The following is a 144,179-nucleotide window of genomic DNA, read 5'->3' as shown; positions in this document are numbered from 1 at the left end:
ACTAGCCAAGGCCCCTGAGCTCCTGCCTCACGCTGTTCTCCAGGACACGGCAACCAGCAGGTACTTCCCGTCTCTCCTTAGTATTTGCAAAGCGCTGTTTGCCTGGAGAATCCTCCAGTCTCAGAGTCTCTAAGCCCTTAGCCATTAAATAGAAGGAAAACAGTCTTCAAAACTCAACAGACTTGGTGGAAAAGGAAAGTTAGGAACTTTCAGAGCCAAGGTGACATCAATTGTTTCTTAAAGGCCAAAGCTATCATTTAGAATTGAAAGTCAGATAAAGAGCTTCACAGACGAGAAAATGCTAAAGGAGTTCATCACCACAAAACCAGTATTATATGAAATGCTGAAGGGTAGTCTTTAAGAAGAGGAAGAAGAAGAAAAAGGTAAAGATAAAAAGTTATGAACAACAAAGTGACAACAAATACATATCTATCAACAAGTGAATTTAAAAATCAAATGAATAAAAAATCTGATGAACAGAATAAACTAGTGAATGGAATAGAATCAGGGGCATGGGAATGGAACAGACTGGTGATTCTCAGAGGGAAGGGAGTGCAGGAAGAGATTAGACAAAGATCTTATATGCATGTATGCATTACCTATGGACACAGACAATAAGGTGGTGAGGGCCTGGGGTGGGGTGGGAACCGGGTGGAGGGGAGCTATGGGAGGAAAAAAGAGGGGCATCTGTAATAATCTCAACAATAAAGATTATTTTTTTTAAAAAGGCCAAATAAACTATTACACAGGAGGGAAAGGAGCTTAGGAATGTTCCCTCTAAGAAGGACTGTGGGTGGGGCAGGTGACAAAGCAGCTCACCGGAGGCTAATACACATGGGGGGTGACGGGGGTGGGGGGGTAGGAAGAGAGAAAAGAAAAGAATAAGCCAGTCAGAGAAAGACAAGTACCATATGATTTCACCCATATGTGGAATCTAATGAACAAACTGAACTAACAAGCAAAATAGAGACAGACTCATAGAGAGAGAGCAGGCTGACAGCTGCGGGGGGGGGCGGGGGGGGGGACAAGCTGAGGGGTGGAGAGATTGAAAAGAAAAAAGAGAAAAAACTCATGGACACAGACAACAGTGTGGTGTTTGTGGGGGCGGGGGTGAGTGGAAGTGGAGCAGGGTAAAGTGAGGATAAAAGATGACGGGGGGAAAAATAAAATAACATAACAAAAAGAAAAGGAAAAGGTAGGCAAACAGGAAGGTGAAATAACAGAGAGGAGCCAAACAGAAGTCATAATAGGAGGGGAAATTTGGAAATGCAAAAGGGAGGGAGGGAAACGTAAAACTCTCAGGAAAAGTCAGGTGGGGTCAGAATGTGGGCTGCCACGGGGCTGGCCCATGACTTGGGTCACCAGTGGTAGAGACAACACTCTCTCCCCATGTGTAGAGAGGAGAGTTCGCTCTGCCAGAAAGATGGCAGCACCTCCCGTTTTAGCTGCGGTGTTAGAACAGCTCGCAGAACCGGCTCGTATCTGGAAACTGGGGAATTCTTTTGACGTTATTTTTGGCCCCGTTCCTAATCAGTTTTAAAGTATGACACAGACGCATTCTTCTAATGTTTAATGTCTAAAGTCATTGACGCCGCTGGATGAGGAAGGAAATGAGCTACATGAAATGCCTGAGTGGGTCTTGGCAAGGTCTTGCCGTCCTCAGAAATAACTGTGTCCTCAGAACCTGCGGCAGGTAAGGTGGCCACGTGACCTCGGGCTTTCAAATGAATCCCATATCCATTACCATCTGCACTGGATGGGGTGGGAGGCAGTACTGACCCCACTTCATCATCTAAAAAATCCTCACTTATTGGGCACATACTATGCACAGGCATCACCACAAATGGGTCACGTTCAGCGTGCCTGATTCTTACAATAACTTTGCAAGGCAGACACCATCTGCTTTGTTTCACAAAGGGAGAAATCTAGCATGACCCTGGCCCCATAAGTGACTTTATCTTGCAGGCCTGCCTACATAGCTACCTGGGAGCGGTATCCTTACTGAACTGAGGTTTAGATGCTCATTCTTTACAGGACACCAGTCTGTCATCCATCCAGACTGCATTGCTGTTAGGGTGTAAGCAGGTCCACAAGTTGTGGGCAAATAAGAGATAAAAGGAGCCCTGTGTGGTGGGGGTGGTGTCGAAGGGTGTGGGGTTCAGGATACTAGAAAGACAGCCACTCCCCAGGGTCCACTTGGTCATCCGCCACATGCCCAGCACCTGCCAGGTGCTGCATGGACCATTAGGGGGCCCTTAATTATGGTTAAGGAGCTTATGGCCTACTCAGGAGGTGTGCCATAAAAACGGTTAGTTGATCAGCCACTATTTATTGAGCATTTGTTCCACTATGTGCTGGATAAGGCCAGTTTGAGGTCCTGGGACAGAACAGTGAACAAAACAGCCAGAAATGCCGGCCCTCATGGAGCTTACAGTCTAATGGAAAGACAGGATGCAGTCTGTAGCCCCTCCAGGTTGTCTACATCAGTCATGTGCATTTAAGCTTCTGCTGTGTCTCCTCATGACTTGATAGCTCATTTCTTTTTAGCACCGATAATATTCCATTGCCTGGATGTACCAACATTTTCTTATTCACCTACTGGTTTCTTCCAAGTTTGGGCAAGTATGAATAAAGCTGCTATAAACATTCATGTGCAGGTTTTTGTGTGGACATAAGTTTTTGTTTTTTAAAAAATATATTTTATTGACTTTTTACAGAGAGGAAGGGAGAGAGAGTTAGAGACATTGATGAGAGAGAAACATCAATCAGCTGCCTCCTGCACGCCCCCCACTGGGGATGCGCCCGCAACCAAGGCACACGCCCCTGACCGGAATCGAACCTGGGACCCTTCAGTCCGCAGGCCAACCCTTCATCCATTGAGCCAAACCAGTCAGGGCTGGACGTAAGTTTTGAACTCATTTGGGTAAATACCAAGGAGCAAGATTGCTGGATCACATGGTAAGAAAATGTTTAATTTGATAAGAAACTGTCTTCCAAAGCGGCCGTACCATTTTGCATTCCTAGCAGCAATGACTGAAAGTTCCTGTTGCTCCACATCCTCACCAGCATTTGTTGTTGTTCAACTTGAATTTGAAATAAGAAATCTGAATCCCCCAGAAGGTTACCACAGACTCACACTTGCTGCTTGAATTTCTCTCCCTTTATGCAAACCTGCATGGGAAGCCAGATGAAAGCCAGCAGGTCATTCCACAAACAGGAAGGCTGAACAGGAGGAATTACCTGGATACTCTTGATAGTTGGTATCAGTTCTGGTGGCTGGTGTCCTCAAGTCAAACCTATGGTTTTGAAAAAGTGATGTTACTTCTTTCTTTTCTCAGCCTCCCATGGCTTCAACTCTCCCACTGATTGCACTGGGCTGTCTGAGTGCCCAGCTGCCTTCTATGGTACTCAGGTCTGACCCCTGCTAGCAGGCGGGGGGGGGGGGGGCGGGGGGGCTAATTCACGCTTCATCATTGGTATCTGATCTCCAACAGTGCCTGACACATAGTAGATGCGCAGTAATTTATCTGCTGGGTTTTGCTCCCCTGTAATCCCTACAAGGTGTTCTACGTTGTGATAATATTTGAAGTCCCCTCCTCTTCCTCTTTGACAGTGCCCACTCTGGGTTCTCTTAAGTAACAGACTTTCCTTCTTTCATCTCTGAGAGACTGTGAGCTCTGCGCATTAAGTTATTCTATACCTCGGTGGTGATTCCATACCATTCTTCATTTGTTTGAAAACTATAAAGAGCTTACTTCCTACAGAGCAGCACACAGAGTTTCTCTCCCTGAAGTCTCCATGTAACTTCAGAGGCTGTGTTGCCGGCTGCGAAGAGCTGATGAGGGAAATAAACATTAGAAAGGTCTTGTCCCTCTGGAAAGAGAGTCCTCCCAAACACACCAGGCTCTATTTCAGCCCCGTGTTGGCTTTCTTCATAACACGTCGGCACCTGTCATTGTTTTCTCTATTTATTTTATTTTGTCCTTCTTTCTGATGGGAATAACAACTCAGTGAGGGCAGAGACCGTATATTTCTATCTCAATCTCCCAGGACACATTACCTGGCATATCCTAGGTGCCCGGTAAACATTTATTGATTGAATTTTTAAAATGAATGCATGAGAAATTTCTCAGATATAGTCCTCACTCTTATGAGGTTAGGGAGCCTTCCCTGCTGGGTCTGGGACTTTCGTCTGCATGTCCGTTCTCATTGCTTTGAATAGGTCTACAGTGGTGTTCACCTAAGGCCTGTCATAGGCTCCACTTTCCCTGCCTCTCTTCATCAACCTTAATGCTATTTTTCTTGACCTTACATGTTCTTACTTCATACCATATGATCAATCACACTTGTTCTAATAATTCACTGTCTTTGTGCTCATGTTACACCTTCAAATTCCTGATAATTTAGTTGTGCAGTTGAAGAGATTCCAAGATTCAAAGCAGGACTAAAGAAATGAACAGTGATTACAAAGCAAAGTCTCCCACTAACAATAAAATTATATACAGTTCCCACTGTGGTATCATCAGATTACTTACCTGGCTATCCATCTATCCATATTGTCGTATTAGATGTAACTTCTTTAGTATTTAACATATTTCCAGCAAGTTGTTCAGAGGTCTATGCCAAGTTGCAATACTCGTTCACTAAGGTTGTAGTGACTGGATGTAACAAAAAATACATTTCACACACTATGCTGAATTCATCCACCTGTGTAGGGTTTGCAGCTTATCGCTTACACATCACACTGTGTTAGTTTATTGATGTTTAGTTAGCTTTCTGGTGCTTGGCTTGAACCAAATGCAATAGAGCCAATATTGCTACACATTCCTCTACTAAATATGTATCTATAAAGTGAAGGTGTATAACTCTGTAGATGTGTATAGTGGGTTCGTGTCTTCTATTAAGTATATTTATGTCAGGTAGAGCTGGGTATTTCTCTCCAGCTGTGTGAGGAGGAAAAGTAGATAAAGGGAACTGAGAGTTAGCCAAATTGGCCCCTGCCAAAACAGGAACTGTACCAAGAACAGGCACGACTGATCGGCACTGGTGGCCTCACACAATAATCAGAGTGAAAGAAGATTAAAAGCCAAGATCAGCCACATGTCCAGAAGCACGCCCTGCACAGACTCCACCCACCCTCTGTCTCCTAGGAAACTAACCATCAATAGCCCTCTAATTATAATGGTATCAAGACATCAGGAAAGAAAGTCAACTAAGGCAGGATATTTTGTAGTCAAGACCAGGTGGACAGGAGGGCAGGACAAGGAGGTGCCTGAGTAGGAGTGTAAAGTGGGAAAGGGCAAGGGACAAAGAAGAGGACGACAGGGTTGTAGTGTATATGGTTAGACTGTACACTGCATCACCCAATTCAGTGGGCCGTGCGTTCAGAGTTCCCCAATAGGAAAGGTTAGGAAGTGGGAATAAAGTGAAAATCACTCCAGATACATGGCTCGGACCTTTCTCTAGGGGTGATAGTGACAGCTGAGCTCCTGTTGACCTCAGGAGTCAGGCCCAGTCATTAGGTGCCATGATATTCTGGGTCTATAACCAATGTTTTGTTATTCAAATGTATTAATATCAGTAGTGGTTTGTACAAGCTCCAGCCTCCTTACCCCTTCTCACTTCTTGCTTATCTATGACTTTACATTTTGGAAGGTCTTCAACTAAAAAATAAAAGTGGGCTCAGCAGGCGTGGCTCAGTGGTTGAGCGTCAACCTATGAACCAGGAGGTCAGGGTTCAATTCCCGGTCAGGGCATATGCCCAGGTTGCAGGCTCGGTCCCCATTGTGGGGCGTGCAGGAGGCAGCAGATCAGTGATTCTCCCTCATCATTGATGTTTCTATCTCTCTCTCCCTCTCTGAAATCAATAAAAATATATTTAATTAAAAAATAATAATAAAAATAAAAGTGTGTTAAGAGAGTCTGTAAAAGTCAAAATAGTTTTACTACTATACATATGAGCACTGGTTTAAGATTTTTTTTTTTTTCCGGGGAGGAGATTAACATGACAATATTAGCAAAAAATGAGATCTTATAATTTTCTATGGATTTCAATTAACACTATGAAAGCACCATCTCTCATACCATTAATTATCAAGAATTAACTACAGTAGAATGAGAAGACTAAAATACAGTTACAGATATAAGTATAGATATATAGGCATTCTTTTTAAAGTTAATATTGAGAAGTCATTATAAATAGAAAGATTTATTGTTACCAGACATTCCTGAGTTATTTTACCATGGGCAAAAGTACAAAATTTTATATATCGAAATATTAGTGATAAAGAAGCCAAAATAAAACATAGTTATTTGTCGAAAGTTAAAACGTAAGTTATTTTTAATGATGCACAGACCAATGGATGGGTTAGAGCAGAAAGAAAAGATTTCACTCACTCAATGCTAACAAGATAGTGTGGACAGACTAAGAAATTTAGGCTAAAATAGCTACTCTGTGACCAAGTCTTTCTAATTGGTCTTCTTCAAGCCAAAGTTAACTAATTTCCCTCCTGTGTTATACTGGGTATAGAAAAAAAAAATGGATTCAATTTCAAAACCAGGTCACCAAGTCAACAGTTTTGAAATCAATTCTTTATAATTTAATGGCTGATTTCCTCACAGTTCACCAAAACACCAGCTCTTGACCTATTTATTTCTTTCATTTAGATATAATAAAAAGTTATAAATAGTCTTGAACCTATTCTGCACTTTTAAGTAAGTTTAATGAGGGTTCTCCCTTTTTTAAAAGGCTTTGATTATTTCACACAGCAACCCAAGGTTCAGAGACATAGCCTTACTTGAACACCATTCATTTATTTCTTGTATAAAAGCATAGTCATTTAGAGTTAAAGGGGGGGAATTTTATAAATAAACTAATCTGTAAAATCAGGGATTTGGCGGTTGCAAGTGACTCAAGAAAACAAACTTGAACCAGTTTAGGGGAAAAGGAGAATCATTGGAATCAATCTGAGTGTCTCATTTAACTGCAGGCAAGGCAGGGTACACGTGGGTCTCAGAGACACTTGATCCAAATGCCGCCAGAATGATTGGTCTCTTAACTCTGCTTTTCACTGTATGCAATCTTCTTAGACTTCTGGTGGAAACAGGACTGCCAAGTGGTCCTGAGCCCCACTCCACCTATTCTACCCAGAGTTGCTGACTGTCGTTTCCCAGTTCCAACAACAAAAATAAAAATCTCATGGAAGCACTCTGATTGGCCCAGCGTGGGTCACATGTCAATTATGGCCAGGGAGGTGGCATCATGTAAGAAAATGGAGGTCCCAATAATAGGCGAATGGGAGAGAAACAGTTCCCAGAAGAAAGGGGGAGATGATGGGAAGACTCTCCCTCCCCCCGCAAAAAAAACAAACAACAACACAAAAACCCCACTCCTACTCATTTTATAGATGTGGAAATTTAGGCTCAGAGAAATTAAGTGACTTACTCAAGGTTACAACTTATACTTAACTCACCTAGTACCTAGTCAAATGCTTGGCTCACTCCCCCACACTGCTGTTCATTCTGTGGAATCATTTCAAGCCCTTTCAGTAAGAAAGTCAGGGGGATGGGGCGGAGTGGGGTGGAATTAAGGGTCTTATGCTTTGCTTAAACTTCTTTGCAGTCTTTTGCTGGAGATCTAGCTCCATCAGCCTTTTTGTTGCCTGGTTTCGCTTCATTTTCTTATTGGAGGAATGCACACCTAAAGTGGGAATCCCCTGTTGCCTTCCCCCACTGCCAGTTCCAGGGAGCTCACCCTGTGTCAAGTTGGATGATTATCATAACAGCTTACCCTGAGAAAAGACTAACAACATGCCAGGGACTGCTCTAAGTGCTTTGTATACATTCTCTCCTTCAACCCTACAACAGCTCTTTGGGAGAAGCATTATAGCATTACCATCCCCATTTTTTCAGAAAAGGAAACAGAGGCACAGGAGAGTTCATTGACTTGTCTAAAGTCATAGTATTGGGAAAGGAGGAAGGCAGGATTCCAACCCAGGAAGTCTGGCCCCAGAGCTTTTGCTCTTAAAAGACTCATTTTCTCCCTCCTAGACAAGCACTTCCAGCCTGTGGCTGTCTACACTAAGCCCTGTTCGTGGCTGGGACTCTTCTGATGCCTAGAGTTGGCTCATCTCTGTTGTCATCCTGTCTCTAATCAAGGCCCCTCCCACTGCAACCTAACTGCCCCCCCCCCCCCGCCCCTCTCTTTGCCCACTGTGCCCCTGCCCAGGGCCTGCCTCATCCCTGCTGACAGCTGCTGCTACTGGGGCTGTTCCTGAAAATGGCTGTGCCCTCTTGCTGTTGTAAAGAGCCAAGTCTTCTGTCCCCAGTGGGTGGAGGTGTGTTCCCCAATCTTGATGGCAAGGTTTAGGGCGGAGTGCTTGTCCTCTCAAGGAAGCCTGGCTCTTTCCGGTTGACAGGTTTTCCTTGAAGGACCAGAATCAGTTTCCTAAGGGACAAAGGTGACTGTCATCGTGACTCTGTGCAGACTTGTGCAGACGCTCATAAACACAGACCCAGGCTCTGCGTGGCACACAGGGATAGATACCCCAAGTCTCCCCACCTCAGGATGAATTCTCAGGTCCTCATAGCTGAGGGCAGCCTTTATCTCCTCCCCTTGCTGAGAGGGGATTATAAACTAGGCTTTGAAGCTAGAGGAGGGCTTGAGTCCTTCCTGGTCTACCACTCACTAACCTGTGACCTTGGGCAAATAAGCTCTTAGCCACTACTCTGTGCATTGGTTTTCTGATGTGTAAAATGAGAGTAGTAATATCTGCCTCAGAGTCTTGTTGTGAAGATTAAACGAGATACAGTGTTAAAGGTCATAGCAGAATCCCTAGCATAAAATAAATTGCAATAAATGATTATATTATTTTTGAGTCTTAACCCTGGTGGTTGGACCCGACCTTTGGGCCCCAAAATCCTTAATAATTTTTTTTGAAGGATGTGAGCATGGTTTATGCAAATAGGATTACTCATGATCTGTAGCTTGCTCTTGATCTGCCTTCAATCGAGGCCCTGGCTGGAAGAAAGTGGGTCTAGTAACTCAGGCAGGCGGAAGTGGTGGCAGGATGGAGGAGAGCCCCCCAACCCACAGCTGCTGCTGAAAAGGCCAGCCTGCCCGTTACCCTCCGGTCCCCTGTCCTCCGTCAGGGGACTCTTCCTCGCCTCTGGCCGCTGGCTGCTTTTTTCTCTGTCAAGGCTGCACCAAGTTTAGTTCCAATGTCACCTGCATAGAAATGTGACTTGTGCTATGTTCAGGCCCCACCCAACCTGAGGGTCAGCCTGGCAAAGCAAAGGCCTCCTGGAAATGTGAATGATTGTGCCACTCCCACTCCTACCTCACACATAGCCACTCACCTTCATTCTCACCTCCAAACATTTTGGCCACAAAAGGTATGCTTTTTGATAAAATTTTAACCATTCTTTTGACTGGCTTCTCTCTCTCTCTCTCTCTCTCTCTCTCTCTCTCTCTCTCTCTCTCTCTCTCTCTCTCTCTCTCCTCTCTCTGTCTCTTTCTTTTTCTTTCCTTTCCTTTGGCCTGCCTTTTCTTCAGGTCCCAAGTCTAAGAGTTATTTCAGACAAAGGGTTGTACTTTGTACTCCAGACCAGACTCAGAGGAAAGAACCAAGTGGTGAGATATTCATTCCACAGATGGGAACAAGTGCAAGAAGATGACCAAGGAGATGGCACTTCATGGGTGACTGAAAGATGCCAATGCCCTGACTTTCAAATACTGTAAGCTCAAAATTTTGCTTTAAAATAAGTGTAAGATCCATATTCAGAGACCTAACTTGAAAATGCCCTCCCCACCCCTCTTTTCCTGAATGCCTTTTTATTGTAAGCAAGCAGCCCAGCACCCAAGACACTACAGAGCTTTGGGGTTTCTTCAGCTAGGATGGTCTGACATACATATCAGTACAAAACTTCTGGCTAGCCCAGACTCTGTGGACATGGAACTGTCTGACAGTTCCCCCAGATAAAATGCAATGAAAGGGAAGGCAGGGGAGAGTTGGGAGGGGGGTGAGGATAAGAGATCAACCAAAGGACTTGTATGCTTGCATATACGCATAACCCATGGACACAGACAGTAGCGGGTTGAGGCATGTGCTGGGGGTGGGAGTGGCCGAGGAGAGGTCAAGGGGCGGGGGGGGGGGGGGGGGGGAGGCGACATATGTAATACTTTCAACAATAAAGAATTTTTTTTAAAAAATGCAATGAAATCCTCTTGGTGTTCCCCCAGGAACCCTTGAGTCCTTAAGGTGAAACAACCTTCACCAGTGGGAAGAAAAAAAATCACGCAGATATACTTGCCTGTGAAAGAAAACAAAGGAATTGGGGGGGGGGGGGTGTGATAGAGATTGAAATAAAATCAACACATAGGCAAGGAGAGGGGATCCCAACGCAGGCGCCAATTAGAAGGGAGAAAATTGCAGGACATGCACGCATTAGAGAAAGTGCAAAGGGAACAAAATTGTGTGTGTGTGGAAGAGAAGGAAGAAGAGAAGGGAGGGGGAGAGAGGATGACTCTCGATGGAGACTAGACCGGGCCGAGCTGGAAGCACGGGCCAAGGCGGGAGGCTGGGTGGGGAATCCCAGAGCGATCTGTTTACAAAAAGACAGGCCTGTGGAAATTCCACAAGTGACTGCAGAGATTCAAACCCGAAACAGAGAAGAACCCAAATACACACGCTGCGCGCATTTTCACCAACTGCTGGTGTTCTATCTAGACTGGAGGAAATTCTCCCCGGGCTTGAGCAGACCAGGCCCTTTGAGATTTTAGGTTCCAACGGACCTAAATCATCTTCCACGTGGCCTCCTGCCGCGCGCGGGGCGCCCGGGCCGCCCCCTCGGAACTCCCCTCGCATTGTCCGCTCGGGTTATTGTTCTCCCGCTGCCGGCGGGGAGGCGGGGAGGCGGGGAGGCGGGGAGGCGGGCGGGCGGGCGGGGAGGCGGGGGGACGGGGAGGGGGAAGCGGCCCGGAGGAGGACCGCGGCGGCGCCCGGCTGCCACCCGAGCTGGGGCGCCTGAGTCCAGGGCGCCCCGCCCCTCCGCTGGCGACCGTGCGCCCGAGAGTGGATCTGATCCAGCCTGGGGCTGGGGTAATGTGGGGGTCGTCGGGGGCCTCCACCCACCCCCATTCTGTCCTTCCCGCAGGTCTCTAGCTCCCGGGAGAAAGCGGAGCAAGGCCGGGCCGGTGCCCGCGTCCCGGGGACTCGCTGTGGCTCCCGCAGCCGCCCCGGCGCTGGCAGCTCCGGGCAGGACGCCGTGACGCGCCCACCCGCCACCCCCCCCCCCCCCCCCCCCCGCATTAGAACACTTCACCTTCTATTTATAGACACTCCTCCGACCGCAGACCCAGCTCGCCCTCGCTCTCCTTCCCTCCTTCGTGAAGGAGGGAACGAAAAAATCCTACCTAGAATGGAAGATCCTAAACTCAGTGATAAGGGGGGATTCTGTTTGTGCTTTCCTTAAACATTTCAACGGCTGCACTAATTGCCGGTCTGGGAGCTCTCCCTGGCACAGGGAATTCCCAATTTTCTAAAGCTTAAAAACCTACACGACTTTATTTTACATCTCCTAAACATGTCAAATAAATTCTTAGTCTCTGGTGAGTTCATGAAATGTTCGCCAAGAATTTGCTCAAACTGGGTAAGACGCAAACCTACTGAATTCGGGGCAAAGATGTTTTTAGCTGGCTTTCTGTGTTTGCTAAAAGCCAGCAATTCTAGCCGTACATATTAGGGAGAGAGAGCATATAAAGGGGAAATACAGCACGTTTCAAACAAAAGCAAAGTTTGTCTTGGGGCTTTTTTAAATTGTGGCTTTTGGATACGACTTTGTGCTTTTAGATGCACGCTATCCATGTAATTATAGGTGATTAAAAATAATTCTTACCTAGTCACATTAACATTTGCAGTAATTAAAACAGGGAATTTTTCAAAACTGTAATTTATTTCTCATAATTTAGTCGCTAGTCAATGCTCAAGAGGTAGCCTTGATGACTATCTTTCATCTTGGTTTCTATTCAGTTTCACTTTATAAACTCCAGAGTCGATCAAAGAAGTACTGCCCTTTAGATTTATTAAGAAAAAGGATATGCATATGTAGATATAGGCCTTTTAAAAAAGACTTTATTTTTTAGAGCAAGTTTAAGTTTACAACAAAATTGAGAGGGATGACCAGAGATTTCCCATATACCCTCTGCCCTCACACATGCATAGCCTCCCCCATTATCAACATCATTCACCAAAATGGTACCTTTTTCTTTTTTTTAAACCAAGGGTGAGCCTACACTGGCACATCATAATCACTCAAAGTCTATGGCTTACGTTCACTCTTGGTATGTACAGTCTATAAGTTTGGACAAACGTTAATAATATATGTTCATCTTTCTAATATCTTCCAAAGCATTTTCACTGCCCTACAAATCCTCTGGGCTTTGTGTAGGCCTGTGTTTTGAAAGCATCGCTAAGCCACAGATTGGTCACCAGGCAGGTAATTCTAAGACCACAAGAGGCAGGCAGGGTAATATCTAACATGACATTCTTGCTAACATCTGGCCTGTAAAGTGAGGGGTGTCTGTAATAATAGTATTATGACATGATTTTACTGTGGCGAGTGCTATGCCCTAGTACTGTATGAGTACTTAATAAAGTTAAAGAACAACCACAATAGCAATTGTTATAGTGCATTATAAAATACCCATTTGGTGCTGGGATCCCCATGAAAGATAATTTGGCAATAGCCATCACATTTTTATTAAATTTTTTTCTTTAAAAGAGAGGAAGGAAGAGAGAGAGATTGAGAGAGAGAGAGAGAGAGAGAGAGAGAGAGAGAGAGAGAGAAACATTGATGTGAAAGAGACACATCGACTGGTTGCCTCCCACATGTATCCCTGACCGGGTGGGGATCAAGCCTGCAACCAACGTATGTGTCCTTGACTAGAATGGAACCTGAGACCCTTCAGTCCACAGGCCAACACGCTATCCACTGAGCCAAACCGGCTAGGGCACCATCACAGTTTTCAATGCCCATGCCCTTGGACTCAGCAGTTTCTCTCTTGGGAGTTTATCAGTTACATTATACACATGAAGTCATTGGTTGTCACAGTGTTTGTAGTAACAAAAGGTTAGAAACAATATAAATGTTCTGCAGTTATGGTACGTCTATATGATGAACTATTAGTCTTTTAAAAAAACCATATTTATTGATTTCAGAGAGAAAAGGAGAGGGAAAGAGAGAGATAGAAACATGAGTAATGAGAGAGAATCATTGATTGGCTGCCTCCTGCACTCCCCACACTGGGGAACCCGACCGAGCTGGAATCCAACTGTGACCTCATGGTTCATAGGTCGATACTCACTGAGCAACGCTGGCCGGCCTAGTCTTGAAGAAGATTAAGATAGTGAATAAAGATGCATAAACATTATAAAAAATTATAATTTTATATTATAAAAATAAATATACTGAATATATTAACATGAGAATATTTACAAAACTGGTAATAATGTTTTCCTCCTGGGAGGTAACTGGGAAGCTGGGATGGAACAAGAACTTATTTTCTATTATGTATCCTCTTGTATCTTTGAATTTTGTTCAAATAGCATTCATCATCTATTAAAATATTTTAAATTAAAAATACCTTTAATTTTCTTTCTAAATTTATTCACATATGATAGATCTCTCATTTATGGAAGTTCTATGTTTGGGATTATTGTCATTTTAGAGAATTTTACTGTGATGAAGCAAAACAAAACTAAGCTAAGCTTTTATCCTCAGCATTCTTTTAACCTTGCTCTACCTGATCTATGAATCATCATAGAAATGCTTTGCCCAATGGTTGCTAGAACTTTATTACCATCATTTTTAAAGATGGCACTCTGTTGTTGATTTTTGTTCTCTGTGCTTGTGATATGTTATGAATGGGAGTAGTGGCAGAGTTAAAAGTCAATTGAGTACCTATTATAAAATAATTATGTAGAGACTTATAACTCATCCATTTTATTTTTGCACCATTCTATCACTTAAAATCTTGTTTATCAGAATTCATATTGCCTACAATGACTTTCTATGTGAGAGATCAAGTGGGTAGATTTCAAAATATTGCAGTGTGCTCGGAGTACTTCTGCCTCCGTTATAAAGTGGAAAAAACAACAGCAGAGGCAGGGGTAGACAAGGGGTGTGCACTAGGGAGTAATACCAGAAGTGAGCCAAATTATTTATATTTTCATTTCCATCGTAGGTGGGGTTTTTTTCCAGCTTTATTGAGAAGTAATTGACATATAGCATTGTATGAGTTTAAGGTATAAAATGTGTTGATTTGATACACTTACATACTGCAAAATGATGTAGGTATTTCTTACATACACTCATGTAAGTGTATGTTGTTACTCTTCAACATAACAACAGGAATGAGTGTAGGATTGATGTTGCCCAGGTGGTTTCTTTTGAGGACCCAGCAACCAATGCCTTGTGGTGAAGAAGATAATGAAGACATGGAAAGAGGGTATCTGTGAACAAACAGAAATGGTAGGAGTTTACGGGTGTATGGGCTAATGTATGGAGAGCCTGGCAGATCAAAAGGACTCAAAATAGAATTACTATTGGAAAGAGAGGTTTGCAATGGTCTCCAACGTGACGTGTTGTGTTTGGGGTCATAGGATAGGGCTGCCCATAGCCCATATTCCCCTTTCTTAAGAACCAAAAAGGCCTTTTGTAACCACTTTCATAAACCGTTTTCATGAAAAGTGAACCACTTTGCATAATATAGTATAGTGCCAGGTACACTATCATTCATAGAGGGTTTTTAAGAAACATTCATCTAAGCTAACTTTGCTCTCTACTTTAGCTTAGCTTAGCTCTAAACACTAATCACGGCTTTTAGGTGTCAGTGATACACGTAGTATGCATTTTATTTTATTTTTTTATTTTTTTTAAATTTCTTTATTGATTAAGGTGTCACATATTTGTCCTCATCCCCCCATTCCCATCCCACACCCCTCCCCACGGATGCCCCAACCCCCTGTTGAACTTAACCATTGGTTAGGCTCATATGCATGCACACAAGTCCTTGGTTGATCTCTCCCCCCTCCCCCCACCCTCCCCTATCCTCCCTCTGAGGCCCGATAGTCCGATCGATGCCTCCTTGTTTCTGGTTCTGTTCTTGTTCATCAGTCTATGTTGTTCATCATTTCCCCTAGATGAGCAAAATCATGTGTCACTAGAGATATACTTATAAGAATTGAATGTGAGACGAGCAATAATAGTTATGCTGACAGGCAAATGAATCAGTCTGTAGTGAGTTTCTTTCTGGACCAACAGTTCTTTTGAGACCCAATATCAATGTCCACCAGTTCCTTATGAGTACATGTCGGCACTGACCCCTCAGCTCTGGATGGTGGACAAATGGTGGTAATGCAGGTCCGACTCCCTCTGGTTTGGTCTCAGCCAGACCCAGGGGCACGGCTTCACCCGGATCCAGGGGCCCACGGCCTCACCCGGACCCGGGACCCAGCCTTACCCGGACCCAGGGGTCAGTGGCCTTACCCGGACCCAGGGGTGCGTGGCCTCACCCGGGCCCGGGACCCAGCCTCACCCGGATCCAGGGGCACATGGCCTCGCCCGGACCCGGGATCTAGCTTCCCCCGGACCCAGGGGCACGTGGCCTCACCCGGACCCAGGGGCGCGTGGCCTCTCCCAGACCCAGGGGCACGGCTTCACCCGGATCCAGGGGCCCACGGCCTCGCCCGGACCCAGGACCCAGCCTCACCCGGATCCAGGGGCACATGGCCTCACTCGGACCCGGGACCCAGCCTCACCCGGATCCAGGGGCCCACGGCCTCACCCGGACTCGGGACCCAGGCTCACCCGGATCCAGGGGCCCACGGCCTCACCCGGACCCGGGCGTAGTATGCATTTTAGAAGAAACTATGTGTATACTAGCAGGATAAAAAAGGTTTGTGAGCCTGCTGAAAGGATCTTCTGTAGCATGTCTACTACAGGAAAGGAGAGATCCCCATGTAATTGTCCTTGATGATCTTGCCACAACGTAAAGAGGACCCTGTGAGGCACTTGCCCACTACTTCTCCCTTCAACATCTTAGATTTGGTTTGGAGTGACTGCCCCGGAAGCTGGGAAAGCATGACATGCACCTGCTGCTCATGCTGCAAGGCAGACACTTTCAGAGCAGAAAGCCTTTCCAGCCGGTGGCCATGCTCATCCCTGCATGATTAGACCTTTGTATATCCGTGTGTCTGCGTATTCACATTCTGGTGTATGCTTGTATGGCTGCTGGTCTCAGCTCAGAAATGACACGTTCAGATAAATATACTCCAGACAGCTACTTAAGAGCAAGATTAAATTATGCACATAGTGAAGCAGTTGGGGAAGGAGGGGTAACTTGGGAGAAGAGCCCAGTTTGTATAACCTGTCTGGCAAAGCCTCAGGATACAGAAGAGTGAGGTTGGGGAAAACCTGATCCTTTGGAATTGGCTTAAGATATACTAGCCTATATCATATTATACAAAAGAATATATAAAATGAAAGTGTACCATGTTAAAAAAATAATAAATTGAACACACAACCAGGCTTAAGAAATAGAACATCATGTGGCTTAAGTGGTTAAGCATCAACCTATGAACCAGGAGGTCACACCTGTCCAGGTTGCAGGCTTGATCCCCAGTGGGGAGCACGCAGGAGGCAGCCAACCAATGATTCTGTCTCATCATTGATGTTCCTATCTCTCTCTCCCTCTCCCTTCCTCTCTGAAATCAACAAAAATATATTTTAAAAGAAATAGAACATCCCTAGTGCCTTAGAAGCTCCTGAGTGCCCATTTCTAAGCACCTTCACCTCCCTGGCCTCGCCTCAGGAATACTTTCAGAATCATGTTTTACTTTGTAGTTGTAATGGTTATGTATGTATTCCTGAATAACATCGTGTTTAGTTTTCTCTGCCTTTTGGACTATAAATAGATGGGATCTTTGATGACTTGCGTTTTTCACTCAGCATTCTATTTTGAGCCTCATCCAGGCCCCTTGTCTCTCTCTCCCCATTGCCGACCTCCAGCCCAGATCCCCTCTTGAATTCTTGCATTTACTTCCTGACCAGGCTCCCTGCTGATAGATTCTTCCCTCTAGAATTCATTGTGCAAAATCCCACCAAATATTCACCAAAAAAAATGTGAAGTTACATTTAAAACTGTTTTCTAGAAGCGTATGAAGTGGCATGAGAAATGTTTACCATATATTATTATACATTTCTAAATTTTGTACACATATAGACCAAAATTTTAATAGTGGCTCTCTCTGGACAGCAAGATGATATATAGTTAAAAATTTTTTTTTTCTTTGTAATTTTCCAAGTTCTCAACAGATGGCATAAAACTTTGGAAGTGAGGGCCAGGTTTTCCCTGCTTTTATCTGCCCACCTCCCAGTGGGTTCTGGGGTGTGACCCGGTGGGCAGGTGGAAGAGTGGGCAGAAGAGCAAGACGCAGCCCCCTTTCTCAGAGACACATTCGTATCTAGAGTTCCGGCTCTCCCTCCCACCCCCAGTCTAGAGCATCATTAACTTGTCCACGGCAGGGCACCCTGGCCCTTCATCCAGCTTTCAAACAGGGTCCCCTGTACAGCTGCCCAGTGCCTGAAATCAGAAGGGCGCTCTGCTCCTTGCTCTCTCAAGTCTTGATTTTATTTCTGAATCTATGTTTTACTGTGAAATCCAATGGGACAGTGGAGCATGAGCAGAGGGATATGCATGCAATGCAGTTCTGCTGCTCCTGCTGCCCCGTGAGTGCAGAATTCTGGATGTCCCACGGTCCTGGGAGTTCAGCAAGATGTGTGTTTCATCTTTGATTAAGTGGGGGCGCTGACAACCCTGAGGGGTCATGCTTTCCTTCAAACCAGGACTTGTTTGAACACAGAAAAAGGGCAATGGCATCCTAAAAAACAAGAGCAGCCCAGGAGTCTTATCATATCCTTTCTTCCTTTGGGTACTTCCCTGCATTAGCCAACCGTATGCTACAATGAAGACATAGAAGGAAAGGGGAATATAGGGCACCCCATAGTTCCTTTCCCTTTCAGCCCTTCCTTAGACATCAGTGAAGTGCAGGAAGAGTGTTGGTAGAATGTACATATCAAGAAGTGAAAAAGAAAAACGATTGAGTTACATTGTCCCACTGGGGTAAGAATAAAATACAAGGCACGCCCAAGCTACAAGATAAAAATCGCATAATTTCGGTGATTCTGCTTAGAAGTTACATGCTGTTATATTTGCATTTAAAACTGGTATTGCACGATACAAAAATAAACAATAAAACTCAGGCTAATAATTTCAATTTTTGCTTAATGACATTAAATAACAGATTTTAAAAACTAACGCAAGTTGAGATAAAAACTGTAGGAGAAAGGGAAAACATCTATATCCTAGTACGTTTAACAACACTTTCTTCTGGGCCCCACAAATTGTGCTTCCAGATCTATGCTTTCATGTTGCCTTGTAGCTTATGAAAACCTGGGCCTTTCTCTAGAGCTAGTGTCTCTGCTGGGAGTTCTTCAAGTCCATTTTGAGACCAGAAAGTCAGGAGTTGACCTTTCTTTCTTCCCAAAGCTCTTCTGTGCATATACATACCCTGAGGAAATGGACTCGGGTATAGGAAATACAGGGAAACTACACTGGCTAATACTTCAAAATGCTACCCCCTCTCCCCCCTATATTAAAAACAGACACAGAACAACACCTAGCAACTATAAATTAAGAGAGGCTTTCCTATAATAGGACTTATCAGAGAGACTTTCCTATAATAGGACTTAATAGTTGTTTGTCCTTTCCCCAAATTTTTTGCTCAATTAAATTTAAAACACTATTTTCATCATGCTATTCCAGTTTTCAAACACCTTCGAAGGCTCCCTACTTCCTTAACCTATAAATTGACACTCTTAACCAGGCATTTAGGGTGATGTAATCTGGGCTCAATCTACTTTTCCATTTACACCTCCCAAGACTGTCTAGAACTCCGAAAGTGTTCAACAAATACAGAATGATGGGATCACACAGTTCCTAGGAGTCACAGAAACGACAGATGAATAAATCATTAGACCGTTTGGGGTTAGTGTTATATAATAGACGAAAGCTAACATTAATGCTCCAATTTGGGGAGCTAGTGATGAGCATTACAGACCTTAAATGGGATCATAAGATATGTGATCCTGAGAACAGTCATCTTTGCAGGCTCACATTCTGGCTTCTGCAGAAACCGGGGACCCAAAGCTATTTGGAGAGAAGCCTGCAGCTGTTGCTCAGTCCCCCAGGAAGGGGTGTGGGCAGCTGGTCCTCATTTGCTACCCTGCAGAGCTCCCTACCTGGGCTCAGGCAAGCTCCTGCATTTGTGAGTTTGAGGACCATGAAATCATAGCCATTACTAAGGGTCAGAATTTCATATGCTAGTAATGAGCCATTAAGGAATGCTTTGGGTAGAGACAGGCTTTTAAGGCAGTATAATCCAAGCAGGGGCTATTTCCAGTGTACCTTTGTGGGAAACAATTGTGTAGAGATTCATAACCAGACAGGGCTGGGAGAAATTTCAAGAGCCATCGCATTTATTCCAGTCTTTAGGTTAGAAAGCCCCCTAACTCATCTACCTATCTCCAAACCTCCTGGTAACTCCTTTTACTTGTTTATCAACCCTGATTTCAGGGATCTATTTCTGATACGTGTCCTAAGCCTCTACAGCTAGTTATGGTTTTTTCCATCGCATCCCTTTCAGTCAACTTTAAAAGGCCTCAGTGTCTCCTGCTTAATGCCACAAAGCTAATATTAACAATTACTGTTCTATCATCCTTATGGTTATTATTAGCACCGATAGCACCCTAGAAGGTATATAAAAATACATAAGCAAACACATTTTTAGGTCAGTCTTGAAATAAAGCTTTCTAAAATCCAGAGAATTTTTGGGTGTTTCTCACTTGGAAATGGGGTTGTAGGCAGGTGTGAGTAGCACAGTGGCAAGATTGTATTTTACATCTCTGACTGTGCAGCCCATCACTCATCTCCCACCCAGCCTGGGAAGGGAACTTATAACCAGATAAATGTATATTCAACACGTATGAGGGAGCAGGGAGGTGACAGAGCATGCCATGGTGGGAGAAACCATGGGCCTGTAGAAGGAGTCAGTGTGGGATGTGGGGGAAGGGCCTGCCACAACTTCATGTGAAAACTGGAAGAAAATATTTGAGTCAGAAGTGAGTTGTAACAGCACCTTCCTTATCCTCCCCTCTGAGTGCCCCCGATAAGAGCAGAAATGAAAAACATATTGATGCATCCTATAATAAAACATATCCCAAGGCCTGGGACTTACGTAATCTTGTTTTCTACCCTTTTTTTCAGTTATAGCATCTTTTAAAGATTTATCCATGTTGCAAGATGTACGTTGAGTGCATTACTTCCAACAGCTGCATGTTATTGCAGAGTATTCACTGTTTTACTAACCATTTTACAGGTGATGTGTACTAAGTTTGCATATAATATGCTGCTATCTCAAAGGCTGCTGTGATGGGTATCCTCAATCGTGTCCTGTTATGGGCTTGTGCAAGAGTTTCTTAGAGGTGTATATTCCCAGGAGTGGAACTGCTGGGCCATCAGGAAAATACATGCTACAAGACAACTCCAAAATGACCTGGACTTAATTCTAACAGCAATGGCTTCTTCCCAGCCTAGCCAACACTGGGTGTTAACCATCTTCTTTCACATTTTTGCCTGTTTAATACATGTAAAGAAGTGTCTTATTGTATTAATATGCTTTTATCTGTATATCTCTTCATCTACTTGTTAGTTTCTCAAGTTTCTTTTCTGTAAATTTGCCTGTTCATATTCTTTGGCTATTTTTCTATTATGTTTCCTGTGGGTTGTTTGTTTGTTTGTGTGTGTTTTTTTCTCAATGATTTGCAGGAATTCCTAGAACATTCTAGATATTAATCTCTTGTTGGTTTTAACCTTTGGGAATACCTCTCAATCTATCAATTTTATCTTATTTATGATGTTCTCTGTTGAACAGGAAACTCTAATTTTGATTTAGTATGGTTTATCATTGTTTTGGTTTTATAGTTTATGCTTTTAGAGTCTTACTTAAGAAGCATTTTCCTATCCTAGGATTCCAAACCTGTTCTTCTGCTTTTAATTTCTATTGGCTTTATAATTTTCCCTTTGACTTTTAGGCTTTTTAAAATTCACTGAGAGCTCATACCTTTGCATATGGTATGAGATATGGATGCAACTTTTTCTCCACAATGAACCAATTTTCCCAATATTATCTAAGAAACCTCTGTGTTAGATTGGATTATCATTCTCAACCTCTTATGTCCTTCCTGCTATAGATTTATATACCCAGGCCCTTTGCTATGTGATTTTGCAGTTCTTCCACTATTGAGGTTGGACATGGCCATGTGATTTATTTGGCCAATGGGATGTCAGAAGATGTGATGGGAGCAGGGGCCTTAAATGTGTTTAAGTGATTTGACTTCACTTTTTCTGCTTCTGTCATTGCCAGAATGAGACATGTGATGAAGACCTGAACTTTACCTGGGTCCTGGAGCCAAGCCCAGCTGAACTTGGCTGAGCCCAGCCAAGTCTTGATGAGCCCAGGTGAGATCAGCAAAATCTCAGTTCACATACAAACTCATGAAGGAGAAAAAACAATGGCTGCTATAGGTACTGATCTTTTGGGATTATTTGTTATATAATGTTATTATTGCAGCAATAGTTGACTATCTCAGCATGATTTCATCATAGATTTTGTGTGATGTTGCCATTATTGCATACTAAGTTCTCATAGGTAAATGGGTTGTTTCTGAGTTCTCTATTCTGTTCCACATGCCTGTTACTATAACATAATATGTCTTACTATCTGGAAGGGTGAATTTCCCCTCCCTCGGGTTTTCTTTTTTAAAAATGGCCAGGTTATAATGGAATTTAGTCTTCTGTATGCATTTCAGAATGCTTAAATTCCTCAAATCCTGCTACAAGTTTGAAAGGTTTACATTGAGATTATGAATAAATTTAGAGATCATTCAGAGCTTAACAATCCTATCCACAAATATTATATATTCCCCTACTTAGATCTTCTTTGAAGTCTTTTAATAGACTAAATATTTTCTTCCTAAAGGTTTTGTGCATTCTATCTCAGGTGAATTCTTAACTTTACAGCTTTATTGTATTTCCTAGTTTATTAGTACTAGTATGTAGGAATAGTTTTGATTTTCATAAATTGATTTCATATTTAGGTTTCTTACTATAGCAGTTAAGATTAGGTTTGGCTAGCCCTGCCAGCATGGCTCAGTGGTTGAGCATTGACCTATGAACCAAGAGGTCATGGTTCAGTTCCTGATGAGGGCACATGCCTGGGTTTCGGGCTCAATCCCCAGTAAGGGGAGTGCAGGAGGCAGCTGATCAATGATTCTCATCATTGATGTTTCTGTCTCTCCCTCTCCCTTTCTCTTTGAAATCAATAAAAAATATATTTTTAAAAATGCATCATTAGCACATTCTTAAATGTAGTACAAAAGCACACATTAGAAATGGAGGTGATTTTTACCATTTGAGGGATTTAGTTTGTCTAGATCCGTGGTCAGCAAACTGCGGCTTGCGAGCCACATGCGGCTCTTTGGCCCCTTGAGTGTGGCTCTTCCACAAAATACCACGGCCTGGGCGAGTCTATTTTTGAAGAAGTGGCGTTAGAAGAAGTTTAAGTTTAAAAAATTTGGCTCTCAAAAGAAATTTCAATCGCTGTACTGTTGATATTTGGCTCTGTTGACTAATGAGTTTGCCGACCACTGGGCTAGATTATCACAGGGGTGACCTGGCAAGAGAGCACTGTCTACCTTTCATGGATCACTATGTCCTGGGGTGAGGTCACTGGCCTTCTTGCACTGCTGAATTCCAAAGGCGTTTCAACACACGGAGGGGCAACGCATGCACAAGCTCGGTACTGCAAAAGTTTGCAGGGCAGCTCATTTTCTTAGGTGGACTCAGGATTACAGGCAGACATCATGGAGGAGGGCTAAAATCAGAAAGGGAAGAGGTAAATGGTGTCAGGCTGAGTCTCACTATTACAGCTCAGGGGGAGAATCATACCCTAAAATGACAATAATCAAGGAAAACAATATGACCAGAGCAAACGCCCATGTTCCCTGACTTCCAGACCACTTTAGGTTTTAATCTTATGGGAAAGAAAACATTATCTAGATTACCCCAGGACCCTAAATCCACTCTAGGTCTCTCTAGTTGACTTGTCTATGGCAAATGGACAATGGGCCTTCTAAGTAGTTTTGAAAACCTCTTTTTGTAGGGATGAGATATGATTTTCCTTTCCTTGGATAGGAAGCAACTGTCGTAAATGTCAAGGTGCAGAAATGCACCTTGTGGGAAAGAAGTAACTGCTTTTGTGGGCATTTCTATTCAGGTTGATTGGGAATTACAGTTACTTGCAAACGTATGCGGAAAGGGTTAAGGTCTGTAAAATGATTATTGGACAGTAGGCAAGAAACTGAGACAAGCCATAGTTCCTGGGAATGAGCCGCGACAAGATCAAATAGTGAGTCCTCCCTAGCATTGCCCTCAGGTAGCAGGTGAAGGAGGCTGGGCAGAGAATGGGCGAGAGGTTGCAGAAGGGAGGAAGCCAAGGTGCATACATGCATTTAAAAAACAAAGCCCGTACAGCTTCGCTCGTGCCAGGTTAAGAAGTGCCTTTTCCGGAAACTCAATTAAAAAAAAAAAAAGAAGGAAAAAAAAAGGTACGTCTTCAGGAGCTGTTTCAACCTGTCCACACCCTACCCTGACTTCCCCAGAAAACTGGCAAGCAAGGACGCAAATGCCACGGCCAAGCCTCCGGTCTCTGGCTTCCAGCTGCCTCAGAGCCTAGAGCACAGCCCCACAGAGCTGTCTCCGGGAGTAGGCGCTGCGTGGACGTGGGCAAAGTTTTTGATCTGATTCACTCCCAATGTGGTTGCTCCTCGGGTGTGGGGTTTGGCCTTCGGGGCTCCCGGCTGCGCGCGGCAGAGGCTGGGGAGGAGCAGCCGCAGCCTGCAAGCTGAGTAAGGAGCCAGCCCCCGCCGCCTCCTCCCGCCGGCGCGGTGTGGGCACCACAGCCTGTCGCGATCGCAGTCACGCCGCCAGCAGCGCGGCCCTCCGCTCCCCCCCGCCTCCCCTACCCCCCCGCGGCCCCAGCCCTCACACTGTTATTTGCGTGACTGACCCCAACTGGGCGGGAGGCGGGGGGAGGGCGTTGGCCCGCCTACTTCTTCCCCTCCGTCGCGCTAAGGGCATCTTCTTCTCCTCATTGGCCCCATACTGGTGTCCATCACCCCCAGGCGGCCCTGGGATTGGCGGAAGGCGCACTCCTGAAGCGAGGCGAGCGGAGTGACTCCGCGGGTCCCCGGCGCCTCCTTCTTTCCCTCCACCCCTCCCCCCGCCCCCCCACTTCAACGTCCACCCACTCTCCCCACCCCCCACTCCACTTCCCCCGCCCCGATCGCGGCAGTGTCCTTAGTAGACTCAGTGGGCTCGGGGCGAAGCCAGCCGCCGAGCGAGCCGCGCTGTCATTGGCCGACGCTCACGCCCGTCGGAGCGGCGGGCTTCGCCATTGGGTGGCTCCGCTCCGCTCCCCGCCCCCCCCGCCCAACGCCTCGCCCTCTCAGTCGCCGCCTCCCTTCCCCGGCTCGTCCGCGACCCCCTTTCCCCGCCGTCCCCCGCCGCATCCCCCTGGCCAGCGGGGCGGGGACTGCTGCTGTCCGACTCGGTAAAGTCTGTGAGTCACTGCACAACCCATCAATCCAATTAAATGTCTTGAGCGAGCTGAGCAGGCGGTGCTGCCGCCACCGCCGCTCGCCCCGCCGCGGCCGCCCCTGCTCGCAGCGCCCCTCTGATCCATGGCTGTCTGTCTGTACTTGTTACGGTGTAACCTCCTCCTCCTCCTCCACCTCCTCCTCCACCTCCTCCTCCTCTGGAGCCGCTGCAACTTCCCCTCGGCCAGCCTCCTCCTCTGCTTGGGGACTGCAAAGGCATGGGATAGACCCAGAGCGACTCCTGCCTCCCCGCCAGCCCCCGCTCCGTGTCCCCCTTTACACTAAAGTCTGTGCCTCGCTCCTCGTCGTTTTAGAGATTTATTTATCCGTCTAGCTCCCCCCGATTTTATTTTCCCTCTCTGGGGCCGGGGGGTCGCAGGGGACCGAGAGTTTATTTTAGGGAGGGGGCTCTCCACCTCCTCCCCCCCCCCCCAACGTTTCTCCTTTTTCCGGCCGTGACTTGATTTCCCCGCTCCTCTCGGCTCCCACCGCTCCAACTCCCCGTCCTGCACGCGAGTGACGCACCGACACCCCCCGCCCACAGCCCAGACGTCCCCTCCCTCGCTGCCACCCCGACCCGTCTCGGAGCTGGACCCGGCGGCGACTTCTTCGCGGAAGGGTGAGTGCCGTGTGGGATCTCGGGGAGCTAGCGGGGGGGAAATGTGGGAGCCGTCCCCTCTGGGGAGGGCAGGGATCGCCTTGTGGGAAGGGAGGCTCCGGGTCCGGCGTGCATTTGAGGTGGAGGCTGCCTCCCTCCCCAGCTCTCGCTCCCCCCGCCCCTCCTTATTCACCGGCCCTGCTGTGTTTCTAGGTTTTGCCAGACTTCCCCCATCGGGGCATTAGAACGCTTCCTAAAACGAGCGGTAAGGGCACGCTTTCCGTCTTTAGGATGCTCCGTGAACTGCAATAGTCAGCAGTGTGATCTGAGAGACTCTGTGACCTGCAAAAAAGTGCACAGTGGCTAATTGGGTACATTTTCCTGCAAACCAAAGTTCAACTTTTATTTAGTAAAGGCAAGACAAAAAGGTTATTTCTCATTTGAATGTGTGATCCTAGAGCAAGGGAAGGCAGGTTGCCTAGTTGGTGTGGCTTACTATTTTTATTTTAAAATAGTTTTATAGGTTCCCTTTTGGAAAAAAAAATATGAATTCACTATTAGAGTAAAGGTTATGAAGTCTTTGAACCTGTTGGAGGAAAGCAAGGTAAGATGAAAATCCAGCTTCATACTGCATCTTCAGTTCACCTCTTTTCTAGCAAGAAATTACAACACCGAATTTTTTTATTTCTCAGGCACTGGGCACAGTGGGGTGTGTTAAGGATAAAAATAGTGTTTTTTTTTTTTCTTTTGCTATCCCTCTTTTGTATTTTTGATTGCTCTTAAACAATGCCATGCTACAGAGTTTTGTAAAAATTTAATTTGGTTTCTTGATTGTTGGTAGCTCAGAAGTATACATACTTGCCCATATATGCCTTATGAGAATCTTGCCTTATGCATCTTTAGTATTTAATTGGAGATAAAAGTAAAAATTATGAGTAGTTACTCTGAATCGGCTTCTGAGGTTACTTTTGAGAATTCAGCCTATTTAAAATGTTATTACTCTTTTTGTATCAAGTTCTGGTCTATGTTGTCCACAAGATTCAAATTAGGCCAAACCAAACGTGTTTTGATATATTAAAGTATAGGAAAGGCCTCTTAGTAGTTCATTTCTCTCCTTCTCTTTCAGACTAATCAGAATAAGTTGTTACTAAATTTAAGTTTAAAGAATAGACTATACCTGTACTAAAATCTGCCAATTTTTTATAGAAAGATTTATTTTTGAAGAGCAGAAATGTGTTTATGATCAGCCTAAAGTAGTAAAGTTGACTCCAATGTAAATGCTATCGTAAGGAAATGCTTGTCATAAGCTCCCAAATCTTGCAAAGTATTTCAGGAAGACTTATACAAAGCTTTTTTGAATTGTTTAATAAATTTATCATGTGGCCTTTTGCCTGAGTGTCGGACTGAATCATTGAGAGGCCTCAAGCACAGGAGCCAGGCTGCCTGAGTTTGAATCTTGCAGCCATCCTTAGATAGCTGTTTGACCTTGGACAACTTTTAAACCTGGCCTCTGCTGATTTTCTCCTGTAAATGGGAAGGATGACTTTTCCTTAAAGGGCTGCGGTAAGGATAACTAAGAATGCATGTCACAGAGCACTTGGTGTTAGCTGTTCCGTCATCACCACCCCCTTTAGAGAGGAGGTCTAATAGAGTGGTTAAGAGTGGGGCCTCTAGAATTAGATTCTGTAAGTTCAAGTCCCAGCATTTCCTCCTGTTGTCTATGTGACATGGTCAAGTTAACCTCAGATTCCCTATCTGTAAAATGGGGATAATAGAAAACACTTCTTAGGGTTATTGTGGGGTCAGAATGAGTTAATATATGCAAATATTTTTTATTTTTTAAAATATTTTTTTAAATTGATTTCAGAGAGGAAGGAAATGGGAGAGAGAGAGAGACAGAAACATCAGTGATGAGAGAGAATCATCGATCGGCTGCCGCCTGCATGCCCCACTTGGGATCCAGCCCGCAACCTGGGCATGTGCCCCGACGACCAGGAATTAAAGCATGACCTCCTGGTTCATAGGTTAACCTCTGAGCCATGCCTGCCTGGCTGCAAAGATTTAAAATAAAAAATTTTTATTGATTTTTTTTTTTTTTTTAGAGAGAGAGGAAAGTAAAGAGACAGAGAGAGAGAAGAGAGAGAGAGAGAGAGAGAGAGAAACATCAAGTTGTTATTCCACTAATTTATGCATTCTTGGTTGATTCATTTTTTAAAATTTTATTAAATTTATTGGGGTGACATTGGTTAATAGGATCATAAGGTTTCAAGTGTACATTTCTATGATACAAGATCTGTATATTGCACTGTCTGCTCACCACCCAAAGTCAAACCATCTACTGTCACCATAAATCAGGTCCCCTCCACTTGTATGTGCTCTGACTCCGGATTGAACCAGCAACCTTGGTGTATCCAGATAACGCTCTAACCCAGTGGTCAGCAAACTCATTAGTCAACAGAGCCAAATATCAACAGTACAATGATTGAAATTTCTTTTGAGAGCCGAAAACCGACTTGTGCGCATGGGCCACGAAGTTTCAATAGCACTGTACGTGCGCGCCCGCACGTGGTATTTTGTGGAAGAGCCACACTCAAGGGGCCAAAGAGCCACATGTGGCTCGCGAGCCGTGGTTTGCCGACCACTGCTCTAACCAATTGTGCTGCTCGGCCAGGGCCATGCAAAGATCTTAACTAATATTTACTAGTAGTACATCTTTGTAAAGATCTTGACTAGCATTTGAAACATCTTTTTAAGTTTAATTCCCTGTTATCCTCCTGGTATGTCTTGAAACATGAGTAAATTTTTTGTAAAGAATTGTTGCTGTCAAAATAAGCAGAATTATTATCAATATGTATGATATTCTTTGAGATTTATACTTTAAACTAGCATTTATATATATCTTTATGAAATTTAGTTATTTGATGAGCTGAGTTGATCACTTTCATTTAAGCTTGCATAAGAGGATATATATATATATATATATATATATATATATATATATACTTCTATTATAGTGATACCTATCACACATTTGCTGTTATCTATGATTTTCTCCTTTACTAAAGAGAAAGCTCTTTGAGGGTAAGAAAAGTGTTTCAGCCCAGCTGGCAGCATGGCTCAGTGGTTGAGCTTTGACCTATGAACCAGGAGGTCACTGTTCGATTCCCGGTCAGGGCACATGCCTGGGTTGTGGGCTCAATCCCCAGTAAGGACAATGCAGAAGGCAACCAATCAATGATCCTCTTTCGTCATTGATATTTTTTATCTCTCCCTCTCCCTTCCTCTCTGAAATCAATTAAAAAAATATATCTATAATAATAAAAGCATAATATGTTAATTAGACCGGACAGCCGAACGACCTTCCGGACGAAGCCGGGGCTGTGAGGGCCAAGGCAAGCCGCCAAAGATGTGAGGGCTGAGCCCCTTGCATGAATTTCGTTCAGCGGGCCTCTATGTGTGTGTGTGTGTGTGTGTGTGTGTGTGTGTGTGTGTGTGTGTATGAGTGTTTCATTCGTAATTTAATCTCCAGTATCTACCAGGGTGCTTGGTACATAAAGAAGCTTAATGAATGCTGTAGAATTAATTAAATAATGTTATTCCAAAGTTACTTATGAGTTAGGTTCGTGGTCGGCAAACTGCGGCTCGCGAGCCACATGCAGCTCTTTGTCCCTTTAGTGTGGCTCTTCCACAAAATACCACGGCCTGCGCGAGTCTATTTTGAAGAAGTGGTGTTAGAAGAAGTTTAAGTTTAAAAAATTTGGCTCTCAAAAGAAATTTCAATCGTACTGTTGATATTTGGCTCTGTTAACTAATGACCACCTAACTGTTAGGTGAATGACATGTAAGTAATATTGTGGAGAATGCTAGTATTTGTATTGTTAAATTGAATTTTTATGCTCTCAATTATTATTTTTTTAAAAGAGAACAAATGAGGGGAATTACAGCATAGCATACTTTATTAAGAAACTATTTTTCATTTTAAAGATTAAACTTAAAATAGTCAGAAAAGTACATATCAAATATCTTCCTTTGATACCTGACATGTCCATTTATTATTGTAAGATGTTCTGACTCCCAAATTTCCTGTTACTAAGTTGGATGTTACTATAAATGTGAATTATACTAATTAGATTTTTGCATGTCCCAAATGATGGTGTGATGTTATTATCGGCTTCAGAATTAATAATAATAAAGAGAATTTATTAAGCTAACACTGTGAAAATAAAATGGCATCATTTCCTTAAGGACCAAAGCTTTGTTTCTCTTCCCATTCAAGAATGAAACTCTTTCTCTTGCATAATCTTAATTAATAATTAACTTTAGAAATAGCTGTAGTAAATAGTGTAATAGGACTCATAAAGGAGGTATATGTAATTAGTAAATAAAGCACTTTAAACTTCACATACTTAATAGGCATTACACAATTAGGGAATATATATACTTTAAATAAACAAAATTGATGAGGCCTAACACCCGCTTCATTTATAGAATCACTGTTTTATTTGTCAATAAAATCCAGTTTAATTTATTATGCCCCCGAAATTATAAAATGCAAAAATATCTTGTATAAAAGAGATATCCTCAGTAACGAAATCTGGATACTGATTGACTCACAAGTGTTAGTGTTCCCTAACATTGTTAAAACTTTTCAAATATGTATACTATATACTACAATGTGGATAATCTTGTATATATAATCCTTTGTTTTACCTAATCACCAATTACCGATTTTAGCTGAATATATTGCATTTTTATTGGCTAAAACAATTTATTTAGAAAACTTGCCCTTTGTTCATATACTTTTAAAGCAGTCAGTCTAAAAATGAAACTTAAAAAAATTAATTTATAGGCACTTAGAAACTACACAAGTGTCTGGTCTGCAAGATGGAAGGTCATTTATTTTTCACTTGGCACATTTTAGCATGACTGTTTCTGTAGCTCACATCTCTTTCTTATCTCTTCCTTTCATTTAACATTTTTGTGAAGATATGTGAGTATTAGTATTTTATAGTCCTATATAATGTATCCAACTTTTTAAAAAAAGCATCGTTTCTGCCCTAACCAGTTTGGCTCAGTGGATAGAGCGTTGGCCTGTGGACTGAAGGGTCATGGGTTCGATTCCGGTCAAGGGCATGTACCTTGGTTGGGGGCACATCCCCCCAGTAGGGGGTGTGTAGGAGGCAGCTCATCGATGTTTCTCTCTCATCGATGTTTCTAACTCTATCCCTCTCCCTTACTCTCTGTAAAAAAGCAATAAAATATATTAAAAAAATAAAAAAGCAACGTTTCTGATGAAAAATTGTTTGGAAAGAAGAGAAGAATGAGGTAGATAAAAACTTTAAGGCTTGTGATTTCTGTGCTGTCTTCTAACATTAGGAAAATGAATAGCTGTATACTAAGACTTAACGTCATCAGTAGGTTCTGTGACTTTACACAAGACAACATAAAATGAAATCAATGTAAAATTTACCATAGGCTAATTGATATAAAGTAAGAGTTAATTTCCTACCATAAGATGAAACGATGATGAATGAAACTACATTGTTCGAGGACCTGCTGTATCTGTCAGTGATCAAAAATAGAGGAAAATAATATATATATATATATATTCTCTATTGACATAAACTTAAAATTAAGGTCCATGGATCTAGATTGAGCAGTGCTACTTATTGGCAGGTGACCTTGAGCTTTACACTTAACCTCCATGGCTCTTGGAGTTCTTATCCATCTTTCAGTGTGAAGAGGGAAGGTAGTTAGTTACCCTACCCTCATTAGAGGATGTTGTAGGGGTACGTTGTAAGTACTTTTTGAAAGCATTGGAGGACAAAAATGCAAGCAAATATAAAGTAAACATTAGCATTTAGAAATGGATATTTATCGTCATTTAAAAATTGTGGCCTTTTAGATCTTTTGTCTGAAGGGAATTTTTTCTTTTAACTTTATATTTGGAGAGATTTTTAATTGATATGTTCACAAGAATGTGTAAGGTACCTTTTAAAGAGGCAAGGAACTTTGGTTTAATTGAATGGGATTTAAAATGATAACACTGCGCCTGGCTAGCATGGCTCAGTGGTTGAGCATCCACTTATAGACCAGGAAGACACGGTTCAATTCCCTGTCAGGGCACATGCCCGGGTTGTGGGCTCAATCCCCAGTAAAGGGCATACAGGAGGCAGCTATCAATGATTCTCTGTCATCATTGATGTTTCTTTCTTCTTTTTTTTTCTTTTAATCCTCACCCAAGGATATTTCTCCGTTAATTTTTAGAGAGAGTAGAAGGGAGAGATATATATAGAGAAACATCGATGTGAAGAGACACATCGATAGGTTGCCTTCCACATGTGCCCTGACCAGGGCCAGGGCTCGAGCCTGCAACCAAGGTATGTGCCCTTGACCGAAATCGAACCTGGGACCCTACAGTTCACGAGCTGATGTTCTATACACTGAGCCAAAGGGCTAGGGCTCATCATTGATGCCTCTCTCTCTCCCTCTCTCTCTCTCTCTCTCTCTCTCTCTCTCCCCCCCCCCCTTCTACTCTGAAATCAATTAAAAAATATATATTTTTAAAAAATGATAATGCTGAGTTTTGGTACATCCTGGGTTATAGCAGGGGTTGATGTAAGAAACTTTATGTATAAGAGATAATATATTTTATTAGGTTAAAGCTTGTAAAACTTGCTTGCACATTGCAGGAAAACATGTTCAGACATATTAGACTTAGTTAGAAGTATATTCAAAGAAAAATTAATTTTTATTTATTTCTAAATTTCCAAATGATTCTTTAGCTATACTCATTTATTTTGAGCCTGGAATGCAGTGAAATGTGCACACATCAGAATATAGTGGGTTGTAGGATTTCATTTAATTTATTTGAAAATTTGAGTGAAGATATGTCTGGAAAGGCTGTGTATTAAGAAATTAGTCTTCTCTTGTCCTTAAAAGTGAGTTAGCAGACTTTAAAAGTCAAAAGCCCACAGTTAGCACATTATGTACATTTCTTTTAATTCAGCTTTATCTCTTTCTGGTTATTAGCAGAAGAGTTGTCTCGGCCTCATGATGTTACTCACTTTTTAAAATGGAATTGAATTCTAGTGTACTCAGAATAAGACCTATAAAAACAAGTGGACATACAAAGAAATATTTGTTTCAACTAATATTGAGTATAGTGAGCAATTATCCTCTAATACGAAGTTGCTTAACAAAAAGCAACTTTAAAAATACACTGTCCTGCCGAAGCCGGTTTGGCTCAGTGGATAGAGCGTCGGCCTGCGGACTCAAGGGTCCCAGGTTCGATTCCGGTCAAGGGCATATGCCTTGGTTGCGGGCACATCCCCAGTAGGGGGTGTGCAAGAGGCAGCTGATTGATGTTTCTAACTCTCTATCCCTCTCTCTTCCTCTCTGTAAAAAATCAATAAAATATATATATAAAAAAAATACACTGTCCTTTTCCCCTTATTGTTCAACATTCAACTAACAGAAACTTAGAATGATAGATTTCTTCTCCTCTTTTGAATTTAAAGTCCACATTGATGTTTATAATGTTTGGTGTGGTGGTATGTATGACTCTTTAGTATATTGAATGTTTACTTTTACCATAGTAAATAAAATGACCCAAACAGCTCACTTTTAATGTAATTTTTTTTCTGTTTTTCACAACCCTCTTTCCTTTGTTCTACCACTGTTTTTCAGTTTTCTTAATATTTCCACGTGCGTTTGTTTTTAGTTTTTATGCAGCATCTTTCTTACTTTGCTGTCTTCTCTTCACATTGGTATTCTTTTTCCTTGATCACAGTAGGTTTTTTTCCTTTAGCTGTCTTTTGCCTCTGCCTCTGTATAAGCTATGAAGTTAGTAGTTTTCATTTATTTCAGGCTGCTTTTATGAGGCTGAGGCAGAGTCCTTCTATATGGAAAATTTGCTTTAGCTCATCTCAAAAGATGAGCTCCCCGACCATCTCATCTACACAGAACGTAAGGGGCCATTTTTGTAAATCTAAAACCAAGTTTTAGCTTAAGTGAGGTGGGAAAAGAGGAAACTGTGACATGTTTATGTTATGGGGGGATACCCGCAGAATTTTTTCTGTCCATGTGACTTTGAAACATCTCAAACATCCACCCTTTGTTTTGCTGCACGCCCAGTGCCCCGTGAGCCCTGCAGGCTGTTTCAGCAATGACCATCGCCACCTGACCACGTGGGGGTGGGGGGGCGGCTGGCCTGAGAACACGCATTAGGCAGGAGGAGCAGCTCCTTTGTTGTGTTTTGAACTCCTTGAAACCAGACTGAACATCAGACCAAGTCCACTGTGAGGTTCTCCAGGGTTCACCATTGTTCAGTGATTAATGGCTCCTGGTGAAGCAACCATCAGCTTTATTGTCTGCCCATGGCTTCAGCTCAAATGAAATGTATCCCTTTGAGTTCACTTTTGTTTTGATTTTTAAGGGGTCTTTTCATCCAGGAAACCAAAGGGTATGTAAATGCATATGTATTATTAAACAAAAAAAAAGTTTACATAAAAAAATCTTTTGAGTAAAATGTTTTCCTAAGGACCAAAATTCGTTGATTTGGAGAGAATGTTGTATAGTTTCTCAAAATACCTGATATTATTCAGACTTCAGTAGTAGAAAAACTTGCAATTTGAGTAAACAAAATGAATCCTCCTTTTGATTTAGAGAACAGTCCACGGTTACTTTTTATTTAAACAATTCAAATATAACATTAGATAAACTGCGTTTTGGAGTTTATTAAATAAGAGATTTTCCAGAAATTGTACTTTATAAAATCTGTGCCTCATGGAAGAAGCCTGGTCTTTTTTTGCACACCTCTGTCCCATTCTTTCCCTCCCTCCCTCCCTCCCTCCCTCCCTCCCTCCTTCCTTAAAACAGAAATGTATTGAGCACTTATGTGCCAGCTACTGTTATTAGGCACTTACATACAGCAGTGGAGAAAAGAGACAAATACTCCTTTCCTAGTAGAAATTACATGCAAACAACTTGGTGTGTATAGAACTTACTATCTTCTATTTGGATTAGTCAGAACTAAACATTGTATAATAATGATCTGGAAAAAAGTAAGGTTTCTTTCTATGGAATTTATGCCCTTTGACATGGTATAAAGGAATCCTAAATCTTGAAACAAAACTCCATTTGAATGGACAATTTTCATTTGAGTTTGAGTTGAAATGTTAAAAACTGATAATGTAACTGGATGTTTCCAGCAGAAATCTGAAATCGTCCTCATTGGTGAACCCTGGGAAACCTGACAGTGGACATGATCTGAACTATTTACTAGGTTTTCTTTATATTTTCAAGTTGTTTTCTCCCTTTGCTTTGTTTTCTCTATAACAGAGTCTGGGGAAAAAAGTGTAACACTGAAAATTGCACAATGGAAATGTAGTCATCTCAGCTATATTGCACAATTAACAAGAACATCTTAACTTTGTTTTTGTCCAGTGTACAGAAAGAACTAGTCTTTTGTTTCTATGATTGTAACGCCATGTAATTTTCTAAACAGACAAATAAAACTCATAGTATACATTTCTACCTCATATATTAAAGTAGATAAATCAAAGTATTTTATAGTAAAATAGCATTAATATGAAATGATACAATAAAATGATTTTCATTAATTATTTTTATATTTTATATTTATATATTTCATACACGTCCCAAGTCCTTGGGGCTATCACAGACTAATAAGACATGGTGTTCACATTCCATTTGGGGAGACAAGAGATCTCCATGTGAAAAAGAAATCTCTGTATTAAACAATATGGGATTTAGTGTGATGGGAAGTCTGGTGTAGGCCACTATAGTAAACTGTCTTGGACTTGCCCTCTGGGGATCCTGGGTGGCCTTCCTGTAAATCCATCCTTCCTTTTCAGTTAGGGCAAAGATGCTTAGCAGGTATTCCTGTACCTGAGGCACCTCAGGGTAGAACAGTCCCTCTTTTAGCCACTAAAACTGCTCAGCAAGGAAGGGGAGGGGAAGGGAATGGAGCACACATCCTAGCCATTTGTTACAGTCCCTAGCTAGCTACCTGAGCAGAAACTCGGCACCTGAGAACACAATATATAGACATACCTTTGACATGGGTGAGGTTCTGAGGACACGAGTCACTTCATAACTTTGGGAAGCCTGGTACATCGGTGAGGGCCCTAAATGGAAGAAACACTGAAAGGGGAGGAAAGAAGTGGAGATGGAGCCTTGGACAATTACGAAGACACACTCTTTTTTTTTTTTCTTCAGTTTTGCCTGGAGTAGCCCTACCCACCTATGAAATGGGAGTGCTAGAGGCTCAATATTACAAATTTAGGAAGTCTATATATTGCCATAATATGTTGGTATAATCTTTCTAAATTATTTTGCTTTGGAATAGCCAAATCCCTAATGTGTGTGTTTAAAAGTTCTCAAACATAATGCAGTGTGACTGTGGCTTCTATTTTTATTTTCCTGGATGTTTGAAAATATTAAGATTGCCTTTGTTTTTAGAGTGCCTTTGTTTGTTTATTTGGACCTAAATCTAAGATAAAATAACACAACATATGCTTGTCTCTTAAATTTCAATTAGGGGGAAAAAAAATCCAAAGCTTCAATGTTTATTTTAACGGTTGATAAAAGTATTAGGACACTTCTGTGGAGACTTTTTTGCTGATTTTTTTTTTTAATGTAACAATGTCTATCAAGAATTTTTCCCCCCTGGAAACTGTATCTATGGTATGACACAGCTGTTTGATTCAAAAGGCCATCTAGGAACCCTGGCTGGGTGGCTCAGTTGGTTGGAGCTTTGTTTCACACACTAAAAAGTTTCAGGCTTGATCCCTGGTTGGGGCGCTTACAGGAGGCAACCAATTGATACTGATATTTCTCTCTCCCTTCCTCTCTCTCTAAAATCAATAAACATATCCTCAGGAGAGGATTTAAGAAAAAAGAAGGCCACCTAGGATAGTTATATTCATTATCTTGATTGCTGTGATGGTTTCAAAGGTGTATACATATGTATGACAAAACTTAGCAAATTATACATTTTAAATATATGCATTTATTGTATATCAATAAAATTTTTTTAAGCCACATGGGTGTAAAGTATATTTCCAAGATGAAATCTCTATTACAAGAATTATATTTTTAAAGTTTGTCATTTATTTTTATTTCTCTATTTCATCTACTCTTTATTCACCTCTACCCCATACCCCAGACACACATATTTTAAGAAAAACAAATAGAACTGAGGAGGCCTGTGCGTGAGCTGAAATTTAGATATAGGGCCTTAGAGAGCTTTTTTCTGTATGTACGGCTCACTGGAGTATCTTTAAGTAATTTGCACAAATTTGAATTTGGAGAATTAGAGTTGTGTGTTTTTCAAGAAATCCTCCTTTCCTTATAGTTTAACAGATTATGACTCATCTTTGGCATGGGATAAAGAGCATGGTTTAGGAAGACTTTTGTTTTTAAAAGAGAGCTTAAGTGGCTTAATGCTTTTCCTTAAATATTGTTCCTTTTTTTTTGCATTTCTATAATTTAAATTTGGCATGTTGGAACATAGACTCTATGAATAGATTTGTTTAGGGAAAAATTAAGTCTGCTCTCTTTTTCTTGCCCTCACGGTCTTGAGCATAGCACCAGGAAACTTAAATAGGTTTGTTAAAGTGATGGTTAATATTAACTGAATATTTCCTATGTCACCCAATATATGTTTCAGGGAAGTTTCTTTATTGTTGGAATTAATTCTTATGTTAAGTTTAAAACACTGGCAATTTTTTCACGAATAAAATATAGTCTACAGAAATTTTCAGGTTTGTCTTTATGGAGTTGGGATGGACTATCAGAGTATTAACGAGTTGTGACTTTAAAATTCAAGTTCTACCATACCAGTGTGATCAATACATTAGAATTACCTGTGCCCAGGCCAAAACTTGGGGCGAGACCCTGGCTTCACTATTTTTCAAAATGTCCCACACCATATTCCGTCATTCCCAAACTTCCTATTGTAAAACTTTTTGAACATTTAGGAAACTTGAAAGAATAATTCAACAAACACCCATATTCCCTATACTTAGATTTAGTAATTGCTAACCTTTTGCTGTATTTGCTTTATGGCTCTCTCCCTTTCTTTCTCTCATACTTACTTTTTGTATCCTGTGAAAATAAGTTTCATATATCATAAGTCTTACCATTAAATACTTCACTCTGCATCTCCTGAGAATAAGGACATTCTCCTATGTAACCACAATACCATTATCCCACCTAAGACAATTAATAATAACTTGGAATGCTTTTCAAGAGCTCAATTCCATTTTAAAGGATGTGAATTCATATTCTACTAAAAATCAAATGCATATGAAGTGAGAAGTTCTGCAGAATAAAAAATTCTGGGCGTTTTTGCTAATTCTGTTTGCAAAGGCCACTACTTCATTTTTATGAGGTATAAATGCGTTTTGTTATTATGATGAGGTAAGATCCTTTCTAGAGCTAACATTGCATGATGGTATGAGAAAAACATTCATCAAAGTTCATGCCACAGCGTGGTTTACTGGAAAAAGCTCAGTTTTGAGCAAAACGTTGTTGGTTCATATACTTGCTCTGCCACTTACTGTGGGTGACCTTGGAGAAGTTACATTCCTTTATCAGTTAAGAGTATTTTCAGAAACCACCCTCAAGCTTGCTGGAATCATCAGGAAATTTATCATTTCACAAGTGCAGAGGTAGGGCAGGGTTCAGGGTTGGTCACACCTGTGGCTCAGGTTCTTAGAATCTTTCCGCTGTGCCCGACTCCTTGGTAGTTTCCACCTTCTGTTCTGGCTTCTTCCTCAAGCTGCTTCACATGCATATAATGTGGTATTCAGGGGAAGTTGGAAATCTCCCCACAGGGTGGGCTCTGAGTCTTTCTGTCTGATCTGACAGCTCTGCCCCTCTCTGGACCGGTAACCTGGGAATGAGGTTAACCTAGGGAGAGGAAGGTAGGAATGGACATTACCACTAACTGTTCATTATTCCTCTCCAAGCCCCGTTTTCTTTGCTGTAAAATGGGAACAGTGATATCTACCTCTGTGATTATTAACTGATGTACAACAGGTAAAGCGACTAACACACAGCTGATAATTTAATAAATGCTAATTTCTGTTTTTTTCTTTTCTCCTGTCCATCTTATAGAAAATTTTGTCCTCCTTTGACACTGCCACACTCCCTACTAGTAAGCATATATGTAAGTGACTTTTCCTTAACTGGTCTTCTACCTGTCCTCTCACCTCAGTATCTAGGGCAGTGATGGCGAACCTATGACACGCGTGTCAGCACTGACACGCGTAGCCATTTCTGATGACACGCGGCCGCTGAGGCGGCTGCATGCCGAGGATGAAACATTTGCTGCTCCTGAGGATGAAACATTTGCGAAATAATGTTTTTTCCTCAAAGTGACACACTACCCGAGTTTTGCTCAGTTTTTTGGCGAAGTTTGACACACCAAGCTCAAAAGGTTGCCCATCACTGCTCTAGGGTATAGCGTTTTATGTATACTTTGCAACTGGTCATATATTGTCCATTAACGTATCTTGGCCCATCTTATTATTTCTTATGTATTTCAACTTCACTTTATATTATTCCAAAGCCACCGAAGGAAAACTGTCAACAGTGTATACATATTTATCACACTCCAGATCACATGTGAACAAAAATCTCTTTAACTCTCCGTAAAAACAAGAGTCAAAAGAGATTGTTCTCCTTTTATTAAAAGAAAATTGCACCGTGCCCTGTGGAAAAGTAGCAGAATAAAATGCTCTATTTGAAGTGTAGTATCTTAGCTGTCCAGGATGCACCAGGCTTTTGATACTTTGGGGAAATCTGAGCTTATATGGTAGTTTAGCTGCCCTGGTTTCTCCAGAACTGGCTTTCTAAAAAGAATTGTGTGTATTTTACCAGCAAGTAGTTTTTTTTGTTTGTTTGTTTTTGTTTTTATTGTTTGGTCTTGAACCCTCTCTCACGTACCATGAGAAAGTCATCTACCAAAGACGTGTTTTCCAGGATGTGTGAACACTCTAGGGTCTTTGTTCAGGCATGCCCTTGTCGAAATATGTAGAGAAGTATTGTCTTTTTTTCTTCCCTGTGGGATTTCTAAAGCACTCCTGAAACACCTGCAAAATTGTCACTATCACATGGGAAGATCTTCACATTAACAACTACAACAACAACAAAAACTCCACCGGAACAACAGGATCACTCTTGTAGGAGAGCAATCGAGCCTCTCTGACCCCTTAAGCAGAATATTTTATTCCTACCAACCTCCTGCAAAAGAACAGAAGGCTGAAAAGTCCGGAGTCTCTGTTGACTTGGAAGATACTGAACCTTGGCTTGTCCCTTTTCAGTTACAGTTTTTTTACTTTGTCATTAAATTTTTGTATTTAGTATTGACAGCCATCTATTGATCTATTAAGCTCCGTGAATACTGAAAATACGTAGATTTTCAATGGTTCCATCCATACTTCATGCTTCTGCTGGCACGAGTCATTCAGTCAGAGGGAGGCTTTTTAAAGGAACTATTTAAGTGTGTGTTGATGTGTCTTATACATCTCAAATGAAGGTTCTGTAAACGTTAAATTATAAAGCAGCACAATGAAGGCAGAACTCTAAAGTAAATAGTAATTTTATTAGAGAAGCCAGAGGAGGCACACCATGGCTATAGTTAAAAATGCTAGTTTTTTGGGGGGAAGTTTGAAATTTGCGTTGTGTTTCCTTGAAGTGCTATTGGTCACCTTTAAAATGGTGACATATGATCTGAGCAAATTTTTAATTTTAGAATCTCGCAGAAAAGTTTTGTGGACAAGCTTCCCTTTGCTCTGTAACAAATGCTTTTACTGTTTAGCTGAGGTTTGCTGCTAATGGCTCAGAGGCTGCAATGAAAAGTGAAATGGCTGTTGTTTCCCATCTACTACCAGATTTTATTTTTATTTCCACTACCCAATGTTAAAAAAAGAAATGAAAAGAAAACAAAGATCAAGATTCAAAAGCTCCAACTAAAATTTAATTTCCTAACTAGAATAAGGCTGGCTTTGCCATGATGTGAACAGTCATGCATCGGAAATATTTGTTCATGGCTATACAGTTGGTCAAACTGATTGCTGGGATTAGCAGTTGAATCGGAAATGTATTTCTGTCCTCAGACACTCAATCAGTTAGGTGAAAAAACCATCAAGGCTAAGCAGTCCAGACTGACTCAGATTCTTTTTTACCTTTCTACTGAGAAATGTTACAGTAGTATCCTTAATTTTTAGTCTCCTTGAGAGAATGGAACAAAAGTCCAAGTGAGTAGGCTGAAGAGCAGTACATTATCTGCCTCTCATTACCCAGGACTTAATACTGTAATGATAGAGTAATTGCCCGAGCTTTGTCTTCTTCCTCGATTTTATCGCTCCTGTGTTCTGTCTTGGAGCTTCTTATGGGCGGGATCTAAACTTGTGTGGAATGGATCCTAAGGGCAAACTGTTTTTGTCCCAGGTATTTTGTTGTTTTCATTTTCCATAAGGAGTTCTTATTTTGACTGAAAATTGCAGCACAACCAACAAACAATAATATGTTTACAGTAGCTTTTAAAAAATTATTTGGAAAAGCGATTATACTCGGAGAATGATTTTCTGAAAGACCGAAATATGGGGAAGTTTTAGGGCCACGAGTCCCATTTTGCCGTAGTAAGCATTGTGCCACTCAATGTGTGCATCTTTAACTATGCTATGTGACTGAGTTGAAGCATTGGGGGATACTTACTGGTCAACTTGAGTTTTGAGAAATAATTTTAAAAAATTACAGTTGAGCAAAAACAAAGGGAAGTTTGAGGGTATTATTAGAATTGCATTATGGTAGAAAATTTTGATTGTCAGAAAATTTGTCAGTAATTAGCCATAAATTTAGTTTGATTGGGGACCAAGTCATGGACTCTTGACAGTGATGCAGTTCATTTCTTCCTAACTTAGCCATAAAACCCTGTGGTACGGGGACACTCCTGTGTTCTCAGCACTGTTGTCGAGTTCCATTGTAACTCATGTCGCATGTTATCACTAACACAGTGACTACTAAGTGGTAAGTGCACGAGGTTGACAGAGGTGAAGGATTTTTTTTAAAAAAGATTGTTCAAGATGTTTTTGTATTTATTTACTTATTTATTTATTTATTTATTTATTTTATTGATTTCAGAGAGGAAGAGAGAGGGAGAGAGAGAGAGAAACATCAATGATGAGAGAATCACTGATTGGCAGCCTCCTACACACCCCCTACCGGGGATGGAGCCTGCAACCTGGGCATGTGCCCTTGACTGGAATCGAACCTGGGACCCTTCAGTCCGCAGGCTGAAGCTCTATCCACTGCGCCAAACCAGCTAGGGCAAGGTGATGGATTTTTGTTTTTGTTTTTTTGCAGTACTTACGTATTGTAAGAGCAATATAGGAACATTTTGTGTTTGGGTTAATTTAGGCCCAGTTGGTGTGGCTCAGCTGTTGAACATCAACTCATGAACCAAGAGGTTATTCATTGGTTCGATTCCAGGTCAGGGCACATGCCCAGGTTTTGGGCTTGGTCCCCGGTAGGAGGCATGTAACAGCAGCCAATTGATGATGTTTCTCTCTCATCAATGTTTCTATCTCTCTCTTCCTCTCTTTCTAAAAATCAATAAAAACATATTTTTAAAAAAGGTTTCTTGATATGTTTAAGAAGATGTGGCCAATGTTACTAGCTGGAACTGGCCCTGGAAAAGTTGAACTGGTGCCATGTTTTTCATGCTACTGTTATGTCTCACTATAAAATGAAGGAAGTGTTAATAACACTTCCTACTTGTTTAGCACGTTTTCCTCCCCAGCTCTCAAAGGAGTTGGCCAATATTGGGCTGGATTCCCAGCCCATGTTTCTATTATTTTCTAATTCCCGTAATGTACATGTAATGTTGCCTAAAGATTTTTCACTTATTATCTTTTTTTCCTATGTTCTCCTAAAAATTGAAAAATAATATTTGCTATTGACACCCCCATTTCTCTGATACGAAAGAATAAGGCACATCTTGGGTAAATGTTTGACCTAGGATTATATTGTAATCAGCCACAGAGCCAAATACAGAACTGAGGGCTCTTCCTCGGCTTCACCTTATTTCTGGGCCACAGTTTCTCCCTTTTCAGATATACTTACAACAGGACTAAAGAAAATGCATTTTTAGGTACCAAAAATATTCCCCATGTCTCTTCTTCAGTGTTCCAATGGTATGATTTACACTAGATTTATTGTCTGAAGTAAAGTTTCAGTGCCAGTTATAAACATGATCTGTTTCCATATTATTCCTGATTTGACTGCTGTCCCAGAAGGTGATGGATAGTTGAAGAAAGAGTATAATGAATGCAGCCCCTATTTTCTTTTTGCCCTTCTAAATTTGATTTAATATAAGGTTGCTTTCTGCCAGGAAACTTCATGAATGGGCATATGTTAATAAGCCAGATTTTTTTTTTCCTTTATAGTCATAAACTTAACAAAATAACTCCCCAAAGTGGATTCAGTTAGAGTATGTTAAAACTTGAGTGAGCACTTCCTGAACTTATAGGAGGAAGCAACTCCAACCACTCTGAAAATGAGGTTGTTCCTGTAAAACTTGGCTACTGCAGTCTGAATATGTTTTGTGCTTTGAAGCACATCTCCCATAATTCTTTTTGTTAGTGAATGTTTGTAAAACTCAAGAAGGAGCCTGTAAAAACTAGAGGAATGGACTGTTCTGCTTTTAAAATGCTTTCAAACCTCCAACGGAGGATGAAGTTTCTGAGTGGCATTTTTTTTACTTTTTCCTTCAGCGTAACCAAAGTGAAAGTTGCATTTTGATCAATTTTCATTAGTCTTCTTAGTGAAAACGGAAGCCCCGAAGTGTGGGCTGGTGCGTGCACACAAAGCCGTTTTCTGGTTTTGGTGCCCCTGCGCGTGAACCGTTGCGTGTGCACACACGCCACACATAAAGAGCCCATTCTTGCTCACTCACAGCCAAAGGCGGCTGGCCACTGCGGTCTTCTGCTCTGTGGAAATTGGCAGCCTTTCTTCTTCTGTAAACAGCAGCCTGACGTCACCCCGTGCAGCAGTGATAGCAGACCCACTTCAGAGATTCTTGCAGAACTGCCGAAGGCCTGCTGTTGGCTTTGATCATCCTCAGCCACACTGGAATAAATGCAACGCAGAGAAATCCGTTCATGTCAGGAATACTGGGGTAGCTCCCCCCACCCCCTTTTTTTAAAAAAATAATTGTAATGTACTTTTCCTTGTAATTATATTTTCACATATAATCCCCAGCAAGAAATATGTGTAATGAGCAGAAGAACTGTCGCTATTCCTCATAGAAATGAGCTAACATGAGTCCAGAGAATTAAAAAGTTAGCAAGTGGAGAAATGACTGAAATTCAGGCCTTCTAAATACTGTTTTGTTTCTCTCCTCCTTATATTAAATAATTTCTTCAGTAATTGTTAATTGTTCAATTCTGTTACTTCCTCTCCCACCTAAAATGTGTGGGATGATGATTTATGATTTTCTTTTTCAGTCAAGACATCTGTGCATTAAAATCAGATACAATCTTTTTGCATTTGGGAACTCTTAGATGACAAGGTTACCCACTCCCTTGCCTCAGAGAGGGCCTTTTGAAAAATCTAGCATAAGTCTATACTCACAAGCTCAATGGGAAGGATTTATTAACATGATGATCCTGTTCTTCATTCAAACTCTGAAAGCTACATAAAATTGAGAAGCCAAATGATCGTAATTGTTTTGTGTTAACTGGAAGAGACAAAACCAACATGAAAGAAAGGATGTTCTGTTAGTTAGAAATCAGAATTTTCTTGGAGAAGAGTTGAGCCACTTGATAAAATATAACTGGTTATATAAAATAGTTGTCTTTCTCACTTGCTTACTTCTTGCTTATTTTCAGGCAGTTATAAAAAATGGAAAGGAACAATTACTTTCCATGACTTATAGTTGCATAGATGGTTTGGGAATACTTCAGGTTGTAGGTAACGTGGTTTTCTGTTTGTGACTCCAAGCTGGTTTTCCAGTGTGACATTAAGAATAGGTGGGAAGCATTTAGAGTTGTGTAGACTACCCACAGTAAATTACTCACACCTTAACTTTCTGCTCAATGCCCCACCTGAGCTAGCCTCCCTGATTTTGAGGTGTATGTTTAGGAAATTCACATAAATGTTGATTTTAGCTTACCCTTGACAGAAAATGCGTTAAAACCCTAAATATTAAAAAGGGCACATATAATAAACTGCTTTCTTACACTGCACTTTGGTATATAGTGGGCATTCAAAAATAAGTGAAGCTGTGAGCATCAGAAGTTAGCTAGATTAGCAACTTCAGCAAGCGAGCATCATACAGTAGTTGACTAAATTACAACCAAGGAAAGAAGTGCATTTGGGGTGAAGGACACGTGTTCTACTGCATAACTTCAAATGAACCAAAAGAGCTGTTTCTTTTGTATTTTATTTCCTTAATTGGTATAAAATGCTTTTGCCTTTAAAAGACAATACTTGTGGTTTTTAAAAATCACCATAGAGATTAGTACATAAAATCTGCCTTAACAAAGAAAACGAGTCACGGCCTTCTCACCGTCCTTCGCTTTCTGTGAGTGACAAAGAGTAAGGAGCCAGTAGCAGCTACCCTCCCAGCCTCTTGCTTCTGCCTTGCAGCGAAGTCTCAAAGTCTAGGTCTGCGGCGGGAGCCGAGCGCCTCTGCAGCGAGGGAGTGGCCCATGCAGGGTGCACACCAGTGGGGGGCTTCCCCAGCACTGCCCTTGGGGGAAGCCCACACCCACGTCTTACAGGAATGGCCGCAGGGGTCTGCCCAGCCCTGCTGTAAGTTAGAACCACAACAACATGTGTCCCAGTTTGTCATGGTAACAGCAGTGGAGTTTCTCATCACTGGAAGAGGCTGTCCGTAATTGTAAACAAGCAGCAGTGGGGGTAGAGGACAGATGTTAGATAACTGAAGTCAGTGGTGGGCCGGTGGAAACGCCACGCGGGGCTTAGATTTTAACTCTTGAGTGATTATGGCGCTGTCTCTTCCACGGTGGATATCATTTGAACGGAAAACAAAGTAGAATTTTCATTTTCACCCTTCATTCAAGCATTGGCATTTTTATTTGAACTCTACAGAGTTTATTGAACAACACCATTTTGGCTTTGTGTTGCAAACAGCCATACCTCCGGGGTTTGTATAGCTGGTGCCTTGCAGGGTGTAAGCTTTCACAGGACCATTATTTTATTTAACGCCCACAGCTGCAGCTGCCATGTGTGGTATTGCCCTTCCCCTTCATATATGGGAAAACCGAATTCTGAGAGTGTGTGACGCAGGACACACAGCTAGTAAGCAGCAGAGCCGAGACTGGAGCCCCCTTCTCTGGGCCAGGGACACGCATCGTTATGGTCTTCTGTGCCTCTCGCTTTCACATCTGCACAGAAAGCCACAGTCAGCAGAGCCAGCTTAGTGACCAGTCATGTTGCTCACAGCGGGAACGTATAGATCACCAAAGGGCAACTTCTTGATTGACTTTGACATTAGTAAACCAATAAAAAATAGGAGCCTTGTTATTTCTTACTTAGAATCAAAATGGCAGCACACAGCGAACCTTAAGGACCATTCAGTTTTCATACACAGTTTTTATTTTTTAAAGATAGAGGAAAGCCCTTCAGAAGGAAAGTGAAACTCCAGTCGGTGCAGGGACAAGGTCCCACTTCCCCAGACTCAGACCAGTGTGTGCTCTTTCTTTTAAAAGGACCCCTCCTTACACAGAGGTTACAGTTCTCATCCCAGGAGACTTTCCTGAGCATCCCCCTTTGCAAAGCCCTGTGCTGGAACCAGCCCTGCAGGAGTTTAGGGTCTAGTAGGGGAGACTTACTCCAGGGTCACATGTACCCAGTGCTGTGTTCAGCCATGTAAAAGTCTAAGAATGTCACAGATAGATTCATGGACAGCCCAGATTTGGACTCAGTCTTCTGGAAACATTTATGAAGAACCCCTTTTTTATATGACCTCCCATTTGTCTGAAAAATGACAACTGTGGCCACTTTCAAACCTTTCAGAATAATGCTGCCTGTCCCTGAGAAGCTGAAGTATAAAGACCAAAAGCAAATCACATTGTGATTTTTAGCACCAGATTTCTCATTAGGCATTGTCTTGAGAAGTTTTGGACTGAGAAAATCACATATTACTTATGTTATAAAAGCTCTGCGAATAACCTTTAACTTCTTGGCATATATTTTCAGAGAGCTGATGGCAAGCAAGTCACATGTTTGCTGGCCTTCCATTGAGCTGCGAACCTGGAGAGCCTTTCTGAAACTCCTGATAAGTTGGGCAGACTCCAAGTTAAGCCGAATTGATGGGGAATGCAGAATTGATCAGAATAATCACAAGTTCCATAATATAAAAGAGATCACTTTGCCAGAAAAAATAAAATAAACCATTCACGGAATGCCTTTATAGACCTACCTTGCACCTTGCAAATTTGTCTCTCTCGGTAGTTACTTCCAAAGCTGAGCAAACTACATGTGTAAATGGGTCGGTTTCTGCAATGTTCTGCATGAAATATTCAGGTATACACAAAGGCAGTTGGATTATAAATTTTAAGGGCAAACTAGCCTCCAGTCAAGCAGATATAGGAAGAGCTATATTTGTGTTCTTAAAAGAAGTTTCTCTTAAACTTAAAAGCTGCATTCAGTTTTCCTATTTCTTGGCTTGGATCGTTCTCACCTCTGTCAGCTCCAGGTTTTGCTCTCGGCCATTCATTCTTCATTCTCAATTTCTGTGTTTAAGTCCTTTAATCATACTGGGCATATACTTGGTTATAATCAGGTGATCTTGCCCTCATTCCATTCACCAGGGCTTAAGAACTTGATGGAATGATTTTGGATTAGCTTTAAAAAATAAATACCCTTTTGACTTAAGTCATAGTAGAAACATGGCAACTTCCACTATAATGTGTCTCAGTGGTTGTATTTCAGGCCAAAGACAGAGGCAAAATATTATAAATGGTGCATGTGTGACTTTGCTGAAGAGGCTTTGAGGGTCCTCCCTCTAGTTACCATGTTTATCCCAAAGTGTCCTTCATTTCAGTTTGGTGGTGAAGACCAGAGCTGAATTTCAATAACAGTCTTTTTTGTGTGTGTGTGTGTGTGTGTGTGTGTGTGTATGAATATATGTGTGTGTGTGTGTGTGTGTGTGTGTGTGTGTGTGTGTGTGTGTGTGTATATATATATATATATATATGTAAATATAAATATATTTTTGTTGATTTCAGAGAGGAAGGGAGAGGAAGAGAGAGACAGAAACATCAATGATGAGAGAGAATCATTGATTGGCTGCTTCCTGCATGCCCCCTACTGGAGATTGAGCCCACAACCTGGGCATGTGCACCAAACCATGACCTCCTGGTTCCTAGGTTGATGCTCAACCACTGTGTAGCAACTGTCGGACTCTTTTTATATTTGTAGCTTTTTATGAGTTGCACCAATTTTCCCTCTTAAATGATACATGGTAGAGTGAAGTTTAGGGTAAGAACCCAGTTCATTATTCATTGGGATTTAAATTTTCAATTCATCACTTCAGCCCCCAAGACTTTAGGAGAAATGCAGGCATTACATCATGTCTATCTACTGGACTAAAAGTATTAGAAACCTATCAAACTAACTTAGCAAACAGAGACTTACTGACTTACAGAAACTAAGATAGACTTGGCCACCAAACTATAGGAAGGGCAGTATTGCAGTTGGCCTGAACAAGGCCAGAACTCTCTCCGTCTTTCATCTCCATCTCTTTCTGTATGTTTGCTTCATTCCTTCTATGGCAGACCATTTTCCCACAGGGCTGGAAACATGACCGCAACAGTTTAAGTTGTAGCTTCTGCCTCTGGATGTCACATTGTGGGCAAGGAACTCATCAGATCAATATTGGTCATGTGTCACTGAGTAGAGAGGTCAGGAAGGTGGGGGTCATGGAGGTGGGGGTCATGTAGAAACATGGCAACATGTGTGTTTACCCATATGGTGGGTAGTGGGTAGGTATTTCCCAGGATAAGAGATAGTTGTTGGGAAGAAAATTCCCCAGATTGTATGCTCACTAAAACATATCAGACTAGTACCTTTTAAATGTTTGACAGAAGCCCATGTTAAAAAAATACATTTTACATTGAGACACACATATACACACATGTTTAATTGGAAAAGAATTTCATGAAACAATACTTACCCTCACCATGTACAGGCATTCTGATATTTTCTACTAGAAGCCTGGTGCACGAATTTGTGCATGGGTGGGGTCTGGCTGGTCTGCCCCGACGGCTGCGGGGGAGGAGCCCCAGGTGGTTCATGGGCCGGCTCCACCCCCTGGTCGAACTCTGGTAGAACTCCCGGTCTAGGGGACAATTTGCATATTACCCTTTTATTATATAGGATTAAATTCCTTTGTAGTTCATATTTTTAAAATACTGAGTATAATTCACTTAATTGATTTCATGACTCATTGATTTCATGATCATTAATGGATAATGATCTCTAGTTGGAGAAATATTATGCTAGACATTAAAAGTAGCAGGTAGGTAAGTTCATGTGTAAACAGGTATTTGGGCATGGATATTTATTTATTTAGTCTTGCTGAAGAAATAACTTACATTCTAGAGAGACACTGGGATCTCAGAGGGTGACAAATATGTGACAGGAATGCCTTTTCTAGTTCCCATGGTGGATAGGACAGCGCTTTTCCTACTGAGGAGTATTCAGGGGCGAATAAAGGAAAGTAAGGAAAACCAATGCATTCAGCCACACTACACTCTGACTTGGACTTGCCTTTTGCTGCGAAATACATACTGAAGTTCTGTAGACCTAGAAAATTTCCCAGAGTACTTTCAGTTCTGTCTTAAAACAAAACATCAATACAGCTTTCTTGAAAACATTGTTGTGGCAGCATGAAGGGCTTTCCAGTTCATTGTAATATTGTAAAGAGATGGGTGATGGTTTTACGTATCCAAGAGTCCGTTGAAAAAGTAAGGCCTCTTGTTTTTGATCTTCTATTGAAATATTTGAATCCACGCCTTCTATCTCTTAAGCTGAATCAAGAGATCCGGATAGAAACTCAATAGCAATACAGAATGACTCCTGAATGAGACATATGAAGACTCAGAGAAGAGTGGTTGTGTTCCTTACTGCAAACAGAAGCCCACAGATATCCTAAATAACGGATAGTCTGCAGTGCTGTGGATCTCACTGTGAAAAGCAGAGCAATAAAATGTTTGGGAGGATTGGAGAATATATAGAGTTAGGAATATGGAGAGACTTCATAAATGAGACACAGAAGTACTGACCATAAAGGAAGTGATTGATAAATTTGACTACTCTTGATGAACTTCTATTCACTAAAAAAATTGGAGAAAATAGATTGGGAAAGGGTTGTGGGTTTGACCCCTGGTCAGGGCACATACCTGGGTTGCAGGTTCGATCCCCGGTCAGGCGAATACAAGAGGCAGCCGATCAATGTCAGTGCTTCTCTCTCACATTGAGGTGTCACTCTCTCTCTTCCTCTCTCTCAAACCAATAAAAACACATTCTCGGGTGAGGACAAAAAAAATAATAAATTTAAAAAACATATTGGAAAAAATATTTAGAACACATATAATAGACGAAGGACTTATATTCAGAGTATATAACTAATTATTGGTGAGAGTGTAAATTGGTACAACCACAGCAGGAAAAAGTTTGGCAGTATCTAGTGAAGCCGAAGACAAGATACTTTGTGATCCAGTAGTTTCACTACTAGATTTATACCTTAGGGTAGCAGTTCCTCAAACCATTTGATCTCACTGTACACTTGTAGAAATTATTGACCTCGAAGAACTTTTGTTTATGTGGATCATATCTATAGATAGCTACCATATTAAAAATATAGAAATTTTAAAATATTTATTTATGGAAAGCCCATTATGTGTTATTTTTTTATGAAAAATAACTTAAAAGTCTATTGGGAAGAGTGGCATTGTTTTACAGTTTGCGAGTCTATTAAATGTCAACCTTTGTAGAAGATAGCTGGAGTCTCAGACTTATCTACTTTTTTTTTAAAAATATATTTTGTTGATTTTTTACAGAGAGGAAGGGAGAGGGATAGAGACTTAGAAACATCGATCAGCTGCCTCCTGCACAGCCCCCACTGGGGATGTGTCCGCAACCAAGGTACATGCCCCTGACCAGAATCGAACCCGGGACCCTTGAGTCCGCAGGCCGACGCTCTATCCACTGAGCCAAACCGGTCAGGGCAGACCTATCTACTTTTGTATTCATCTCTTGTGGTATGTTGTTTTTGGTTGAAGTATGCAAAGAAAATGTGACCTCACACCGATATGTAGTTGGAAGAAGGAGGAGTATTTTAATAACTTTCTCAAATAATTGCAGATACTCAATTAAAACTACAAATGGTAATTTCTTAAAGGTGAGTGGCAATGTGAAATCTGAAACCATATCAATAAACTTAATTATTTTGTTACATTAAAATCTTTTAGTTTACCTTACATGTTGAGTAGATTTTTTACTCACGCATGATTTTGTAATATCATACATTGATAATTTGCAAAATACTGGTTTACTCATTTCATTATACAATATTAAACTGTCACATTCTTTAACTTTACTACCAATCTCATCAGAAAAGTGTTCAAGTATTGGGAAGCTGTCAAGCACGGAGTGGCAGATACAAGTTTTCTAAAATTGTCATTTTCACTCGAAAGCCCTTATTTTTCCACTGGCACCCAAACCCTCAGTTGTTTTTCTTGAAGTGATAGGCTGACTTATCCACCAGATACTCAACTATGAATAGCCATAGTTTGTCTGACTGTCACTCCTTCAGAAAAAAGCAGCTGTGGTCATCCAGCTCAAAGGCAAACAATTGCCCAAGTGCCTTTCTCTAGGCAACCTTTGTACCGTGGTGTGCGGCGAAGTGCTTTATGTGTACTTGCCTATTTTGTCACACAGAATATTGAAAAGGTGTCTACTCAAGAGCAGAGATTTAAAAAAACTTAAACACAGTGATTATACACCATAGGGATTATACATGTATGTAACTTACCAAGTGATCACCCTGATAAGTCTAGTACCCATCTGACACCACACATAATTATTGTAGTATTATTGACTATATTCTCTATGCTGTATTTTATATCCCCAAGACTGTTTTTATAACTGGCAATTTGTACACCCTAAAGGAGAGACTTAATAAAATTAATATTTTTACTGCCTCAATAAAAACATTTTAGCATGAACCTGGCATATTTTCTTCAGAGTGCGGAGGTGAGGAATTCAGTGACTGTTAATACAAGTTGATGCTGCTGCCTTTATCATGTCATCTTGAACCCATCCAAATGTTTCACTTTTTTTCATCAGTGAAAAAGGCAAATCACATCTTAAAACTATTATGAAAATAGTTTCAACTTTGTGGACCCTCTGAAGGGATCTAGAGATTCCCAGGGATCTCAAGACCCTTCCCCCCCTCCAAGAGTTGGACCACATTGAGAACTGCTGCCCCAGAGAATACGCAGCTCTTGTGCACCAGGATCCATCCAGGACAATGTTCACGAGGGGTGGGAGGAGGGCACATGATCAGGAAGGAGGGAGTGGTGGGGAGGGTGCTTCTGGAATGCTGACAGTTCAATTTTTTGACCTGGGTGGGGACATCCTATCTAATAAAAGAGTAATATGCAAATTGACCATCACTCCAACACACAAGATGGCTGCCCCCATGTGGACACAAGATGGCCGGCAGGGGAGGGCAGTTGTGGGTGATCAGGCCAGCAGGGGAGGGCTCTTGGGAGGGACCAGGCCTGCAAGGGAGGGCAGTTGGGAGGGACAAGGCCTGCAGGGGAGGGCAGTTGGGGGCGACCAGGCCTGCAGGGGAGGGTGGTTGGGGGGGGACCAGGCCTGTAGGGGAGGAAAGTTGGGGGTGACCAGGCCAGCAGGGGAGGGCAGTTGGGGGTGACCAGGCCGGCAGGGGAGGGCAGTTGGGGGTGACCAGGCCTGCAGGGTAGGGCAGTTGGGAGCGAACAGGCTTGCAGGGGAGGGCAGTTGGGGGAGACCAGGCTGGCAGGGGAGGGCAGTTAGGGGCAAACAGGCTGGCAGGGGAGCAGTTAGGCATCAATCAGGCTGGCAGGGGAGTGATTAGGGGGTGATCAGGTTGGCTGGCAGGCAGAAGCAGTTAGGGACAATCAGGCAGGCAGGCAGGCGAGCAGTTGGGAGCCAGCAGTCCTGGATTGTGAGAGGGATGTCTGACAGCTTGGTGGGATCAGACCTAAACAGGCAGTTGGACACCCCTCGAGGGGTCCCACATTGGAGAGGGTTCAGGCTGTGCTGAGGGACAACCCCCTATTCTAGTATGTTCTATAATACGTGACTCTGTCCATTTGTATTTATATACTTTTCTATACCTCTGTTATTTAAAAAGTGTGATTCCCTCAGTTCCATTAGCCTTGTTAGCTTCTGGTTTAGAGATAGAAAGGATGTTGAGAAGTGTTGAAAATGTCCAACCTTTTCTTCTTTGGGGGTTGTGGTTCCTTTGATTATGTTACAGTTGAGGTGGAAATTCAAGTGCTTCTAGTGCGTTTTCCCCCTCATAGTCAGTGAGTGACCTGGCTAAGGCAGTGAAAATTATGAGAAGGAAACTTTTTAATTTAAAACTTTATGTAGTGCTTAGTTATTTGAGACTTAGGAACCTTACCATAGAAGCTGTTTCCCATATCCTTATTTTCTGGAAGGGGAACAAAATGAAAAGTGACTTGAGTAAGAGCACAAGTGGAACATAAAACCATTTGTAACTTCCTTTGTTGTTATTAAATCGTCGTCAGAGTGTGCTCACTGTAAATGAAATAGGAAATAGTAATAAGATGTTGGCATTACTGGGTTACCTTTTGATCATGCTCTTGGGATACTTTTCACTCTAGTTGTCTAGTTTTTATCTCCATAACACTGAATTAAGCACAGCAGATACTAATACTTCCATTTCATAGATAAGAAAACTGAGGCACAGAAAAGATTAGTAATTAACTCAGTAACACAGCCAGGACTCCTAGAATTTGCTTTTCCTATCAAGCTAGTATAATTGTAAGGAATTCAAGACAGTCATTTTTGTCTTTGCCTCATGGGTCCTCTTGTTGCGAGCTGATCTCTCCCACTTTTGGCCAGGAACATCAGTCACGGTTCTGTGTGGACATCAGCACCATCCACTGTGCTTCCTGATGTTCTGAGACTTGGGATGAGAACGTTGAGAAAATCATGCAGCCTCAATTCCATTTCAATTTTGTTTGTTAGAAACTGAATTCATTGAGGTGTGCATTCAATGCTACTAATCGTAGCCTTCAACTTGAACCCATTTGCCATAAGCTTAGAGGAGTGTTTATTTTCCACTTATTAGCTGTCAGGATGACTGAGAAATGGTGGAGTTGGACTGCAGGTAAAACTGATTAGCTTTCAGATGTACCTGATCTCCCAGCAGACTGTCCTCTTGTTCCTTGGCAGAGGTTCAGACACTCAGGAGTTGTGTGTGCACGAGAATGCACGCACTAAGAGAAAAGAATTATCCCAGCTTGGCTGCAGTGCATCAGGCCAAGAAGGCGTGGACCCTGGAGGATGTTGGAATGGCATGCCCACAGAACAAGCTCTGATTTAAATGGACACACAAAGGCTTCGCAAAAGTGGCTAAGAATCTCTGGCAACAGCGTGGTAATTAGAAATAAATGAAGGCTCTTTTTCTAGTTTGTCTAGGCCAGTGGTTGGCAAACCACGGCTCGCAAGCCACATGCGGCTCTTTGGCCCCTTGAGTGTGGCTCTTCCACAAAATATCACGGCCTGGGTGAGTCTATTTTGAAGAAGTGGCGTTAGAAGAAGTGGGGGTGTTGGTTGGTCGGGAGACGTGGCAAAGGCAGGCCGCGGGATATGCAGCGCGGGGGAGGCGCGTGCGATTCATGCACGAGTTGAGTGAGCCAGTCAGCCAGCAGTCTCATGGTGCAGTGGTTAGTGCTAGTCGCGTCCCCAAATCGTGCGCGGGTGACAAAAGTACCTACTCGAAGCATTAAGTTACCTGTATTTTTCCAACCAGCTGCAAATCCTACAGGTATTTTTGTCATCAATTTAAGAATTGTAATTATTTTGTGTTGGTGGCTTTATTATTATAAAATGAAACTTTTTTTTAGGTGCCCTGTTTGACATGGCTACAAAGAAGAAGCAAAGAAAAACGGAAGACGAAAACCGTGAATTTAAAGTTGAATGGACCGAGACTTTCGCGTTTATTCAAAACTTAAATGGCCTTCCGACCTGTCTTATTTGTCAGGAAAAATTGGCGCATAACAAGAAATCAAATTTGGAGAGACACTTTACAACTAAACACGTGTCATTTAGTACTAAATATCCTGTCGGTGATGCAAGGAAGAAAGCAGTTGAGGAACTTCGGAAGAGTCAAGAAACATCAAGTTCTGTATTTAATTACTCGATGCAATCTTCCAACAATGTTAATATTGCAAGTTTTGTGGTTAGTCAAGAAATTGCTAAGAGAGGAAAACCATATACAGACGGTGAATATATAAAAAGTTGTTTTGTAAATGCATCCGAAGAGCTATTTCGGGATTTTGAGAACAAAGCAGATATTCTAAAAAAAATTAAAGAGTTACCATTGTCTGCTAAAACAGTGAAAGATAGAATCGTCAAAATGTCTTCGAATATAACCGACCAGCAAGTCGAAGATCTTAAATTGGTTTCAGCTTTATCAATAGCAGTGGACGAGTCTTGTGACATAAACGATACAGTGCACATTTCACTTTTTGTACGATTTATTTCACCTACAGGTCCTAAAGAAGAACTTTTAGGATTATTGCCACTCAAAGGTCAAACACGTGGAGAGGATATAGCAAATGCTGTAATTGAGTGCATTGAAAAACATCATATTCCACTTGATAAAATTGTCTCAATTTCAACAGACGGGGCGAAAAGTATGACCGGCGTAAGGAACGGGTTTGTTGCTATTTTGAAAGAAAAAATTAATCACGAGATACTTACTTACCATTGCATCATTCATCAAGAAGCACTTTGTGTGCAAACATTTCCAGAAGAAATTTGCAAAGTTATGGAATTGGTGATTAACATTATCAACTCCATTATAGCTAAAGCTCTTAATTATCGACAATTTAAAGAATTTTTAGTTGAAATGGAGAGTGAGTACGAAGATCTTCTGCTGCATAACAAGGTACGTTGGGTACGTTGGTTATCAAGAGGAAACGTTTTGAAACGTTTCGCCTCCTTATTAACAGAAATTAAAGCATTTCTCCTTGAGAAGGGTGTTCACTATCCAGAACTAACGAACGATCAGTGGATCCAAAAATTTTATTTCATGGTAGACGTTACGTCTCATCTAAATCAGCTTAATCATAAACTACAGGGGAAAGGAAACACAATTTTTTCGATGTTAGAAGAAGTTACTTCATTCGAAAACAAATTATCTCTTTTTGCTCAAGATTTTGAAAGAGAAACTTTGATTCACTTTCCCAGCCTGTTGAAACATCGCCAAGAAAATAATTCTGATATTGACATTTGCTATTTCAAAACAACACTTTTAAATATGAGGGAAGCTTTTCTCAACAGGTTTCAGGAATTCAGAAACAGCAAAGCAACGTTAGCCTTTGTTAGAAAACCTCTTAATGCTACTGTAACAGAATTAGATTTTTCTCCCTTTAATATCGACATTGGCAACTTTGAAATGCAATTGCTGGATTTAAAAAACAAAGAATTGTGGAGCTCGAAATTTGAACGTCTTTGTGCTGATATAGAAATATTGGAGAAAAACAAATGTGAACTTAGTTCACAGCACAAGTGGTCTGCTTTGAAAGACCTGGAGAAGGAAGATATGTTGATTTTTAACACCTGGAATAGTATTCCTGACTCATATAATCAACTGAAAAAACTAGCGTTTGCTGTTCTTTCCTTATTCGGGTCTACATATTTATTCGAACAATCATTTTCAAGCATGAACCTTATCAAGAGTAAAGTGAGAGGTCGTCTTATTGATGAGAACCTGGAATCGTGCCTAAAATTAAAAACAACAACATACAAACCTGACTTACCCAAACTTTCCAAGGAGATGCAAGGCCACTGTTCACATTAGTGTTTGTCAGTCATTGTCATGATTTAATTTTATGGATATTGTAAGGTAAATTGTAAGGAATTTAATTTTATCAATAAATAATATCATTATTAAGTATGATATCAAATTTTATTCAACGTACCTATAGTTTAACTAAGATTTAAAGCTTTAAGTAAAGTTTATTAAGTTAATTTTAGGGAACGTTGTGGAGTGAAAGAAGATGTAGTGTCAAGGATTGAGAAAGGTATGTTGAGATGGTTTGGACATATAGAGAGGATGAATGAAAGGAGATAGACGAAACAAGTATACAAGATGAGTGTGGATGGGAGAGTTGGAAGGGGTCGACCTCAGCGAACGTACTTCAATCAGATTGAGGACGTTTTTGGCAAAGGCCAGCTCAGGAGTACCCTAATTAAGTTAATAACAATGTACCTACCTATATAGTATAAGTTTAAAAAATTTGGCTCTCAAAAGAAATTTCAATCGTTGCACCGTTGATATTTGGCTCTGTTGACTAATGAGTTTGCCGACCACTGGTCTAGGCTAATCTTTTTTCTTTTTTTAAAGTGATATTTACCTTTGTTAAATGTTAGTGTCCCTGAATAAAGAGAAACATTTTTGGATGTTATAAGCCCTGTATTTCACAACCAGGGTCCAATTCCGTAAATATTTTTCTCATTAGTTCCTACCAGGATATTATTTCTAAGATTTAGGTCTTAATCCAAGTCTTTTTACAAGTGAAATATAACAGAGATCTAAGAAATGAGTGCACTAATTACATTTCTCCTGATGCATTTCAAATAGAGCAGTCTAATTATAAGCAACCCCTACACACAATGGCTGCTACTCTTGCCCCAGTTTTCCCCTTCTAACCAGGCCCGATGCTGCTGCCACGGAAGGCATTGTCAGTGCTCATGGAGAATCTGAGGGTCAGAGTGGAGGAAGGACCAGGGGAGTAGACCCCAGCAATAGAGCCCGTCTGGTCATACTGGCAGTTTCCTGTCCTCTTGTCCACTGCCAGAGCTCTTTTTATTATTTATCCTTGCCAAGGGCCATTGAGCAGGGTAACAAGTGCAGGATAGCAAGTCTCCTTTAACACACAGCAAGGAGGGTAAGAACATGAGTTTGGAATCAGACACTTCAGACTTGATATTGGGTGTTGCCACTTCCTAGCTGTCTAACCTTTGGGCAGGTCAAGTCTATTTTATCTTTTGTGAATGAGAATAATTGTACCTGCCTCCCAGGGTTACTCAAGGATTAACTTGACCTGTATACATATAGTGTACATGATCCCATGCCTAGGCTATAGTAAGTTCTCAGTAGACGATAGCTCTTACCACCTATGCAGGCAACTAAAAGGTTCATTCATGACCCCTACAGCATAAATTATTTTTATGGTAGTGCTTGGAACCCCACATATCTAATTGAACTACTCCCTGGAGAAGCTAACATTTTAGGAGGGTTAGGACCGTAGTGAACTTTTAGCAGGGAAATACTAGGGAAACGGGCAGGTCACGGTGAGAAACTCAGGAGATTTAGAGCATCATAAGGTCCCCAGGAAATGAGAGGAAGACTAAAAAGTAGGACTGGCTATATTCTTTCCCCAGAAAAGGGAGAGAATTCTTTTTCCTCTTCCTCTTCCTCGTTGAACTATATATGTGTTGTTGCTAGGACCCCAAACACAGGCCGGCATCGTTACTACCGTATCTGCCCTCTGGTTGCACATTCAGTCACCTGCAGAACTTAAAAAAAAAACCAAAAAACAAAAAAACCCATGCTTGGGCCCTGCCCTAGCCTCTCAAATCCAAATCTTTGAGGCAGTGAGTCCCAGCTGTATATGGGCTAAGTATACTTGTGAAGGCTAGCCTGGAAGCCTGCCCATTCCAAGTTCTAAACAAGTGGGGCACACACACATGTGCATATATAGTCTTTTTTTTTTTAAAGTTGATTTCAGAGAGGAAGGGAGAGGGAGAGGGAGAGAAACATTAATGATGAGAGAGAAAAATCATTGATTGGCTGCCTCCAGCATGCCCCCTTACTGGAATCGAACCCGGGACCCTTCAATTCGCAGGCCGATGCTCTATCCACTGAGCCAAACTGACTAGGGCCATATGCAGTCTTAAGTTCACCAAAGCTTGGTCCTTTATTGATTCAATAGTTACTCAAGGTGAGAAGTGTAGAAGAGATGTTATTGTCAATGCTTTTAAGATGGAGAAATAAGCTTTATTCACAAATAACTACAAAATTTCCAAGACATCACAGGGGCATAAATTAGGATGACAGTTCAGAGGAAGAACAAAGTTTCTCATTCGTGCCAGCAGGGAAGGCTTTTGGGAGGAAATGCAATTTGGACTTAATAGTAAAGGATGGGCAGGGCTTTGGACAGTGAGCATGAAGAGGGGAAAGGCATTTCAGAGAGGTGGAAAGCCCAGGGCAATTACAGGAACAATAGATGGACCAACTGGGGAGAATTGCAACCCATGCTAGGAACTTTGGCAAGTCAAGACAGGTGTTGAAGAGGAGGATGGCCTGGATAGAGCTATCTTTTAGGAAGCTGAATTTGACGGTCCACTGAGGAGAGAGGACTGGAAGCGGATGTGTTTTCATAGACACATGTCTGCTGAAGAAAGGAGGCTATGTGAAGGAGTGAGGGAACAGTACACGTTGAACAATGAACAATGGTGGTGGGGTGGCCTGGAGAGAATGGGAAATGGGAGGGGTAGCGGCTGGATCAGGGGAAAGGAAACTCATTCTTTTCCTCGACCCACTGTTGCCCAGTGTCTACATATTACTCTATAATCTACAAGATCTATGTTGGCCCATTTCAAACCACTGTTTGGGTTATTCCTAGAAGAAAAAAGCTGGAAATTTTCTTTTTGAAAACTATCTTTTTTTTCCCCGAGATTTTTTTTTTTTTTTTTTTTCAGAAATTGAGTACAGAATACTGGAAAAATTAAGATAAGGTATTTCTGTTGCAACCTATTTATAACTGCTGATTCCTCCCAAACTATTTCTAAAAACCTGGCAGTAGAAAGACTTCTCTGGAAAACCATCTGCAGCTCTCACTTCCATGAATCTCTGTCTCCTTTGTCAGGCATTCATCTAAAGGCCCAGATAAAATGAACTTGTTGGGAGAATCTGAGTGCATTTTCACTTGAGCACAGAGAAGCATTTTGTTTAGAAATGGGAAGGGTTTTGTCATAAGTCAATCCATGTGGCTACAGCACTCTTCTATCCAAAAATTAAGGGAGGAATGTGGGTGTGGAACAGCTCTCTTGGATTTGCCTGGATTAGCCCTGGACGCAGAATCTTGAGAAGGGATAGTGATTTATGTTATTTTTAGTTAATATAAATAAGAAAAGTGAAAAGAAATATTAGGCCCTTATGCTTTAGAAATGAGGCTGATTAGGCAAAATCCTACATGGGAGAAATTGCATGTGATCAGTGAGATTAGGGATGATAGATGGCTTTCCCTTAAGAAGTTTCCTCTACTTTAAAGAAACTGAAAAATCTATATGGACAGAAAGATGATAAAAAGACAATAGAACAATATTTAAAATTTTTATTTTAAGAAAGATACCTAATCACGACCCTCGAACTACTGTTTTTAATTTTGACATTGCCTTATTCCATGTATGTATGTTTTTATGTAGGTATAAATAATATCCATGTAATTATGTATTCTGTAATATGCACTTAAAATATAATAATCATTTTCTTGTATTTCTACATCATGTTTATAATTGAAACTTATTTAGTATTATAAAATATTATAATCTTTACAAATCATAGTCATCAAGCAATTCTCTAATATTGGATTATTAGATTGTTTCTTTCTTTTTACTTTTCCAATCCTCACCCGAGGATACATTTTTGTTGATTTTAGAGAGAGAGGAAGGAAGAGGGAGAGGAAGAAACATCGATGTGAGAGAAGCATCTATCAGTTCCTCCCATACACACCCCAACCAGGGATCGGAACCACAACGTAGGTTTGTGCCCTGACTGGGAGTTGAACCCGTAACCTCTTGGAGTATGAGACGATACTCCAACTGAACCAACCACCGGGCCAGGGCACATTGTTTCTTGATTTTAGGTACTAGAGAAACACTGCATTATGTATCTTCTACAGATGCCCTTTTGCTTTTAGTCAGTTATTTCCCTAGAATAAATTCCTAGGAATAGATTTATTTAGCCAAAGCATATAATATCTTTATGGTTCTTATTGCAGTTCCTTTCAGAAAAGGACTACTTTCTGTATCTCCTCAGCACTCTAGTGATAATAAACCTAGAAACTACAAAACTCTTCTGTTTGACCACAATTTTGATTTTAGTTTTTAATCTTAAATTGACAAAAACTGTTATTCCCTTACATTGAGCATCTCATACATACATTTACTTCTGTCATATAAATTAAAAATAAATTAAGTTCCTGAATTTATAATTACCTAAGTAAGGTATATCCTTTGTTATGTAAAATAAACCCTACATATTATCTTTTTTTTTCTTTACCATTCCAGAAAGTTTATATCACTAGTTTTTAAAAACTATAAATCCCTATAAAAATCCTAATTTTTCTTTTCTTCACATATGCTGGATTAATTCAATCATATTTACATACCTAGTTTGTCTCATAGTTTACTTTTAAAAATTGCTACTTGTGCATACATATGTATATATTTCTTTTGTTAATTTTAAAAAGGAAAAATCCACTTTTATTTGAGCTGTTATATATAGATCTAGAATATTAAAATGCAGTTTTCTGCAAGTCATTTTGTGTTCAGGTGGGTCTTTTTCCAAGGACTTGTTTTCTGTGTCTGACATATAGCTATGTTAAGACTAAAATAAGCTTTGTGGCTTAGAATAGTCTCCTTGCCAGTCGGTCTCTGCCACACTTTTCTTTCCCCTCCAGCCCATCCTATTCATTACTCCCAGATTAATTTCCCTAAAATACTGCTTACTGAAAAACCTCACTGAAAAAACTTAACTGACTCCCCGTTTCTAGATGAACTGAGTATAAGCTTTTCACCTTGGCATAGAAGATCGACAACCACACCTGCCTTTGCAGGCTCATGAGGACCACCAGTGAGGAGGTGGGCATGCTGCCATGGTTCCCTTCCTCAGATGTAGGCAGGTACTACCCCTTTAAGGGCTGGACCCTCTGAAATCTCTTGCTCTCTCCTTGAAGCTCCCCAGTTACGCACCGCTAGGCAGCGTGATGAGCTCTGGCCTGGAAAAGGGCAGACACAAGCTGACATCCTGGCGTTGCCACTTAGCAGCTCAGTGACTTGCGAGCCTCTCCATGTAGGTGTCCTCCTTCCTTCTGTAAAATGGGTTCAAATAGTATCTTGTGAGAATAATTGCAATTATGCACATAATAATTGGTACAGGGGTAAGTACTAAACAAATGTTGGCTGCTGCTGTGATACAGCAATAGTAGTAGTAATAAACATCGTAAGCTTTGCGTTCAGGCAGGGGTCAGCTCAAATCACAACCCTGTTCCTCCTCTCTCTAGATCTTGCTCAGATTACCTAATTCTCTGACCCTCAGTTTCCTCATCTGCAAACAGGGCTAATAATGCCTCCCTTATTTAATATAAGATATAAAGTATTAGCACATTGCTACATAGTGGGCACAGAATTATAGCAAATGTTTTATTATGTGCCACGTACTGTTCTAAACTCTTTGTTATCTTCCCATGAACACTATGAGGTGATACCACTATTATCATTATTTTATAGATGAAGAAACTAAGATAGAAAGAAGTTAAGAGACTTACTTGAGGTCACACAAGTCGAAGGCCAGGGATTTGGATTCAGTCCCCTGACTTCAGAACCCACTCTCACCCACCATGCAGATTTCCTTCTCATTATCGTATGGCACAATTCTTCACTCACTTTATTTGGCTGTCACCGCCTCTGTCAACACTGGCTCCCTTAGGAAGGTGAATGATTTTTCTTTATATCCCCTACAGCACCTCACAGGTACCCCACCTGCAGAAGACACTTAGTAATGAGCATAATCAACATACCTGTTTCTCACATCTAGTCACAAGGATACTACCCTTGCTGTTGGCTTGGCAGACCGGCTTCCAGGCTCAAAACAGAGGACTTGAATTTGTCCACTTAGCTGCTTTCCCAGTCCCTTCCCGCCGAGTTTTAAACGTCTGGGTCCTGAGGCGGGGAGGCTGGGAGGCTGGGAGGGCGGGTCATAGGCCTTGGTAGGGACTCTCCGGAAGGACCTGGCACCAGGAAGGCGGCCTGGTTGGGGTGCTGGAAGGTAAGAGGCCAGCCCAGGAAACAGCTGTCTCGGGGCAGGCAGGCCTAGCTGCCACCAGGTGCCCTTCCCCCGTGACTGCGCCAGGAAGGAGCTCCCTCCCATAGCTAACCCTGTGCCCCTCATGGGCTTCAGAGATGGTGCCTTCATTTCCCAAAAGCATGATCCTGTGGGACTTGCACCGTTTCGAGGGGCTCATTTCTGAGGTGAATTGTCTTGTCTTCTGTAACCTCTTTCCCGTTCTACCAGCATAAGGTGAGGATCAATCACATCCCCTTTCATGCGGCTACACTTCCGTGGGCTTCACACTTGTTCCTTTAACGACCCTTTTATTTTAACTTTCTCCAAAGGAGAAATTTAGGTGTGTATCTCCCATTATTTGTTACTTATATTCTAAAATTTGGGGATTTAATCAGAATTCCTACTTCCTGAGTGATCTGAAATTATGTATTTCAGGATCTTTGATTTCTGTTTTTTATAACACCTGTTATTTGTTTTCTTATTATAAAAATCAATATATATTCATTGTAGAAAACTGTAAAATTGCAGAAAAGAATAAATCAATTAAAAACTAAGCTACATTCTGGTATTTAGTGATATTTACTTTTGACAATAGACACAAAGAAAGTAAATATACACCTATAATGTATACACACAAACACCTTTCTTTTATAAAGTTCGGATTTGGATGTACATACTATATCTTAATTTTCTTGTATGATTTACAGATATCATTCTTTGACTTGTTTAAAAATAATGTAAATGAATGAAAAGGAGACTTGTATACATTCCTGACAATCAACATTAGGCATTAATTACTAACACATTTCTTAGGCGCGAGGCAGCCTTTTGTCTGAGCTCCACTTGGGAGTCTGTTTCAGCGAGCTTGACGGGGACTTTGGAGGTGGTTGCTTCTGTGGATCACAGACCCTGGCTCTCGCCCTGCCATTTGAGTCCCGTTGCTGAAAACAAAGCTGGCTCTGGACTGTGCACTACTGTATGTGGTACTTGATTCTATATGCCTTGGTTTTCCACATGCCTTGCCAAATTGGTTTCCTGACCATGACCTTGTAGTTCAGCATTTCCCCTTCCCTCCACCCGTTTCCTGCCTTTACTTTTGATCATCAGGATTTTTTCCCCACATGAATTCCATGGTAGTAATGTAGTCGTCAGACCTACAGTCAGGCGACTCCACCCTTGGTCTCCTGAAATTCTTTTGGAAAAGTACCTTGTATAGGCCTATACTCAATAATTATAGTATGAAGCCACCACACAATTAAAACAGTGCCTTTTTTATTGTATTTTTAATAGCAAATTTTGGAATAGACAAACATTTTTTTCATTATTCTGGCATTGACATTACCATTAAGGAGTATTTTCAACTCTTACCTGTATGCACGTGCCTCCTACATCTTGCTCAGCCCTCAGCCCTCTCCTCTGCTCCAGTTCTGTATTTCTGTATATTTTTAGGACATCTCTAGTTTAGTATAACACTGTCACTTTCAACTTAACCTGTCTTATGTGGACCTCATTATATTGCATGCAACCTGCCTCAACTATCTGTCTTTTTTCTTTCCTGTGGAACCTAATACTCTCACTCTCCCGGAGAACTATTAGAACTAGTAAGAGAAAACAGTAAGGTGGTTAGATGCAAAGTAATTATGCAGAATATAGTAGCTTTCTTACACATCATCAGTGATCACTTTGAAAATATAATGAAATAAAGCCCCAATCACCATAGCAATTATAACTGTAATACCTAGGAAAATTATGTTCGATAAGACATATATTATAAAAAAAAATTCGGTGATGGACTAAAGAGGTAGAGAAACACATTCCTAGGTGAAAAGATGCCAGTCCTCCCCAAAGTGATCTATAGATTAAGTGCAATTACACCCAAAAGTCCTAATGGAGTTTTTAATAGAATTTGATAAGCTGATTCCAGTGTTTCTTAAAATTTGAATAAAGATAGCAGGTATAAACATCTACCTAAAATCTAAGATAATTAAAACATTATGTCATTGGCACAGGAGAAGACTAACAAATCAGTGGAACAGAATAGAATCCTGGGGGGGGGGGGGGGGGCGGAAATGACATGGAGCCAAATTCAATATATGATAAATGCAGCATTTACAATCAGAGGGAAGATGATGGATTGTTCAGTATATTAGAGTGAGAGGACAAACGGAGCATTGCAAAGGCACTCAGGTGAGAGAGCATGCATGGTGCATCTCCTGAAGCAAGAACTTCCCACGACTGGAGAGGAGGAGTAGGGGCAGTAGAGAGAGATGATGTTAAGGTCTTTGTGTGGCCTTTGGAAGCATTTGGACCTTTTATACAAGTGCCTTATTCAACCCCAGATTAGTAACAAAATTTTCATCTATTTTCTTCTATGTTCTTTTTGGTTTCTTTTTATTGCATTTAGAGCTTTAATTTATCTGGAATTAATACCCATTCATTATATGAGATAAGGATACATCCTTCATTTTTTTCCCAACTAAATAGCCAATTATCCCAACTTCATCATTGAATCACCTTCACTGATAATAAGTGCTGCTTTAAATGTTATCATATATAAAATTACGTTTCTGAGTTTGTTTCTGAACTCTATCCCATCCCTGGAATCTTTCTGACTACTTCTGTGCCTATATAACATGCACCACCTTGCATAGTCTTAAGCAGCAGAGAGACATGATCAGATTTGCATTTGTAGAGAGACTGCACTGGCCAGTTAGGATTGTGCTGCAGTGAAATTCAAGCAAGAGATAGTCTCAGCCTGAGCTGAACTGAAGCAGTTGGGGTGGAATGGGCAGAATTTGGTGCTTGCTGGAATGTATGGTGGGTTTACAAAGAGGAGATGAGAATGATGCCCAAGTTTCTGGCTTGTGAAACTGGATGATGGTGATGCCTTCACTGAGAAAGAGGAAGAGCAGCGGGTTTGAGGAGAGGCGTGAAAAGAGGATGAGTTCAATTTTGGACATGTTGAATTTAAAACACCCACAAAACTCCTCCGAGGAGAAGTAGAATCAGGCATTTGAATTTGTAACTATGTTTTGTTTTGTGTGTTTTTTAAAATTAATTCTTTTACTTTATTGTTGAAAGTATTACAGATGTCCCCCTTTATTCCCCCATTGACCCCTTCTAGCCCCCACCCTGCCCCCCACCCTAGGCCTTTAGCACACTACTGTCTGTGTCCATGGGTTATGCATATATGCATATAAATTCTTTGGTTAATCTCTTCCCACCCATTCCCCCACTCCCACCCCCTCCCCGCCTTCCTTCTGAGATTCGTCAGTTTGTTGCATGCTTCTGTGTCTCTGGATCTATTTTGTTCATCAGTTTATTTTGTTCTTTAGATTCCACATGTGAATGAGATCATGTGATACTTGAATTTGTAGCTCTGAATCTCATTGAAGATCTGGTTGGACAAATACTTCTGTGGCAGCAGCAGATCGCACACAGTTGAGGCGGTGGGATAGATGAGAGTGTATAAGGAGAAATACGAGTGAGCAGGTGAGGACAGCCTCCTCAGGAATACCTTGCAGGAGCAGAGCCTCCAAAAGAGACTGAGACTGAGTGGCCAGAGAAGCAGGGAGAACTTAAACATGAAGTATTTTGGAAGCCAGGGGAAGAAGAGAGCATTTAAAAAGGATAGAATGGTTAGTAATGTGCAGTTCTGAAAGTTTTCTATGGACTTAGTAACAAGGAGGCCCTGGCTGACTATGACAAGAACTGGTCGGATGGAGGGATGGCATGGAAACTTGTAGTGAGCTGAACAGCGAATGGGAAGGGGGAAAAAGTGAATGTAAAAAACTTGTTAAGGATTTTGACTGTATAGGAAGAGAGATGATGGTACCTAAGAGATTATGTAGAGTTAAACAGTTTTCTGAGTTTATTTTTTGAAAATGGGAAAGGCTTCAATGTAGTTAGATGCTGATGGGAAGGATCCAGAAGAAGGAAAGGAAATAATTGATAGGTCCTAGTCTCCGGAGTGGCTGAAAACAGGAGCCCCGGAGGGTTGGTGTGCAGAGAAAGTGCATGTGTAGGAGACTGTCAGGTTGGGTCAAGTTAAGACTGAGTGTAAAGACTTGTATTTTCTCTGTGAAATAAGAGCAAGATTTTCTGCTATGAACAAGAAGAGATGTGGTAGAAAACAGAGGGTTTGAGAAAAGTGCAGAAAGTTTGAAAAGGCTATTATGTAGAGAGGATTGAGAGGCAGTAGCACAATATGATGATTTGGGATGTGTGAAGGTTGAATTCAGAGGGACATCATCTCTGTGAGGTGAGGGTCTAGAGCTGAGGCTTGAGTTCAAGATTAGATATGGGGATTTGGGATTGTTAGAAACCTTAAATTAAGAGTTGAGAGGAAAATGAACAGTTGGCAGAGCAAATGGAACCAGAGAAGGATATTGAAGAGGAACCATAGGAGAAATAGAAATAGTAAGTATGATATCATGGTGACCGAGTGGAAGAGTTACAAGTGAGATGTGATCCTTGACCCTGGCTGCACATTAGGATCATCTGGGGAGCTTTAAACAAGAACCCAGCACTCTGCCAACCCAAGACCAATTAAGTTGGCCCAGGGTGGAGCCCTGGCATCAGTATTTTTATTTTTTTTTGTGCTTCTAATTTGTAGCCATGGTTGAGAATCACTGCAATACAGAAAGAGTGATGAAGACTGAGATGTTATTGGACTTGGCAACCAAGTCATCAGCGGCTTTTGAGAGAGCAGTTTCAGTAAAACGGTGAGACTAGATTTCAATCTGTAGCAGGAGGGGCTGAATGATATAGTTTTGTGGTGAAAGTAGACTAAGTGGAGAGAATTGATGATGCATGGTTCACATCTTATAAAGTTCGTGTTGTCAGCGACTAAGTGGGTGTGGATGTATCTGAGACTTTGTGGAAAGTGGGGGGGGGGGGAACTGAGCAGGTGCTATGAGGAATGTAAGAGACTGCAAAGCCACAGTAATGGCCTAGATGAGCACGAATTGCGTTCTGTAAATTATCTGGCCTCTATTACTGTTATTGAAGTAAGGCATACAACCGTGATGCATTAGTGGAGTTGCATATAAGGCAGGAGGTAAGTTTTGAAGTTGCAAAGATTGTATTTGGTCAAAATTGCTCTTGTTAATCCCTGAGGAAGGTGCACAGTGGGGACTGACATTCCATCGCCCCGGAGAGCCAGTTTCCCCCAGCAGCAATAGATAATCACTGTTTCTTCAATTGAGCACCAGATGAAGTAGTTGACTTGCATATAACTAATGTTACATGAAAAATGTCTCTTTACACTAAAACCACATTTAACTTAATTAAGTACTGTCATTAAGGAGAAGTACTTGGGTCATTAAGAATGGATACTTAAATACTGAAATGGATTAAGAGTACAGAAAAATTAGTTTCCCATCTCTATCCTTCTGGGCATACAATGAGTAAAACAGGGGCAATTGTCTAGACTACCTAAATTGTTACTTTCTAGTGTTCTTTTTTTCAACTGAGCACATATAGTTGAATTTGAGTAAAGTAAGTGCATGGTGATGCAGACACACTGCTTTTTTTATTTCTTGCTTGCCCCAAATTATCTTTGAGAGAGTATAGCACATGGTTAAGAGCATGGGCCCTGGCCCAGACCAACTGGGTTCAAATTGTCACTGTCACATTATGTGTGACTTTGGTCATGTTACTTAAGCTCTCTTTTCCTCATATTTTTCACCTATAAAGCCAGCATAAAATAATATCTAACTTGCCGAAACCGGTTTGGCTCAGTGGATAGAGCGTCGGCCTGTGGACTCAAAGGTCCCGGGTTCGATTCCGGTCAAGGGCATGTACCTTGGTTGCGGGCACATCCCCAGTAGGGGGTGTGCAAGAGGCAGCTGATCGATGTTTCTCTCTCATCGATGTTTCTAACTCTCTATCCCTCTCTCTTCCTCTCTGTAAAAAATCAATAAAATATATTTTAAAAAAAAATCTAACTTATTGGTTTATTGTGAGGACTAAAGTGATACATGGAAAACACTCACTACTATTAGAAATTATGATTGTTAGTTGTAGTAACAATGGCGTGTGCTGATTCCTAAGTGTGATTTCACTACAACTCACATCACAAGGTCAGACTTTTACTAGGGTTTAAGCTGTGACCCCCCCCTAGACCGTCTTTGCCTTTCAAATCGAGGACCAAGTGAAAGAGCTGCTGGCAAAGTTCAGACATTTTACGACCAGGAAGGGGGCCATATTTATGACTTTTAAATAATCAAAACTGTCACAAAGGGGTCTCTCAAATCCCAGAACAAAACAGATACACCAATCAAGACACAAAATCATGGTCTTTGCACAAAGGCCAATGGTAAACACATCAGGATGTAATAGTTTCTAGTAATTTAAGGTATATATTAACTTTACCAAAACCAGTGGTGCTGTGTGTTAAAGGCAGACTCTTAGTTCGTGAAATGATCTGATGAGCTACCAGTATTTAGGCCTTGGAATTTAAAAATAAAAAAGAGCAGTCCGGCTGCCATAGCTCAGTGGTTGTACATTGACCTATAAACCAGGAGGTCACGGTTTGATTCCCTGTCAGGCAACATGCCTGGGTGGGTTGCATGGGTTGGGGGCCTGGGTTGGGGGCTCGATCCCCAGTGTGGGGTCTGCAGGTGGCAGCCAATCAATAATTCTCTCTCATCATTGATGTTTCTCTCTCCATCTATCTTCCTCTCTAAAATAAAAAAATATATATATTTTTAAAAATGAAGAGACATTTACGTATTTTAAAAGAGCATTCCTGTTGAAAAGGGACGATGAAATGAAGTCTAATGATGTGATAATGAAATTCAGGGATAGTTAAAAAACGGAGTGATAAAGGAGTAAAAAGAAAGAAGCTTCATTTTGCTAGAATGGAGGGGCAAGTACATGTAGGATGAGAGCAATTTTTAGTGCTAGGCTTTTCATATAGTTGGGTTTTGCAATGGTTCTTTTCAAATTCGTAGCAATTACTGGCATAAACTCCTCATTACCACTTCTTTGAAGTATATGTGTCATGTTTGGAAAGTTGTGTTTTTTTTTGTTTTGTTTTCAGACTAAAACCTGTAACCAATAAACATATTCACATTTAGAAACTATTTGGAAAAAAATTATCACATTTTGGATCAGAAAATAAATAATTATATTAAGCCTCTGAGCTCTTTGAAACAATTGTACTATATAATCTTGTGAATAACATTTAGTTAATGCAGCGTATTAAAGCACTTCAAAGAATTAAAATTAATTACTCACTACTTTTTAAAAAAAGTCAGAACCATAATGGGTTGAATTATAAAATGCCTTATAACTTAAGCTTAGCTTGGTTAGTTCCGTAGCTATCCCACAGCATTAGAATCCTGGAATCATTTTTATGCCCCATAATCATGACAGCTAATATTTGGGGGGCATTCTCTGTGTCAGGAACTATTCTAAGTGTGTTTAACTCGGTCATTACAACTCTGAAGCAGGTCTTATTTTGCCCAGGATTTCTAAGCTAGTATGCGGCAGAGTCAAGACTTGTACTCAGATCATTCACCTCCAGGGCCTTAACCACTACGCTAGACTGCTCATGCTTGAATATGCAAATTCTGGGGTGGAGTTTAACATGTTTGAATTCCCCATATATCTTAAGTTTTTTAAAAAAGTGGAGAGCACTACAGTGTTAACTTGCATTGATTGCACAAGTTACAGTACCCTCCCGAGAGGTTTCTGTTTCGAAGGTAGGATTCTTGAGAATTTAAGTGCTTCAGAATATTACGGGCCATGGAAACAAGACTTTCAGACGCACTGGTTGTCCTCTTTATTGTACAAGGCTGACAGCTTGTATTACATTACCTCTTCCTGGTATCAATCTTGCCTTCCATATTACACGCCAAGCATTTTACTTACTACTTTTAAAATTGATTATATGTCTCAGGACTTTGGGATAAGTAGTGGGTGAGTATGTTTGAGTTTGCAGTGAAATAAGAGACAATCCGGTAGTGTTGGACAACAGAATTCCATTGCATTTTGGATGTTTTCAAATGTACAATACTTTTCTGACTGGTCAGAATAGATGCAATGCATATTTGAACAATTGATGAGCTTGATTTATTTCCTCGTAGTTCCTCAGATTCTTGGCTATTTGTGTTAATTCTGAAGAGCATCATTTATAAGATTTAAAAAACGTCTTTTCTCAAGATATTTTACCTGGGTAGCTGCTCTAGCCTCTACCTTTCCTTGAGTCTAGAATGAAAAGGGGAATTTTATTCCCTTACTAGGCCAATTTGGTAAATTTTTAGGCTTACATTGCCATAATGAAAGGATTAAGATTCTCTGTCTTATCTGATTAAATATTATATGTGATTCCTTTGGAAATTGCAAGAATTCTGTGCATGTATGTGTCATTTTTATTATTATTTGGTACCTTGATAAAATGTTTGTTCAAAACATTCAACCCATACAAGTATAACCTCCCCTAAAGCCCTGCACTCAGAATCCATTGGCATCATTTCAATGAATACGTTTCTAGACCTTACCCCAGGGAATATATAAGAAAAAAGAAACTTTATTAAATAAAGTCATACTATAGATGCTGTTTGTTTTCTGCTATTTTCAGTCATGGAACTCTTTCCATGTCAATATCAGTTATCTTTTTAAATAGCAGCATAGTATTCCAATGTGAATGGATGTAAAATAATTTATTCAATAAACCATTATTGCCAGACATTTGTATTGTTTTTCATTTGTCTTCTTAGAAGCAGTCTACTGCTGGGAACATCACTTATCCTTACATCTTGCACACTCTTTTCATTGTTCTCCATAAGATAAATTTGTAGGTATGGTCTTGCTGAGTCCAGCAGAATGTACATTAAAACATTTTATAATATTGCCGACTTGCTCTCCAATGCTGTACCAGTGTGTGCTCCCTTAACAGGACCTGAGAGGGTCTGTTTATTACACCCAATTGCTTCCTTCCTAAACTGATTCATCCATTTATTTAATAAATGTCTGAGTGTGTGTTATATTGGGGTTTCAATAATAAACAACACAGAAATGGTTTTTGCCTGCCCAGGATTTATTGTTTTGGGAGACTAGTATTTTTTGTTTTGTTTTAATCTTCATTTCTTTTCTTCTCATTAATTTGAGTATTTTTAAATGTCTGTATTGACTAGTATTCTTTTTTTGTGAATTGCATATCCATGTACTTATTTTTATATATAATTTATTTTTTCTTATTTTATTACAATTTTTAGATGGTTGTGTAGTCAGCTCTGTCTTCCTAGGCAGGCCTTTTCTATCCCAAGATCATAAAATTGTTTGCCCATTGGGCTAGCAGGGTTCTTGGTTGCAAAAACAGAAACAGACTCTATTCGATTTAAGCCAAAAATGGTATCAGGTGTTCACAGAATTGCCAGGAAGGCTGGAAACAAGGAGTCAAGAGGAGCTCAGTGGCCTGCAGCGGAGTAAGACCACATGACAGGGATTGACTAGCAAGATCAACCTTTCCATCCTGAACCTGCTACCACTCAAAGAATAGCATCAGGAATATGTAGTCTTACTTTTCATCATTGTTTTCCCCTGTGGTGTCTTCATTCTTAGATATATTATCCCCATGTGTTAGTAAAGACAACCAGAAGCAACAGTCTCTTTAGCATCCTTAGCAGAAAGAGAGTTTGTGAAAAGTCTTGGCATTAAATCTCATTGACCTGTATCCATCTGTGAATGAATCACTATGGCCAGGGTGGGTGAAATGCTTTGATTGGCCAGCCCTAGGTCATGTGTCCATCCCTGGTAAAGAGAGAATCAGCTGGAGGATTGGACAAAAAAAAAAAGAGGGGGCTTCTTAAAAGTGGGATGCAATTATAGAAGAAGAGAAATGGATGCAACAAGAGCAACAGCTGTCCTCTGTAATCATGGTATTTGACATTTTTAATAATACTGTATGCTGCATTCTTTCAGTAGAGCAAAATGCCACTTTGCAATTTATTGTTTCAGAAAATTAAAATGTCTTTTTATTAATCAGTTCTTTCTCACTGTACATCAGTCACTAGGTAGAGGAAATATTAAAATCCTAATGAGGAAAGTAAGTTTCATCCTTCATTATTGAATCATTTATATTGAATGAAAGATAGCTCTATAGAGGAGTCAAGAATTGTTTCTTTTTCATTATATACATAGAACATGGGTTCTTAAAAATGCAAAATTTATACATGATGGAGATGTACATTTTACTAAAAATCCATATACTACTAAACCTGATATGGTGTTATAAACATGCTTAGAGGTCCAGATAGTAGCATATACTGTGAAAGCCAAAAATAAAAAACTGAAAAGAAAAATACATATACCCTTAATTATGTGTATGAAAAGTCACTGCAGTGTGTTACAGCACATTCTGCAGTCATTCAAAACTGTTTCCCCATTTGAGTCAGTATTTAGTGTATTTTCTCCCGCAAGTGGGGGTGGCAAACAGAAAAATATCAAGAAACAGTGAAGTGTAGTGAAACAAACATAGGTTTTGGACTCTGCCAAACTTGGGTTTCAATCTGACCTTAATGGTGTGACCTTGAGCATCCCCATCTGGAAAATGATGTCATAACCTATCTCATGAGTTAAAGGATTAAATGATGTTGTTCATAAAACAATGGTAACTATTGTTATTATAATTTGGAATTATTATTTACGGGAAATGTAATATTCTTTTGGAAAATCAATTGTGCCAATTCAGAGACAGTTGTGTATATGAATGCATTCCCAAATGTGTACTGGGATTTTCTTTTGATTTCTGCAGCTTGTTTATAGCTGTAGTAAGCCTTTGGGGTGAAAAGGTTGATTTACCAAAGATAGGCTATGATGTGCTGACTTGAATTATTCTAGTATTTGAGGATCGGTGAGAAGCTTTCTGTACATTTTTCAGGTGCAGGAAAGAACAGCAGTGGCCCGAAGTGTCTGGTTCCTGTGCGGTGGTCCAACCTGAGGAACTGAATGAATTATCTCGGGAGTCAGCCCACTCTGGCCCAGCAGCATTTGCATCCGGGCCACACTTTAATTTGATTAACACTTTCCCTTATTGGTGGTCTTGTTGTTTTGGCACTTTATCCTTTAGGCAGAGCATGTATTTGTTGCCTAACTACAGAGTTTAGCATCAGATGCTTTTATGACAGACCACATTTGGCATGCCTCGTTATTCAGGGAATTTTCAAAGAACTGTAGTGGGACTTTTTAGTCACACATCCTCTCTGTTCTTAGTCATCAGTTCCTTTTATGGTAGTCATTAGCAAATATTTCTCAACCTCTTCTATAATGGTTAACAGTATAAGCTCTCCGTAGTGTTGGCTTGGCTGTTTTGAGCTCTGTGTACTTAATTATGAGACAGTCAGCATATACTTGTGAAAACATAAACTAAATGTTGCTATGTCCTCCACATGGTTTCCTTTTACAGAGCTACAGTTGTTAATACACAGATTAAACTCCTTTAAAATCACTAAAAGATTTTTCTCATATATACTTTTTGGGGTATTCTCTCTCCACCAGTTGTACTACTTATTTAAGTGCAATTGATTGCTTTCAGAATTAAGGAAAAAAGAATTGAAAGTCAGGGTGATTAGAAGTTTTGTTTTAATGCATAGAAAAATATAGACATTTTTACATTCCATGCAATCAGAAGCACCTTTTACATTTAACTACTTGACCTTAATGGCCTGGTCAAATTCCAGTGCTGCACAATTGCATTCTACCTTCCCTAATACCTAGTAAATCCAATTGTTTGGTTACCACCTATTCCCTTAAAAGTTTTCTATTAAGGTTTTATTTTTATTTTATTTTAAAAAAAATCTTTATTGTTGAGAGTATTTCAGATGTCCCACTTCACCTCCCCCCATTTCCTCCTCCACCCAGTTCCCAACCCTGCCCAGGCCTTCACCACCCTACTGTCTGTGTCCATAGGTAAGATCTTTGGTTAATCTCTTCCTGTCCCTCCTCCCCCCTTTCCTCTGAGATTCATCAGAGGCTTTTATGCCTCTGATTCTATTTTATTCACCGGTTTATTTTGTTCATTAGATTTCTTTTTCGTTTATTTTGATTTTTAGATTCAATTGTTGATAGATATGTATTTGTTGCCATTTTGTCATTCATATTTTTTATTTCTCCTCCTCCTCCTCCTCCTTCTTCTTCTTCTCCTCCTCCTCCTCCTCCTCCTCCTCCTTCTCCTCCTCCTCTTCTTGTTCCCCTTCTTCTTCTCCTCCTTCTCCACCTTCTCCTCCTCCTCAACCTCCTTCTCCACCTTCTCCTCCTCCTCAACCTCCTCTTCCTCCTCTTTCTTCTTAAAGAATACCCTTCAACATTTCATGTAATACTGATTTTGTGGTGACGAACTCCATTCTGGCCTTCAAAGTTTCTGTTGAGAAGTCAGCTGACAATCGCATGGGTGCTCCCTTGTAAGTAACTAACTGCTTTTCTCTTGATGCTTTTAAGATTCTCTCTTTGTCTTTAATCCTTGGCATTTTAATTATGACTTGTCTTTGTGTGGGTCTCTTTGGGTTCCTTTTGTTTGGGACTCTCTGGGTTTCCTGGACTTGTAAGTCTATTTCTTTCACCAGGTAGGGGAAGTTTTCTGTCATTATTTCTTCAAGTAGGTTTTTCAATATCTTGTTCTCTCTCTTCTCCTTCTGGCACCCCCATAATGCAAATGTTGGTATGCTTGAAGTGGTCCCAGAGACTCCTTATACTATTTTCATATTTTTGGATTCTTTTTTCTTTTTGTTCTTCTGATTGGGTGTTTTTTGGTTCTTCATATTCCAAATCATTGATTTGGTTCTCGGAATCCTCTACTTACTCTTGAATCCCTGTAAATTATTCTTTTTTTCAGTTAGTGTATGCTTAATTTCTGACTGGTCCTTTTTCATGTCTTTGACATTCTCATTACGATCCTTCAAAGTCTCATGAAGATTCTTGAGTAACCTTATAACTCTGGTTTTGAACTCTGTATTCAGTAGTTTGCTTGCTTCCATTTCTTTCATTTGTGACATGTTTCTTTGTCTCCACATTTTGGCTGCTTCCCTGTGTTTGTTTCTATGTACAGTATTCGATAGAGCTGCTATGTCTCCTGGAATTGGTAGAGTAGCCTTATATAACAGGAGTCCCGTAGGGCCCAGTGGCTCAGCCTCCCCATTACCTGAGCTGGGCACTCTAGGTGCACCCCTGTGTGGGCTGTGTGCACAGTCTTGTAGTTGAGCCTTGTAGTTGAGCCTTGATTGCTGTTGGCATCACTGGGAGGAGTTGACCTCTAGACCAATTGACTGTGAGGACCAGCTGTGACTACAGTGGGAGAGCTGCTGTGCAGGAGACACCCCTATGGAGCAGGACTTGCTTCAGTAGGGCTTTGGTGTTCACCGAGTCTGCCTTTTGAGTGTGTCACTTGTGGATGTGTAGAGCTGTAATCTGGTATGGTCTGAAGCTGTCCACTGGGTGCACTGGCTCTAGGGCCTCCGGGGAGGTGCAAAGTCAGCCATTGCCTGGGGCCACTGCCTGGGGCTGCTATTTGCTCTTTGTATTGGGTTTGGAGGTGTCCAGGTGAGGCCAGCAGTGAAGCAAGGCAGGCTGGTGCTGGTGCCAGGTCTTGTGCTGTTGAAGATCTGTGGTTCTGGAGGTTACAGCTAGAGGGAAGGGGAAAGAGCATGTCTAAGAGCAAACATAGGACTGTAGACGTGAAGGGCAGAGTCCTTTAAGAATAAAGACTAAAAAGGAATCTGGACTTTTAGCTAATTGTGTGAAGGAAAATAAGCTTTGAAAAAATTCCTGCAGGTTAGCTTTGGAAGATGGGACTTTAGCCTTTGAAAGGGTGCTAATTTCCATAAAAGTCCCTTTCTTTCACTGCGATTTGGAAATGACATATTTATAGAATGAGGTTGTATATTGGACTAGCTTTTTTAATTGGAAAAAAAAGTTCAATTTGTGTTGATAAGGATTGCATGCATATTTAATAATACTTGCTTTACCTCTGGCCACACCATTTTGAACATTAACCAGAGTACCTGTACTCTTAACAAACTCTGTAGTTTATTACAGGTTTTAAAACTATTTAAAACAAACATATGCAATTCTAAGGAAGAAGATAAATGAGATATGACTTAAGAGTAGTATTGGGGAAATGTTCATAATTAACATAAAAGGGTTTAGAATAGCTGACTGGTGTAATAGCTTCTACAACCTCTCTGGTTAAGTGTGGATAAATGTCTTAAGTCTAAATTTGACCTGCTAATTGACATTCTCTAAATAAAACTACATTCTTAGGATGAAAAGAGCAAAATAGAACAATTGCAAAATGATAACCCTAAAAATAAAATACTGTGGCATCTCTTGAAAATATTATTGATACTTAAAGATGTAATAGATAAAGACTGGGCAACAATATGCTAGAATCGTTATATCACTTCCTATCTTATTGCTCCACTATCCCAGGAACATTGCTTTTGTTCAGGATGGCTCAACACCCACTAAAGCAGCCACTGGAAAGGGGAAACAGAGTGGAGGGGTGAGGGGTGGGAGGGTAGGTGGGCGTAACCCAAACGTAACTGTCATTTCAGCTCATATCCCATTTGCCAGACATAGTGCATGGTCATACCCAGCTTCTAAGGAAGCTAGGAAATTTAGTTTTTGGTTGGGTACCCATGGACTCAACTAAAAATTATTACTGAAAAAAAGGGGGGGGAATATATATTTGGGGAAAGCTAGAAGCCTCTTCCCAAAGTTTTCAGCAGCATTAAAATCACTATCATGTGCCATGCACTAATGCATTTTACTCAGAGGTGAGTGGAATCATGTCCTCCTTTAGAGCCTATTTACTCTTAAGTTAGACAGAATTCTTATTGGCTTACTTACAGGGCTTCCCAAGCCACAGCAGATTAGGAGGAAGTGTGAGAAGCAGGCATCTTGACAGTTGCAAAAATTAAGAACAGAATGTCCAGTAACAAACACGGACACATGAAAGGCCAAGGTAAAAACTAAGCTGGCATTTCAGAGGAATTTGATCTCGGGGCAACCAGTCCTGTGAACTTTAGTAGCCCCAAGCCATCGCTCATTTAACAACATTATCACCCAGTAAAATAGTTAGATTTAGGAACAGTAGTCCAGGGTCTTCCCTTGTGGTTAAAAGAGAAAACATGTTGGCGCTCTGAAAGGGGTAAGCTTCATCAGTTATCTGGAAAATGTGTTTGAGTAGAACAGCCTGTAAAAGTGATCGCGTCAAATAAAGGAGAGGCCGACTACGCACAATACTCTGCACCTTTATCTGCTCACCACCTCTATATTTGTATAGGAAAATTCTAAGTTCCATTTCTGGTGTCTAGAATTATATATTGTCTCAGAATGGTTGGCATTAGTAATATATATTTTTTTAAACAAACAACTGTCTGAGCCCTGGCCAAGTAGTTCAGTGGGTTAGAGCGTTGTCCCCATACGCCTAGGTTGCGAGTTCAATCCCTGGTGAGGGCGCATGCAAGAATCAACCAATGAATGCATAAATAAGTGGAACAACAAATCTCTCTGTGTGCGTCTGTCTCTCTGTCTCAAAATCAATTTTTAAAAAAGTGTCTGTATTAGCCAATCCCCAAATATTTCAAATTGTAAACATAGAACAATTATTCCCCAGCCTGTGTAGAGTACAGCACCTTCTGATTACATACACTAGAGTACTGTTGTAAGTACGGGATTGTCAAAAGGATTCTCCAGTTCTCATATTTTTAAGCCAACTGATATCCTAGCTAGCTAGTGGTGCCATTCTGATTCATTAGCCTTGAATCTTCTTCCCCGTTTCCCAATCTGGCAAACTCTTACTCATTTAAGACTCAGGTCTGTTACAAAATAAATTGTATTACACATGTAAAGCATGATCCGTAAATGGAAGAATTGACAAATTAGATCATCAAAGTTAAGTTTGTTCTTCGAAAGATTATTGTTGAAAAGATGAAAAGACAAATTACAGACTTGGAGGAAATAATTGCAAACCACATATTGACAAAGGGCTGGTACTTAGAACAGCGATTTTTAGCTGGTGTGCCGCAAGACTTTTTAAAACATGTAATACATGCCCTGGCTCAGTTGGTTGGAGCGTCATCCCATACACCAAAGGGTTGAGGGTTAGATTCCCAGTTAGGGCACATATCTAGGTTTTGGGTTCTATCCCTGTCAGGGCATGTACGGGAGGCAGCTGATCAATGTTCTCTCTCTTTCAGAAATCATAAACATATCCACGGGTGAGGATTAAAAAACAAACAGACTATGCAATAACTGACTATTTTGTTAGGGGCACTGGCCTCTTTTTTAGATTGTCAGATTTTAAAATATGACAACAGCCAACACAACAACAGCCATCCACTGTGAATGAATCAAAATTATACCATTTTTTTTTGTCAGATCAGCAAAAAATATATTTTTTTGGTGTGCCGAACTTTAGTAATTAATTGATGTGTGCCATGAGATGAAAAAGGTTGAAAATCGCTGATCTAAAATATATTAAAAAACTCTGAAAAGTAGGAAAAAAACAGTTAAAAAGTGGTCAAAAGACATGAAGAGGTATTTCACTAAAGAGGATGATATACAGGGGGCAAGAAGATGTTCAACATCATTAGATTAGAGAAATGAAAATTAAAGGCACACACCTATCAGTATGGCTAAATAAAAAATAGTGACGACACCAAATGCTGACAAGGATGCTAAGAAACTGGGTCACAGATACATTGCTGGTAGGAATGTAAAACTTTGCAGACACTTTGCAAAACAGCGTGGCAGATTCTTTAGTAATTGTATATCTGAGCATTTATCTCAGAAAAATGAAAGCTTAAGTTCATACAAAGACCTGTATATGACTGTTTATAGCAGCTTTATTCAGAATAGCCTCAAACTGGAAACAACTCAGATCCTTCAATGAGTGGATGCTAAAACTATCTATGGCATGTTCAGCACTAGTCAGCAACAAAAAGGAACTAACCAGTGATACATGCCACAACCTGGATGAATTATGCTGGGTTAAAAAAACCAATCCCAAAAGATTGCATACCATATTATTCCAAGTATATAACATTCTTGAAGTGACAAAGTTCTAGAGATTGAGGAAAATTGAATGGTTTCCAGGGGTTAAGGAAGGGGAGGGGACTGGGAGGGAAGTGGGTATGACTGTCAAAGGGCAGCACAAGGGGTCTGTGTGGTGATGGGGAAGTTCTGCATCTTCACTATGTCAATGTCAATAACCTGTGCTATAGTTTTGTAAAATGTTACCCTTGGGGGAAACTGAGTAAAGTGTAAATGGTATCTCTCAGTGTTGTTTTTGACAACTGCATGTCAAAACACAATTACCTGAAAAGGAAAAGTTTAAAAAATTGTGAACTCCTTAGAACTGCATTGTACTGTGAACTTCATGTGGGAAGGGTTTTCTGTATTTCACCTGCAGCTGGTACAGTGCCTGACTCATAGAAGATGCTTTAAAAATGTTTGTCAGCCCAGCCGACGTGGCTCGGTGGTTGAGCGTCGATCTACGAACCAGGAGGTCACGGTTCAATTCCAAGTCAGGGCACATGCCCTGGTTGTGGGTTCCATCCTATCAATGATTCTCTCTCATCATTGATGTTTCTATCTCTCCCTCCCTCTCCCTTCCTCTCTGAAACCAATTAAAATATATATTTTTAAAAATGTTTGTGTGTTTCCATAAGTGAGAGAGGCTACACATTTGAATGTAACCCTATTAAGCAGTATATCCCAAAATGAAGGGTATTTTTCTGCTGACCAATTCATTTAAAAAAACTATCTATTGAGCATCTACCTTATGATAGTCATTCCTCTAAGTGCTGGAGATACAACAGTGAACAAAATCAGGGGGGAAATTCCCTGCTTTTCATGGAGTTCACAGTTTAACGGGCACAGAAGACAATAAATATAATGCATAACTTATAGAATTAATGCTAGGAGGTAAGTTCTGTGGGGAAATTTTTAAAGCAGTGTTTAGGGGTTGAGGATATGGAGATGGCTGAGGAGGGAGTGGGTTGTAATTTGCAATTTTAAACAGGGTTTAAAAACAAAGAGACAGTGTTATTTGAGCAAAGTCTTGAAGGAAGTAGGAGAACCCATGGAGGTATGTGGAGGAAGAGGGCTCTGGGCATAAGGAGCAGCCGGTGTAAAGGCTTTGAGGTGGAACCATGTCTGGTGTGTTCAAGGACTAGCAAGGAAGTGAGGGCAGTCCTGGCGGGTTTGACTCAGATGAGAGAGCCTTGGCCTGAGGACTGAAGGGTTCGGGGTTCAATTTCGGTCAAGGGCACATGCCCGGGTTGCGGGCTCAAACCCTACTGGGATTCTCTCCCATCATTGGTGTTTCTATCTCTCTCTCCCTCTCCCTTCCTCTCTGAAATCAATCTATAATAATAAAAGCATAATTTGCTAATTAGACTGGATGGCCAAACAGCAGAATGACGGTCTGGACAACCTTCTGGATGACCTTCTGGACGAAGCTGGGACTGCGGGGGCTGAGCCCCATGCGCAAATTTCGTGCATCAGGCCTCTAGTAAGAATATATTTTAAAATAAATAAATAAAAAGCGACTCTTTGGTTCCTCAAAAGTTCTAGAATTATCATAGCAATTCCACTTCTAGGTATATAGCCAAAATAATTGAAAGTAGGAACTCAAACAGATACTTGCATGCCGATGTTCATAGCAGCGTTATTCACAGCAGCTAAAAGGCAGAAGCAACCAAATGTCCATCAACAGATGATGGATTAAAAAAATGTGGTGTATACATATAATAGGATATTATTCATTCTTTAAAAAAATGTAATTTTAATGCATGCTACAACATAGGTGAACCTGGAAAACATACTAAGTGAAATAAGCCAGACACAAAAGAACAACTATTGTATGGCTCTACCTCTATAAGGCACCTAAAAAAATCTAATTCATAAAAACATAATGTAGAATAGAGATTATTGGAGGCTAGGGGCAGGAAGGAATGGAGAGTTGTTGTTTAATGGGTATAGAGTTTCTGTTTGGGATGATGAAAACGTTCTGGAAATGGATAGTAGTGATGGTTGTACAACAATATGGATGTACTCAATGCCACTGAATTATACACTCTAAAAAGGTTGGAATGGTAAATTCCAACAGGTAAAACACTGCATAAAGTGAAACTGATTTTATATATATATGAACAAAATCAATTAATGAGCTAAAAAAACTATTTTTTCACTTATTTCTCATCTAAGAACTAATTTTGCTTTAGGCCTGGCTTTCTTTGTGCATTCTTTAGTACATGTTTGTTATACTTCTTTCTTAATGGCTCAGGCCTTAGCCATTACAGTGAAATATATATATATCCCCTTATAAAGGTCATTACCATCAGAAGGGCAGGAGAAGAGTCAAACTCTACTGGGATTTCTATTCTCTCTTTCTCCTCCCCTTCAGAAAAACCTTTCTCCTATAATATGCTTCTTTAAAATAATGTTCCTTGAATGCACATGTAAATAATTTTCCTGCTACGGCCAGCATTTTTGATAATCCATTACAGAGTAATCCAACTAATTATAATTTTTGGAAAAAATTCATCTTTTAAAAAAATCTATCATCTGCCCTAGCAGGTTGGTTCATTGATAGAGCAGACTGAAGGGTCCCTGGTTCGATTCTTATCAAGGGCATGTATCTCGGTTGCAGGCTCTATCCCGGTCCTGGTTGGGGCATGTGCAAGAGGCAACTAATTGATGTGTCTCTCTCAAATCAATGTTTCTCTCTCTGTGTCTCTTCACCTCCTTTCCACTCTCTCTAAAAATAAATGGAAAAATATCCTTGGGTGAGGATTAACAACAACAAAAATCTATCATCTATCTATTCTCTCTTTCTCCTCCCCTTCAGAAAAACCTTTCTCCTATAATATGCTCCTTTAAAATAATGTTCCTTGAATGCACATGTAAATAATTTTCCTGCTACGGCCAGCACTTTTGATAATCCAGTGGAGCTGATCTGGAGAAAACCGTGAGTACTGGGAGGTTTTGTGGCACAGCATATTTAATAACCGTGACAACTCAAGAATTTTAAGCAGACTCGCCTCCTTGTCTGGGATCTGTCGGCACCAGTGTGTCTCTACTGGCAAGCCCTTAAATGTACTATTTCAGCCAAAACTGTGCTAATAACGGCCTACCAAATTTTAACAGGACATTTTTAAGACTTGATATTCTCATGATTAAAAAAAACAACTTTCCCCCATTTCTTTAGAAAGCTGCCACTCTCAAATATGTGGCAAATTAAAAAAAAAAAAAAGGTCTAAAATTGCTTTACAGCCTTGATGAAACAAAGACTGGTGTGTTGGTGTGGCTGCAAGGAGCTCTGCGCTGCTTTTGTATGACTTCAGAGGTGAGTTTCGAGCGCTGCAAGATAGATGACTGCCAGATGCAGTCTGACATGGACTCAGGCAGCTGCTCCTGGGCTGCTCCATTAGCTGTAAGTGCGCCCGCAGCAGCAGCAGCAGCAGCAGCAGCAGAGCGAGGCCCCAACGCCAAAAGGACAGTGCGGACCGTGGAACAGCACAATATTCACTAAGTGATCTTAATCTCGGAGATTAAATGTCACCCAATCAGTTTGCAGGTTTTAAAAACCAACTCCATTTAGGGCCCAAGCCTTTAGTCCATGGGGGGGAAAAAGTTTTACTTAAAAACATTTTTTTTAATTAGTTTGAAAACAGACAAAAAGTGTTGTAAACCCGTTTTGGTAATATACAACTAAAAATCATGTCAACCTCCTCAACATAACACACTACAGTAAAAGAAGTGTATTCATTATTGCAACCCGGCAAATATTCCTCAGTAATATTGTTGGTTTGTTTCTCTGTCTTAAAATGCAAGTCTTGGATGAGCTTCCCAAGCCTTTTTCACCTCTAAGAGTCCCCCCCCTTCCTGCCCCCCCACACCATGCCCATTCTTCTTCATAGAAGGACCCAAGTCTCAAAACAAAAATTTGCTTTTGAGACCTTATGATCTGCCTAGCTATTAATGAATATGTACTCAATCACATAATTACGAATTTTAAAAAAATTTTAATGAAGAATTTTTGCTCTAACTACTTGTGGGGTCATAAGTAATTATGAAACTCACTCCAGAACTTCCCATATTTGATTTCACGTGTTTTCTCGCCTGAGAAAGGGAACCTTTATTTAGTATATTATTTAAACTTACTAAACTTATCTTTGCTTTTCTGAAAGAGTGCTATGATCTAATCCATCAATGATGCAACCATTTTTTATGGGGTAATTTTTTTTCTTTATTGATTAAGGTATTACAAATGTGTCCTTATCACCCCACCCCCCACCCCCAGTTATGGGGTAATTTTTAAAATTAAAATTAACACAAATAATTGATTGGACATGCACATGTTTGAAGACTATAAATCTAACAATCTCTGCTTTTTCTTTTTTAGTCTTAGGAAGCTAATGTACCACTTAGAGTAGTTCTGAGGCATTACAGTGTATTTCTCTTTTTTCTCCAAATGAGTGTGTGCTAAGCTCTCTTAATAACAATGGGGGTTGTATATGTGCTCAGAGAAGAATAGCTTTCATTGTGTCCTAGTATTTTTAGTATTTTGCTTAGTAATAATGTTGTAATACTTATTTTTTTAGTCTATCGAATGGTTAAAGAGTTAGAAAAAAGCTCTAATTGAGTTACAAACTATAATGTTAATTAATGGCTACAAGATAACCTACTGAATTTGAATACGTTCTGGGCTTAAACATGTTGCATACATGTTCTTGGAAAGGTTGATTTCCTTGGGACAAAGCTCTCCATCTGTGGACTTATATTTGAATTAAAGGGAATAATTTTAGGTGACATGGTTTTAGTTCATCTAAATGTTTGGGAGTTGTTTCATAGTGATCAGAGCTCTGCCTCTCACCCCCTTCCCTCTTTTTTTCCTCCCTTCCTCTCTTGGTCTAGCACTGACAACTTGACCTAAACATTGAGACCTTTTCTGTTTCATTGTACGTATTACCCATAAGGGATACGCTTGCAAACCTCCTTGATAAGGGGTAAGTATTGGATTAATGAAGAGTCTGTTTGGCTCAGCACACTCAGTTTGGTTGAACCTAAATAGACTTAGATTGCATTTCTCCTGAACATTTATAATGCCTTGATTAAGGTATTGCAAATGTGTCCTTATCCCCCATTGTCCCCCCACCCCCACCCCCAGTTAGTTACAAACCTACCTAACCTTTCTGAAGGATCTCTGGGAGGAGAACATGAGGCAGCATATGGAACTCAAGTTTCATATTCTATATTTCTTTCCTTTACCTTATGCAGATATTCTCTGGAAAATTTCTTTTAAATTTGTGATAAAAGTTAATAGGTGTAGAAAACAGAGATTTTCAGAAAACAGTGCTCTATGAATAAGTCCAAGATACCATTATGGTTATTATTATTAATTATCTATCCATATAAAACTATTTCAATTGTTAAGAATCATTTGATATTTTAATTCATTTTCCCCCACAATGAATCATAAATTTTAGCTGCTTTCTCTTACCGTATGGCAAATTCTATTAATATAGCTATATATTTATGCTATATCTATTCTCACTATCCCTCATTCTGGTTTTTGTTTGTTTTTGTGTTATTTTGGTGGTAAAATACATATAACATGCCATTTAACATCTCAGCCATTTTTAAGTGTATAGTTCAGTGGTGTTAAATACATCAATATTGTTGTGCAACCATTACTACCATCCATCGTCATAATTCTTTTCGTCTTGTAAAACTGAAACTCTAGTATTAAACAATAACTCCCTGTCCTCCCCTGCCCTAACCCTGGAGGCCACCATCCTTTTATGATTTTGACTAAGTACTTCTATAATTGGAATCATATAGTATTTGCTTTTGGTGATTGCCTTATTTCATTTAGCATGATGTCTCCATCCATGGGTGAGGTTCATCCATGTTGTAACATTGCAGAATTTCTTTCTTTTTGGCTTCTTTTTAGGTTTTCTCTCTATTGATATTTCCATTTTGTACACAGCTCAAGTCTCTATCTGATATATGTTCATTAGGTCTTTTTCAAGGACAGTTTCTACTGACTAATTCCCCCCCCCCCCCCCGCCTTTGAATTGGTCATGCTTAACTGTTTCTTTGTATGCCTTGTGATTTGTTGTTGTTGGATCTAATAATCTGATCTGGAAATCAGATTCTCCCCCTTCCTCAAAGTTTGCTGTTTTTTGTATTGTTTTTGGTTTTTTGATTGTTGTAGTCTGTCTCTGTCTCAGCTTAAGGCGTAAGCTTAAAGCCTTCTCAGGTCTTTTCTGAGACTTTCTCTGGGTGTGCATGGTCACTTCCTTATTTTCTCTGTCTGTGGCAGTGAGTTTTGAATGTCCTGGTCCTTGATGTCTAGCTCCCAAAAGGGGAGAAAGTGAAAAATGAAAGGGGAGTGGGTGGGTGCTGCTGGCCTTTTAAATTATCTGGAAGTCACTTCAGGTGGAAGAGAAGGATCTTGCTCCAGGAGCAAGTGCACAGCTGGGGCTGAGGGATGAGTAGCTGCTATTGTACTAAGAGCTGAAATTTGCTGCAATAGACCATACAAGTCTCCCCTCCCCCCAAATTGCAAGCCTTCGAAAGACTTCATAGTTCCAAAACAGTTATATCAGACATATTCTGCCAGTGTGATTGTTGTCTAGGTGGAGAGACAGATTCCTGGTGCTTTCTACTCTGCCATCTACCCAAAACCATTCTGTTTGGGGTAGCTCTGTACTAAGCTAAAATACTTGATGTTCTGACACCTTTATAGATGAGGTGGCTACATTCCGACTGTGATCTGGCCTGTGAGATGTCCCTGGGGAGGATAGTTCTTCTTGAATTAAAGGGGAAAGCCCCGTGAAGACAAGGCTTTTGCTTTACTCTTACGTGGAATGTGGATGAAATAGCTGGCGGCTAGCAGTCTTATTACAACCCTGAGGACCATGAGGATGATGGAACAGGTACCTTTCAACCAACTTTCCAGTCCTGGATGACCTAATCTCAGACATCTAATTTATGAGAGAAAAAAACAACACACAAACTCATAGTCATTAGCCACTGTTAGTATTTCTTTACTCATAGCCAAATGTAAATCCTGATAGACAACTCAAGCCCATAATCCATCAACCTGGGTAGCAGCATGGGCAAATGGAGGTATTTGTGTCTGTAATGAGTACCAATATTTTTCAGAGCTTTCTACATTTTTGTGTACATTCTCCTTTCCTTTGGGTTCACTTGCCAAGCATTACCAGCATTTTCTAGGCAGAAAAAGGAAGTATCGTAGCCCAGTTATCGTAGTGAAAATAGGAAGATGCATGTTGGTTGCACCTGTTACATTTTAAAGCCATTGAAGATAGTAGCTGATCCTTCCTAGTCTTTATTATATTTTGTTATATACACATTCCCATTAGAATATACTTCAAGCAAAGAGACAAGAAGGAGGGGATCACAGTTAATTTAGAACCCAGAGGTCTCACAGTTAGAACCCTTTCTTAAACTCAGACTAGGGCACCCTGGACAGTTAGTAAATGTTAGTTGGGCAAAGAAAAAAAAAGGTGGGGTTGGCTCCATATTGAATTGTGGGGACAGAGGTACATTTTGAATGCTAGTCAGATGGTGAAATTTATTCACTAAAACCGTCTTTTTCCTGCACTCCAGTCTGATTAATGCTTTAAGTGAATGGAGCTCCATCTAATCTCTAGTGTGCTCTCATGTGCATCCCAAACCGTCCATGAGATTCATTCCAGTCGGCAGCAATGACCAGGCCTCCTGGGATTCAACAGGGGAGCTTTCCTTCCAACACCAGTGACCACCTCTCAGCATTGAACTCAACGAGCATTATATAATTAATTATTAACCACAAAAATAGTTACCTTTGTCTCTCATTTTCAGAGACTGTGCTGATTCCTTTAACATACATGATCTCATTTAACTCTCACAATAACACCATGCCTCAGGTCCTGGTTCTATCCCGTTTACAGTTGAGGAAATGGAAGCTTGAGCAAGTTGCCTCAGGTCAGATAGCCAACACATGGTCAAGCTGGAACTTGAAACCCTGTTTGTTCCAGGAATATTTTGACTCCAAAGTTAGTGTTCTTAGGCATGTCGGAAAATGTTGACCGTATTGCTTAATTACATGTTAAACAATCTCAAAATGCTCTGTGTTTTGTACTTGGGTTTTTCTGCAAAGAGCCAAAAGGTAATAGTATAAAAATGACCTAACTCATAGTGAAGACTTTCTCACTGTAAATGTAGAAAAGATGATTGATTTTCTGACTAAGGTGGCCTTTAGATAATCCTTTTTTTATTTACTTCAGTTTCACGGCTTGTGCTCTTCCTCAGGTGGGAGGGTGGGTCGGAAGTGGATGAGCATGCTCTTCTGGAGTCACGCAGTGCGTGGAGGGGTCAGAGGAGTGAGAACGTGCGCTGCGCAGAGTGCAGCTTCTCATCTGATGGGCGCATCACTGAGCTGCCCGCCCGGCAGCCTTGGTGAATCACAGCATTTTCAGCTCCGTGTGTGTCATCAGTGCATGTGGGCTGGAATTGCACAGAAACATAGTAGTCCACTAGAGGTGCAAGTAGAACACACCAATGGGCGAACTGTACCCCTTCGTACAGCAGCCGAGTACTTGTGAAACCTGAACATTTTGAGCTTTCGGTGTTTAGAGCGAATGATTTTGTTTACTAGCTTTTATCTTAGCATTTTTAGTTTATTAAAGTGTTTCAGATTCAGTAATAACATTTTACTCTGAGCTAAAGCTTTTTATAGAAACTTAGCCCATGTGTGGGCATATTAAAAAGAAAAAGATAAGATTTTTTAAAGATATGTTAAAATTTTTCTGATTCATGCTGTTGGGTAGGTAGATAGATAGATGTTAGATAGATCAACACACTGAAAGATCCCATCTGAGTTTGTTTTCAGAAATGTATTTTGGCAAAGAGTCTGCGTTGGATGGTTAAGTGAAGTGTGATGCTTACAATAATGTAAACTTGACAGTGGAAACTGAATCTTGAATCTGGGCTTTACTGCTTGGTTATTGTGGCATCTTGAGGAAGTTTTCTCTGAACCTCAGTTCCTCAAGTGTGAAAGAGAATAGTAGTAACTGGCTCTTGGGGCTTTAGGGAGTAGGGATCAAATAAGATGATGAGGTCAAGGTGCTTTATAATGTGTAAATAAGTAATTATACAGACTTAAAGGTGTGGTATTGTTATCGTAAAACTCCATAGCCAGCAGATGGACCATGAAGGTGACAATGTCAATTTCAATCTCTCAAACAATACATATTGAGCTCTTACGATGTGTGAGGACTTCCTTCACATTGTCAGAACTCATGCATAGATTTACAACAGCTCTAGTTTATAGAGTGTTATTTATATAGCATGCAGGCATTCTGTACATGTGCATTTTAAATATATTTGAAGTTTCTCTTTAAGCACCCACCTTTTTTTTTAATGTAAGCTTGTTCCATAAAAATATTTCCCTATATCATTACTGTTGTTTTTAGGATTACATTTTCCCCACGAAGAGCACTGAGCATAATGCTACCTTTTCTTCATGATTGAGGATCATTTAAGTTGCTAAGGTATTCTCTTGGAACACAGTCTTAGGGCAGAGCTAGTGAGGGGCATGGTGCTGTTTGCCCCTACTTTAAATGATCACACATCACTAAACTTTTTGAGTTTCTTGTACCAACATGTTTCAATCTCCCCCTTTTCTACTTGTTAGTTTATTTTTCTAGTATCATGTGCTTGCCTCTTTTAATCTAGCCTCCCCTCTGATTTCCATTTACAATTTATGGTTTGGGGTAAAAAAAATTAAATCACCTTTTACATAAACACTCAGGGAATACATGATGATGCACGAGATTCGACACATGGGCTTCGTGATTTCTCCTTTTTTCTCAAGGATTTATTTTTGTTTGCTTTTTTAGTTCCAAGTAACTGGAGGAATTGTTTTGCCCACCACCATTTACTGTCTGCATCAATTTCCTCTAATAATCACCAGCGATAACTAAATAAGCCATTCCCAATTACAAAATGCTTCCACATACATTGCCTCCCTCGATCCTCACATGATCATTAGAGATAGGCAGGACATACATTACTCTTATATTTTACAGATGAGAAAACTAATGCATAGTTGGGATTTAGTCGGTGGGTTTTAGCCACAGTTTGCAGCTGAACCTCCCGGGGAGGTTTGTTCCCCGATACGTGCCTGGTGCCTGTACCTGGATATCCCAGTTCCACAGGTCTGGGCCAGGACCCAGGTAAATCTATTTTGAAAAAAGATCCCAAACAATACTAATGTGTATAGCTTCTCCCCGATCCTTTTCCCCATCCTCCACACCCCCATCCCTGTTCCCATTGAGAACCACTGGGTTAAGTTTTTTTGACCAGTAAGTGATTTAATAAGATGCTTTCACTTGCAGGTACAGAAAAGCCAACAGTAGCTTAAACCCTTGATTATTACTGGTCCCATAATCAACTGATGTGGTGGTAATAGTGTTTCCCCCCCGCCCCCATGTTACTTTACATGGTAAAAGAGACTTTGCAAATGTGATTAAATTAAGGATCTTGAGATGGGGAGGTTATCCTGCATTATTATTCTGGGCCCCATGTAAGGGTCCTTATAAGAGGGAGGCAAGAAGGTCAAAGGCAGGAGGAAGTGGGATGACGGAAGCAGAGGTTGGAATGTGTTTTGAAGATAAGAGAAGGGGCCGAAAGCCCAGGAGTGCAGCTGTCTTCTAGAAGCTGGAAAAGACGAGGAAACGTTCTCCCTGGAAGCCTCCAGAAGAAATGCGGCCCTGTTAACACTGTGACCTTTCACTTCTGACCTCTAAACTGTAAGAGAATCAATCGGTGTCACTGTAAGCCACTGAATTTTTCATAATTAGTTACAGCGGCAATAGGAAACCAGTACATCTGGGAAATACAAAATACAGATTCTTAAGCCCCTCCCACAGAGATAATGTTTTAGCAGAGCTGGGTGGGGTCCGTGGATGTGGGGTTAAATCAGTCCCTAGGTGATTCAGTGGCCTGTGGTCCTTGGACCTCACCTATTAATATAATTACAAACACCCTCATAAGGCCATTTATATTTTCCCTTGGAAGTCTGGAGGAAGGTAGTCTTAGCATCAGTTGTTCTCAGCTCATCAGCTCAGTGATGTCAGCGAGGACCAGGCTCCACCTCAAACTGCACCTCACCACCCTCAGCATGTTGGACTTCTGTGCTTCGCCTTCTTATGTCATGCACACAAGATGGCTAGCTCAGCTCCCGCCCCCACATCCTCATCCTCACACAGCCTGGAAGGAGGGAGCTCCCCCTGCATGAGTGTGTGGCCCTCACTTTTTAGTCAGGCTGGGAAATTTCTTCCCCAGGGCTTCGGGCAGGCTTCCCCTACACCCAGTTAGCCAAAACTGCATCGCCTCGCTACCTCCCGCAGCACAGGGGCTAGACAGCAGAGAAACCTCACGTTAATGTCTCAAACCATTATCCCGTTCTCCTCCTCCCCCCTGGAAACCTTTGCATCCCCTCAAACAAGCACTTACCTCTCATCTAGCTGTCGCCTCCCTCCTCCACCATGATCCTTCAGTGCCGGGTCTTTAGCGCCAGGTCCTTGTACCTTTTAAAATCACCTCATGTACCACCACAGGCACTCTTCACTTTGAAAAAAAAATAAAAATCATCTTATTTAATCTGTTTAGAACCTCAAGGAGGGTACTATTTCTCTTTTCTACAGTTAAGATTGGGGGGGGGGGGGGGGGTTGAGAAGTAGGCCTACGGTTTATAAGTGGAAAGTTCATAAGTGGCAGCTTTGCCTTAGCTGCGAAGCTCAAGCTCTTACCCATTACACCTGCCCAGGGATTCTCAGTTGTTTCGTGTTAGTAGCACATTGTCAAATAGTATTAGAATTTTTTACTCACTTGAAGAGATTAAACACTCAAAGCAACACTAAACAAATCAATATCACCCAGTTTTGAGAGAGGAGTGACATGATTTTACTTTTGTTTAAAAAAAGGATCACTGGCCACTGTCTTGAGAATACACCTTTAGGGGTCAAGGATATTGCAATAATCACGTCCCTCACCATAGTCCTCTCCTGCCACTCTCCCCTCCATAGACATCTAGAGCCCTCGGGCATGCTCCCTGCTCAGGGCCTGCTTGCTTTTCTGTTTGCTCTGCCATGAAAACTCCTATGCTCAGCCCGAGTCCTGATGACCTTCAGCTCTTCTCTCAAATGTCATCTTCTCAGTGAGGCTTCTTCAAAACTGCACCCCTCCCCACCCAACACACTGAAGCACACATTCCCCATCTCTCCGCCCTCTTCCATTTTCCCAAAAGCACTGAATTGCTGGTATGTCATGTAATTTACTAATCTGATTTTCTCTCTCTCCCCTCACTAGAACATAAGGGTCATGACAACCGGGGTTTTTGTATGTTTTGTTTGCTGCCACATTCCCAACTCCTAGAACCTAGGATACAGTAGATGCAGAGCTACAGAGTAAATTCCTAGAAATGCAATGACATTGCAGTGGACATTTTAAGAAGTTATTGATGCATGTGACCCACCCTGCCTTCCCAAGTTTGAATCCTTTAACAGTTGACTCTTGAACCATGCAGGGTTAGGGGTGCCAATGCCTCCCACCCCCACAGTCTAAATTTGCATCTAACTTTTGACTCCCCCAACACTTACTAATAGCTAATAGCTATTAGTAACTGCTAATAGCCTACTGTTGACTGAAAATTTTACCAATAACATAAACCTTACCAATAACATAAACATAAACCTTACCAATAACATAAACAGTGATTATTTTTAAGTTCTATGTATTATGTACTATGTCTTACAATAAAGTAAGCTAGAGAGAAATGTTTACTAAGAAAATCATGAGAAAATTCATTTACAATAGTGTACATATTTATTGACAAAAAAATCCCCATATATGTGGACCCATGCAGTTCAAACCCATGTTTTTGTTTTTTAAATATATTTTTATTGAGGAAGAGAGAGAAAAACAGAAACATCAATGAGAAAATCATTGATGGGCTGCCTCCTGCACGCCCCACTCTGGGGATCCAGCCTGCAATCCCGGCATGTGCCCTGACCAGGAATCAAACCATGACTTCCTGGTTCATAGGTCAACGCTCAACCATTGCACCACACCGGCTGGACTGTTGTTTCTTGATATGTCATTTTTTTAGTGTATTCTGTTTTACTTACCTACCTCTAAGATCAATTATTCATCTGTAATTTCTTTTAGTTCTCTTACATTTAAAAATATATTTTATTCTTTCATTAATCCCGAGTGTTTTATCATATTGTGTGAGGCAAGAATCTAAAGTAAAATTTCCCCTTGAAATAGTAAACTGTTGCACACTAACAAGAATGATCTTTATACTAAGGTCTGTTTCAAGTTTTTCAGTGCAGATACATTTATATTTTTCTTTTGTCAGAACCCAACTCTTAATTATTACAGGCTTTTCCTTCCTTCCTTCCTTCCTTCCTTCCTTCCTTCCTTCCTTCCTTCCTTCCTTCCTTCCTTCCTTCCTTCCTTCCTTCCTTCTTCTTTCTTTTTTTTTTTTTTTTGGTCCATCCTCACCAGAGGATATCTCCCTCCACTCTCCAAGTGGCGGGGAGAGAGAGAGAGAGAAACGTTGATGTGAGAGAAACAAACATCAATATGAGAGAAACACATCAATTGTTTTTTTCCTGCACGTGCCCATACCAGACTGAGGATTGAAGCTGCAACTCAGGTACGCGCCCTTGACCGGGAATTGAACCTGCAACCCTTTGATGCATGGACTGACCTCTAACCACTGAAAAACACTGGCCAGAGCTATTACAGCTTTTTGATATCTGCTTTTAAGATTTATTGTATTGTTTTCTTCATGTGTTGGTTATTCTCAGTAAATTTTGGGATCACTCTATCAAGTTCAGGAATAGATGTGGAGTTTACGTCCCTAAAATAAAAATCACATCCTGTCACTCCCCTGTGGAAAATCATTTAGTACCTCCTTACCACCTTCAGAACAGAAAGGCCAGACCCTGTAGAGATGTGGGGTCCAATGTGGGGTTCAAGGCCTTCCTAGATGTGCCCAATCGAACTCTCCAGTCTTGTGTGTTGCTCCTCCTTGCTTGAATTTACACTTTCGATCTGCACCCATATCCTGTGCTGTTTCTCACCTCCCCATCTCTGCTGCTCATCTGCTTTTGATGACCTTGGCCAACTCCCCATTTACCCTAAGATCCCTCCCCACCTCCCTGACCCCTTTTACGATGGCCAGGCTATGTGTGTCCATGGCCGTCCTGTGTATGTCTCTATCCCAGGCAACCTGTTGCATCAGTGATGTAACGATGAGTTAGTCTTTCCTGTATGTCTAGTCGTTAGAGTGCTGCTTGTCACACAGTAGGTGGTGTGGATGGATTAGAGAATATCCATGACTGGAAATAGGGAGATGGATTGTTATAATCAAGTAAAAGATGTTTAGGGGTCTTGACTAAGACTGTTATAGGAAAAATGGAGACGAGGGGACATATTTGAAAAACATTTAAGAGAGAAAATTGACACGACTCTGACTGGTTAAATGTGAGGGAAGGGGGAAGAGAAGATACTACGAATCTTAGATTTCCAGCTTAGACACCAGGGTACCTTGTGGTGCCTTACCCATAGTTAGGCATTCAGGAGGAGGGTCAGAGTAGGACCATTTTAGATGTGCTGTGAGTTGGAGATGCCTTTATGATACCCAGTGGGGATGTCTAATAGGCAATGAGATAAAAATAGCCTAATTGTATACTTTTATTGTTCAAACCAGGACCCTTTTGAGATTGAAACAGGGTGCTATTAATCATGCCAGAACAAGAATGACCCTGACAAACTGGGATATATGGCCTTTCTCTATAGAAAGGTCAGATATGAAGTTAAAGAGAAAGGTCTAGAATGTGGTGAATGATTTGTGAGCCATTATCATATAGATTACCTGAGAGTGAGGTTACCTAGGGGAAGTTTATAGGATAAGAAGAGGAGAAGGAGCAAAAACAAAGGATCCATAGGGAATACGGACATTTAGATAGTAATTATCAGTTGGCAATTTTTTCCCAAACAATTGTGTCTCCAGATTTTCCTGAAGATTGTAATACCAACCACCCCCTACTCCCTGCTCATCTCCATAACCCTCTCTGGTCCCAAATTGCAACCTAAGGTAATTTTTTAAAAGTTGGGAACTAAAGGTTTAAGGATGGGCAGAGGAGAAGAGGAGCCAGCAAAACAAAACAAACAAACAAAACAACAACTATAAGTGGCCAGAGAGATAAGAACCAGGAGACTACAGTTCAGCCAAAGGTACTGAAAGAAATGGTCGAGGTGGTCAGTAATGACAATGCCCAATGCTACGGAGAGGCTCCGGAGTCTAAACAACAGAGAAGTGTCAGTTGGCCTTGGCGTTCCGGGGGCACTGGTGCTCTTTCCTGGGTGTGGTCAGCAGAGCTGTCCTGCAGACGCCAGAGGAAGTAGGAGGGACTAATGCTGTTGAGGGCAAAGACAGGAGTAGCCACCAGCATTCCTGCCGCATTGCAGCTGGGGAGGGTTGTTTCCTGTTTCAAAAGTGAAGATAGAGAGCACCGAGTCCGTAATTTATTGACTGCAGGAAGGAGCCAGTAGAGAGGGCAAGGCTGAGTGTATGAAGAGGGAAGAAATCCCAGGCTGCATCAGAGTTAGGCTGTTTTTCTCAGGCCCATTTTCTTGTCAGGACTACCTGTGCTCACTATAGTTGAATACCACCAATTCTTTTCAGTCGGAGTCACTTTGACTTTGAAAACTACCCATTCAGATGTCTTTCTTTTTTTAAAAAAAAATTAAATTATTTACTTATTTTAAAATATATTTTTATTGATTTTGGAGAGGAAGGGAGATAGAAATATCAATGATGAGAGAGAATCATTGATCGGCTGCCTCCTGCACACCCCCTACTGGGGATTGAGCCTGCAACCTGGGCATGTGCCCTTGGCCGGAATCGAACCCGGGACCCTGCAGTCCGCAGGCCGATGCTCTATCCATGGAACCAAACCAGCTAGGACCATTCACATGTCTTTCTATTTGGTTAGCTTGAGTCTAGATTTTTCTCCCTCTTTTTCACCATAAACTCAAGATGGGGAGCTTTGGAGTAGAATGTAAATGTACCTTCTGGTTGCATTGATTTGCTGAAATGTCACTTGCAAAGTGTTGATAACCTTCGATCTAGATTTACAGGTTAATACGATATATCCTTGTTGATAGATTTAGAAACACGTACTGCAGATGATCATATTCCTTTCGAACATATATGTGTTTACATGGCACTATATGTATTAGAAGGAAAAGTAAGTTTTAAACTGAGAATTGATTTTTTTTTTTTCTTGAGACACTCCATTAAGAAAAAGAAAAGTTAAGTTTTGGAATAGAAACTGTTCCATTTTCTGGTCTACTATCTCCTGGTAAGGTTAACTTCCTTGGAGAGAAGAAGGCAAGGACAACCTCAGAAGGAAAAGAGGTTTGATTGCCCTGCAAAGGCCCAAACATGCTCTGAAAAGTAAAAATTTCAGGCTTAATGTGCAGGGAACAAAAGGCCGTTGTGAACTGTGTACAAGAGTTGGTGAGAGTTTGTATTCTGCCCCTTTTTTCTGTGGGAGTTATTTCCTGTTGTTGACTAGCATTCTTTATTTAGAACTACCTAGCTTCAGAATGCCTGCTAGCGCAGAAAAGTGTGTATTTAAAACATAGGCTTATTTCAAGACTATCTCTGAAAAAAAAAAAAAAAGTCTCACTACCCATGCACTGAGACAACATCACGTTCCCAAAGGTCAGTAGAATAAAGATAGTTATGGGCTTGATTTCTGTGATGCCCAGATCAAAAGACATAAAATAAGAAAGAACCAAAATGCATTTGGTATAGCAGTTAGTGGTATTTCAGGGGAAAGTGTGTTTCTGTAGTTGTTGCTTTTTAATCCACAATAAGATTTCACTTTTTAGTGCTAAATGAGTTATTTGGCAGATGGAGGAGTAACAAGAAGCCTTCCATATTTTGTGAGGATGCTTTTATCCTTTCTAATAAAATAAAAGTTAGCCTGGCAGGTGAGAAATATACCCCAGGCAAAGGCTTTAAACCAATTATTCTCTTACTAGTATACTTGCCCTATCAGATGGGCTTTCTATTAAGAATTTTACTCCAGCATTATCAGTCTACTAGAGGCCCGATGCACGAAAATTCGTGCAAGAGTAGGCCTTCCTCCCCCGGCCCTGGCTTCATCAGATTATTATAGATTATTGAGAGAGAGAGAGAGAACAACAATATATCTAAAGGAGTGAAAGGAATAAGTTACTACTGAAATATTGGGCTATAAATAAATATATGAAATGCAAATATTATCCAATGCTTTGTTAGATTTTAGAAAGTATAGGAAAAATCTTATGAAGTTCTACTTCATAGGAACTATAAGGAAGAAAATAAAAACATTTTTTAACCTGATGAAATCAATAGATTCAAATTGTTTATTATAACATTTATTTGCTTTTCATTTTTTTAATTTGATACATATTTTATTAAATACCTACTTCATTAGGTTCTATGCTGGGCATAGACATGCAGATTACATGTCTATGGAATATGAACAGACCTGGGTTCAAATCTCAGCTTCTTTAGATTCTATAGATTTGATTTTGGGCAGATTGGCAACTTTTTTTTCTTTTTCTTTCTTTTTTATTGAATTTATGAGGTAACACTGGTTACTAAAATTATATAGGTTCCAGGTGTATAATTCTATAATACATCATCTGTATGTTGTATTGTGTGTTCACCACCCCAAGTCAAATCTCCTTCCATCACCATTTATTCCCCCCTTTACTCTCTTCTACCTCTTCAACCCCCTTTCCCTCTGGTAATCACCACACTGTTGTCTGTGTCTATGAAGGCGTTTTGTTGTTGGTGTTGTTTGCTTAATGCCTTCACCTTTTTCATCCAGCCCCACAACCACCCCTACCCCTTCCCTCTGACAGCTATCAGTCTGTTCTCTGTATCTATGAGTCTCTTTCTATTTTGTTTGTTAGTTTATTTTGTTCATTAGATTCCACATATGAGTGAAATCATATGGTGCTTGTCTTTCTCTGACTGGCTTATTTCACTTAGCATAATGCTCTCCAGGTCCATCCCTGCTGTCCCAAAGGTAAGATTTCCTTCTTTTTTATGGCCGAGTGGTATTCCTTTGTGTAACTGTACCACAGCTTTTCTATCCGTTTGTCTATTGATGGACACTGGACTGCTTCCAAATCTTGCTATTGTAAATAATGCTGCAATGAACATAGGGGTGCATATATTCTTTCAAAGTAGTGTTTCGCGTTTCTTTGGATAAATTCCCAGAAGTGGAATTGCTGAATCATAAGGCAGTTCTGTTTTTAATTTTTTTGAGGTAACCCCATACTGCTTTCCGCAGTGGCTGCATCAGTCGGCATTCCCACCAAAGTGCACGAGGGTTCCCTTTTCTCCACATCCTTGCCAGCACTTGTAGTTTGTTGATTTATTGATAGCCATTCTGACAGGGGTGAGGTGATATTTCATTGTGGTTTTAATTTGCATTTCTCTGATGATTAGTGATGTTGAGCATCTTTTTATATGTCTACTAGAGGCCCGATGCACGAAATTTGTGCAAGAATAGGCCTTTCTTCCCCCGGCTGCCAGCACCGGCTTCCCTCTGGCACCCGGGACCCAGGCTTCCCTCTGGCGGCCGGCAGGCACCTGGGACCCAGGCTTCCCTCGAAGCCCTGGCTTTGTCTGGAAGGACATCCAGAAGGACATCCAGTCTAATTAGCATATTATGCTTTTATTATTAGAAATTGGCCATCTGTATGTCTTCTTTGGAAAAGTGTCTATTCAGGTCCTTTGCCCATTTTTTAACTTGGTTGCTTGACATTTTGGTGTTGCGTTTGATACATCCTTTATAAATTTTCTATATTAACCACTTATCAGAGATATCTGCAAATACTTTCTCCCATTCAGTGGACTGTCTTTTTTTTTTTTTTTTTAAATTAATTTTAGAGAGAGAGAGGAAGGAGAGGGAGAGAAAAACATCAATGAGAGAGAACTATCAATCAGCTGTCTCCTGCACAATCCCTACTGGGGATTGAGCCCCCAACCTGGGCATGTGCCCTGTCAGAATGGAACCAGTGACCTCTTGGTGCATGGGAGGAAGCTCAACCAATGAGCCACACCAGCCAGGGACAGTGGGTTGTCTTTTCATTTTGTTGATGGTTTCCTTTGATGTGCAAAAACCTTTTAGTTTGATGTAGTCCCTTTTGTTTGTTTTCTCTTTTGTTTCCCTTACCCGAGGCAATACATCAGAAAAAATATTGCTACAAGTAATATTCGAGATTTAACTGCCTATATTTTGTTCTAGGATTTTTATGGTTTTGAGTCTAACATTTAAATCTTTAATCCATTTTGAGTTTATTCTTGTGTATGATGTAAAAGGTGGTCTAGCTTCATTTTTTTTTTTTGCACTTATCTGTCCAATTTTCCCAGCACAATTTATTGAATATCTTTATCCCATTGTATGTTTTTGCCTCCTTTGTCAAATATTAATTGACTAAAAGGCATGGGTTTATTTCTGGCTCTTTATTCTGTTCCATTGACCTATACTAGGTATGTCTGTTTTTATGCCAGTATCTTGCTGTTTTGATTACTATGGCCTTATAGTATAGTTTGATATCAGGTAGTGTGATTCCTCCAACTTTGTTTTTTTCTCCTCAAGATTGCGGTAGCTATTCAGGGTCTTTTGTAGTTCCATATAAATTTTTGGAATATTTGTTCTAGTTCTGTGAAATACGTCATTGGGATCTTGATAAGAATTGTTTTGAATCTATACATTGCTTTGGGTAGTATGGACATTTTAAAGATGTTAATTATTTCTATCCATGAACATGGTATATGTTTCCATTTATTTGAATCTTCAGTTTCTTCCTTCAAGCTTGCTTAATTTTACTCAACATTATATTTTTGAGATTTAACCATATTGATACTATATGGCACCTTTAGTACCTCTAACCTCAATGGTTTTCAAGTGTACCAATTTATTCTCATCTTAATTACAATTAAGATTGTTTCTTCAAACATTCTTCCACATTCTTCTAGATCTGCATGAGTGATAAAAAAAGTTCCCTATAATTGTTTAATTACTATACTATACACCTGAAACTAATCCTATATAATAAAAGGCTAAAATGCAAATTGACCAAACAGCAGAACAACCAATCACTATGATGCTTACTGACCACCAGGGGGCAGACACTCAATGCAGGAGCTGCCCCCTGGTAGTCAATGCATTCCCAAGGGGAAGGGCCGCTTAGCCAGAAGCTGGGCTTACGGCTGGCAAGCGCAGTGGCGGGAGCCTCTCCCACCTCTGTGGCAGCACTAAGGACCCCTCGGGGGATGTCTGCTTGTCGGCTGACATCAGTCAGACATCCCTCAAGGGCTCCCAGACTGCCAGAGGGTGCGGGCTGGGCTGAGGGACCCCCTCTCCCCCACCCCACCCCCCGCCAAGTGCACGAATTTCGTGTACCGGGCCTCTAGTATAAAATAATAATGAATGTCCAATGTAATTGAAAAATAAAATTAAAAAACAAACAAGCAAGATTTTCTCTAAATTCTAGACTTAACCCTTCTGGTCCAAAATTCCTCCAGAGAATTAAGCTCCAATACTCTAAAGCTTCCTTTGTATGTAAAAAATTAACCTCTGTGAAATGACTTATCCTTGCTCCTGAGAGCAATTGTGTGAATCTCTTTCTAATTCTTGAGTTCAGTTGGGAGGTTTAAAATCAACTTTGGTGAGGGATGCACACCACAGAAATCAGCAAATGGCTACAGATAAGAGCTTCCTTCCCCATCCCCCCAGACGGTTGTTAAACATTTACCAGCACACCACTGGTTTTTAACTTTATACCATCCTTGGGAAGATTGAGGAAATAGTCACTCGAACCATTTTCTCTAGGGCTTATTTTCTCATGGACCCCAGTTGAGAAAGAATGCATGTACGTGCGCAGGGTAAATGCATCTCCAAATTTCCTAGAGAGGACCAGATTATCTCCAAAGTGGTCACTCTGATAGCTGTGACCTATCTCCTTATAGTTTTCATTTCTCTTATCATTGATGAAGTTAAGTATCTTTTCACATGTTTGTTGGACATTTGAGTTTCCTCTTTTACCCAGTTTTCTGTTAGGTTTATTTGGCTTTTAAAAAATTGATTTAGAGGAGTTCTTTATTAATTTTGAATACTATTAATCTTCTGTTGGTTACATGAATCACACATAGCATTTGATATGACCTTATACAGATGTCCCCGCAAAAATGTATATACATTTTAACAACCGATAGCCCAGTTTTGAAGATGAAATGTACTTTAATAAACATTGCCCTTTTAATGATTCAAAGTGTGTGTATACGTTTTGGGGGGGGGGACACCCTACATTATATTATGTTTAATTTTTAATGAATCAAGGTTATTGATCTTTTTTTAAACCTTTTTCTTTATAGTTTATGCATTGGGTGTGTTGTTTCTTAATAATCAAAGTCTGGGCAGGAAACAGAATTCCACTAAATGATTCAACTAAAGAGACTTTCATGAAGGGATTTTTTTTACAGAGATGTGACAAAAGTTGAGGCTTGGAAACCCAACAACAGTAGGAAACTGTTACTATCCTTGGGCTAAAGGGGAAAAGAGAGAAATGGTGTGGCTAGCATCCGTGAGAGTTGGCGCCCTGGAGGAGGCTACTGCTCTACAAGGCCCACGCAGGAAGGAGCACGGAAGAAATACCCCAGCCTCTTTCCCTTCTGAACCACTGTTCTCTTCCTGGTGCTTTCCATTTGCTGGATCCATTTGGGAGCTAGCTGGCAAAGGAGGAGTCAGCATTTCAAGGCCCAGGGTGAAGGAGAGGCAAGTAGGGAATGAATCTTAGGAGACAAACAATCATCACACATTACTTATCCTGAGGCCACAAACATGTTTTCCTATATTCTCTCTTAAAAGTTTTAAAGATTTGTTTTACATATTTGGATTCCAGTCCACCTGAAGTATGCCTTTTGGAAAAATATTAGGTAACTAATTTTATTTTTCATCCAGGTAACCAGATGACCCTTAGCCGTTTATTGAATCATCAGTGTGTTCTTTCCTACTGATCTGTAATCTCCCCACTGTTTTATTTCACAGTTCCATATATGTGCAGGTCTGTTTCTACACTCTCAATTCTGTTCTGTAGATCTATTTATTTATCCCTATGCCAACATCACTCTGTTTTAATTACTGGAGCTGCATAATAAGCCTTGATATCTGATAGGACATATCCCCCATACTGTTTTTTAAACTTATTACAGCTATATGAGTAAAAAAACTTATAGATGAATTTTTTTTGCTATTCAAGATGAGTTTCTGGATTTGCTTTACCAGACACCATGAAAAAAAAAATTGAGATTTAAATTGGAATTGCATTTAATTTATTGATGAATTTGGGGGAGAATTGGTATCTATATAGTACTCAGTATTTTTGTTCAAAATTGGTATGAACCCCCATTATTTCTGATCTTTTCACCTCATGAACTTTTAGAAAGGAAGGTTTCTATTTTCTCACTTTTCATTTTTGGCTGTAACGTGAAAATAGTAATTCTGGAGTCTTTATTTTTATAGTTGTTAACTTTTTTCACTAAAACTAAAAGCCTGGTGTCTAACAGTTCTAAAGTGGTAATAAATAAAAATGGATTGAAAAGGAATATCTGATCATTAAAAATAATTTCTGTCTTTTTGTACTTGGGTTTTAATTTCTTAAAGAAAGTTAAAAGGAAATATAAATGGTGTTGAAATTATCAATATTATTCCCACAAAAGCTATTTATCTGCAGCCCCAGTGTGGACTGCGAATTGAATCGCAGTGGTAAAAGAAGAGAATCTGGTACTTTTTAAGTGAGGATTTTTTATTTGATGTGACTCTTTCACATGTATGTTTGCTTTTAAAAGAATAATCTTTAGGGATGATTAAATACACGCATTGTTTGAGCAAACACAGGAACGTAGAGTGTATATTTATTTGTAACAGAACAGAATGGCAGTGGGCGTCTATGCTATAGATGGTATTCTCTGGTGTTTGCTGCCATCCACTCTCCTTTCTAAATTTGGTGATACAGATTCAACTTCTGTTTTTAAAAAGGGAAGTTACGTATAGCTCATTCACACTATTATTTTTCTCTTTAAAACCCAGTTTCTCTGATAATTGCCCATTTAAGGAGTTTCCTAAAACTCAAACAAGACTTCTCTGAGACAACAGTTTTGAAACAAATATTACTTAGCAAGATTAAATCTTTTGTTCAACATTTAAAGCATGTTTAGAAAACCAACTGACTGGTTACACAAGTGTATCTAATTGGTGTTTATCTGAGATACTTGTTTTAGTTTCTTCCTACATGATGTCACTCTGTGCATTTCCGAACTTTTAAATATAAAATGTTTTAAATTAAAAAATTTTAATTTAAAGCAAGGGACTAGTATTATTGGACAGTTGGATAGTTTTGGAGAAGTCTTGTTTATTCTGGCAACAGGTCTTTTAAAAAATAGCTCTACACTGGTGACTAAAAGAAAAGATAGAGCTTGTATCGTCTTACCTAAGTGTTACCTCTCCTTCAGAAAACCAATAAAAATTCAAAGTGGAAAGAGCTGATTCATTTTTAATTGTATGCTATGTTTATATTTAAACTGTGCTCTCTGTCCACGTTTATTTTCTAATGACACCTCATAGCCTGACCGTAAAGGCATTTTCTGGGCATCTATACACATTTAAAGCTTTGATATTTTTTAAATTCTCAAAGTATAATTTTTATAGCTAGAGCCCAAAAATGGTTTAAATATATAATTTGCATTCCCCAAATTGCCATACTTCTCTTAAATTAACTCTTTACTCATATAGGTGATGTAAAGGTATACAATTCTAGATAGTATAGACATGAGAATATGTATAGCAGAAAATAGAATTTAGTCTAGCCAATCATATAAATTTGCTTGATTTTGAAACATAAAAAAAGCTGGCATTAGAATAATACTTTTGAAAAAAATTTATTTTTCCTGTCATCATTTTGCCAAATTTTCCTGGAAATTAATATTGGTTGATGATATTCAGAGCATGTTTGATTATTGGCATATTTTTGTATTTCATGACCAAGAGGACATGAAAGTGATAAAAGGAATAAATGGTCATTTGAACCATTCAAGTCATCATTTGAAAATTTGAATAGGAAAATCTTTTTGTTTTAACCTGTAATTATCAAATGCCGCTGCATATTTAAATATGATATAACTGAGACTTTTATTTCTTAAAGTAAGTAGGAAGAGAAAACCTTCATAAAGAAGTAGGGGGTGGTGGAATTATGGCAATAATTTGTTTATCTGCAAGGTTATTCCCCAATAGTGAGGCTGCGTGGATTAACTCTTAACAGTAAGTACTTCGTGAGTGCCCATTTAGTCCTTTTAACTATGTTAATTCCAAATGGCATCTTTTAGAAATGCTGAAAAGCAGTTGTAAGTACAATATTATATCACTCACAGTGACCCCTCTAGTTATGAAGGTTCCTAAATACTGCTTGAACAGTGTATGTGAATAGTTACTTATACGTGTATACACACATGCAGAGTTAGTGAAAAGGTAATGAGGGGAAAATCTTAGCAGAAAAGATTAATCCCCTTGATTTTATGAAGCTGTTGTAAACTTGTTAGCATTTCTTAATTTATTCATATTTTCATTTGAATAAATACAATTCCATATTTACCAAATACTACTGTATCAGCTACTGTTCTAGAGACTACAGAGAGTGATGACAGTTTTATGAACCATATTGGAAATGAGTAAGAGGCTGGAGGGTGTGATGAGTTTTATTTTGTTGTTGTTGTAGTGGTTGAGGGTTATTAATTCTGTGGGTTAAAATGTGATTCTAACAAACCAAGAACAGGCAGGGTTGGAGTTCTTTGTGTCAGAAGGAGAATTGTTACTTCATGACTCTCGAATAGGGTTGAGGCAAAGTGGTATCCAGATCCCGGCATAGCATTCCCTCCTGGTGATCTCTGCATGTTGACTCTGGACTTACTGTCGCAAACCATCCTCCCCTTCTTGAGGAGTTCATACTCTTCTCAAGACACCCAGCTTGAGTCTTTCCTAGCTACAAAAAAAAACTTAGTGAACATTAGAAATCTCACAGCCTCCAGATCTTTGTCCCTGGGAGTCATCTTGATGAAGGAGGAGTTCAATTGGCAGGTCCTTCTCTAAGCCTCTGTTTACTCATCTGTACGATGTGGGAAGTAGTACTTGTCCTGCCTGTGGCAGAGCGAAGATGTGATGAAGAGCAAACAAGTGAATCCATATGAAAATGCTTTGTAAATCTGCTCCAATAAAATGCTGGGGTTGGGTGTGTGATAGATTTCACAATTACTAGTAGGTGACTTGAACCATAATGGGTAACAGAGCCAGGAGAATATGGGTAGGGCTGCTCAAATCTGTCTTCTGGATATGACAAATAATTCAAAGAACATGTTCTATTGAAGAAAGCAAATTATCGTTATTTGTACTTCTTTTAGGAATGTGTGCATGTGAAGCTGTTTTTATATTTTTCCAATAAGCAGATTATCTCATTTAAGCCCTAAAACCCCTCCCAACTGTGGTCACTTTTCATAGACTCCTCATTCTGAGAAGGGACTACTAGCACAGAAACCTTTGAGCCCAAACTCCTCCTGTGTGGAGTGTGGAAGCTGACCCAGGGTATCCAGGGTCTGACTCGGCCTCATCGCTGGCTGTAGCTGAGGAACTACACCCCAAATCTCCTGACCAAAACCTGCGCTCTTTTCACTGGAACCTATGCTGATTCTAAATCTGTGACATAGCAGATTAAGAAACCAAAATATCAACATTTAATTATCGTTGAGTGATTTATTTGCACAGGATCTTCAAACTCCGACTCCAGCTGGTTCCCAGGGACAAGGGAGGTCTGGAGGCTGCGAGATTCCTGACATCCATTGAAGAAGTTTTCTGTGGAAGCCAGGAGTGCTGAGTGTCTTGAGAAGAGGGTGAACTCTAGAAGGAAGGCTGTTTTGTAGACAGGAAATACAGAATCAACGTGCAGATGCCACCAGGAGGGTAGTGCTGTGTGGGGAACCGGGTAGAAGGAGAGATGTTTCTGAGAAGCGAACACCAATGTTAGTCGGGAGGCATCTGGCCGGAAGGGAGCGCAGGAGTTGTCCTCCGGAAAGGCCTTCCCTTTTCAGCTGAGGAGAGGATGAAAGCAGAAACTCAGGTCTTTAAGGGAGGCTGCTGCAAATTGGACCTCACAATTTATCTGAGGAAAACAGTGGCAAATGGAATAGGAAGGAAGCTAATGCCTAATGGAAGTCATCTTCTCTAGTACAGGTTAGAAGGAACTAATAAAAAAATACTAGAAAAAATGGTTTTAAAAGCATTTTCTTCAAATATTACCAGGAAGATTGGTTCCAAATTAGAATTTAAATATTGTCAGGTTTTTTGAAAGAGAAAATGGTGTTTCTGTAACAGAACAACTCGCTCTCTCTCGGAACATAAGGGGCATCAGTGCAAAGTAGTCCAGTAACAATAAGGGAGACTTGGCAGAAGCAGCCCTCCCTGGAGTTGAAGTTCTGTGTGAAGCGAGAAGCAGGGGCAAAAACGGACAAAAGCAGGTGGAAGAAGCGATGAAGAAGGGTTTGCAGAAGTAGATGAGTTAACTTGCTCTTTGGTACAATGAAGTCTTAACCTGTTGGTGGATGAGAAGTACCGAACCTATCTGTGCTCTTTGTGAGAATATTTAGTTTTCCAAGTCATTGTATCCCGTATCAACTCTTTGAAAATCAGTTAGGGCCGTGGTTGGCAAACTGCAGCTCACGAGCCACATGCGGCTCTTTGGCCCCTTGAGTGTGGCTCTTCCACAAAATACCACAGCCTGGGCGAGTCTATTTTGAAGAAGTGGCGTTAAAAGTTTAAGTTTAAAAAATTTGGCTCTCAAAAGACATTTCAATCGTTGTACTGTTGATATTTGGCTCTGTTGACTAATGAGTTTGCCGACCACTGAGTTAGGTGATGTGACTTCCAGGACTTTAGTGTGAAGATTCATTGATAGTTTTTAGTTATCAGTGAAAGAGAAGTCCACATTGAGTTAGGATCTCTATATTTTCCATGAAAAGGTTGTATGTGTCTTTTAGCACAGCCGGCTATATGCAGTGTGTTTAATAACTGAAATATTTACCACCACCACCCTTATTTTTTTTTTTTTTTTTGCCAGAAGACCAGTATTTCCAAGGTATGTATGTGGATGATTCTTACCAGTATTTCATGTGGAACCAGAAAGATGAAATATAATAAAGGCGAAAGGAAATATTAAAGTTTGAAAACTGTTTTAATGTCTTAGTTTCTCAGTTTATATAGGCAGCTCGTCCCTGTGTCTTTCTTTTGCGCATGCTAATTAAATGCTAACAGGGGCCTGCAGTTGGCCCAGTAGTCTAGTAGTTTGCAAGATGTGAAGGCACAGAAACTTTCAAGAGAAGCAGTGAAGTGCAAACCAGTACCCAGAACTACAAAGCAATGTTGAGAAGTGCCTCTCTCAAATTAAACTCACAGAGTATTTTTAATAATTACCATCACAGTTCTATACTTAGAAAAGCAATGTTTCTTTTCTCCCTAAACAGGTATGTTCCTGGTAGTTAAATGTGGATGACTGGCCTAATTTCTGTGTGCAAGTGAGAGGGAGAAACTCTTAAACTCTCAATCCTGAAGGCAGGATTATTTTAAATGGGCTTTTCAAAGTCCCAAAGAGTGAAAATGACACCATCGTGTTCACTAAGCATTTCTTGCTCATCTGCCGGGAATAAATAATTTAAAAAACAAACCGTGCCATTGCATCCTGAAGGGAGTTGACTTCAAAAGTTCTGGGAGGGCCTTTCCTTACCCTCAGGGACCCGGATTCCTAGGGCCAGCCTGTGGGGACTGGGCATAGGGGGGCGGGGGCTGGTGAACCACCTGGTGTTGGACCACATCAGGGGCTGTTGAAGCGGCCACTACATGCGTTGACTTCTTGGTGAAAGATGCCAGAATCTGAAACGGGGGGAAGTGGGGCTTGTTTATAACATGTGCCCTGATGGGACAATATTAGAGCCTTCAAACGTGTGCAAAGGTGCCCGCCATCTCACCCCAAACTAGGGTGCTTCCTAAGAAAGCAAACCTTTACCGAGCATGTACAGAACACAGGCTTTATCGGAATCGGGTGTCCTCTCTGGAGACACAAAAACTGTCACTTTGATCTTAGTCCTTTTGTACAGGAACACTGCGTTGGGGAATCCATTTGCTATAAAATATCCGTGCCACTCAAATTCTGCAACTCTAACTTGCTGCTAACTTCAATTCATGAGTAACAGTTTAAATTCCTGTTAAATTCAACAGAGCCCTCTGGCCTCCCCTACAAAGATATCGCAGGAAGAGATTATTAAAGCTTCTATTTCAATGGCTTTTCCTTAAAGTGAGCACTGAAAGGGTAAGTGAGTGGGTGGTTAGGAAACTGTTAGTAGTTAGTGTCCTCTCTAAAGGCAGAACTCTGGAAATGAAAAATACCGCGGCTTCCCAGCCAATTGTGTGAATGCTATGCCACCCAGGCACCAACTGAGCAGGACCTGCAGCGGGGCTGAGCACTCCTTCCAAGGTGTGTATTTGGAACCCCATTATAATGAGTCTTCCCAAAGATACCCACGAATAATTAGCTTTTGGCATTGGTAAGGTTTTAATTATATTGAGGGTCCAGTAAAAACCATTCCCCTTAAAGATAGAACAAGAAACATTGTCCCCTCTACCAAACATGTTAGCCCAGGTTTAATTTCAATGCGAGCCTCAATTTGATGGATAACAATCATTGCAGAACAGTTCGAACAGGCCCTTCACTTGTGTTGATGTTAACGACTTACAATCACCTTTATGTTAGGCCTTAAAGCTTTATTATCCTTACATATAGCTGGCCTAGTGGACCATTAAACACGGAAGTGATCTGAGATACTGATTGGGGTAGCAGCCAAAATGTTAAGGTGCCCGAATTAACTTTTGTAATATTTTTACACTGAACGCTCGTGTGATTTTTAAAATAAAATCATTTCTACTTTCCAGGGTAGGTGTCTCTCTTTTTCCCCCCCGGTGATTTTAAATTCGCACCCTTTAGGCATACACACAACCTCTTTCAACTAGTATAATAAACGTCCCTGCTCAATAGAAGTAGTTGGTAGCAGTAGCTTTCCTAAGGAGAGGAAAAGGCTAAGAACTTGAAACTTCTGGGCAGAGGACTGGAGTCTCCGGCCCCGCTGCGTCTCCACGCCTGGCGTCCCCACCTTGGTGGACGCTTTCGGGGCCGGGGGCCGGCTGGCTGCCCGGTCTGCACCGCGGCGCCGCCTGGCACGGAGGATGCAACTCGGTCCTTCCGTCCTGCTCGAAAAGTACTGCTGACTTGGTGACCCGTTTCGAAAGCTCGGCCGAGGCCGTGACCACGCACCAGGGGCATTCTCCACCCCGGCTCCGGCGGGAGCCCCCGTCCTGCCCAGGGGGTGTCTCTGAGTTCCCCTGCGGGGTCGTCGGGGAGTGAGCGCCCCGGCGGCGGCCGCGGCCGCTCGCGCCCTCCCGGGACTCGCGTCTCGAAAGCCCCGTGGCAGCGTGGGCGCCGCGCCTCGGGGCCGGGTTTTTGCCCCCCACCCCACCCCCACCCCCACCCCGCGGGACCCTGCCCGCCCCGCGGACCGGCCCCAAGTTGCCGAATAGCTCAGATGCTTGTCATATTTGCGGTCGCACCACTTCGCAGGCGGTGCGCGCGCCGCACTCGCCGCCGCCTTTGTCACCAGCCGTTTCGTCCTTTAAATGAGTGTTTTCTAGAGAGTGGGGGGGATGAGGGGGGAGGACTGATGGTGGGGAGCAGGGGTCCCCGGGCCGGGGTGTCTCTTTTCTGCTCCCCTTCTCCTTAAGCCTTAAGAGAAGAGAGAGGGCGCGTCGGCCGGAGAGAGGGAGCCGTGGGCAGTGCTGCCACCCGGCGTCTCCCGAGCTCCTGCTCCCCCTGCCTGCTCCTCGGGCGGCCGGGGCCCCGCTCGGCATTCATCGCGCCTCCCGGGACCGCCGGGGGAGGGGGCGGGGCCGGCGGGGCGGGGGCGGGGCCGGGCGGGGTGGGCGGGGCCTGCTGAGCCCGGGCCGGGAGCTCGCGGGAGGCTCGCTGGCCGCACGTCACTCCTGCACTGCGAGTGCCGGAGCACGAGCCGCCGCTCGCTCGCTTGTTCAGGGCGCCCCCTCCGCCCGCCTCCCGCTTCCTCCTCCGCCGCCTGCCGCCGCCGCCGCCTCCACCATTGTATAATGTTCCGAGCGCGCAGGCAGAGGACGGCAGAGGCTTAGCTCCCGTCTCGCCCGCCGCCCGCTCCCCGGCGCCACCCTCGGCCCCCGGAGCCGGGCGCCCCGCATGGAGCGGGACCAGCTCTGAGGAGTGGGCTGAACCCCTCCCGATGCGCTAGTTCCCAGGGGGAGCTGCATGTGGTGAGTTCTCCCGGCGCCGGGCCGGAGCGGGTCCTCGGCTGCGCTGGGCTCCCCCGGGGTGGGGGCGGCGCGGGGACCCGGCCCAGGGCCGGGAAAGCCTCGAGGGCGGAGGAGGGCCCCGGGCGGCCGCGGGGGTCGTGGAAGCCTCGGCGACTGGGACCCGGGCGGGAGCAGGTACCGGGAGGAGAGCGCCCTCCCGCTGCTTCCCGGCCCGGCGCCCTGGGACGCCCGGGGTGAGGGCTGGGACCCCCCAGCCGACGGGAGCAGATCTGGGGGGGGGGGGGGGGGAGGGCAGGGGACGGGAGTCCCGGACCGACCGGGGTCAGGAGGGTGTCGGGAGCTAAACGGAACCCAGCGGCGAGGCCGGGGGAGCTGGAGCTGTCGCCTTTGCTGCCGGGGTGTGTGTGTGCGCGTGCTGGTGGCGGTGGTGTTGTTGTGAACGTGCGAGACTTTTTTTTCCCCTTAAGGCTCCGATTGCTGCCGCGAAGGCTGCTGCACTTTTGAGTCCCGTGCCCGGGTTTGCATCCAACTTGCTATGGCGTGTTTCTGTGAGTTTTCCTGTGTGTTTTTAGCTTAAAAAAAAAAAAAACCATCCCTCTCTGCCCTCTTTTCGCCCGTGTGCCAGTGAATTGATTTTGAATATACGTGCATATTCAACTTTTAAGTTAGAAATCCACAAGTCATCTTGGTGGTGACCGCCTCTGCCTGAAAGGGAGGGGGTGGCGGGGAGCCCAGCTGTCCCAAGCCCTGGACTTTGTACCCTCCGGACGGAGGGTGCCCTCAGAGGGACACGGCGCCCGCCGAGAGAAAACCACGAAGTTGTCCTTCTGTTTTTCCTTGGTCATCAGTTACCTTCCCTGTAGCAGGGTTAATAGTCCTAGGTTGAGTTGGGAGTAGAGTTCTGGGTTTACTCTTGTTTCACGAAAAGATTAGATATATACTTTGCCTTAGAATAACTTTTTTTGTGTGCTTTCACACTGGGCAGTTTCCGGATGTTTCGGGAGGTGGAAAGTAAGTTTTTACAGGCGCTGAATGGGGAAGGGCCGTCAGCAGGGTGAGCCATCAGACTCAGACCAGAGCAGTTTTTATTTGAATCGAATTGAGCAGCCCCAGTTGGCCTTGAGGAAGAGAGCACGTAAATGTTTTCCAGCTTTGTTCATGAAATAGGCTTTTGGATTTCCCAGTGTATGTTAAGAAATGTCTACAACGTGTGTGAAGAACCTAGGAGTGGTGGTGTTCAGAGTCGCCTTTTATAATTAGGGACTGGGCTCTGACAGGAGTGAAGTGGGCTCCTGGCTCCACTCAACCCCCGGAGGACAGTCCACCTGAGAGCCTCCGGGTTGTTTTGCTGATGGGGGTGTGTGTGGGGGGGTGAGTTGCTCAGCTAACCAGAAGGCACGTCTCACCCTCAGAGCTCCTCCCACCTCCATTCCTCCCCCTTTTTATAGCAGTCTATTCTGATGTGAGTGTGCTGTGGGGATGAAAATACCCATCCCAAGATCCCAGCTTCGGGCCCGAGCAAGAGTCTCTGCTTCCCTGTTCATTTTGTGGACGTCCTCGATAAATTTAAAAAAAAAAAAAGTGAGAAATATTAGCAAGTTTTCCTTTCACTTCATTGACTTACTTAGAGGTATTACATGTTAGTGTAAAGATGTTTATGCTGTTCATCAAGCTTGGCACCCTTTAAAATAATTTTACTCCCCCCCCCCTTCCTAATTACAATGTTGTAACCCTGTTGCTCTCAGATGAGAAATCTTATGAAATGGATCTGTTTGTTTGTTTGTTTGTTTGAAACACTCAGCTCTGTTCCTTGCTGTATTACCACAGGTGGGAGAGAGGACCCACATTTTATAACACCAGTCAAGTGCGGACAAGAGGTGTCCTAGGGAACACTTTATTGTCGGGCCAGTGTCACCGCTGCTGCTTAGGTAACAGCTGCTCAAGCTGCTTTCCCTTTAAGGACCAGGAGGAGGATATTAACTCACATTTGGAAAAATCTTTGGACTCCTTACTTGCTGAAGTGCCCTTCTTGGAAGCGTTTTTATTTAATTCAGAAGCTAAAAGTTACCCAGCTACTATGCAGTGATTATTAATAATGAGCATAGTAAAATAGTATATATTTTAAAACTCACTCAGATTTGTGTAGCAGCTGATAGCTTTTGGCATCCACTGTTTTAAACAGTGACCCAGTGGCAGAATAAGTTACAACACTACTTTAGAAACACGTACACACACACACACACACAAAACAGATCAAAAGATAGAAGGGGGGGTTGGAGGTATACATCCAAATACTTAAAGATTTTTGTCTGTGGATAAATAAAGGAGCAGATAACAAATTACCAGTATCAATTTATACTAAAAGTTTACTCTCAGCCAAAACATTTTATAATAGCTAAGATGGGTGACAGCTACAATGGAAACTGTTAAAGGTTTTTGTTTGGTTATTTATTTATTTATTTATTTATTTATTTATTTATTTATTTATTTATTTTTGCTGTAGTTTCTTGTTGAGGAACACCGGTAAAAGCATAAAGCTGTATCTTATATTTCATTTATATCAGAAAAATCAAGACGATTTTGTCAGTATTACATATAGATTAAAAATACGTATAAATACATATGGTATTTTAGAGTGTGAACTTTAATTCACTTGTAGAATTTTTTAAAACTTTGCTGCTACAGAAATTTTGTATTTAGTGTTATGGCATATCCTGTAGGAAATAACTATAGTTGCATTAGTTTCTTGGCAAAGGAGAGAGAGAGAGAGAGAGAGAGAGAGAGAGAGAGAGAGAGAGAGAGAGAGAGAGAGAGGCACTTGGTGATTACTGAGCTCAAAGATCACGCGTATGCTAAAGGCACCACAGGGCAGGCTGTAGTTTTATGGAAAGCTGGCCTCTCGATAAGGGGAACAGTCACCATCCTAGGTCTTTCCATGAATTGATCTGGACCCGCAGAACACGGAATTCTAAAAGTGCAGTGGCCACTGTGTATGCACAAATCATGTATTTTCTACCCACTGTTAACAGTCCTTAAACAATTGACAGAAACCTGAAAGCTGGGATTCCAGCAAGTGTGTGGATGTTCGGTTCAGTTTTAATATCCTCGGAGGAACCGGCCACTGACCAAAGTTGGCATGTCTTTTTAAGAGAAAGTGTCTCCAGTGGCCAGTGCAATTGGCATCGAAGGCAAACTCCTGCCCTCTGCACAGATGCAGGGAAACCCTGTGAGCAGAACTGTCCCTGGAGCGCCCATCCCTCATTGTGCAGGCGGCGGCTCTCTCCATGAGCTCTGTGCGGCAGTTCATGCTCTGTATGAGTCTGTGAATGGCATATGTCAGGCCAATAAGACAACATTTCTGTTCTGGGTAATAAATAGAGGCCTTGTGTTTTTTGTTGTTGTTTCCCCCCCCCCCCCCCCCTTGGAAGATCATGAGACATGCTTGGCTGTCTAAAAATTTTTCTTTGAAATACAAATAAAAAATCGAAAAGCTATATCTTATATTTCATTTATATCAGAAAAATCAAGATGATTTTGTCAGTATTACATATAGATTAAAATACGTATAGATACATATGGTATTTCAGAGTGTGAACTTTAATTCACTTGTAGAATTTTTGAAAACGTATGATTTCTAATAGGACAAAAGAGATGCGTATCTTCTTCTCTGTGGTGCAAACTCCCTTTTGGAAATTCTGCCCTCGTGGTGGTCTGGGAAGGCTGGTTCGTCTCCTCTGGAGATCGATCTCCTGTTCCTCAACTGAACGGAATTGGAAGTACCTGCCAGGTGTCACTGAAGCAGGCACCCACAACTTGATCGATCTCTTTAAAAAAAATCGGGGAGCCCGTAGCCGTATTCTGCACCCACTGCAGCTTTCAGTTCCGAATGGAGTTGGCATCTGCTGCTCTGCCGTCTGGCCTCCTCTCAGGCCTGCACGCTGTGTGTCCAGAGCCGGCCCTGCCTCGGAGCAGTGACCGCGGAGGAGCGAGGAGTGAGTGTGCCTGCTGGGCGCCGCCCTGAGTGGAGTGAGCTATGCGGATGCGTGGGGTGGGGGCCGGAGGGAGGAGAATGGAGGACAGATCTGGAGCCGACTGTGCAACTGCTACAGCAGGTCTGACTAGTTTTAGGTGCCCAAAGGCAGCTTTGTTTCTCTAGTAACTTCGGGTAGCAGCAAACCTAAATTCTTAAAATGACTTCATGTCTGTATTACTGTCTTTTTCGCCTCTATGCAAAAAACCTGGAGCTTTGCAGAGTTACTGTTTAATTCTAAGATTTTTTTTTTCTTTAAAAACTTTCATAGGTTGTGTGTGTGTGTGTGTGTGTGTGTGTGTGTGTGTGTGTGTGTTTCAGGAGTTTCACATAGGAGAATGGATTCTGGCTCTTAAGGACATTTTACACACACACACACACACACACACACACACACACACACACATTTATAGTGGGCTGTGTGAACCTGTTGAACAAAAGTAAAAAGTTCTCCTTGAATATGCCATGGTCAAAAAATTAAATACTGAAACGCCACTCTGAAGATCAGCCTTCAGCCCCTTGCTCCCCTCTCTCTGGCTGGCTGCTTATCATCATGCACCATGCTCCCCGGCTTCGGCCGGCCTGCTGGAGTACCCCACCCTGGTGTTGAGAAGGGTTGCCCAAGTTAAACTCAGGGAATCTGAAAGTCCCAAGGTCACCTCTCCTCCAGAACAGGTTTGCATAAAATTCTAGCCACACGAAGGAGATAACGAGGTGGCATCTGTTTTAGACTTACCTGTCCTCCCTGCGTGGCTATCCCGTTTTATAATAATACTTGATACAGATTTGCTTTTCAGATTTCTTTCCCTGTTGTAGGAGGGAACCCCCGTGTGTGTGTGTGCGTCTGTGTCCTCCCTGCTGTCCCCGAGCGCCGCGCTGGCCCTGGCACCTGAGCCCTGGGGTCCACGGCTGAAGAGGTTTTTGCACGGCCTCTCCGCTTGCCACGAGCCTAGTGGTGGTCTTCTCTGAACAGTTTTTAAAGCAGATTCGTTTTTTTAAAAGTATTTTTACCTTCTGATGATTGTTTGCTAACAGTAATTGGCTTACAAACTCAAAATGCAGATCCCTAAGTCAGATAGGCGGGATGAGTCGGAATGTTAAGGGGACCAGCGGGGGAGGCTGGAGGCAATCTCTCCCTAAAGGTCATTGAAGATCCTTGAAGTATTAAGAGGTAGCTTCCTAAGAAAGTAAATGTTTATTACATTCAGCGTAGTACTCTGATGATTTTTATTGTATTTGACTGAATGACTTTGTGTGAAGTTCTGTGGGTCATCAGTTATAACAATACAGAAGAAATACATTTGATCTCAGAATAGCCCCCAATGTAAATAAAAATGAATGGCCGCCACGTTTACAAATGATCTCTCACTGCCCTGAGGTTTGGTTTGTATCCTCATTTCCTTTTTCTACTTTGTGAATTATTCAAATATATGATATCAAGTTTAAGTTGTTTTTGTAAAACCTTATACCTAGCCTGCCTAGTTCACTAAAGTAAACATTCAGAATATGTATGTTGCTTACATGGGATAGATATTTACATAATAGAATAGTTATTTCCTTCCTTTTACATGCCTATCACTATACTCGTATCATATTGTAGAAATTTGATAGTTTTCTTTTAAGGAATTCAGGTTTAGATCATGTAATACAACGTTTAGATTTACTCAGTAAGTAAATAAATAACATTTCTCTGCTTTTCTTCTTTAAACTGGGCATGTGGAAATTAAAAGAGGAAATATGTTTTGGGTTTGTGAGGAATATTTTATAGCATGTCTTCTTTTAAGCAATTTTTCACAGTAGTAAAGCATTCCAACATTGAAAGCAAAGAAAATTAAAAAGTAATCATAACCGTTAAGAAACACTTCCATCAAAACACTTCCTGAAGTAGCATAGTTAGCTTTTATTTGTTTTATTGAAGGCCAGTAGTTTAACAAAACCTAAAAGGAAATCTTTTGTTTAAATTCATCCGCAATTGTACTTTTCACCCGTTTGTTCTAACAAATTATATTTATCTGTTTTAGTATGTCTTTTTTATATATCAGATAGCACTCTTTAAAAAAACAACAAAAAACAACCGTCACAGACTTTTGGCAAAGCATTTGGTTTCTACCTTAAACTTCTCCCCCTCCCCCCATGACATTGTTTATTAAAGGTCTCCTGTGAGGGGAAAAACAAGGTATCTTTGGGGAAAAGATGCTACAGGAGGGCTGAAACCAGAATCCCATCCAAGCAATTATAAATACAGGAGAAAAAAATATTTTCATTATGCATAGGAATGGGGGTGGGGTGAGGTTTGGTAATCTTTACAGGCACATAATCTTAAGGGAAAGAAATTCAAATCTAAGAGTTCTCATGTTAATGAGGCTTTAGGTTCAGCTAAAGATGTTTCTGACACCAAATTATTATGAAGTAGCATCATAATTTAAATGCTTATCATATATTATTTATAAAAAATTATATTAATATTTACCAAGTTTTCTATGGAAGTATTGGAGATAATAGCTCAACTCTTTATGAACATTATTACTGAACATACTTTTAGAACCTAAGTTTGTATTTGAATAGAAAGAATTCCAGCAAGTAGTTATATAACTTGCTCCATTATCTCTCTGTGTTACATTTTATAATTAAAGGACTTCTCTCCAATATCCTTTATGAAGTTTTTCCCAAATAACTGCTGTGTCTGTTCAGCATGTGAGTAATTTCCTGATATTAAGAAGCAATAGGATTACTGAAGGCTTTTCTATACTAGTAAAATTCTCAGTGCTTACCTTGAAACTCATTGTGTGGTTGGGACTCTTCTTTAGTACCCCCAGTGGAAATTCTGAACTGTTGGCTTCTCTGAATCCACATCTTATCACATGGGTTTGTGTGTTTGTTATTGTGTGTGTGTTCTCACTTGAGAAATCCTCCCAGAATTTTAACCATGGTCTTTGAAACATCAGTGTTTCTTATATACAGGCAACAACCTTTTCTACATACAGTATTTCCAGAATTTGAACCATAGCTCTTGGCTTGCTTAGCAGTGTCCTGCAGAGACCGGAATTTAGGAACAATCTTGGAAATGTGTATACTCTGAGATCTGTAGGTAGAAATTGCTGTGAGTAATCAGACTTCAGGAGTGCCTTGTTGCTCTGCTACGCCCCCTTGTGGCTGGATGTGGTATTCTGTCTTTCAGAGGTTGAAGGAGTTCCGACTCCTACTGGGCATGCTTGTTTACTACAGAGAGCATTGATAGTTTTCTTCTGTGTAAAATAATAAAACAATTCTCGGTGAGAGTGTAAATAATTTATTGTGCTTACTTGATTTTTTAAATTTATAGAATATATTGGTGTGTTGTATTTTTTTTTTTTTACTTTTTATTATGGAAAATTGCAAACATACTCAGAAGTAAAGGGAAGAGGACAATGCATCCCCTTGTGCTCATCACCCAGCGTCCACAGTTAGCAACATTTTGTCAGTCTCGTATCATCTACACAACCGGGTGTTTTTTTCCTAGATTATTTTGAAGCAGATTCCAAGCATCATATCATATTGAGTATGTTTTTGTTAACCTTAAATTCTATATAATGCTGCCCAGTCTTTTACTTTACGTGTGCAGTGCTTTAAGTCAGAATCCTTAGGTAAAAATAAAATAATTACTAGTATTTTCACTGTCTCTGAAAGAAAGTGACTGGTGTCCCTTGCTTCATGAGTTAGGTTTAAAACCCCAAATTCCCAGCTGTTGGAAGAACCAGTGAGACAGGATATTAGAAACATTGTGTGCTACTTAACAGTTGCACTCGAAAGAAGCCCATTTTTCTTTCCAGATGTTGATGAACCAGGCCATCATTTATTCCAAAGAAATACTTACTTGAAACATTATCTCCCAGAATTGGACTTATTTTGCCTACTAAATGCAGTTAGTTGTCAAGCTTTAAGTTTTGTTTTGTTTTTTCCCCCCCCTTTTTTCAAGAGAACAGATTATATTTAACCAACCAATAGTGTCAGGAACTGTCTTCAACTTAATACAGGTGTGTAAAAATCCTGAGCGGGAAAGCCAGAGTGTCTTAAAATGTGGCCTTGAGAAGACTTCCCCAAATAGTACACCTTTTCGTTGTTGTTGTTTTTAAGTTCACTTAGAGGTTGACTTCCTGGCTAAATTTCGCTTGATCTCCAGGCTTGGAGCTGCTGTCAAGAAGGCAAAGCGGATTGTTCCCCTGAAGTTCAGAAGCTGCCTCCCTGGGCCTCCTTCGAACGTTATTGTCTGGTGATTACTAAGCAGCCGGTGCGCTGCCCGCAGCTGGAGCCCCCTGCGCAGGGGAGAGGCGGGAGCGGGCTCCGCGAACAGTGGTGTCGGGTTACAGCTGCAGACTAGCACCCCAGCGCGCCCAACTGGCTTCGTCGAGTGACTGGCTTCATAATGACATTGCTGATTTGTTAGGGAAGGCTTTGTCTTACTTACCAATTAGGATGGCTGTGACTGCAGGGACCTCATCCTGGATGAGCTTTGGTTTAGAAGAAACAAAGCCCCATCCGGGGCAGCTTTAGGGGTTCTGTTACTGACATGCCTTGTCTTCTGGGAGCCCCCTACGCTTGTCTGTAAATAATAAGAGAGGCTCCCCCCCCGTCCCCCCCCCCCCCCCGCCCCAGTGAAATTTTGCCCCTGTTATCTGCCATTCCCCTAGGCCAGAAGCAGTCACTTCAGAGTCTGAAGGCAGCCTTTGGGGGTGCTGGGCCTCCCCCCTTTTTTCCTGGAGGCTCACCACATTGCCACCCAGATGCTTGGGGGGCAGGGGGCGGGCGGAGGGGAAACTCTCACTCCTCCTGTGCTTGCCACACACAGCATTACACACCCTTGGATCGTTCTCGCAGCTTCCTCTCCCATCCTGTCGGCACCACCCCTACCCTGTCCTTTGGGGTGGCCTTCTTGTTCTCCTGGTGCGTTTTGTTGTTTCTTGGGGGAGGGAGGGTGCTGAGTGCATAGACATGATCAGATTTCTGGGCCCTGCGTGTTTTTGAAGGTGTAGTATTTTAACCGTGTAGAAAGTTGTCCAAGCAAACGTGCCTTCCCCGTTGAAGTAGGAGCAGCTTTTCCTTCCGGCCTGAGCGCGGCAGTCTGCGGGCAGAACCGTCGCTCAGAGGCCCTGGCTGCTGGGTGGGTGTCTTTGTGGGGAGCAGAGGCTGGATGTGTGGACCCACCTCTAAAGCAGGGTCCAAAACACGTCCTAAAGCGCCTGCGGGCTGAGAGGAGAGATGAGAGTATTGTTTCAGAAGTGGTCTCAAAACCATTTGTGGCCGGCCTCTCTCTCTTGGTCGTGGACGTCTGTCACATACAAAATGATGTGGGCGGGGGCGCTCGCTCCTTTCTCCTGCCACTGCCCCTGGAAGAAACGGAGAGAATGAGTTTCCACGTAAAGGACTTGGGGTTTGGGTGACACAGGATGTCAGAGTGAGGAAGCAGCCTCCGCTGGCCTCTTAGAGACACGCATCCCTTCTCAGCGTCTCTCTTCCGACGAGGTCGGTCCAGGGGGGCAGGCCATTGTTCCGAACCGGTGGCGCCGCTGCCTCCTCTCTGCGATGAGCAGTGTCAGCACCGGCACTTCTGGACGCCTCAGCGACCCTCGCGGTCACCCCAGACGGTGGGGTTGAAGAGATTAGGGATGTGGCTTCTTAAAGCTCCCTTTTGAATTAGGCACCTTTCTCTTGAGAGCTGTTAACTAGGGTTTAAAAGGTTGTGTTTTGTGTCGTTTTTTTTTCAGGGATAGCATACAGATCCTAAGTAGATAGGCCAGTGACTTACACCCAAGCCAACACCAGTGTCTTCGCCCCCCAGGCGAGGAGGCAGAGCGTGCCCTGCTAGACTGCCCTTCCCCGACGGCAGACCCTCGGCTTAGTTCTGCCGGGTTAGCCGACCTTTGAAACGTGTCACTTAATCGCGAAGCCCGCTCCACTTCTGAGAAGGGAAGACACTAGGTTCTAGTTGTTGTGTACTAGTCCAAAAGGAAGTTGGAATACGCTCTTGAAAATGTGCACAAGGTAGGAACCAGTGGAGCTTAGAGTTGTTTAAAAGTAATGGCTTCTGGGGTTCCCCCATCACCCATCCTCGCATCCGGGTGGTGTTGAGCTGAGAGCCATTTTCACACCCTCCACAGGCACAGGGCCAAGTACCTCACCTCGTTGCTGCCTTTCTGACCATGTGGTCGGTCCCACCTTTCCCAGTCATTTGCTCCCTTCAGAAATTGGGACCACGCTATCAGTTTTGACCCCCTTTAAAGACCTTTTGAAGCATTAATTCCCTGGATATGGAGTAGGATGAGATGGATGGCTTTCCTTCTGCCTGGGATAATGACTGTTGTTTGGGATGAGTTACGTTAAAGCACAATGCAATATTTACATCTCTTTTGGACCAGCAGGGAGTCAGAAAGGCAGCCTTGGTGATGGGTTGAGGAGGGCTCCCCATTCAGGCCTCTCAGGAGCCCAGCAGTGATGCTGCCTCCACCCTGCAGGGGCCTATCCGTCAGTGGCTACCAGGCTCTGGGCCTCTAGGGGGCACTAGTGGCCACTGAGGGCTTTGGTGAGCCTGCAGGTTGAGCAATGAGTTTTGTTGTTAGTGGGGCTGGCAGAAGTTGCACCAGTAAGTATAATACCCTTTTTGTTTTATTTTATTTTTTTATTTCAGAGAGGAAGGGAGAGGGAGAGATTGAATGAGAGAATCATTGATCGGCTGCCTCCTGCATGCCCCTTACTGGGGACTGAGCCTGTGACCCGGGCATGTGCCCGGACCGGGAATCGAACCGTGACCTCCTGGTTCATAGGTCGACGCTCAACCACGGAGCCATACCAGCCGGGCCAGATTTCATATTCTTAATTTAAAAATCATGACATTTATTTTGACAGTCCAAATAACATTAAAGGACAGAGGGGTTTAAAAAAATTTTTTAATCGTAGCTTGAATATGTAGGTTTAAAACATGGAATTAGAGAACTTTTTTGATCACGTGGGTTTTTAAAATACTTACATTTAATAATACTTAATGCCTTAAAAATGCAAAAGCTGTGAAATGTTACCCTCTTAATTGTTTAATGTTTAACTTAAACATTTAATTTAAATGTTTCAGTTCCTTTTTGGACCTTGGGCACAGGCCTCGCTCTGTTCATTCACTCTGAGATCACAGTAAGAGGAATCTGGGCCCACTGAGCCAGGGGAATCTGATGTGTCAGTCGGGGAAGCTGCACTTTATCAATAAAATTGAGCTGAAGACATCTTAATTCTGCATAGTCTTCCTTTCAGTGTCAGCTGTCGGTTGCCATCACAGAAACGCTGTTTGTTCTTTTATGCCTTCCTTGCGAACAGGGAAGACCTTTGGACTCGGGTTTAACTGAGTAGAGATATTCTCAGGCTTAAACGTGAAATGGCCAGTTGGGGGGGGGGGGGGGGGCGGGGAAGGAAGTCGTGGTTCTTGAGCTGAGGTTTCTTGGGCCCCACACCAGACCTGCTGAGTGAGAATCTTGGGGCGGAAGGCAACCTTCTGTGTTAACATGCCCCCAGGTGAGCCTGATGCTCACTCAAATCCCAGAACTCAAGAGAGGCCGTCACAGGAGAGCGTGCTGAGCAGAGCTGCCTGCCTCCCTCTGTGCCCGGTCCCAGGATTCCCGCAGCCGGGTCCACCTCCCCTCCTCACGCCCTCCCTCCCGGGCCCAGTTCACACTCAGGACAGAGACCCACATCTCCAACTTGGTGACCGTTCTTCTCTGCCTGTCCCGTAGTGGCTTTCCTCATTCTTTCCGTTCACCAATTACTTACTCAGCGACGGTTTAGGGAGCATCTTTGGTGGGTCAGGGACGGCCCTGTCCTGAGGAGGTGAACAGAACAGGCAGGCTGCACCCTCCTGGGCTTTGCTGGTTGGGGTGGAAAGCAGACGTTAAGAGACCATCCCACCTCAAATACACATCTCCAGCAGTCTCTCCTGATAATCCAATCCATAATAATCTCTCGGGTTCCTTACTGTGGGCGTCACTCAAAATCTTGAAGTGCAAACCCCCAAGTAGCAGGTACTAGCATCGCCTGCTTCTCCATCCTTTTTCCTCCTAGGATTCTTCTGGTGACATGCATTACTTTTGATCATGTTTCCAAGGGGGTTGTAGCTTTTGAGGGCAGCCCGGCCCTCCTTCTGAATGAAAGCTGCACAACGGGAAGCCAGGCGCGGTGTATAGAGTTTTATTCGGTGTTAAACTTCATGGAAAACTCTGAAAGAGCAGTTTTCATTTATATTGCTTCCTGAGAGTTTTGTTTAAAAATCATGACATTTATTTTGACAGTCCAAATAACATTAAAGGACAGAGGGGTTTAAAAAAATTTAAACTTCGCTGTCGTTAATAGCTGCTAACAATTATGTTAAGAAAATTAGCCCTAACCGGTTTGGCTCAGTGGTTAGAGCGTCGGCCTTTGGACTGAAGGGTCCCAGGTTCGATTCCGGTCAAGGGCATGTACCTTGGTTGTGGGCACATCCCCAGTAGTGGGTGTGCAGGAGGCAGCTGATCCATGTTTCTCTCTCATCGATGTTTCTAGCTCTCTATCCTTCTCCCTTCCTCTCTGTAAAAAATCAATAAAATATATTTTAAAAAAGAAAAAGAAAATTAGAAAGCCAGGAGAAGGGAAGGCGTCCTATCGCAAACTATTCTCAGGAAGAGTGCCTGTGGTTCGCATGGGCACAAAAGGAGACAGCCCCCACCTCCATCCTCCTCTTGGGGGTCTCTAACAAGCCCTGAAGCCCAGATTCCCTGTTGGGTCTTTGAAGCTGAGGCGGGAGACAAAGTGGGGTGTCCCGCCTCAGGGTGGCTAGAAACCCGGCTGGTCACAAGCGCCTCCTCTGGGTGAGCTCCGGGCCTTTCAGACAGGAACCCCCTTCCTCGGTACCTGGAGGCCCTCAGTGAGCTCCAGCCACTGCGTGTCTTCTGGCCGCAGCCGGCGAGGTCACGTGCCTCTCCAGGAGCCTGCTCCCTGAGCTACTGTCACTCCGTGCAGAGGCTCCGAGGAGCTGCCTCTGGCTTGGGCCCACCTGAGGTCAGGCCCTGAGATGCTGTTTGTTGGCTTTTCGCCCTCGGGTTCTTGAGAGGCTTGTATTTTCTTGTTTGAATGGTGTCCCGCTCCGAGGAGGTGGTGGTAATGCGCCACTGAGAGTGAGTTCTTCACACGTCCTCCCACTTCTGGGAGTTGGAGGCCTCTTCTGCAAACAGTCCGTGGGACGACTTGATCCCAGACAGGATTAAGCAAACTTTGGATAAGCTTTAACTTTTTAAAATGAAGTTTTAAATAAAAACATGGACTAGGTTTTGTGATGTTGCATTTTATTCCTGTCTATAAAGATGTAGGTAGAAGAGGGATTACACATCATGATTGGGTGCATTTTGCAATCTTACTGGGTGTGTGGAGCCAGTTTTGCCTCATAAAGAGAAACAGAGAAATGAAGGCAGACCTGCTTTGAGACATACTCTGTCATGGGTCCTTATTTACTCATTTGAAAAGCATCCAGGATTCGATTTTTTTTTTTTCCCCTGTCTATTCCTGCTCACAGATTTTGCTTACACGGGCCCTCCTCCTTCCCCATCCAGACAGCTTACAGATTTCTGATGAGCTTTTCCTAAATCATTGGGATCATCACACAGCTATGACCAGCTGGATCATTCTAATTGGAAATGAGGTGCTTCTCACATGGAAATCTCTCTGAAAGCATCTCTTCAGCTCTGGGAATTCTGCTAAATGCCTACAGTACTGAACGCTTTGTCAGTATTTGAGTTCCAAGGATTCAGTGATTATTTCTAGAGAAATGTGAGTTATTGAAAAAATCCTGTTATTTATTTCAGAAACAAATCTTTAAAAGACAATTCTGTATCAATGACTAAAAGAAAAGGACAAGTCTATACTGCCTTAGCTACCTTTCCTCAAGAAAGCCAATAAAATTCAAAGTGGCAGTGAGCTTCCTAGTTTGTTTTAATTGTGCATTTTAGGACAGTGTTTCTAAAGAACCATCTTGTTTGATTTCTTCCTCCTTCATAGACTAATACTTTAGTAAAACACAAGAAAAATAATTGCTAGAGAAATGAAAAGTACAAAGATGTAAAAATAGAATCATCATTTTTTATTACATCTACAGACATACAGTTACTCTTAAATTTACTATAAAAGTTTCTCAATAATATAATATCTCTACTTACCTCATCATGGACCAGTAACAGTTCACAGACCATCTGTGGACCACACTTTGAGAAACACTGTTTTAGAGTATTTGTGTATGCTACAGGTCTAAAATATGTGTGCCTAGTGCTTCAAAAGGCCCACACTCAAAACATCGGAGTTTGGAGTAAAAAAAAAAAAAAAGTATATTGATTGAGGAGGTACCAACCAAGAAAAATGGGAGACCTTTTGGTGTCTCAAATCCATCTTAAGAAGGTACAGAGTTCAGGCTTCTTTTATGTCAAGGGAAGGGGAAATGGGAGCGGCAAGAAGTGATTGACTACCAAAGACACATGGGTGCCAGCAAGGGTCTGAGGAAGATTGTTGACTCTGTTGACCCCAGTTGATGTGAGTCCAGCCAAGAGGTTCCTGCAAATCTTTGATAAACCATTTATACCTCCCTTATCTCCTCGGGAGAGGCACCTTCTGGTAAGGGGGTGTTTTTTAAAAAACTCAAGGGACAGGCAGGATTCCTCTAATGATTAGCATATCTATATGCAAAACTAAACAGGTGCCATTGGCCTGAAGGCCATGGAACAAAGCAGGCTTGACCGAGATGGAGTCAGAGAGGCCGATCCTTTCGCTGTTGCATGTATGCACTTGTCTACTCTGTCATACATGTTTAAATGTCTTGGGTCTATTCACATTATAATATAAAACATAGATCATCTAACAGCTTTATCTGAGAACTAAATGCACTTAGAGCTCTTTGGCAAAAGCGGAATTTCTCTGGAAGTATTTAGATGCTTAAATGGTAAGCAAATACAAACAGTATACACTGAGTGGATAGGTTATTATGATCTTTGAACATATAATAATCTGGCCACTCAGTGTATATCCTATATAATAAAAGGCTAATATGCAAATTGTCCCCTCGACCAGGAGTTCGACCAGCAGGCAGGCGGGCCAACCGCCCCTGTCCCCTCCCCCTGGCCAGGCTGGCCGGACCCACCCATGCACGGATTCATGCACCGTGCCTCTAATATAATAATCTGGCCACTCGGTGTAATTGTGCATACGGCTATCTGTTTCAAAACACAGTGGTCCGGCCACACTTCTAAATGCATAAAGTAGAAAGTGTTTTGTAATGTGAAACGAAATCACTTCCTCTCGGATTCGCACTGACGTTTAAATGGGCACAGATACTTCAGATAGGAAATGTTCTATGCAAAGTATATATATACAAATGAGACGTTTAGCACTACAGAGTAGGAAATGTTTGTCATGGGAGGTATTAGATAAGCAAGTAGTCACTATCATACCTCCCTCGCCTTAGGGAACAATTCATTATGAGACTGGTCTTTGGTTCTAGTGATTGACAGACATTTTCTTAATGTTTGTAAAATGCGGGAAAGTGTTTCTTACAAGTAACTCCGCATTTTTATGAGCATTAACAAATTCTCGAGCCGATTCTGACATTGATGCGTTGCAGCTGTCTTCGTCTTTCTCTCCCTGAGACTGAGGCACGTGGAGGTGGCCACCGCCGGTGGGACCCGTGTGCCAGGCTCTGTGACCACCTGCATATCTGCCCGCCCCCAGGGGCAGCGTGGCCTTCTTTAGCAAAGTGTTGGAAGGCGTTTCTGAAGTTTTACTGTGGTGTGCTTTATTCCTTTAGGATGAGACTCATAATTCAAAATGGTGATGAGGTGTAGGAGAAATTATTCAGCCCCTTGAAGACCAGGCTTTATTCCCGAGGGACCCACTGCCTGGCAGAGAGCCCAAGACAGCATAGATGCGGAATGAGTTAATGAAGGATTGAATAAGGTCCCGTCAAAAATCAGCTGAAACAATTCAGTAAAAGGCAAGAAGAAAGACTGAATAACTACAAAGCATGTGCTCGTACATGAAGAGATCAGAATGAGAGAGTGGCATGGAGGAGAGCATGCCCACGTGTCCGTGGTTACGTTTGTAGAAGGTGAGCGAGCAAGCACGGGCTTGGCGTAGAGCCCTGTCTCCTGGTCTGGAGGACAGAAGGACAGCATTCTTGATTAAATAGTCAGAAATTAAGGACTCTGAGGCAAAGGCCAGTGGACTTGCGCTTGTTCTGTTGAGATGGTGGAAGTTCGGAGAGGAAGGTGCAGCCAGCTGAAGGTGTCCTGATGAGGGCCAGGGCAGGCGAGGAGGCGTCTCAACCTAGGCTGTGAGTGTCCGGCAAGGCCGGGCAGGAGCTAAAATCCCACCCACTCCCAAATGCTCAAGGTTTGAGCTATGATGAGAGTGCTGATTCTTTGAAATACATATATATATCTCTGGACTCACAGTAAGTATTTTGTTAGGAAATGCCTCGAGTCTCCAAACAGCCGTGCTTATCATCAGAGCGCATTACTGTCCCATCAGTCCGCCTGCATTCAGACCTAACTGTATGCGGCGACATTGAGCCACGGAAGAACTTGGGCAGGGAAATCCACATTCTTCCACTTGATTCTAGACCGGCAGCCTGATCACTGTGGTCATTTAACTCCGGCCAAGTGCTTCCCCACACCACGTGTCACCAGACAGACAGAAGGGCTCTATGCACAATGAGGAAGGCAAAGGCGCTCTGAAAGCACACACAGTCCTACCCAACTTGTGCGTGTTCCCTCCAAGTTGGTTCTTTTCATCGTCCAAGATGTGTTCTCGCTGTAACCTCTGACACCTTTATCTGTCTCTAGGTCGTAGCATTGTAAGTGTTTTCTTGGGCTTTAAAAATAAACCTGTTTTGGGGGAGGGAAATTGAACCTGCATGGTAATGTTAGGCAAGAGCAGGAGCTGAGAAAGTAAAAATCACGGTTTCCATGGTAACGTTTAACTGGTCTTGGGTCCTACACATTTCCCAAGGAATACATTCACCGGACTACGTAGTGAAAAAACATTGCTCCGCGGGCGTACATACAAAAGTAGACTTTCCGGTTCTCTGAATCCTCGGGTCTTCCCCCCAGTTAACCCATGCGTTCCAGCAAAGCCCGGGCGAGGAGCTGACCTCCGAACCAGCGTCTTTTTTTTTTTTTATGGCAGCAGTAAGTTTTCCCGTGACTAACTCCCATGTCCTCCCTTTCTCCTTTGGCCAGATATATGTTGGGTAAAGGAGGAAAACGGAAGTTTGATGAGCATGAAGATGGGCTGGAAGGCAAAATCCTGTCTCCCTCCGACGGTCCGTCCAAGGTGTCGTACACCTTACAGCGCCAGACTATCTTCAACATTTCCCTTATGAAGCTCTACAACCACCGGCCCCTCACCGAGCCCAGCCTGCAGAAGACCGTCCTGATCAACAACATGCTGCGGCGGATCCAGGAGGAGCTCAAGCAGGAGGGCAGCCTGCGGCCCGCCTTCCCCGCCGCCGCGCAGCCCAGCGCCCCGCCGAGCGGCGGCCCCCGGGAGGCCCCGCCCGCCTGCAGCCCCCCGGCGCCCCCGCCCGCGCACCCCGGGGACCTCGCCAGCACCACCCCGCTGGAGGCCTGCCTCACCCCGGCCTCGCTGCTCGAGGACGACGACGACGACACTTTTTGCACTTCCCCGGCGGCCGCGCCGCCCGCGGCCCCCACCGCCAGACTGCCCTCCCCGGCGCTCCCGCCCGAGAAGGACAGCTTCTCCTCCGCCCTGGACGAGATCGAGGAGCTCTGCCCCACATCTACCTCCGCCCCGGCCGCCGCCAGCGCCGCGGCTGACGGCGCGAAAGGGGGCGCCAGCGCCCCGAAACCCGAGGGGCTCCCCGAGGGCCGCCCCGACGACCCCAAACTGATGGACTCTCTGCCTGGGAATTTCGAGGTCACCACGTCCACGGGGTTCCTGACGGACCTGACCCTGGACGACATCCTGTTCGCCGACATCGACACGTCCATGTATGACTTTGACCCCTGCACCTCCGCCGCGGGCGCAGCCTCGAAGATGGCCCCCGTGTCCGCGGACGACCTCCTCAAGACCCTCGCCCCCTACAGCAGCCAGCCCGTCGCCCCGAGCCAGCCTTTCAAAATGGACCTCACAGAGCTGGACCACATCATGGAGGTGCTCGTGGGGTCCTAATCCCCGGGGGCGGGGGGGCGCCCCCCCACACACACACACCCCCACCCCCGCGACCGTGCCCGCCCAGACCCTGCGAGTGTCCCCCGCGCCCTCCGACAGCTCTCCGCACTGTGCATGCACCCTTGCTTGCCTTTTTCAGAGAAAAAGAACGTTTTACAAAAGGAGATCACACTAGTTTTTGCTTTGAGCAGAGTTTGGAGTGCCTTCATCCAAGTATGACCACTTTGAATACACTTTTTTTGAGTGGTTCCTCAGAGACCTACTACTACCCGGGAATAGGAGAGAATACATTTGAAGACAATGTCGCTAAATCGAATGGCAAAAATAAACAGTTCAAGTGAAGCACAAGGAATAAGATGGGAAAGCTGTAAATTGCATGTGCATATTTGTCTATTTTTTCTATAAGTTTTATTGCAAGAGGTAAAACAAAGAAAAAGTATATATATATATATATATATATTATTTAGATAATCTCAGTACCTTTTCTGGCATTTTCGCCCTGTATAGGTTGACTTGGCAATTCAGCCTTTTTAGAGGCATTAACTCCTCGTAAGTGTTGCATTTACATGGCTGTTTAGAAACTGCTGCCCAAATTTATTTTATATTTTTGTACAGATTCTGCAGTTTATGATATTGTTTTTCTAAAAACAAATGCTGTTTATACATATGAGATAGCTATTTTGATAGGATTTGCTCACATAGTTCCTGCAAACTTCAGATGTACAAGTTGCACTTGTACTTTTATAGCGTTGTAATGTTTTATATGTGTTTGGTGCAAAGAGAAAATTGGATCAAATCAATCCGCAGTTGACGTCCCCCAAATGCAGACACACACACGCACGTGCGCGCACACACACACACACACACACACACACACGCACACACAGCGCTTTAAGAAGGCCAGGCGCTATCACACCCAAATTTCACAAGCACCGGCCTCCTGGCATGAACGCCCGCCAGCACTGTGACTTCCAAAGCCAGAGCCACATCTGCTCATCAAACTTGCATTAAGCAGTTGGCGGGAGGTGGCCATGGAGCTCGGGGTGTAAGTGATGGTTCTCTTTAACTCCCTCTCTTGAGGGGAAGACTACCGAATACTCACTGTATTTAGGCCAAGTTTGCGCTTTTAATTGTTTTTATTTTTTAAAAAACAAAAACCCAAGTCTTTCCTTTTTGGCATAATTTTTATGATGACCTGAAATTTTACACGTGAACAAACTTTTATGAAAAGCAACCAACCTCTTCTTGGAACTAAACCCTTTTGCAATGCTTAGGGCTCCTAGAGGAAAAAAAAATCTCCCCCAGAAGGCATCCATCATGTTGCCCGATTGTCTTTTCCAGCTTCCCTTCGCGCACCGCCCCCCCGCCCCCCCCCGCGTTGTCACCTCGGCCCAGCCCGGGATGCACTCTTGAAACAACCGTGGCCCTGGAACCAGGAGTTGGTCCCATTATGTCACAGCTTCCAATCTGGTTGCTTTCTTGAATCAGCTGCTTTAACCACACTTTACAAGGCTGTTTTACCCCAATACACAGGACTTTCTATGCATGTTCCTCCTCCTCCTCCTCCTCCTCCTCCTCCTCCTCCTCCTCCTCCCCTCGTCACCCCCGAACCAGGACACTTGAGAAGTAGCCTTTTATTCCTAACGGTGTACATTTAATTTTAAAATGTTTGCAATGTATCATGCTTGTTGCTGACATTGTTCATGGCCTTTTCCTTTCAGTTGTTTCTTTCTCCCAATGGTACTTTCGCTGGTTACATCCTATATTTTTGAAATGCAGATGGCTTCTTTAGGAATAACTTTTATATTTATTTAAGAATTTTTAAATTATGGGATTTGTGTTGTTGTTGTTGTTGTCTTTGTTGTTAGTCATTTGTCAATATTCAGTCACCAGTTCTGCTCACTTCTTGCCATGGATAAAATTGAGTCTTTCTGGCCAATTAAAAAAAAGACAGCTTTATAAAATGGCACTTTAAACAAGCCATAGATAGTTTTATTTTTATAATGCACATGGCAAAACAAATACATTTGTGATGAAGGAACTGCTCATCTAATCAAAAGATTCATCGTGTATGGTGTGATTAAATCTACATTCTAATTTATTTCCCCACCCCTCCCCCCACTTGAATGTGTTTTTAAAGGCTAATTATCAACTCAGTAGAGCAGTGAGAAACAGATCAAATTGCTCTTGTTCTCCTACCAGCAACCTCCACCAGGACACCTTGTACTGCTACCGATGTGTCATTTCCTGTGATAGGACCAGGGACCATATATAGGTGAGGGGAGGGTTGTTGTAAATGCTTCCAGTGTCGCTGGGCCTGTCCGTTTTAAGAGCTTCCTTTTTCTGTGGAGAACAAGCCAGCCCAGATGCCACGCTTTTGATAACTGGAAGACCTGGTAAACTCACCACCTGCTGCACACTTATACATATGTATACATACACAATAGTGTTGATTATTCCGAACAATAACAGGGTAAGGCGGTTGATTTGCCATTGTTAAAAGCTGATTTACAGTAACTTAGAACAACTGTACTTTGGTTGGATTAGCAAATCGTGTGTTTAAACAAATCCCATATGTTGGGCAACAGTTCAAATAAGCACAGCGAAGTGTTGCCCAAACGTGGTTCTCGGACTCTAGTATTTGTAAGGCTGGTCTTGAAAATCAAAACAAACAAACAAAAAACACCAACATCAGGCAAATGCTTGTCAGCTCTGGACACCCTTGCCATAAATGCTCGCTATCCTTGGTCTTCTGAGGAAGACCTGGGCAGTCAGTGGCGCGGCTGAGAAAGAACAAAACCATCCGGTGTTCCAGTTATCTGTGTGTCTTATTTTTCCAAAGCGATGTCCCCGCCGGGAAGCGTGTGAGCCCGTGTGTGATCTGCACGTCCCCGTGTGCGTGCGGGGCGTGCCTTCCCCCGTGCAGAGGACATCGCGTGGCATTCAGAGTCAGGCAGGCAGTTGGAGGTGCCTTCATGAGAAAGACATGCTGGGTGGGGCTGGGCGAGGACACCCATTGACAGTGATGTGCAATGAAGTGACAAGATGAGAGCAGAATATTAAGAGCTTTGAATTTGAAGTGATTTTTTTCTTCCATAAGTTATTTATTCCTTTTTTTTTTTTCTGTGTAAATATATTTATTTTACTGTGGAGCTCTAACAACATCTGGATTGTAACATGTGCAGAATGTATGGTAGGAATGTATTCTCTTGTAGGAATGTCAATCTGTATTTAAAAGGGGGTCCGAGCCAGACCCCCCGGGTCGTCTCATCATATGCCCAGTCTACATTCATTTGTACTCTCTTCTCCAATGTGGGTCTATTTGAAATATGCAAAAAGGTATGGGTGAGGAATGTTTCAATACCTCCAAATTTTTAAAGAAAATCAAGCATCAAAGGATTGATATTTTTAAATGTTTTTTTTTTAGTAGCACTTTCTCTCTCGGACAGAAGGGGTAACCACACCGACCCCCTTGCTCACACCCTACTGTGAGAACTGGCCAGAGCCCCCGCTACACCTCGAGTGTCTTTATCAATTGAGCTTTTTATCGCCATAGCCCCCTGGCCTGTCCCAACTGCCCTGAGGTCAATCAAGGAAAATTTCTTACCTACATAAGCTCCAAAGAGCCAAAGTATCAACTTACGGATCGTTTTTAAAGCTTAAATTTATTAACCACCTTTGTGGTAAACAATGAATTATGAATACCCCTGGGCAGTCTTCTTAAATGACAGATGTTAAAAAAAATAAAAGGAGACTCTACCTTGTGTAGCGATTGATATTTTACATGAATTGTCTTAATTTTAAAAACCTTGCTGTTACAAATTGGGCCTTTCTACCTTTTATGAAGATATCCAAAAGAGCCTATCTGACCTATTCTGGCTGTCAATGGTTAACTTCCTGTAATTGCCGACGAACAGCGAGGTGTCTGTTCCTGCTTGTGTACAGTTGTTTTCAGTGCTTCTAAGAACGAGTCTAAATGTTTCTTGAAAGTTAGCCAGGATCAAATGCTATTGCAGACAAAGCCATTAAAGATTTTGGACATCTTTTGGGGATAATAAGTTCGGAAGAGAAGTGCAGTCCAGACAAGCAAACAACCAAGATTCTGGAAAAGATGTACAGAGTGAATTTGGTGCGTGGTTTTTGAGGAGGATTTTGTCTAAAAAGGAAGTGTAACCTTTCCCCCCACAGACCTGAGAGCTGTGCCTTTTCTATGCAATATTACAGACGTTACATTGGAACCCAGATGGCTGTATTCACATGTAGGTTTGGGCTGTAATGGAAACAATTGGACAGATGAAATGTACATGGAAATGAGCAGTCTTACTTTTGTAGTTTTATATTATACAATAAACAGTTAAAAGATGACGGAGGTGTGTGTGTGCAGCTTCCTTCTGACCGGAGCGTAACCAGCTCTGGACACAGTTTGCTCGTGTTCAGGAACCGTCCACCCGTGGCCTCGGCCGGAGCAGGTGCCGGGGACCTCTCGCCGCCGTGGTCTCAGGAGGACCTTTCTCTCCTTCTCGCCCTGCCTCTGGGGCCCTTCTCGGACTCCTCATTCTCACTTCTCTCCCTCAACTCTCTCTCTGAACAGTTTTTCCCCAGAGTTTGGGCAGTGACCAGGGTGTTGCAGAGCCTCCACTCCTGCTGGCTTTCCTAAGGGAATCTGGTCCCCTCAGGTGTCTGAAAACCTGTTTTAAGGTCCTGCCTCTCTCCTGAGCTCTGGACTTAACTATCTACCAGACTTGGTGTGTTTTAAAGCAGCCTCGTTTCCCCCATGGGGCCTATTCTTCCCCTCTGGGCCTCTGTTTGGCCTCACCACCCTCCTCCCAGGCCTAATCCCCCCCTCCCATGCCCCACCCCCAACCTGTTCTCCAGTCCAAGCCACATTCTGTTCCCAAATGTTCGCCACTCCCCACCACCTACTTTCCATCTCCACCACAGCTTCCCAAGAGGGGGCCTCTGGTTATTGCTCCTGCTTCCTCACTACGCCAATGTGTCCTTGATGCTAGAGTTGACATCCCAAAGCGCCAGTGGTTCAGGCATTTATTTGTTGCACATCTTCCAGCAGCCCCCCTGGTTTATACAACCTGGCCTCCCCCACCACCTTCCAGAAGTTAATGGAGGAGATCCAGTGCAACCTCCTGGGCAGCCGGGACACCTCTGATGGGCCTGTGGCATCTAGCCTTGCCTGGTCCAGGCAATTCTGGCCACCGTACCAGCTGGTGAAGAGATGAAGGAATGGCCTGGGAAATGAAGGTTCCATTCCATCAGCAATGGAATATGGGGGGAGGGGTGTTGGGAGAGGTGTTATGGGTTGAACTGTGTCCTCAAGACAAGTTATGTTGAACTTCTAACCCCCAGTACCTCAAAATGGGACCTTAATTTGGAAATAGGGTATTGACAGAGATGATCAAATTAAAATGAGGTTGTTGGGGTGGGTGGGCCCTACTCAATATGACTAGTGTCCTTAAAAGGGGGAGCAGATAGCAACACAAGGACAGCGCCCTGTGAAGATGAACACAGAGGTCGAGGGAGTATGTCTACGAGCCAGAACACCAAAGGCTGCCAGCAGACCCCAGAAGCTAGGGGCCTGGGACAGTTTTTTTTCTCACAGCCCTCCAAGGAACCAGCCCGATCTCTGACTTCTAGCCTCCAGAACAACGCATTTCTGTTGTTGAAGCCACTCTGTTACAGCAGCCCTAGCAAACTGATACGGAGAGAAGAGCAGGATGAGTCTGTTCAGACCTCCCAGTAGAGATACTCACTAGGCAGGTAGGAATTAGTCTGTTGCTCAGTAGAGTGGGCTCTGGAATAGGAGCAGCTACTGTTCACTAGACATAACTTTAGCAACTCGTTCAATTTCTCTGCTTATGAGGACAAGATAAAGTCAGACCTAAATCTCTGTGCAAATGTTGACAATGCAATAAAAATGAAAGTTGCAGATCTTGTCTATCTTCTCGTGCCTACACCTATGCCTAGCACATAGTAGGCACTCAGAACATTCGTTGAATTAAAAGAAAAGAACCCTGTCGTTCACCCTTCTCGAGGGCATGAGAAAAGCACAGAAGTCAGTCTTCATTGTCTGGGTCCCAGGTCCACCCCCATCCTGACCCTCTGGATGCCCCATTGCCAGCACACTGCATGCCCTGGCGTAGGCCCCCACTTCTGCTTATAGAAATTCTACCCATCACTCCAAGCCAAGGTCAAGCGCCCGTCCACATCCCCAAGTCTCTTCTGGAGGGCTCTGCAGCTCTGAAAACACACTTAGCAAGTCCTGCCGTGTCTTAGGTTAGCTGCACACCGTTCATTTCCTCCGCTGCCCTCGGCTGCTCCAAAGAGCAGGAACTCTGTGATGTTCATCTTTGCCACAGGTCAGCAAGTTATGGCCCTTGGGCCAAATCCTGTCCACTGCCTGATTTTGTAAGTAAAGTTTTATTAGAACATGGTCCTGTTTATGGATTTGTGTATTCTCTATGGCTGTTGTCCTGTTACAATGGCACAGAGAACATAAGGCTTGATCTCAAAATCTAAAGTATTTGCTCTTCAGCCCTTAACAGGAAATGTTTGCCAAACCCTGGTCTTTGCAAACCAATGCTTAGGACAGACAGTGTCTTGCCATAGCTGGGCCAGGCCACAGTCCCTGTGCTCAGGGGCTTATATCGACTGGAAAGTACACCCCAGGGAAGAGGATAGAGTCCAGGTGTTGGAGGGGATGGTGTGAGGGCCAGAGAGGTAGAGCAGTCAGAAAAGTCACATAAGAGTGGACATCTTCAAAGAACTTAGGACCAAGAAAGAGGCTTAGACATGGGACTTCTGGTCAAAGGGCCCCATTTTACAGATGTGAAAGCTGAGACACAAAGAGGGGAAGTGATTGTTGTCTAAGGCAGTGATTGGCAAACCGCAGTTCGGGAGCCACATGCGGCTCTTTGGCCCATTGAATGTGGCTCTTCCACACGGCCTGGGCGAGTCTATTTTGAAGAAGTGGCGTTAGAAGAAGTTTAAGTTTAAAAAATTTGGCTCTCAAAAGAAATTTCAATCGTTGTACTGTTGATATTTGGCTCCGTTGACTAATGAGTTTGCCGACCACTGGTCTAAGGCAAGACACAGTTTATAGCATTGAGTTTCAGAGTTTGGCTCTGCAACCGGACTGACTGAGTTTGAATCCTTGCTCCACCATTTACATCCTGTAGCCTTGTGCAAATTCCAAAACCTCTCTGTGCCTTCGCTTTCTCGTCTATAAAATGGGGTAAGATTGAGCTGATCTTATGCAATGGTGGGGGTTAAATGAGTTCATACATGTAAAGCACTTAAAACAGCTCCAAAACATAGAAGAAGAAGGAGAAGAAGAAGGAGAAGAAGAAGAAGAAGAAGAAGAAGAAGAAGAAGAAGAAGAAGAAGAAGAAGAAGAAAAGGAGGAGGAGGAGGAGGAGGAGGAGGAGGAGGAGGAGGAGGAGGAGAGGAGGAGGAGGAAGAGGAGGAGGAGGAAGTGGAGGAGGAAGTAGAGAAAAAGAAAGGGCAGCTACAGCTAACATGACAGTGGGCAAGGTGAAAATCCAGGTCTCCGCTCAGTGTGGTGTTTTAGGTTGAACCTTAAAGCACGGCTGGGGTGTTTTAGTGCTGGAGGCACGTTTTGTGGGCACACCATTTCCTAACACCGTGCTTGTCGTCATTATGGTCAGCTATTACTTACTGCGGACACTGCTCCAAGTCTGTGGCAATCTGGGGTCCCAGAGTCCTTACTGCCTCTTCCATCTTTGCTTTTTAATGTCCTGTTGCTCCTCTTGGGAAGGAATCTTTGAATCAGGAGTAACGGTCCCCAGGGTTACGAGTCGCTGAGCACGCACATGTGCCAGACACCACTAAGGGGACTCCCCTGCACCCCAGTCCTTGAACGTTCATCTTACCACCCCTGCTTTACAGAGGAGGGAGCCCAGGCTCAAAGAGTTTAAGCAACTTCCCCAAAGTCACACAGCTGGCAAATGGCAGAGCTAGGACTGTGGGCCGGGCCGCTCTGACTCATACAACCACATCAGCACACGCTCCCTGTTGCTTGTTACTGCTCCTGGTTCCTCAGGGTCCCCAGACAGGCGGACACAGGAGGCTGAGCAAGGCGGGAGAGGCAAGAGACCCTGTGGGAGCTTTGCCTCTTTCACTTGCCTGACCTTGAACAAGTCACTTCACACCTCTCTTCTTTATTGGCTCCCGGAGAAGAACATCCAGGCGTGGCCCGGAGGGCAAGAGGAGGAAGATGTTCCAGGGGACCACAGTGAGCCAGGAGCTGGGAGAGCCCTATAGGGCTCAGTGCCCCCCTAGGTTCTCTGATCTGGGCTCTGTGTGACCTTGGGCCAGTCACTATCCCTCTGTGGGGAGGGGAGGGGGACTCAGTTGGCTCAGTGGTGAAAGGAGGCGGGACAACCTACTTGCGACGTGGTTCCTGTTGTGGCTCTCCCTGGGGGCAAGTTAGAACCCTGGGGGCCTCGGCCAGGATCCGGGCCTGGGGGCCTGGCCTGGTGGTTTTGCTGAGCTCTCCGATCGCGCCCCACCGCTGCTCTAGGGCGGCCGTGGGGCCTCTGGGATGACACAGCTGTGAGCACGACCAGGGAGGCGCCCAGGCTGGCATTGTCCCTGGAGCTGGGAACCCCCTTGCAGCAGGCTGGCTGCCCCAGCCCACAGGCCGCCAGGAGGCCTCCCTCCCTCTCCTTTCCCGCCCGCCCGCCCCTCCCCGGGCAGGGCGGCCAAGCTGCCAGCTGCTAGCGAGGCCTATTGTTCAGCAGTGACAAGAAATGGCTGCAGCAGCTCAGGCGGGGAGAGGCTGGAGCCAGGAAGGGGGAGGGGTGGGGCGAGCTGGGAGCAGTCTCCCCGACGCAGCCACCACCTCATGGGGTGGGGGGGCTGCCTGCCTCGGGAGCCGGAGCACAAACAGCACCCACTCCCACCCCCTCCCCACCCCCCAGATTTCTTTTCCACTTGTCTTCTCAGGGCCTGATTGCTGGTGGGAGTGCGCGCCACTGTTTGGTGCGCTGGTGCGCGGGGCCAGGCGGCCTCTAGACAAGGACTTATGGTCACTCACCTCCCAGCGGAGTGCCTGGAAACAGTGCCAGGTGGCCCGGCGCTTTGGAAACGGTGTTGTTCAAAGTCAATCCCAGCCACACGCTCGCTCGCGGGAATGCGGCTTCCCCCGGCCTGGAGAGGGGACATTCGCACTGTTGGATGCTCATGACCGTTTTGGAGGGGATAGGCCGAGCGGGCCTGGGGAAACTGAGGTACAGGGAGGGGCCAAGTCTGCTAAGTCCCCACCTCTGGACTCCTACCTCCTGCTCAGAGGGTGAGGAAACTGGGCACAAGCTTCCTTTTGAACCTGGAGCTGCTGTAGGCAGTTAGACAGCCGGGAGCAGAGCACGGACGATGGGCCCGGTACAAAGGACGATGGGCCCGGTCCAAAGGAAGCTCACCAGGATGCAGAGCCCAGGCGCCTAGCAATGGACAGTGGATTGTAGGGTGGGACCTCGCCCCCGGTGACCTTTCCTCCCCTCGCCTGTCGCTGGTCCTGCGGTTTGGACCCCCCTGGCCTTCCCTCCCTTAGAGATCTCGGCCGCAGTTGTGTTTCAGATCCAGGCCCAGAAAAGCAACAAAACCAGCCACAGCTGGCGTCAGGCCCAGCTGCATTGGATAATGACCCGCTGCCCTGGTGCTGGCCAATCAATCAGTGGGGACCACGGCCCTTAATAGACACACCTGGGAAACAGCTGCATATTCCATTGAGATCTGCCCCTGGGACCGCCCCTAAAATCTCTGCCCTCAAAACCCATAGGATGGAGGACCCTCCCGGGAACACACCCATGCCTTTCCCTCCCCCCGCACCCCCCCCCCCTTTACTTTTAGCTCCCTCACTCCCGAGTCCCAAGGACCCTCCCTTTAGCTCTAGAACTTGTTTGCTAAGCCCATTTCTTCTAGGAATTCCTTCTTCTACCTCTGTGATTTACCAAATGAATGTTCTCTTACAGTTTGGGCCTGGCTCCGAATTCTTTTCTAGCCAGAACCCAAGTACCGAGGTTGCTGAACCCAGGTCTGGTCTGACCCACCGGTCAGACACTGGTGCGGCTCGCTGCCTGTGGCAGAGCCATGGCGCTGGGTCGCCGGGTCTCTTGGAGCTTTGTGACCGACTCCGAGGGACTGAAGCCAGTCAGAGCTTCCCTCTGTCCCCTCCACCCCTGCCAGGCTCCTTCTCCAGCCCAGGAGGGGCTCAGCTAAGGGGGCAGACAACGCCCTTTGCCAGTTCCAGGTTGCTTGACCCAGGTCCGGTGTGACCCACGGAGCCCAGTCCAAACTTTCAACCTAAAAGGAAGAAAATTCTGGAGTTTGCTGCTTCTAAACGTTGCCAGTGTGAACTTCTTCAGCCACCTTGCCCTGTCCTGCCCTGCCCAGGTCCCCTCTCTCTCTCTCTCTCTCTCTCTCTCTCTCTCTCTCTCTCTCTCCCCCTCCCTCCCTCCTAGTCCCTCTCTGTCTTGCGTGCCCCACCCAAGTCTCAGCTCAAATGCCACCTCCTCAGAGTGGCCTTCCCTGACTACCCCACACCAACCAGGCACATCACTCTTTAACCCTTTGCACTTGCTTGCTTTTTTCTTGATTCCTGCTACCGATGTTAACCCTGTCGAGTCACACTCGACATCTGAGTGCAAAAGGTTAATTTTCCCCACGGCAGTTATCACCCTGTAAAGTCATCGCAATCATTTACTTCCTTGTTTCTTCCCGGTTTTCCCTCCTCTGAACCTCCTGACAGTTAGGGACCTTGTCTTGGTCAACAAGCTCCTCAGAGACCAGATGGGCTAGAGACCCCAGATACTTGCACCAGCCTAGGGAGGGGGAGGCCACCCCACCCCAATCACCAAAACTTGACCAATGTCATATTCCCAGCCAGAGAGCTGGGGATGGAGCCTGATTGCCCTGACCCAGGGCAAAGGGACATCCCTGCTTTTCCCTAAAGTGCTGAGGACCACATTCAAAACCTCCGCGGTCACGTGGCTGAACATCATCCTGGATTGTTCAGAAACGGGATTCTGTTGGAGACAGAGCGGGGGACTGGACGAGAACCAGCTCTGCCCCCAGCAACGCTCATTTATTTTCTGGGCTGCCAGCTCCTCCTGCCTGTCCCCCACTCCCAGTGTTCCTCCAGCTCCTACTCTGCTCCACAACCTTTGGTGGCTCCCCATTGCCCTGAAGGACTCTTCACACCCTCCTCCAGGATCGCAGGGCCCTGCTCTCTCCTGCCCCAAGGACTCTTCCTGGAGTCCCCTGCCTGGGACGCCCTCCTCCTTCCCTCCTTCCCTCCTTCCCTCCTTCCCTCCTTCCCTCCTTCCCTCCTTCCCTCCTTCCCTCCTTCCCAGACCACACCCATCCTTTGGACTTTGGTCCCACCTCTTCCAGGAACCCTCTCCATCTGCCTGAGCTTACAAGCTCCTGGGGCCTCCAGTCAGCGCCTGCGTTAGTTCCGGTTAGTTCGCTCAGCTCACGGGTTTCCTCGAGGATTGCTGGGGCCTGTTTCAGAGTTCAGGCTCCAGAACAGGGACTGAGTCCAGGGACTGTGAGTGCCAGCCAGCAGCTGAGTGTGACTTGTTGGAAGAGAAAGGAGGGCACACTGAGGGGCCTCCAGTGGGAGAGGACCTTTGTCTCCTTGGTGGGGCCAGACCCCAAGAGCACAGCAGCTCAGAGAGGTGGGGCTCAGCTCAAAGAGCTCCTGAGGGGAGCCATGTGGCAGTCCCTCCTCCTCGACAACCCCCCCGCCCCCCCCCCCCCCCGTGTGGAGCTGGGTTGACTCGAGTGGCAGGAAAAATGTAACCCCCCCCCCACCCGCAAGCTGCTGCACATCTGTGCCCAGACAAAGCCAGCTATTAATCCTCGCTTTTGTGTGTTTGGGTGTTGAATTCCACTTGGATCTGCTGGCTTTTGGAAGGGGAGCTTGGAGGGGATTTAGTGACAACAAAAGGAGCCCACTGAGGGCAGTGGGAGGGGGCCAGGGGAGCTAAGTGCATTCTCGCCCAGGCCGGTGAGGGCCCTGGGAGCCCAGCGTCAGCCAGAGCCAAGCAGGGCTCCCAGATTCCCAGGGTCTGAGTCACACAAAGGGGCCCCTCCCAGGAGGAAAACACCAGCTTTGCAGGCCCGCCTTCCACTCCGGACGCCTCTGGGTCCAAGGCCCCCAACTGACAGGGCCTGGCACTACCCCGAGACTGTCCTTTGCAGCCTGGGGGTCCGGGGTGGGAGACAGGAGATGAGGACCAAGCAGAAGGCTGCAGCCCAGGGACTGTGTCCAGATCAGGGAGCGTCCACAGCCCAGCAACGAAGCCGGAGGGCCTGCGCCACGGGCTGCCTGGGGGCCTGGGTCGGGCACCGCGTCCCAAACAGAAGCTCTACCTTCAGGGAATCCAGTCCACACAAACCCTAACTCTGGCGCAAGCATCAAACAGAATAGCTCAGGACAGGGTCACAGTGTGCGTGCGTGTGTGTGTGTGTGTGTGTGTGTGTGTGTGTGTGTGTCCGTGGCGGGCCGGGCTGGGGGCAGTTACATCTTAGAATGCCAGGCCGTTCTGAGGGGAAGACCTGCAGCTGGGTTGGGTGTTATTTGACTAGCTTAGCAGGAGCTCTGGCCTCTTTGCGAGGTTGCTAGGAGAGCAGCCTGGGGTGTGAACTGAGCCCTCTTGATCTGGCTGTGCCCCTCCTGCTCTGTTCATTTCACTTTTTAAAATGAGCTTCCCATCTGTGGGCGCTTAGCTTCCAGGCTCCCGCAGTTGTCAGGTCACACGGAGAAGCACAAGTGGCTTTCACTCCATGTGGGGTGGAGACACACCCAGAGCCCCCTCCCTTTACCCGACTCACTGAGCTGTCTGTAATGCCATTCACTCATGCATTCGAGAGGTGACCACGCTGTTGCACTGTGGGCCAGGTTCTGGCTTAGCTGCGGGGCAGCACATGCACAGTGGGGCAGCACATGCACAGTGGGGCTGCCTACTGACACTGTGGGCTCAACTCTTTCCTGGATTAGGGAATCACCGGCGTTCAACCTGCTGCTATAAAGGCTCTTGCCTCCGAACATCGTTTCCGAGGACCAGGTCCCAGGCAGCCCCCGCCCCCCCCCCCCGGGAGGGTGTGGAGAATAGGTGGGGCCATCTGCTGCCTCCAGGGACAATGGCCTCCTCTAGGTTAGGGAGTGGGAGCAGTTCCCCTGTCCAGGTGGAAACTTCTAGAAGACCAGAAAACCACTCTGTTCCGGATTTTGTCAGAGGGCATCCGCACTGTTGCAGAGGCGCCTCCCCAAGCCTGGGCCACAGGCCCTGCCGCTGCACAGCTGGGAGGCTCTGTGCCCCGGGGACACCTCGCTCTGCACCGAAGAGCTCAGTGACTTTGGTGGGAGCCAGCACTCTGGGCTGACAGCCACGGGCTCAGAAGCAGGGAGACGGCCCTGGAGATTGTGAGGACAGGTGCTTAAAGGCTGATTTTAACCCCCAAGTCCCATGTGGTAAAGAGCAGGGCGGTGAACAGTGGCAGGATGAGTTCAGAGGCCTTGGGCCGCTCTGGCCCATCACCAAGTGGATTGAGATCAACGGAGTGACTGTAGGAGGAAGGGTCAAGATGGGGTACCAGTCCCTGAGGGCATTTACAGGGTGAAGTGACAGGGCACACAGGGTAGGGAGCTCTTACCCAGTGTGGTCCCTGACTCTGGTCCTTGGCTTCTTTCCCCAGCTTCCCTCTGGAGGTAGCCACAGGGGCCTCAATGAGGGTCAGGACCATCAGAGGCTCCCTGTGTGCATCTGTCCACCTCTGGGGCAGGGAATGACCTGGCTGCCCAAATCAGAATCGATGCCATTTATTAAGTGCTACGTTCCCGGCAATGTGTTAACCATTTACATTCCACTAGCTCAGTAAAACTTCATACCCACCCACGAAGTCAGAACTATTATTATTCCCACTAGAAGCCTGATGCATGAAGATTTATGCAAGAATGGGCCTTCCTTCCCCGGGCTGCTGGCACCGCCTTTGCTTCGGCTGGAGCCACCTTTCTGCCTTCCCACGCTGCCCAGAGGCCCAGAGTGGCTGGGGCAGTGCAGAACGCCTGCATCGTGCAAGGAGATGATGCAAGCATCCCACCCTCCCCCGGCTGCTCGGTGCCTGCATATGCAAATTAACCCACCATCTTTGTTGGGTTAATTTGCATACTCACAACTGATTGGCTGGTGGGCGTTGCAAAGGTATGGTCAATTTGCATCTTACTCTTTTATTCGTGTAGATTGTATAGCTATGGACACCAAGGCTCAGAGAGGTTAACAAGGCTCAGATAGGTACATAGAGGTGGAGTCAGGACTTGGAAGATTGGATCTTCTCTACTCTGATAGGGATCCCTCAGACCTCTGGATCCTCTTCTTCCCCCATTCCACTTCCCTCACCCATCTCACAGCCCAACAGTGTGGCAAAAGGCCTGGAAGAGAAGGGGAAATCCAGTTGGGGCTTCTATTTTGGCTTCTTGATCTAAGGTAAGATGTAGAGAGGAGGATGAGTGGTCAGGGGATTATCTGCAGATTCCATTGCTCCAAGATGTTCACTCCTCCCCTCCCAGAAGAAAACACAATAGCAAAGTTTTCTCGGGAGAGTAAAATGTAAATTAAAAATGTTTTTTTTCTCCTTTTGACAAAAACAAATATGTCCTTTGTAGGACAAAGCTAGAAAACACAAAGAAGCAAAGATAAGAATATAAACTAATCACCATTGTACTACTCAGAGTCCAGGACTGCAAAAACCTTGTATATATTTTTGTAAGTTTCTTCCTAGTTCAGACACAAACATACACATATATTTTATACTCTAATTTTAAAAATATGTTTTTATTTATTTCAGAGAGGAAGGGAGAGGGAGAGAGAGATAGAAATATCAATATGAGAGAGAATCATTGATTGGCTGCCTCCTGCATGCCCCCTACTGGGGATCGAGCCCACAACCTGGGCATGTGCCCTTGACTGGAATCGAACCCAGGACCCTTCAGTCCACAGATCGACGCTCTATCCACTGAGCCAAACTGACTAGGGTTACACTCTATTTTCTTTTTAACGAAGCAAAATGTTATCACTACAATTTGGAAACTGCTTTTTTTCTCCCCCACTCAATTATTTATCTGAATACCTTTCCGAGTGGGGATGTATGTATTCACCGACTATCTCATATTCAATGGCTGTGCAGCATTCCATTCTACTGTTGCACCATAATTAATCGAACTAATCTCCTAATGTTAAATATTTAGAAATTTCCAAATTTTTGTTCCTGTGATGATGCACAACGCTAGTTAAAATCTCAGTACACCCTATCTGGAATCTTGAAGTGAAATTGATGGGGTGAAAGGTGGGTACGTGTTGCCCAAGTGCCCTGAGGAAAGGTTGTAGCCATTTATTCTCATAAACAGTGGTTGAGACCCTCCCTTCCCAC

At 42.8% G+C, this 144,179-nt stretch overlaps 1 protein-coding gene across 9 annotated transcripts; it reads left to right on the top strand.

Annotated features, from left to right (window-relative positions):
* The first annotated feature begins 24,699 nt into the window (after nt 1–24,699).
* Nucleotides 24,700–133,079, top strand: SERTAD2 (SERTA domain containing 2). 9 transcript variants are annotated; one of them, XM_079792313.1, is made up of 3 exons: nt 24,700–25,453; nt 53,969–54,172; nt 54,643–69,455. In XM_079792313.1, the coding sequence occupies exon 3, from the start codon at nt 54,657–54,659 to the stop codon at nt 56,601–56,603; it is 1,947 nt and encodes a 648-aa protein (XP_079648439.1). In that variant the 5' UTR covers nt 24,700–25,453; nt 53,969–54,172; nt 54,643–54,656; the 3' UTR covers nt 56,604–69,455. The 9 variants fall into 9 exon arrangements, 8 of the variants coding, with proteins under 8 accessions (XP_079648439.1, XP_079648438.1, XP_079648442.1 ...); XM_079792314.1 differs by lacking the exon at nt 24,700–25,453 and adding an exon at nt 25,463–26,036; XR_013814655.1 differs by lacking the exons at nt 24,700–25,453; nt 53,969–54,172; nt 54,643–69,455 and adding exons at nt 110,120–110,470; nt 110,938–111,018; nt 112,298–114,069.
* Nucleotides 133,080–144,179: the final 11,100 nt, after the last annotated feature.

Source organism: Cnephaeus nilssonii, assembly GCF_951640355.1.
Source record: "Cnephaeus nilssonii genome assembly, chromosome: 15".
Lineage (NCBI taxonomy): Eukaryota > Metazoa > Chordata > Mammalia > Chiroptera > Vespertilionidae > Cnephaeus > Cnephaeus nilssonii.
The sequence above is the reverse complement of the archived record's forward strand: the minus strand, read 5'-3'. Positions and strand labels throughout refer to the sequence as shown.

Coding starts and splice junctions, on each gene's coding strand:
- SERTAD2 (XM_079792312.1), top strand. CDS start 54,657: ATGGCTACAAAGAAGAAGCAAAGAAAAACGGAAGACGAAAACCGTGAA.